Source organism: Delphinus delphis, chromosome 12 (assembly GCF_949987515.2).
Source record: "Delphinus delphis chromosome 12, mDelDel1.2, whole genome shotgun sequence".
Taxonomy (NCBI): domain Eukaryota; kingdom Metazoa; phylum Chordata; class Mammalia; order Artiodactyla; family Delphinidae; genus Delphinus; species Delphinus delphis.
The window spans coordinates 27150620-27284024 of NC_082694.2; the positions used below are offsets into that span (position 1 = coordinate 27150620).

At 47.0% G+C, this 133405-nt stretch overlaps 1 protein-coding gene across 2 annotated transcripts; it reads right to left on the reverse strand.

Moving 5' to 3' along the window:
- Positions 1–2386: 2386 nt before the first annotated feature.
- Positions 2387–110939, reverse strand: TET3 (tet methylcytosine dioxygenase 3). Of its 2 annotated transcripts, XM_060027501.2 has the most exons (12): positions 109843–110939; positions 108299–109024; positions 93933–93989; positions 54595–56716; positions 28458–28548; positions 21143–21236; positions 13638–13846; positions 12091–12241; positions 9411–9500; positions 8759–8896; positions 4835–5171; positions 2387–4206 (listed from the first exon to the last, which is right to left on the reverse strand). In XM_060027501.2, the coding sequence occupies exons 2-12, from the start codon at positions 108599–108601 to the stop codon at positions 2402–2404; spliced, it is 5397 nt and encodes a 1798-aa protein (XP_059883484.1). In that variant the 5' UTR covers positions 108602–109024; positions 109843–110939; the 3' UTR covers positions 2387–2401. The 2 variants fall into 2 exon arrangements, with proteins under 2 accessions (XP_059883484.1, XP_059883485.1); XM_060027502.2 differs by lacking the exons at positions 108299–109024; positions 109843–110939 and adding an exon at positions 94303–94364.
- Between the last annotated feature and the right edge of the window lie 22466 nt (positions 110940–133405).

The following is a 133405-nucleotide window of genomic DNA, read 5'->3' on the forward strand; positions in this document are numbered from 1 at the left end:
GGTCACATTCTCCAAATGTTTTGTAAAATATTGTATTTCTTGCTTAAGATAATTTAAAATGAAGTTTTCAAGGCACCCCCGCATCTACCTAAGCACGGAGTCAAATGAGACCTGCATAAAAGTACTGATGCGATAAGCAAAATAGCATTTAAAGGACCCAACTTTTCCTCAAAACTAGAAAATCAGCATGCTCATTAAAGACTCTGCTTCCTTTAGCTTGTCAAACTGAAGGTCAGAGGTTTTCCTATAAATCTGAGTTCTGAATAATTCGAAATCCTGATAAGCTCTTGGGTATTTATTTCAAAAGCAATAATATTTCATTTTTGTCCTGTAAAATAAATGCAACTTTACAGAATATGGTAAAAGTGAAGGATAGACAAAGCACGTTAAATATTCAGCTACTATTTACAATTTCTCCCACAATTACATGTTAAAACATACTTTTTTTCAAGTTGCTGTTTAAATCTAGGCAAAAGTGCTTAAAAAAATTTTTTTTTTCACTATTTACAGTTAAAACCAGACCACATAAATGCTCAGGACATCTCACAGCGACTCTCCGCCAGTGCTTCTGGAACAGTTACAGTAAACACCCAGCGGGTCAATTCTCAGCTCTTACACAAGGCACCTGGAAGCTCAGGAACTTGCCTTTAGCATCATCATCTGATTGTTAAACTCATTTTATGAAGACCCACATCTGAATAAAACTGCTCAATAAATATCTGATGTTTATCTCAGGGCTTGGCTGTCATTCACTGTGGGGCCACATTCCCCTCTGTGTCCTTACGAAGCCTCCCACTCACCACACACATCCACATGGGTAGCTGGATATAATTTCTGCTAATACCACAGGAAAAACAGACACTCCAAGAAGTCTGACTTGCTGTCAACGCATGTTGCTTCCACCGGTCAGGCCCAACCTCTCTCAACGATGTTGAAAAAATTAAGCACCACATTCTCATTTCAAAGAACTGAATGAATGCACCAGAATTTTAGAACGGGCATGTTCGAGTGGGTGGAGAGGGGAGGAAGGAAAGGAGAAAATGACCAAATAGAGAAATGGCACCAATTAGGGAGGACAATCATAGCGACCTGCTGAAAACGTTTGACTCTTGCATTTTAAAATCATTAAGTGTAGGCCCCACTCCCCAGATGATAGCATGGAGGGGGTGGGCTCAGGTATGAGGCATGCACCATTGTCCGATGTGAAATCCAGGGATAAGGAGATGCGTTACTGCTGTCACACTGCTGTGCGGAGCTCCTGCAGACACAGCCTGCCCGAGTCAAGGAAGTCCCAGCACAACACTACAGCACCGCTGGCTTTTCACAGCTTGGGTTCAACTTCCTGTTTTTAAAGATACAGTAGCCCTTTTCGGTATCAGCACAGACTTTGGGGCATTTTTTAAAACAAAAATCTGCCACTAAGACGAATTCCTTCGGCCAGTATTCGTTGGCTAGTCAGCTCGGCGGAAGAGGCTCCTGAGAGCCTCTGGATTCCAGCGCCATCCCGAGGTGCTGCCGAGGGGACCACGGTATCACGTGACTTGATAGCTAAGGGACAGAGAGGATTCAGTGTGGAGACTAGCAAGCTTGAAGCTGTCTACTTCCAACCTGGTTTCTGGGAAAATCTATGCCAGCATCTCAGGTGCCTGGCCTGGGGTGCACCTGCCCCCATCCCCGACTCCAAGCCGGGGACTGGAAAAGGGACCCCAGCTGTTTTCCTACAGATTCTCCCATCCTACCGGAGAGGACAGAAGCTGTCCTGAGGGCTCCCTCCCCTGAAGGGAAGGCATGTCTGTCAGGAGGGATGCAGTGGGTGGCTACAACCTGCACTTGGCTCATGAGGGGCCGATGGCTGAGAGAACCTTGTCAGCTCCCAAGAGGGCCAGGCTCACCAGGCCCAGCACAACTGGGCAGGAATGAGTGCTTCTGGCCTTTCCTGCCGATCCTTTACCATTACAATTGTCACTTTTAAAAAAATCCAATAAATACACATTTTAAATGGAATTTAAAACTACTCCTTTGTGAAAGGACACTATAAACTTTCTTTCCATTATTGTGATATACAAGGATAGAGTTTTAAAAACAAGAGAAAATAAAAGGTCCCCCCAAACAAGGGAGGAAAAAAACCAACGTGGAGATATAAATATTAAGATCACGAAAAAATCACCCGACAGCCGTAGTTTCTTCTTCAAAGTGCTGGGGAATTGGGGGGAAGGGAGGGGCGGGTCAGTTCTGAGGTTTGGACCATAAATACATATATATGCGTATCTATATATGTATATATAGATAAAAAGACTTCTGCACCCCCAACCCGCCCCCAGGTGTGAGGGCGAAAGCACCACAGAGGCAGCTCGGGCCTGGCCCGACGCTGAGGTACGCTGGCTCCCTGGCACCCTGGCGCCTAGATCCAGCGGCTGTAGGGGCCCGTGACCTTCGTGTAGGCGTACGAGGACACGGTGACTGCTGAGTCCGTGGGCACGGCCAGCGCCTGCCGGGTGGGGACAAGCCCCTTCTTTTCCTTATGTTGGGGCTCGGGGACCATGGCACCCCCCCACTTGCGCTTCTTCCCATACAGCTTGGCCTCCTGCTGGCCCAGGCCCAGCCGGGCGGCCTCCTCCTGTCTCGCCCGCGCCCTCTCGGCCAGCTGCTTCATCTTGGCCTCCCAGAGGGCCAGCCCGTGATTGGGCTGGTTGAGGTTCTTGTGCTGGTAGAAGACCAGCGAAATGCGGGTGGGGTGGCAGCGGTTGGGTTTCTTGAGGGGTGTGGTGGCGTGCAGCTCCCGCCGGGCACACTCGATGAGGATGGAGCCGTGAGCGGGGGCCACGGCCACGCCGCCGATATTCTCGTCCAGGAAGTTGTGTTCACTGTCGGACCACAGCTCCTCCTCTGCCTCCTCTGCCCCAGCAGCGCCGCCGCCTCCGCCGCCCTTCTCCTCCTTGACTGTGCCCTTGCTGGGGGGCTCCTCCGCCGTCCCCTCCTCCAGGCCGAAGGGATCCCACAGCTTCTCCTCGGTCTTCAGGGCCCCAAATAGCTTCTCAGTGGGGCCCAGGGGCATGCCAAAGGACTGCCAGGCTTTGTCCAGCTGGCTCACCCCCGGGGTTGGAATCCTTCCCTCCTCCCCTTTCAGGGGGCTCCACAGCTTGTCTTGGAATCTGGGACCACCTTTCAGGGCAGAGTTGAAATCCCCGGCTCCTACCGCCCATGGCTTCTCAGTTAGGCTGGGCCCAGCCAAGGCCGAGGCGCTGTTCGCAAACTTGCAGTGGCTCCACGGCTTGCCCCGCAGCCGTCCTCCGGGCTGCGGGGCTGGCTGCTGTCCCTCGCCAGGGAATAACCCCCACTGATGCTGTCCATCTGGGAAGTGGGAAGGGGCCAGGCAGCCAGCCCCCAAAGAACCAAGCTTATCGGGGACAACAGCAGGGCTCTCTGCAGGAGGGAACACACCCCAGCTGCCACCCACACTGTGAGTCCTCTTGGGGGACACGCTCGGGCCTCCTGAGTACTGTCCCCATAGGTGATTGGGTCCCCCATTCTGAGACGCCTCAGGCAAAGGCATTTTGCCCATCTTGCCGGGCTCTCTGGGTACAGACTCGGTGTGGACCAGTGGATCTACTGGCTCTTGCTTGATGGATCTGTTGTAGCAACTGGAGCTCTGTACAAAGGGAGAGGGGTCCCTGGACACTGGGTGGAGCTGGGGGGCCTTTGGAAGCAGGTACTCCTTGGGGCCTGGGTAAGCAGGCTGCTGGTGGTGTGGAGCAGGGTGGTGGGTGTCTGTGGGAACAGCCTGGCCAGGCAGCTCGGCAAACTCAGCACCACCGTAGGCTGGGCTCAGGCTGTTGTGCAGAGCGTGGAGGTCTGGCTTCTTCTCAAAACTGCTGTTGCTGCCACTGTGCCCCCAGGTGCTAGGACCCAGGAACTGAGAGGGGAAGACGGGGTTACTGGATGGAAAGCCATAGTAGCCAAATGATGGAAGCGCGTACTTGGAGTGGAAGCCGTTGACGGAGGCCAGGCCGGGCTGTGCATAGTAGGAGTGGTAGGAGTACACGCTGTTCACGCTGTACGGGTCGGAGGGCCGGCAACTGCCCAGCACCGAGTAGCTCTCCACCACTGCGTTGCCGCTGTACTTGAAGGAGCTGAAGTGGTTCTGTGGCTCCACCTTGAGGGAGGGCTTCAGGCTTTGCCGGGACAATCCACCCTTCAGAGACAGGCCTGAGGAAGACAGGAGGCAAGACAGAGAAGAAGCACAGAGAAGCACAGAGACGGACGCTCCCTCTTGCCAAGAGGTTTCCTCTGCTGGGCGGGCGAGACGAGTGAGGCTGGACTTGCTCCCAGTGCAGCGCAGCGTGGCCCGGCCCCACGGAAGCCCCAGAAGAGCAGCCGGCAGCGCCCAGGGCTCCGGTGTTGTCATTCTTCCCGACTCTAGCGAACTCAACCCGGCCTCACTGAAGCCCCCTCGTGCCAGCCACTGCAGGGACGAGGGCCGCCCCACACCCGAAAACCCTGCTGCAGACCACACGCCTGCCGCCTCGGTACTTTCCGCAGCGAGGAGAGCCGGTGAGCCGGGGCGACGCCCAGCTGCCCTCTGGGAAGACAGGGAGACGGCCTTCATTTGGCTCCCAGGTGCCTCCCATCTGGCCTGGTTTCCCGGGGCTGCTGCAGCTATGGCGCTGACTGACAAAATTAAGACAATTGATGGTCCAGGTGGCTGAGAGACCCCAGTACTTTTCTGTATGGAATTCTACCTCAAGGCAGGAAGAGTGGTGGTAAGGGAGCCGTCCAGGGCCCCCCACCCAACAGTGCCCGTGCCACCCCCGCCGGGCACCCTCTCCCCACACACCTGGGTCAGTGGGGATGCCAGCCAGCTCCAGGGCCTCCTGCTTGATCTTCTCAGGAGTGCTCAGCTTCTCCTTCTGAACCTTCTTCTTCTCGGCTGCCGCCTTCCTGGCTTCCAGCTGCCGCTGGCGGCAGGACTTGGCGGGCTCCGGCAGGCGCCGGACCTCGCGGGGGAAGGCGGTGAGCACCTGGATGGCCCCGCTGCCCACCTTGGCGTTCTGGTTCTCCTCACTGCCAAACTCATCCGTGTTGGCCATCTTGTACAAGGGGAGTACGTGCAGCTGCTCATCCTCGGGAATCTTGCCCACGCAGCGATTGTCTTCCTTGGTCAGGGTGCAGACCTGCCCCAAACATAGAGACGGGGAGGGTGCTTGGGCTTGGGGTAGCCAGACACTGCGCGGGAGGGGCTGAGCGTCCCGCACACAAGGCCGCCCCTTCCCCACGCCGTCCCAGCCCCAGCTATCCACTATTACTTTCCGGAGCATCTAAAAAGCGCATTTGTCTAGCTTTACAGAGTAACGGTATCACCAGCGTTTAGAGTCTGCTCGACAGTTTTCAAAGCACATCCGTTCACTTTGTCTAACAAGGCTCTGGGGGGATAAGATGACCGGCTCAGGGTCACAAGGCCAGAAAGGGGCCAGGTCACGACTGGGAGATGTGCTCTGCCCTCCACTGCCATCATTGCCATTACATGTCAGCACACAGATCTCGGACCTTCCACCATTACCCTCCTTGCCTTCAACACTCAGCCTCCTTTTGCCCTTAAAATTGAAAATTATATATGCTGGTTGTAGAAAATTTAGGCCAGCACAAAGGACATAAAAATTATCTCCATAATCCCACCAACTAGAAACAACCCTTGCATATACTTGGTCATATACACACTCACTTTTTTTTTTTTAGACTTTAATGTTATTTATATAATGTTATTAAGAACACACTCACTTTTTAATAATTAAATAGGATCATTTATATTATGCATACAGTTTTAGAATAACTTTTTTTTCTTAACACAGTATATTTTCTTACATGTTAAGTATGCTTCCCCAATATGATTTAAGAGCCACACAATATTATTCCACTGTATCAATGTGTTAATTTAACTAATCCCTCATGACCACTTAAACCTGTTTCCCTATCATAAATAATACTTTCATCCTTTTCACTGGATTTTCTAAGATACTTAATTCCTTAGAATAAAAGCCGTAAGGGAGAACTGCCACATATTGCCAAACTGCGCTCCAAAATGATGATCGTCAGTGTTTCACTTACCCTGGCAGAATGAGTTTCAATTTTCCTATACTTTTGCTGATACTTTCGCTATTAATTTCTTTAAAACTTTCGCCTGTTATCAAAATGTACCTCGTCGTTGGTATGTGTTTCTCTGATTATTAATAAGATTTGATTGATTTTTTTTCTCATTTACGTTTTACTCTTATATTGACTATATTTTATTCTCTGTATTCCTGATGTTCTGGCATTTGGGGCCTTGATCCTGGAGGGACCGTCCCTCCCCTAAGACTAGCTAATTCCTATAGATAGCAAATGATCCCCTGCCAGTGCAACTCTGATACACAAACCAACCAACCCAGAGTTCCCACCCCCAACCATCTCCTTTATAAAACTCTCACACACCAGGCAAATATTCTCTCTGCCTTAAATCACCCCAGGGCTAGGTATTGACAACTAGGGACCACCTCTATAGCCCAGAGCCCACAGAAATTATTCAAACTCTCCACCCTCAACTTATTCAGCTTACTTATCCTACCTTGCCCATTCCTTTCCACGAAATCCCCAGGAAAGCTCTGGGCTATTCTCTCCCCTCTCTGCCTCCTGACAAACCCTGCTGCTGCCCAGTGAGCTGCCAAATGAGGACTCCAGGGCTGTAAGTGTCCTCATCCTGGGGCCACTGCACAAAGCTGTGCTGAGGACGCCCTCCCTGTGGTCTCTAGAGGAGTCCAAAAGCACTGACTGCCATCCACAGGAGACTGGTCGATAAGTGGCGGCACAGCCACACACACAGCCTTAGAACGTGCTGCCTATATCCACTGACCAGCAAGCTGTCCACCACATATTCTTGGGTTCAGAAAAGCAAGATCATGGAACAGCACATACACATAGTGTGTAAGATGTATACAACTGTGCACACACACACATTCAGGTGTCTGAATGGACGGCCATCACGATGCTAACACAGGTTACCTATGAGATAACAGGCGTTTTTGCTTTATACTTGCTCGTAGTATTAAAATTATTTTTTACAATAAATAATTGTTTAATTAGAACAAAAAATATTATTCATTTTTGGAAAAAACTTATTTTTCACTCCAAACTCCGGAAGCTCTGGGATCCAAATAACCTCACTGTGCTCCTACCTCTTGGTGCCCCACCCTCCTTCCTTGCCCCCTCTCCTAATCCTGGAGGGCCCCTCCTTCTTTCTCTGTATTTTAGCTAGAAACCCTCACAATACAGTGTAGACAGAAGCCTGCCCCATCTTGCTTCTCAGTCTTGGACATGGAAAAGGAGGACAAGGTGGAGAAATGAAATCCTAGGGTTGGGCCATTCATCCCCTTGGGGATACAAGCTATACCGACTCTGGGAGCCCCCTTTCAGTTGAATATGCCCGTGCCCTTGCCTCTTCCACAGCCCCCCTGGGAGCCCTGTCTCCTAGGACCTAGTTAAAAAGCAGAGAAGACAGCCACATTACCCCTTCCAGGGTGCCCCCACCCAAGCCCAAACCTCCTCTCTTTTCCATCTGCACTCACTCTTCTGGGGCCAGCATCCAGGCTCATGGCCCTAACTATAAACTCAGTGCTCTCCACTGGCTATGAACTCAGTGCTCCCCAGTCTCAAATTCATTTCTCCAGACCCTCCCTCTCCCCTGCCTACTCTACATCTCCACCTGGACATCCAGCAGGCATCTCAAAATAGAATTATTGTTTTTCACCCCAAAACTGGTCTCTCCTGGTATTCTACATCTCAGTAAACACCAACACTTGCCTAGTTGCTCAAGCAACTCACACATCCTAGGCCCACCCCAACAGCAATTACTCTCAGCTACGCCTTCAAAATCAACCCACAACCTGTCCAAGTACTCCCCACACCCCACCCTCACTCCTGCCCAAGCCCTGTCACCTCTGGCCTGGACAAGTGTCCCAGCCTCCTACCTGGCCTGCTTGCTCTGATTCTCCCCCACCCACCCCTACCCCAACATATTTTATTCTCCATCTGCAGGAGCAAGAGAGTGCTTCTGACTTTATAAATGAGATCTCAGGGCTTCCCATCACACTTAGAGCACAACCCACAGCCCTCCCAGCCTCCCATGCTCCCTGTGACCTCACCCCTGCCTGCCCCTCTAATCTCACTCCTCCGAGCCTTTGCCTGTGCTGGTCCTTCTGCCTGGAGCACCCCACCCTCACGCATTCAGTCCCTTACTTCCGCATCTCTGCTCAGGTGCCCCTCCTCATACAGGCCTCTCTCTCTCCATGTCATCTAAAATAGCATGTGCTGTCATTTCATCCCTTACCCTACTTCATCTTCTCCTCACAGCCTTCCTTGCTACTGGACATTATATCACATTTTTAGGCAGCACTCTGTCCGGTTTATTCCCCGGCATCTAGAGCAGTACCTGAGGCACAATAAACATTTGCTCAATGCATGAATCAAAAGGTTGTTTGGACTTAAATCCTAGTGCTCAGAGAGACCTGGAGCACACTTTAGAGAACTGGGAGACACTGGGTGCCCAAGAGGCTGCATTCTGCAGCACCCAAGCCAGCCTTGCCCCTGCATTTCCCAGAGAAGTGGGCAGGAGCAGGTAGTCTGGCAGGGACCCTCCCTGCCTTGAGCCCACCTATCTGCAGAGAACAGGTGTGCGCCCTCCCAGGATCGTCTCTCAGGTGGGGCTGTGACAGGTCACAGGCTTCCTTACCACCGTGCACCCGTTGTAGAGGTTATGCTGGTCCTTGTGGGCGTGGGCACAGAAGTCCATGCAGGCCGTGACCCCTGAGAAGGGCCGCCCTTCCTTCAGCCCCAGGCGGCAGTCAATCGCTATTTCCTCATTGGTCACCTGTGTGGATGGCCAAGGACAGCTGCTCGAGTGACCTGAGGTGAGTGGCCCTGATTCGGCATGGGGGAGGCCAGGTCTTAGAGGGAAGGAGGGAGGAAGGAGGTTAAGGACCACAGCCATCTTGTACTTGGGCTGTAGGAGGGAGGTTTTCTGGCTGACGTCCCTATAAGGGGTTACTTTCTTCTGGGTTATCTCAAGTCCCTCTCACCTCGTCTATGGGGTGCAGCAGTGACAGGTGAGAGAAACTCAAGCCTCCCCAGTAGAAACCAGAGCAGAGGAGGTGGAGGATTATTAAGGGGAGAGAGACAAAGACCAAGGATACAGGAGAGACAGCCTGGGATGTGGTCGGCTTGGTGTAAACAAGGGATCTTAACAAAGACCTTAACAAAGATCACTGCTCTAGCTCTGGCTGGGCTTTTCCCGTAAGGAACCCACTCCGCTGTTCCCCCACTTCAGGGAGCCTGGGCAGAGATGTGGGTGACATGTGGGCACAGAACAGCCCAAGACTCAGTACCTGGTTCTGATAGGCCTGGGGGGCCAGCCGCTTATACAGGGGAGCAACTTCGGTGGCCAGGTCCTGGAAACTCTTCCGGAGCACTTCTTCCTGTGGACAGAAGAACAGTCACACACCTCCAGGGCAGCCCTGCCTGGCAAACTCTGCACATGGGAAATTGACCTCCATTCTAGAACCACTGCCGGGGTGCCACTGGGAAGGCAGGAAGTAAGGTGCTATCAGGTATCTTTATGGTGTTCCCTCTGGGAGGGGTGCCAGGTCTGTTTTAATGCTGGAGACGCTGAAGCTCACCAGGAAAGACACTGCCTGAGGGTCTGGTCACCCTGACTACTAAGCACCTGTTCTGCCAGGCTCCAGCCCAGTGCTGCTCAGAACACCTAGAACAGGTTCCTGCTCTTGCTAAGCACTTGCTCAACACCCTTGGTCAGAGGTGCGGGATGGCAGGCATGTACAAGCAAGAGCGGCAGGCGTGGGTCCTTCTTGCAGTGGTCCAGACAGGTAAATAAAGGCAGGGAGAGGTGGGTGAGGCCCGTGCTAGAAATCCCACAGCCAGCTAGGCCCAGCGCCCATCACCAGCCAGGTACACGGCCAGACCACAATGTTCTGTCCTTTAGACCCGCATCATCTCATGTGTTTAGCCACAAGCCATGTGTGGCTGTTGAAATATAAATTCATTTTAATTAAAATTAAATAAATTTTTTTTTAAAATTAAGAAGTTTCAATTAATTTTTTTAAATTTAAAAATTAAAAAAAATTCAGCCCCTCCACTGCACTGGCCACGTTTCAAATGCTCAGTGGCTACATGTGGCTCCCGTGGCTGTGTTTTCTACAGAGAACATTTCCATCATCACAGAACGTTCTACTGGATAGCGCTGCCCTCGACAGAGCAGCAGCCCTCAGACTGGCAGAGAGTTTAAGGTATCTGCAGCCTCTCTCTGGCTCTCTGAGGGTAACAAGTTGGGCTATGGGGGCTCCTAGCCAGCCTTGAGCACAGGCATGGAGAGTTTACGGAGAAGAAAGAAGAGGAAGAGGGAAGAAAAAAGGTACCAAACTCACAGAATTAGAAATGGAAGGGTGAGACCAATGGCTCAGCTGTCTGTCCAGCAGGGCGGCCAGAGTTGCCAGCCAGCCTCACTGCACCTCCCTGGCTGCCTTCCAGACGCTGCCACCAGCATAGTGGGCCGGAAGCCAGCACAACACGGGGGTGAGGCTTGTGAGCTCTGGGGAAACACAGGCCAGGGTTTAAATGCTGACTTCATCATCACTGTCACATGGCCCTGGGCAAACCATTTGCCTTACGTGTAAAGGGAGCAGTAACAGGGCCTAGATCCTCAGGCTGTCATGAGATTAACTGAGACACCTGTGAGGTGCTGGGCAGAGTACCCAGCACTTAGTGCACAGGAAATGGTAGCTGATGGAACAGGGAAAGTATTTGTGAGAAATTAAAGCCATTATTTTCATTCATGGTAATTCCTAGTTCCTGGTGGCACTGGGACTCCTCCATTCATTGAAGCACCTGCATTTGCTGCTTCTGGGGGAGGCCAGGCACTGCCATAAGTAAAAGTCTAGTGTCAAATCAGACTCTTAGACTAGGTCGTGTAATAGTCAGAAAGCTGGGCTTTGAGGGGAAAAAAGGGGTTCTAAATTTGGACGTGCTTCCTTTTATTTCTGAAAAGCAAAGCTTGGAAGTCTGAGCATAGAAATTTACATGTGGTGTAAAAAAAATGTGCCCCAGGAGAGTCCCTGTCTCCTGGAAAATGGGGAAGCCCTTCTGGTAAAAGGAGCTTGGAGAGGTTTGGAAGGTAGAGGCTGGGATCAAGGTATTGCCTGGATCCAGTACCCCTCTCACAGTAGCAGAGGCAGAAGGCAGGGAGGCTGGAGGAGACATGACAGAGAGACCACTCAGGCCTATGCCTGCTTTGCATCTGGACTCCAAGTGGAGACCCCCTTGGGATGGCCCTCATAACCAGGGCAACAGAGAAGTGGCAGAGTGGGAGGTGACCTGACCTGACGCTTCTGGTTCCCAGCCTAAGCTCGGCCTGCAGAGGAGACCCTGAGGCCCCTTGTGCTGCTGTCACTGGGTTGGGGAGGAGCTCTGGTGGGCGGGAGGAGGCCTCAGGCCTAGTGGCCATACCATGTGGATGCCAGACCAGTGCCCGAGGACCGTGCCAGGCCCCCAGCAAGGAGACACCAAGAACCTAGACAACTGGACAAGTGCACAGAGATGTGGGCCCAGCAGCCAGGCAGGATGAGGGACACCTCGGGACATCCAGCATCGGCCAGAAGGTGGCCTGAGGGCCAGTGGCCCCTCTTTGTGCCACACGTCACACCCAGAAAGATGTCTTGAGAAGAATGGAGGGGAGAAATAACCCTTTAAGCGGGTCAAGTTCTAATAAGGAATCTGAACATTTACCTTAAAGAGACTTTTCTAAACTGCAAGAGTCTGAGGTACCTGTAATTGGTAAGTCTAATTTTTCACTCATCGTATTCCTCCACACTACACCCCACATACCTTATTTCACTGCAAGATAAGGTCAGTTCAAAAAAAAGAAAGGAAGTTCCATTTTCTACACATCTGAGTCACAGTGTGCTAATCCTACATCCCACCGGGACTATTAAAAGCAGTAGGTGGAACAGGGTGAGTGGGAGGGTCTCATGCTCCCTGTGGGGCTGTGCTCACCTCTTTGGGGTTGTCCCCCGCGAGGCGGAACTTGCGAGGAGTCTTGCTCCGAGCATATTTGCAGCCATTGAAGTACATGCTCCAGGAACAACCGAAGGAGAACGAGGCACCACAGGTATTTGGGTCTTTGCCTTGGCAAGCGCAGGTACGGCTGCAACATATATCACATGTTAGGCATACGAGGCACATTTTTAGTTCTGGAATTTTCCCCCTTCCTCGGGGGGAGGCCCTGTTGAGGCCTGGCATCCACTGGCCTCCCAGTGACGGCCATGACATCCTTCCCTGACCTCAGCTCCTTTCCCAAATCTCTACCCTTGTGGGCAGGGAATCAGCTCCGAGCAGCCTGTTTGGCTCCCACCCGAGCCTGAAGTCTGAGAGTGTGCTGCGGGGAGAAGCACACGGGCTGTTTGAGATGGCTGGGGAGGATCTAATCAAAAACCCAATAACGTTTCCACTTTGCCTTAACTTTAATATCCTGACCAGCTCCAACACAGACCACACAAACGGGAAGAATGTGAACCACAGAGTTTGAACATGCCTGCTTCTTGCAGGCCCACGTGCTGACAGGCCTTTAAACCAATGAACACTGACTTTACCATCCAACACTTAATAAAATCCAGAAACAACCCAAATGCCCTCCAACTGGGGAATGAATAAACAAATCGTGACACACCCACACAGTGGAATACTGCTCAGTGGTGAAAAGGAACGAGCTACTGATACACACATCCATAGATGAAACTCAGAACACTGTGCTCAGGGCAAGAAGCGAGACTCAGGAGGCTACATGATGTATGGTTCCATTCATATGACATTCTCGTAAAGGCAACCCTACAGGGACAGGAAATAAGATTTTTTTTTTTCCCCCTTCGGTACGCGGGCCTCTCACTGTTGTGGCCTCTCCCGTTGTGGAGCACAGGGTCTGGATGCACAGGCCCAGGGGCCATGGCTCATGGGCCCAGCCGCTCCGCGGCATGTGGGATCCTCCCGGACCGGGGCACGAACCCGTGTCCCCTGCATCGGCAGGCGGACTCCCAACCACTGCACCACCAGGGAAGCCCCAGGAAATAAGATTTGTGTTTGCCAGGGGTGGGGAGAAGCGCCTGGCTATAAAAGGGCACGGTGGAGTCTGGGGGGTGATGCAACTCTTCTATATCTTCATTGTGGCAGTGGCTACATGACCGTAAACATCTGTCAAATTCTTCAAACTGTACACCTCAAAGGATGAATTTTACTGTAAGTAAAAATATCTTAATTTAAAAAATGGGGGAGGGGACCCTATAAGGGTAGGTCTTGTGAGTACCACTGATGCCTTATATTAGCGGGGCACTCACACTTTTCCACACTTGTTACCACTATTAGAGCCTCAGAGTCAACCTGGGGCGGAAAGCAAAGCTAAGCTGAGTCAAGAGAGCCTCCCCAGCCAGGGCCAGACCCCAGGCCAGATCCGTAGGTAAGCATTCTTTCCACCACAGTCCTAACTTGGCAGGACACACAGGGCCCTGACCCCACTGCCCCACCCCTGCCCACTGGGACCGTCCACATACTCATCGTTGAGGCCACATCTCCGGCTGGTGGGGTTCCCGTACTTCCGGAGGGTATCGGTGAGCTCCTGGTAGAGGGTGTCTCCGAGGCTTCGGGGGATGCCCTCCCAGGCCAGGATGAGGATGACGATCACGGCATTCTGGCAGTGGTGGCCTGCCCGGTGCCGCACCAGGCAGAGCAGCTTCTCTTCCAGCGTGTGCCTGCGGATCACCTGCAGGGAGGTGGGGCAGGGGTGCTGTGAATCACAGGAGCTGGGCACCCATGATCCTCTGCATGGATGCCACACCCCCTCACCTCTGCCCAACAGACCTGCGGGCGCAGATCTTTAGGGCAGTGTACCAGGGGCGTCACGCCTCGGTGACAGCAACCACACAGGCTAAAGGACCATTATAATTAGGGAAAGAAAAACATTAAATAGCAAAATAAAAAAACAATTACTACAAAACCTGAGTCATTGGTGATGTATATAGACTTAGGGATAAGAATATCGAGTTGGCCAAAAAGTTCCTTCGGGTTTTAAGTAAAAATAAAAGACATTTTTTATTTTCACCAAGAACTTTATTGAACCATATATTCACCCTTTTGTTCCACTACCTTCTGCCATTTTTCAGGCAACTTCATAATTCCATCTTCCTGAAACTTTTTCTTTTTGAGCAAAGAACTGTTCCAGGTGCCTTTTACAGTCTTCCAGGGAACTGAAATTGTTTCCATTAAGAGAATTTTGTAAAGACCTAAATAAATGGAAATCCGAAGGTGCCATGTCTGGTGAATATGGCAGATGAACCAGAACTTCACAGCCAAGCTGTAACAGGTTTTGCCTGGTCATCAAAGAAACACACGGTCTTTCATTACCTGGATGGAAGATTATGCGTTTTCTGTTAACTAATTCTGGTCGCTTTTCATCAAGCGCTGCTTTCAGTCGGTCTAATTGGGAGCAGTACTTGGAATTAATCGTTTGGTTTTCAAGAAGGAGCTCATAAGAGAGGACTCCCTTCCAATCCCACCACATACACAACATCACCTTCCTTGGATGAAGACTGGCCTTTGGTGTGGTTGGTGGTGATTCACTTCGCTTGCCCCACGATCTCTTCCATTCCACATTATTGTACAGTATCCACTTTTCATCGCCCGTCACAATTTGTTTTGAAAACAGAATGTTTTCATTAAGTTTGAGTAGAGAATCGCACGTGGAAATACGGTCAGGAAGGTTTTTTTCGCTTAACTTACGTGGGATCCAAACATCAAAGCGATTCACGTAACCAAGCTGGTGCAGATGATTTTCAGCGCTTGATTTGGACATTCTGAGTATGTCGGCTATCTCCCGCGTGGTATAACGTTGATTGTTCTCAATTAATATCTCGATTTGATTCGCTATCAACTTCCACAGGTCCACCCGACTGTGGAGCACTGTCTAGCAAGAAATCTGCACGGAACTTCACAAGCCACTTTTGACACATGTGATCAGTCACACCACCTTCTCCATACACCACACAAATCATTTTCTGTGTTTTTACCTTTCTTGAAATAATAAACCATAATATGCCAAAAATGTTGTTTTTCCTTCCATCTTCAATATTAAAATGTCTACACAAAAATTCACCAATTTTGATGTTTTTTTTTTAATGCACTCTGATATGACAGCTGTCACAATCCAATCCAATTGTTTCGAATGAAGTTAAAGACAACTAAACGCTACTAGAGCCAACTGACGGAAAAAGCTGAACGAACCTTCTGGCCAACCCAAAACATAGATAAAATTATAAGCCAAAACATATTCAGAGATTTTTTATGTTGTCCTAAAACATCTGCAGAGAAAACGGTGCATATCTGTATGTTTTTAGTTAAAAAGCAAGGGTCTTGATGCTGTGGAAACCAGTTTTTGGTAGTTCCTCAAAAATTTAAACAAATATAACCAGGCACAACTAAGAATACACCCAAGGGAATTGAGAGTAGGGATTTGGACAGGTACTTGTACCCCCATGGCCAGAGCAGCATTACCTAGCAATAGCCAAAAGGCAGAAACAGCCCAAATGTCCGTCAACTGACGAATGGATGAACAAAATGTGGCACGTCCATTCAATGGAATATTACTCAACCTTAAACAGGAACGAAGGTCTGACTCATGCTACAACATGAGTGAACCCTGAGAACACTATGCTAAGTGAAGCAAGCCAGACACAAAAGGACAAATACTGTATGATTCCACTTACGTGAGGTACCTGTACGTGTTAAATTCATAGAGACAGAAAGTAGAATGGTGGTTACCAGGGGCTGGGATGGTGGAGAGAGAGGGTTTGGGGAGTTATTGTTTAATGGGTATAGAGTTTCAGTATGGGACGATGAAAAAGTTTTGGAAATAGACTGTGGTGATGGTTGCATAACAATGTGAATGTAATTGATGCCACTGAATTGTACACTTAAAAATGGTTAAAATGCCAAATTTTATGTTATGTATATTTTAACACAATTTAAAAAAATTAATAATACCAAAACCCATTGAACTATATACTTTAAATGAGTGAATTGTATGGTGTGTGAATTATATCTCAATAAGGCTGTTTAAAAACAAAAAAGCGGGCTTCCCTGGTGGCGCAGTGGTTGGGAGTCCGCCTGCCGATGCAGGGGACATGGGTTCATGCCCCGGTCTGGAAGGATCACACATGCTGCGGAGCGGCTGGGCCCGTGAGCCATGGCCACTAAGCCTGTGCGTCCGGAGCCTGTGTTCCGCAACGGGAGAGGCCACAACAGTGAGAGGCCCGCGTACCGCAAAAAAAAAATTAAAATAAAAACAAAACAAAACAAAAAAGCACAGGCCTTGGGCATTGCTCTCCTCTTCACTCATTCCCTAAACACCGTCCTGGCTCACACAAAGATGTGTCAAGGCAAAGGGTCCAGGAGTGGGGGATGAGGTGGCTGAATCTCCCCCCAAAATCCCAGGGAATTCTGTGACTCGATAAGATGTGGGGACCTGTGAAGAGGGGAGACTGGGAAGGGCTCTGAGTAGCAGGAGGAGGGACAACGACTCGAGGTGGGGCTTCTACAAAGGACTATAAGCAGGGGGCTCACTTATATACATAACTACATGCTTTAGCAAGGGGCGCAGATAGTCGGGAGAGGGGTGAAATGGGGAGACCACTGACGTAACACAAGCAAAACAGATGAAGTCGGAACTAGAACAATGGGGGGAATGAAACAGGAAAAGGAATGGATTCTAGAGACCTTTAGAAGAAAGGGAACTTTGGGACCACCTGACTATAGGAGCTGAGGGACAGGGAAAAGTCTTAAATCACTTCCACGTTTCGTGGCGCAGAAAAGTGGGTGAGTGTGGGCCGTGTTTCCTGGCAGGTTAGCAGGGAGCATGCTGAGGCCAGAGGCACTCTGGAACACTGGAGTGGCTATTCTAAGCAGCCCCAACAGAATGGGTGTGGAGCTCAGGAGATGTCTGGGCTGGAGACAGACTTGGTCATGAGTACGTCAGTGCAGGGAGATGCTGAGAGCCACCGGGCAGGAAATACCAATAAGGAAAGCAGGCCAGATGTACAACTGAAGAGTTGGGGGTGGGGGTGGGGGTGGGAAGCCAGACCTCTTTCCATCAACCATTGCCTGGTGGGAACTCCAGCCGAGTGTACCTACCTCTTCCAGTTTTGCAAGAAGAAAACAGAAATCCAGATTTTCACATGAAATCTCTCCTTTTAAACACAGGAACACCAAATTCAATTTTTAAAATTGTAGTAAAATATATGTAACTTAGAATTTAGCATTTTAAGTGTACAGCTCAGTAGCATTAAGTATATTCACGCTGTTGTGCAAAGTATCACCAGAACTTTTTCCATCTCCAGAACTTTTTATTTTCCCAAACAGAAACTCTACACCCATTTAACCCTAACTCTCCATTCTCCCCTGCCCACAGCCCATGGTAACAACCATCCTGCTTTCTGACTCTATTAACCTGACTACTCTGGGTACCTCACAGAAGTGGAATCATACAGCATTTGTCCTTTAATAACTGGCTTTATTTCACTTAGCATAATGTCCTTAAGTTTCATCCATGATGCAGCACGTATCAGAATTTGCTTCAAAAATTTAAAGGACACCTTGTATGCTACACAAAACATATAACTGGGCCAAGAGTTCCTGTTTTGAGCCACAGCAATAATGGTGTCCCCCACCCTCACCCTTTGTGGAAGCATTGATTACATCATTATTTATAAAATTGTTTTTGTGGCTCAGTAAATATATGAACATGCCATTAATCATATCCCTGTGTGACTGGCCTACTGCAGACTGAGCCGGGCATTTCATGGGCATCTGCACACATCGTAGGTACTAGGGTTTCTGAGACACTACTGTCCACCTCTGCTCACTGCCTGGGCAGTGCATCGACTAATTGCACTCATGTGCAACACACGTTCAGAGCACACAGAGACACCCGACCTGTCAAAGTCGAGATTGAGGTCACGCCCTTTGGGTTTCCCAAGTGACAAACACATAAAGGTGCCTAGGCATGAGCAGACAGCCCTGTGGCACCCTCACAGGTCTCTGGGTACACTCAAAAAAGCTATAACAAAGCGGAGCTCCCTATCCACACTCTAGGAAGGAACCCAGCAGGGTGAAATACACAAAGTGCGAAAGTCAAAGGCCAACGTAAGGTGTGAACAAACCAACACTCGAGCACGGCAACGCAGACTGTTCACACGCCATCACAGGACTGTAAACAGATCACCTAGACTCTGGGCAGGAATTCCCTGAGCGCTGAACCTAGAACAGCACCAGGCAGAAACTCAAGTCTATTCCCCCATAACTCTCACCCTCGGTACTTAGTTCCAACTACTGGGGTTCCCCAGCAAGTCTATTCTACCATGCCCCTGAAGGGTCTTCAAATATCCGCCTTCTGACCTGTTACCTTTACAGGCTGGCGAAGCAGTATGTCTATGATTCTTCTACCGAAAGCCCATTTTTCCCATGTGCAGTGTTTGCTTCTGGCTGCCTCTGTTTATTCTGAGCCTTTGGAATGCTCCGTGGGTCACCCCCTTACTCCCATGCTTGGTGACTTCCATACTTTGTACAGGCCACCTTAAAATCAGAGACTACCAGCAGGCTCTCTGGGTAGTCCCCATTGCCTTCTTAGATCATTCTCTCAACACACATTTGCTGGACATCCATGAGGCACCTCAGCTTTGTCCCCCAAGATCCTAGCCGGTTAAGTCTAGAGCTTGTCGGGTACACTGCTTGTAATGAAGGTATTGGTTGGGGGTTCAGGCTGCAAACACAGACATGAACCCCAGTTGGAAAGAAGACCCAGGCTCTAGACATGGGACAGGGGAAGTGGGGAGAGCCACAGAAGGCACTGTCCACCACAGGCAGCTGGATGCTCCCAGTCCCCCGTGGCCAGGGACCACTTCCTGCGCTCTTGATGCCATGCCGCCACCAAGGATAATCTGTCCTTCTTAGCATTTGTGGGTCACTTCCCCAGGGGTGGGGGGCAGGGAAAGGGAACACCTGCCTCTCCTCTAACTTCCAAGGAGGTGGAACTCTAGATGAGCTCTACAACCAAAATACATAGGGTATTTGGTGGCTGTGTAGGCAAAAAATAAGAGAAGTCCACCACACTATGAGAGATGGTTATAAAAGAGGAAAAAAAAAACCCCACAACTCAGCACGGCCTTTTTCTTGCCACTGTAACAGTTCTATGATCTACCACTCTTCTCATAAAAAAATTTTCTTTCCTCTCTCCTTTTATCTTCACTCATCAGATACAGAATTTCCTCACCTCTCTGTCACTATGTATTCCCTTCTATCTAAGCTTTTCTTTCAAAGCTGGCATCCCCCACCAGACTTGGTGATACCCACAAGTTATTCCAACCTTTGGACAAAGCACTGTGCTACATGTGTCCCGCTCTGGGCATTTGTCCACAGACTCTGGAGGACCAAAGTTCTGAGGACCAAGTTCCTCCCCCATCATTCTGCTTTCCTCTCACAGCCCCAGAAACTGATCTCACGCTTTACCTGGGCAACTTCCTCCTCAGCCCTCAGCAGAGACATACAAGTGCTGGTCAAGAGCTAAAGCTTGACCATGGGTGTCCGGGGACTGGAAATGCATGTTCTCATCCTCAACACCATCCACATAGCCAGGTGTTTTCTTTCTTTAAGGTGCTGTTTCTGAAGCCGAGAAGTCCCTCTCTCTACCTGCGCCCCAAGGGTCTTCAGTTTCTTGCCCAAGACTTTGGAATTCCTCAACAACTGCCTGAATTAGCAGGAGAGAGGGACAATGCCATTTCTCTGACAGGTTCTCGGGGGGGTAACACCCCACCCTGCTCAGCCGCAGACATAGTCAACCTCCCACTGTAATGACCGTCTTTCACAAGGGTGGGGACAACATGCTTCTACATACCTGTGAATACTCTTAAGTATTCCAAATTTTTCCAGATAATTCTTCACTGTCTGAAAACGGCTACAAACGGATATGTGGTAGTTCAGGTTCAGACACCTTTTATTTTCGTTAAACATAAAGGTGCAAAGGCATGTGGTACAGACCAGATAAAAACAGGCATGTGTGCAGACAGACAGAGGATGACAAAGGTCATCTTACCACCATCCCTCACCCAAAGTGAGCCGTGTGTATGTTCACCCAGCCTTTTTGCCTTTGTCAACATGATTCTCCTCACCAGGAATGCTGCTACCTTCTCCTGGCCCATTTAGTATGGCCCCACGCATATCCACCTTCTCTGGGAAACTGCCTGAACACTCCTCCTGCCAGTCATGTCCCTTTTGCCCCTGAACTCTACAGCACCAAGTCTGCCTCTCAGTGTTAAAGCTCGATTATTCAAGTCTCCATGATCTTACTTCCTGTGTCTCTACATCATAAGCAGCTTGAACACAGGGATGGAGCCTTCTATGTTCCATGCGTATTCTCCCTACCAAGCACTGAGCAAACAGCTACCTGATAACCTTGCTGCTGCTCTGGGCACTGGTTCCACAGGGCTCTATGAGGACTGGAAGGGCAAGGTCAGAAAACTTTGGGTGAAACTGGGGTCTGAGTCATTGACCTCCCCTCTGCCAAGACACACAGGCTGCCTTATAGCAAACAGTGGCTCAGAAGTAAAACAGAAGCAATGCTGTCCCTGCCCCTGCCCAGAGGCTTAGTTCTTGTGGACAGGAGACAGGAACACCTGCAGCTCCAGGGCACACAAAGCGGGCAGAGGAGTCACAGGGACCGTGGTGGGGCTCAGCCTTGAGCAAGATGACATCTCCAGCTTCCGCTTCTCCTCCCTCCCTCTGCAGCCCTGAACCACAGGGGCAGTACGAGCTGAGCTTAATGACCAGAGCAGTTCCAAGGCCAGCCTTGGACATCAGAGGCTGGCATTTAAACAAAGTGAGGACTAACAGCTGAGGCTGGGGGAAGATGACCCTAACCAGCACCAGATGCTGGCTCACAGCTCCCTGGACAGTGCACACGCCTGCCCTCCACTCCCCGGCCCAGCTTGGGCTGTGGAGCTTTGATACGTACCCACTTTGCGATGGGACAGCCACGTGAGCTCTTCCCTTCCTTCCCCGTGTAGATGACCTTCTCGATACGGATGGCTTTCCCCTTCTCTCCGTACCTGGAGAGGGAGACAGAAGGCACCATTAGCACAGCTGAAGCCCAAAGGAGAGCAAGTCTTGGTAAGAAGGCAAGCCTCAGTGTGTTTCAGCTAGGGTTTCTAGTTACTGTGGGGCAATAGAGAAGGAAGAGAAAGATTTAAATGTTTATTCCGTGTGAAAGCCTCTGCGGACACAGCTCCACTTACAGACTCCCAGGGCCTCTGGTCCACCCGGCTCCGCTCTGTCCCAGGGCAGAAGGTCTCTGATTATTACCTCTGAGCACTCAAACCCAAGGCTCATTTGTATCCAGCCCTGTTAGCAGAGTTAGTTATTTATAAATTCAGTAAAATGCAACAGACAAAACAAATGGGGAAACCCTTATTATTCTCTTTCAACAATCCCCAACTGACATTTGAACAGATGAGGACAAGATAGCTGAGGCCAGGGGGAAGTGACCCTACCCAGTACAAACTGGCTCTGAGATTCCCTTGGACAGTAAACACGTCTGGTTCCTGCATACACCCCTGCCCTGGCCCATACATGTGTGCACACACTCAGGGATTCACCACATTCAGAGGTGATGAAACTGTGGCCCCCAGAGCTGAACTGACCTGCCCAAGACCACACAGCTACCTGGGGGCAGTGGTGGTTAAAGTGCAGCCTTGGAGGTCAGAGAGCTGGGGCTTGAGTGCCAGCGCAGCACTTCCTTGTTACAGGACCATGGCCAAATGACTGAACTTCTCTAAGCCTCAGTTTCCTCATCTGTAAAATGGATATAAAAATGGTTCCTGTCTCCTAGGCTTGGGAAAAGATCAAATGAGATAATCCACAGGGAGTGCCTTAAAGTACTCTGAAGTTCCTGGCATGAGGGAAGAGCCCAGTAAATATTAATTATTCTTAATACTGTAAACATCCATCTTGCTGAATTGTCTTATTTTTAATAGCTTTTTAGTTTCAAGTACAATAATATTATCGTCTACAAGTACTGGTTATTTGCCACCTCCTCCTTTCCACTTTCCATGCCTCTATTTCCATCTCTTTTGTGTCTGTACTGGCCAGCCCCTTCCAAAGCACTAGCAGGCATCTTTGCTTATTTCTTGACTTTACTGGAAATGTTTCTAACTACTCATCCCTGGGCATGAAGCTCGCTGACTTTGGGACAGAGATAGAGACTCCCTTACTTTGAAGGGCTCTACTAAGGGTTTCCTGTTCTAAGGATTTTTTTCTTTTCTTTTCGTTTTTTTTTGCTGCATTGGGTCTTCGTTGCTGCGCGCGGGCTTTGTCTAGTTGCGGTGAGCGGGGGCTACTCTTTGTTGCGGTGTGCCGGCTTCTCGTTGCGGTGGCTTCTCCTCTTGCAGAGCACGGGCTCTAGGCACGCGGGCTTCAGTAGTTGTGGCACGTGGCTCAGTAGTTGTGCACGGGCTTAGTTACTCCGCGGCATGTGGGATCTTCCCGGACCAGGGCTAGAACCCATGTCCCCTGCAATGGCAGGCGGATTCTTAACCACTGCACCACCAGGGAAGTCCTTGTTCTAAGGATTTTTAATCAAGAATCGATCAATTTTATCAAATACATTTTTAGCAACTAAGGACACAGATGATTGAATGGTTTTTCTCCTTTGGTCAATTAACAAGGTATGCTATTTTAACAGACTGTCTAAAGCAAACAATCCTTATATTTCTGTAATAAATCCAATTTGGTCACAGCATATTTTAATATACTATTTAATAGAGGATAATGTTATCATAGCTACTACATATTCTGTTTTACATATTCTTTATATAAATACATATATAGTTACACATAATTCTTTATCTCATCCACTCTACTTCTAGGAATCTCTACCTCAGACATAACTGTACAAATACACCAAGATTTAGGAACAAGATATTCATTGTTGCATCTACAAGAGAAAATTTAGAAAGAACTTAAATATCCAGTATAGGACTGGCTAAATAAAACATAATAAAACAAATGTCCATGCAATGGAAAACCATGTAGTTGTCAAAAAGGATTCTACAGAACTGTATGTACTGACACGAAAGAAATTAAGTGGGGTGGGGGGTAATAGCTACAAACATGGGGATAGTATGCTTGACCCCATTTTGTTCAAAATTTCTCTATATACATATGTGTCTCTTCACAAATGCTTAGAAAAAATAGTAACGTATGCGTCAAACTTTAAAAAAATTTTTTTTCTTCTAAGAAGGATAATTATTAGAGAGCTTTATTCACTCTAGACTTTTAAAAAACAGACTTTTATAGACATGTTTTATTTTTGTAATTGGAAAAGAAAACAAATATTTAAAAAAATGCTTCTGGGCTTCCCTGGTGGCACAGTGGTTGAGAGTCCGCCTGCCGATGCAGGGGACACGGGTTCGTGCCCCGGTCCGGGAGGATCCCACATGCTGCGGAGTGGCTGGGCCCGTGAGCCATGGCCGCTGAGCCCGCGCGTCCGGAGCCTGTGCTCTGCAACGGGAGAGGCCACAACAGTGAGAGGCCCTTGTACCGCCAAAAAAAAAAAAAAAAAAGTGCTGATCTAAGGTTTCTCTGAGTTCAATGTTCTCTATTTCACTCAAGACCTCAGGAATGAGGTGAAAAGCTGATAACTGCCACATTAAAATTCTAAGGCTACGTTAGTCCCTTATAGAATGTGTTTGGAGACAGGACTCTGGGGAGTTTATATAGCGTGGTCTGGCTCAAGAGGAAAAGACCAGATAGTGCTGCTTTTGTTTGGTTCCTGGAAAACTTTCAGCTCCACAAGCATCTATCAGGAGCGCAGAGCCTGGACACTCAGTGTGTCCTGGGGTCGCTGTGGGAAGAACAACCTGAGGTGACCATACTGTTCGCACTGGAACGGACAGGATATCGTGTTCCCCACAGGAGGGTGAGCTGAGGACACAGACCAGGGCTTTCTGACCAAGACCTTTCCCACCGTCTCATCCTTGTGAGAAATGCTTCCTGTAGTGAACTTCATATTTGAGAGCAAATAAAAGGGCCAAGCACTGTCTGATCAGTTAGAATTTTTTTTTTTTTTTTTTTTTAACCAGAACCATCTCTGTGTTTAAAGACAACCAACCAACTCTGGATTTAGTTCTTTTTTCTTAAATGTCTTACTTTCCGGCCTATCATTAAGAGGCTAGGATACAGGTGAACTCCTAGACCCTACACTAAGTCTGGAAGGGTAGGCTGAAACCTTATTCTAAAGGGTAACTTCATCGTCTTAGCCAGTGATTCTCAAAGGTGGTGCTGGGACCAGCATCCCCTGGGAACTTGGGAGGAATGCAGACTCTCGGGTCCCATCCCAGACCTGCTGGGTCAGAAGCCCTGGGGTGGGGCCCAGCGATCTGCGCTTTCACAAGTCCTCCAGAGACCTGAAGCACGCTCAAGCTTGATAACCGCTGATCTAAAGTTGTGATTCTTCAGGGTTACCTTTATCACACATTAATAAGACCAGTTCCCCCCACACTCAGAGGATTTGCTGGCACGGTGTTGGTGCTTTCATTCCTAGCATGAACATTTAATGAACTCCTAGGCTGCAGAGAATCCCCTTTCCAGTTAGAGGACACGTGGCCCTGTGCAGCAGGCCATTCTCAGATATGGGTTTGAACACCTGACTCCAATTATCTATGACAACAAGGACCTGGGTACCCAGGAGGTATGGAACCCATTAACAAATCTGATAATATTTTAGGACTTGCTTTCAACCTCCTCCTTTCACAGTCTTTCCCAGATAAACTAAAAGCACCAACATCCCCTGGATTTCAGTTTTCTTCCCTCTTTGCCTTGGCCAACTCCTGGCAGTGGAGTGGTCCTGCAGAGTAAGGGTTGGGCGGGAAGTCTAGAGAAAGAGACAGCCTGGATCATTCACAAACTAGACCCCCCTCCAGGTGATTTTCAGCAATCATTCATTCCCCTCCTGTTCCAGAAGGAGCTTAAAAAGATGTCTATGTGATAAAAATAACAGGTGATGAAATCAGAGTAAAGGGGGAAACAGATAGACATGATGTTGTTATGCAAAATGCAGATGGTGGGATCTTGTGCATATTTTTAAGAGATGAGCCTAGAACATTTCATCACATGAGAAATCAAGGAAGCTAATGAAGACTCAGGGTCATGTCAAAAGGACTCAGGAGTGAACCTGAATAGGCTCCCACGGGCCAAAGATGAGAAATTACGTTCCTCCTAATGAGGATACACAAATCTGGCTCTAAGCTTACAAGCAGCCAACATAAAGATGGAAACACAATCTGTTCCATGATTTACAAGGCCCTTAAGATAAAAATAAACCAGTTGCTGAGGAAAAACACAAGTATTCCTGGTCTTGAGAGGAATTCCTCCCTTGGATCAGTTTCTGGAGAATCTACACTTGGCTGTTATTTTTAAAGCAATGACAAAAAAAAAAAAAAAGGACAAATCTCAACTTTATCATTATCTCTTAATCCTTATTTCAAAACATACTCTTCTATAACTAAAAGTTATTGAGAGAGCTGTCTAGAAATCTTGCAAAATTGCTACCAAAAAACAAACACACATAAAAACTATCCCAGATCAAACCTGTACATTTGACTCCCCTGCAGCCCTCAACCTGTAAACAATAGTGTCAAGATTCCTCACAAAAATCGCTGGCCAAAAAGAATGCTCAACATCATTAATCATTAGAGAAGTGCAAACCAAAACTACAATGAGGTATCATCTCACACTAGTCAGAATGGCCATCATCAAAAAACCTAGAAACAATAAATGCTGGAGAGGCTGTGGAGAAAAGGGAACCCTCTTGCACTGCTGGTGGGAACGTAAATTGATACAGCCACTATGGAGAACAGTACGGAGGTTCCTTAAAAAACTACAAATAGAATGACCATACGACCCAGCAATCCCACTACTGGGCATACACCCTGAGAAACCCATAATTCAAAGAGTCATGTACCACAATGTTCACTGCAGCTCTATTTACAATAGCCAGGACATGGAAGCAACCTAAGTGTCCATCCACAGATGAATGGATAGAGAAGATGTGGTACATATATACAATGGAATATTACTCAGCCATAAAAAGAAACAAAATTGAGTCACTTGTAGTGAGATGGATGGACCTAGAGTCTGTCATACAGAGTGAAGTAAGTCAGAAAGAGAAAAACAAATACCGTATGCTAACACATATATGGAATCTAAAAAAAAAAAAAAAAAGGTAATGAAGAACCTAGGGGCAAGACGGGAATAAAGACACAGACCTACTAGAGAATGGACTTGAGGACACAGGGAGGGGGAAGGGTAAGCTGTGACAAAGTGAGAGAGTGGCATGGACATATATACACTACCAAACGTAAAATAGATAGCTAGTGGGAAGTAGCCGCATAGCACAGGGAGATCAGCTCGGTGCTTTGTGACCACCTAGAGGGGTGGGAGAGGGAGAGGGAGAGGGAGGGAGACGCAAGAGGGAAGAGACATGGGGATATATGTATATGTATAGCTGATTCACTTTGTTATAAAGCAGAAAGTAACACACCACTGTAAAGCAATTATACTCCAATAAAGATGTTAAAAAAAAACAAAACTCGCTGGCCAAAATAATGCCCGCTCCAACCTCGAAGCTGTAACACATACACATGTGGGCACATGCAGGCGTGCATGAATAACCCACACACTGTTGTAAATGTTTCATTCTCACCAACAATGTACTAGGGTTCCCTTTTCTCTACATCCTTGCCAACATTTGTTATTTGTAGACTTTTTGATGATTCTTATGGACTCAGAGGTGCTCTTTCAATCAGTCTTGAATTTACAGATTGGGTCCTGGATCAAATGCTTTTCTGATGGGCTTCTATGAACATAAATGTTTCCAGATGGTACACGATAAGTGTTTACAGCAGATCACTGTGCTCCATCCATCTTCCCTTTTATTCATTCAGGGATATCACTACAGTTATTTAGTTCAAAATCATGTTCCCTGCTATATTAATGACAGTATTAGTTACCCTGGTCAGACAAAATCTGGTCCCCAAATTTGTAGAAATTCTAAGCTATAATTCTCAGCCCCCAGCCTTCCACACATCTGTATGTCTACGTATATGTATGAGCAAACATGTTTATGTCTTACATAATTTACGCCTTTGCTATTAAAATACTAATGTTTGTTATAAAAATGCAGTCAGTAAATGCAGATATGATGTAGACACCCTGTATGTAATATTTACTAGTAAGCACTATGTGCTTTCCAGACATCAGTTCAGTTTATCCTCATAACTCTCCTCCAGTGTATGTACTTTTATTTTCTCCATTTTGCAGATAAGAAAACCGAGTCACAGAGAAGAAAAGCAACTTACCAAAGAACTCATCAGTAAGTGGAAGGGCCAGGACTGGACCTTAGTCTAGCTCCAGTGTCCATGTGCTCTCAATCACCAAGCTATTTTTACCTCTCTACACACTGGAACTCACAGTATTTAATAGCTACTGTGGACACGTACATAGATTTTAAAGTTTCTATCGGTACAAAACTGCTTAAAAAAGCAAAACAGAGCTGTCAAGTAAAAGCCCTATAGTCTTGAGTTCGAATTGGAAGTGTATATAAACTCAGTAAACAGTAGCAAAACTAAAAAACCTACACATACCTCTTGGCTCTTTCTACTGAAATGGCCTAGAAAAATGAGCACCCCCAGCACCCAGAGAATGTTTTCTAAATATTTCTTCCCCCAATAAAAATACGAGAAATCAAGAACTAGGATCATGTCAAAAGGACTCAGGAGACAATGTGAATAGGTGCCCACTGGCCAAAGACGAGGCATACATTTCTCCTCTTGGTGGTACAAAACACCACCTAGGAAGTAATTTTGAAAGAAAGAAACAATCTGATTCTGATCAAGCCTTTAGATCTAACCAATTTACACGACACAGGGCAGAAGAACCTGTTAAACAATACCACAAGAAAGGTAGCAGCAAACTTCAGACCATGAGAAACTCTACAGGACATACAACCATTTAACCCCATTTCTTTAATAAAAACTGTTTCAAGAAAGAGTGAGATAAAAGGGGGTTATGGGGATCTGTAAAGGGCAGACCTATAGAAAAAAGAAACCCTGGGCCCTGGGGGTGAAAATCCCACATTCAACTTTTCAGTCTGTGTATCAGGGATTCCTTTCTGTAGGCTGTCTAGTATAAGGCAATGAAAACGAGAGGTGCTTAAAAGCCATATTCTGTTAACAACTTGTCCACTTCTCCTTGGACATCTGTGCATCACTCACCGCTCCTCCATGAGTTCCCGGATGGAGGCTACCGTGGGGCCAGATCCCAGATGAGTGTAATACGGACCTTCATCTTTCTCCACTATTTGTTCTGCAGAAATACAAAGTAAACATTATTTGGAGACATCAATTCATTAATATTAATTTAGGAAGGCAAACCATCAATAGGAAAATTAATGGTATAGTACAAAACAGGAAATTCAATGGCTTATACACATGTGGAAATATGTTCACCCCCATTAGAAATCAGGAAATACAAATTAAAATCACAATGAAACACCATTACACACAGACCAAATTGGCAAAAATTTAGAAATCTGATAAAACTATGCATTATCAAGACTGAGGCTTAACCACTCTGGAATTTAGTTTATCATTATACATAATCTAGACCAGAGGTCAGCAAACCACTCCACTCCTAGATACAGACCCAAACCAGCTGAAAACAAGGACTCAAACAACACCTGTATGCAGTGTTCATTGCAGCATTATTACAAGAGCCAAAAGGTGAAAACAACACAAGTGTCCATCAACAGATGAACAAAATGTGGTATATCCATACAGCAGAATATTATTCGACCATAAGAAGGATTTATTCTGATACGTGCTATAACACGGATGAACCTGGAAAATGTTAGGCTAAGTGAAATAAGCCAGACACAAGAGGACAAATATTGTATGATTCCACTTACAGGATGTATCTAGAATAGGTAAATTCATAGAGGTAAAAATTAGATTAGAGGTTACCAACCGCTGGGAGGAGTGGGGAATGGGGACTTATTACTTAATAGGTAGAGTTTCTGTTTAGTGTTGAAACAGTTTTAGAAATAGTGGTGATGGTTGCACAATATTGTGAATGTAATTAATGCCACTAAACTATACACTAAATAATGGTTAAAATGGCAAATTTTATATTATGTATGTTTTACCACAATTCAAAAAAGAGAAAGGAATAAGTACTGATACATGCTACAATGTGGGCGAACCTTCAAAAACATTACAATAAGTGAAAAAGTCAGACACAAAATATCACATATATCGCGTGATTCCATTCATATGAAGTAATCCAGGATAGGTAAAGCCATAGAAGCAGAAAGCAGAATGATGGTTGCCAGAGGCTGGGAGGAGGGAGGAATGGAGAGTTACTACTTAATGGGTATAGGATTTTATTTTAGAATGATGGAAGTGTTTTGGAACTAGATAGAGGTGATTATTTCACAATATTGTGAATGTACTAAATGTCAGTGAATTGTACACTTTAAAATGATTAATTTGGGGGGGGGAACCTTCAAGATGGCAGATGAGTAAGACATGGAGATCACTTTCCTCCCAACAAATACATCAGAAATACATCTACACGTGGAACAACTCCTACAGAACACCTACTGAACACTGGCAGAAGACCTCAGACCCCCCAAAAGGCAGGAAACTCCCCACATACCTGGGTAGGGCAAAAAGAAAAAACGAAGACAAAAGAATAGGGACAAAAGAACGTGCACCTCTGGGAGGGAGCTGGGAAGGAGGAAAAGTTTCCACACACTAGGAAGCCCCTTCACTGGAGGAGACGGGGGTAGGTGGAGGGAAGCTTTGGAGCCACGGAGGAAAGCGCAGTCACCGGGGTGCGGAGGGCAAAGCGGAGAGATTCCCGCACAGAGGATCGGTGCCGACCAGCACTCACCAGCCTGAGAGGCTTGTCTGCTCACCCGCAGGGGCGGGCGGGGGCTGGGAGCTGAGGCTCGGGGCTTCGGAGGTCAGACCCCAGGGAGAGGACTTGGTTGGGTTGGCTGCGTGAACACAGCCTGAAGAAGAAGGGGGCTAGTGCGCCGCAGCTAGCCGGGAGGGAGTTTGGGAAAAAGTCTGGACCTGCTGAAGAGGCAAGAGACCATCCTTTCAGCGTGCACGAGGAGAGAGCATTCCTCCCCAGTGTGCCCACAGAAAGGCAGAGCACCGCCTAAGCAAGCTCCAGAGACGGGCATGAGCCGCGGCTATCAGTTCAGACCCCACAGACAGGCATGAAACACTAAGGCTGCTGTTGCAGCCACCAAGAATCCCGTGTGCGAGCACAGGTCACTATCCACACACCCCCAGGAGCCTGTGCAGCCCGCCACTGCCAGGGTCCCGAGATACAGGGACAACTTCCCTGGGAGAACAGACGGCGCACCTCAGGCTGTTGCAATGTCACGCCGGTCTCTGCCGCTGGAGGCTCACCCTGCATTCCAGTTATGACTACTGTACCCCTCCCTCCCCCCCGACCTGAGTGAGCAAGAGTGCCCTAATCAGCTGCTACTTTAACCCCCTCCTGTCTGGCCGGGAACAGATGCCTGAGGGTGACACAGAGAGGTGGGCCAAAACCAAAGCTGAACCCCAGCAGCTGTGTGAACAAAGAAGAGAAAGGGAAATCTCTCTATGCAGCCCAAGGAGCAGCATATTAAATCCCCACAATCAACTTGATGAACCATGCCTCTGTGGAATACCTGACTAGACAACGAATGTTCCCAAAATCGAGGGAGCGGACTTTGGGAGCAACAGTAGACTTGGGGATTGCTGTTTGCAACTGATTTGTTTCTGATTTTTTTTTTTTGCGGTGCACGGGCCTCTCACTGTTGTGGCCTCTCCCGCTGCGGAGCACAGGCTCCGGGTGCGCAGGCTCAGCGGCCATGGCTCACGGGCCCAGCCGCTCCATGGCATGTGGGATCTTCCCGGACCGGGGCACGAACCCGTGTCCCCTGCATCGGCGGGCGGACTCTTAACCACTGCGCCACCAGGGAAGCCCTGTTTCTGATTTTTATATTTATTTTAGTTTTTAGTGCTTGTTATCATTGGTGGATTTATTAGTTTGGTTGCTCTCTTCTTTTATTTTTATTAATTATTTTTTCATTTTATTATTGTATTAATTTATTTTTTTTTCTTCCTTTTTTCTTCTTCCTTTTCTTCTGAGCCGTGTGGCTGACAGGGTCTTGGTGCTCCAGCCGGGTGCCAAGCCTGAGCCACCGAGGTGGGAGAGCTAAGTCCAGGACATTGGACCACCAGAGACCTCCCGGCCCCATGTAATATCAATTGGTGAGAGCTCTCGCAGAGATCTCCAGCTCAACACTAAGACCCAGCTCCACCCAACGGTCAGCAAGCTCCAGTGCTGGACGCCCCATACCAAACAACTAGCAAGAGAGGAACACAACCCCACCCATTAGCAGAGAGGCTGCCTAAAATCATACTAGGGTCACAGACACCCCAAAACGTACCACCAGACACAGCCCTGCCCACCAGAAAGACAAGATCCAGCCCCACCCACCAGAACACAGGCACCAGTCCCCTTCACCAGGAAGCCTACCAGAACACAGGCACCAGTCCCCACTACCCACCAGAACACAGGCACCAGTCCCCACTACCAGGAAGCCTACACAAGCCACTGACCAAACCTCACTCACTGGGGGCAGACACCAAAAACAACGGGAACTACAAACTTGCAGCCTGCGAAAAGGAGACCCCAAACACAGTAAGTTTAAAAAAATGAGAAGACAGAGAAATATGCAGATCAAGGAGCAAGGTAAAAACCCACCAGACCAAACAAATGAAGAGGAAATAGGCAGTCTACCTGAAAAAGAATTCAGAGTAATGATAGTAAAGATGATCCAAAATCTTGGAAATAGAATGGAGAAAATACAAGAAAAGTTTAACAAGGACCTAGAAGAACTAAAAAGCAAACAAACAATGATGACCAACACAATAAATGCAATTTAAAATTCTCCAGAAGGCATCAATAGCAGAATAACTGAGGCAGAAAAACAGGTAAGTGACCTGGAAGATAAAACAGTGGAAATAACTACCACAGAGCAGAATAAAGAAAAAAGAATTGAGGACCGTCTCTGAGACCTCTGGGACATTAAATGTACCAACATTTGAATTACAGGGGTCCCAGAAGAAGAAGGAAAAAGAAAGGGACTGAGAAACTATTTGAAGAGATTATAGTTGAAAACTTCCCTAATAGGGGAAAGGAAATAGTCAATCAAGTCCAAGAAGCACAGACAGTCCCATATGGGATAAATCCAAGGAGAAACATGCCAAGACACATATTAATCAAAAACTAAAAACAAAGTTATTTAATTTAACAAAAATTAAATACAAAGAAAAATATTAAAACCAGCAAAAATATTAAAAGCAACAAATAACATACAAAGGAATCCCCATAAGGTTAACAGCTGATCTTTCAGCAGAAACTCTGCAAGCCAGAAGGGAGTGGCAGGACATATTTAAAGTGATGAAAGGGATAAACCTACAACCAAGATTACTCTAGCCAGTAAGGATCTCATTCAGATTTGACAGAGAAATTAAAACCCTTACAGACAAGCAAAAGTTAAGAGAATTCAACACCACCAAACCAGCTTTACAACAAATGCTAAAGGAACTTCTCTAGGCAGGAAACACAAGAGAAGGAAAAGACCTACAAAAACAAACCAAACCAATTAAGAAAATGGTAATAGGAACATATATATCAATAATTACCTTAAATGTAAATGGATTAAATGCTCCAACAAAAGACACAAACTGGCTGAATGGATACAAAAACAAGACCCATATATATGCTGTCTACAAGAAACCCACGTCAGACCTAGGGACACATACAGACTGAAAGTGAGGGGATGGAAAAAGATACTCCATGCAAATGAAAAACAAAAGAAAGTTGGAGCAGCAATTCTTATATCAGACAAAATAGACTTTAAAATAAAGATTATCACAAGAGACAAAGAAGGACACTACATAATGATCAAGGGACCAATCCAAGAAGAAGATATAACAATTTTAAGTATTTATGCACCCAGCATAGGAGCACCTCAATACATAAGGCAAATGCTAACAGACATAAAAGGGGAAATCGACAGTAACACAATAATAGTATGGGACTTTAACACCCCACTTTCACCAAAAGACAGATCATCCAAAATGAAAATGAATAAGGAAACACAAGCTTTAAATGACACATTAGACGAGATGGATTTATCTGATATTTATAGGACATTCCATCCAAAAACAACAGAATACACTTTCTTCTCAAGTGCTCATGGAACATTTGCCAGGATAGATCATATCGTGCGTCACAATCAAGCCTCAGTAAATTTAAGAAAATTGAAATTGTATCAAGTATCTTTTCCGATCACAACACTATGACATTAGATATCAATTACAGGAAAAAACTGTAAAAAATAAAAACACATGGAGGCTAAACAATACATTACTAAATAACCAAGAGATCACTGAAGAAATCAAAGAGGAAATCAAAAAATACCTAAAAAAAATGATAATAAAAACACGACGACTCAGAAAGAGAAAAACAAGTACCATATGCTAACACATATATATGGAATCTAAAAAAAAAAAAGGTTCTGAAGAACCTAGGGGCAGGACAGGAATAAAGATGCAGACCTACTAGAGAATGGACTTGAGGACACAGGGAGGGGGAAGGGTAAGCTGGGACGAAGTGAGAGAATGGCATGAACATATATACACTACCAAATGTAAAATAGCTAGCTAGTGGGAAGCAGCTGCATAGCACAGGGAGATCAGCTCGGTGCTTTGTGACCACCTAGAGGGGAGGGATAGGGAGGGTGGGAGGGAGACGTAGAGGGAGGAGATATGGGGATATATGTATATGTATAGTTGATTCACTTTGTTATAGGGCAGAAACTAACACACCACTGTAAAGCAATTATACTCCAATAAAGGTGTTAAAAAAAAAAGCACAAAACACGATGACCCAAAACGTATAGGATGCAGCCAAAGCAGTTCTAAGAGGAACTTTACAGCAATACAATCATATCTCAAGAAACAAGAAAAATCTCAAATAAACAACCTAACCTTACCCCTAAAGCAATCAGAGAAAGAAGAACAAAAATACCCCCAAGTTAGCAGAAGGAAAGAAATCATAAAGATCAGATCAAAAATAAATGAAAAAGAAATGAAGGAAACAATAGCAAAGATCAATAAAACTAAAAGCTGGTTCTTGGAGAAGATAAAATTGATAAACCATTAGCCAGACTCATCAAGAAAAAATGGGAGAAGACTCAAATCAATAGAATTAGAGGGGCTTCCATGGTGGCACAGTGGTTGAGAGTCTGCCTGCCGACGCAGGGGACACAGGTTTGTGCCCCGGTCCAGGAAAATCCCACATGCCACGGAGTGGCTGGGCCCGTGAGCCATGGTCGCTGAGGCTGTGTGTCCGGAGCCTGTGCTCCGCAGCAGGAGAGGCCACAACAGTGAGAGGCCGGCGTACAGCAAAAAAAAAAAAAAAGAATTAGAAAGCAAAAAGGAGAAGTAACAACTAACACTGCAGAAATACAAAGGATCATGAGCGATTATTACAAGCAACTATATATGCCAATAAAATGGACAACCTGGATGAAATGCACAAATTCTTAGAAAAGAACAACCTTCTGAGACTGAACCAGGAAGAAATAGAAAATATAAACAGACCAATCACAAGCACTGAAATTGAGACTGTGATTAAAAATCTGCCAAAAAACAAAAGCCCAGGACCAGATGGCTTCACAGGCGAATTCTATCAAACATTTAGAGAAGAGCTAACACCTATCTTTCTCAAACTCTTCCAAAACATAGCAGAGGAACACTCCCAAACTCATTCTATGAGGCCACCATCACCCTGATACCAAAACCAGACAAAGATGTCACAAAGAAAGAAAACTAGAGGCCAGTATCACTGATGAACGTAAGATGAAAAAATCCTCAACAGATTATAGCAAACAGAATCCAAGAGCACATTAAAAATATCATACACCATGATGAAGTGGAGTTTAGCCCAGGAATGCAAGGATTCTTCAATATACACAAATGAATGTGATACACCATATTAACAAACTGAAGGATAAAAACCATATGATCATCTTAATAGATGCAGAGAAAGCTTTCGACAAAGTTCAACACTGATTTATGATATAAACCCTGCAGAAAGTAGGCATGGAGGGAACTTACCTCAACATAATAAAGGCCATATATGACAAACCCACAGCCAACATCATTCTCAATAGTGAAAAACTGAAACCATTTCCTCTAAGATCAGGAACAAGACAAGGTTGTCCACTCTCACCACTATTATTCAACATACTTTTGGAAGTTTTAGCCACAGCAATCAGAGAAGAAAAAGAAATAAAAGGAATCCAAATCGGAAAAGAAGTAAAGCTGTCACTGTTTGCAGATGACATGACACTGTACATAGAGAATCCTAAAGATGCTACCAGAAAACTACTAGAGCTAATCAATGAATTTGGTAAAGTAGCAGGATAGAAAATTAATGCACAGAAATCTCTGGCATTCCTATACACTAATGATGAAAAATCTGAAAGAGAAATTAAGAAAACATTCCCATTTACCACTGTAACAAAAAGAATAAAATACCTAGGAATAAACCTACCTAAGGAGACAAAAGACCTGTATACAGACAACTATAAGACACTGATGAAAGAAATTAAAGATGAAACAAACAGATGGAGAGATATACCATGTTCTTGGATTGGAAGAATCAACATTGTGTAAATGACTATACTACACAAAGCAATCTATAGGTTCAATGCAATCCCTACCAAACTACCAATGGCATTTTTCACAGAACTAGAACAAAATGTTTCACAATTTGTATGGAAACACAAAAGACCCTGAATAGCAAAGCAATCTTGAGAAAGAAAAACGGAGCTGGGGGAATCAGGCTCCCAGACTTCAGACTATACTACAAAGCTACAGTAATCAAGACAGTGTGGTACTGGCACAAAAACAGAAATATAGATCAAGGGAACAGGATAGAAAGCCCAGACATAAACCCACATACATATGGTCATCTTATCTTTGATAACAGAGGCAAGAATATACAATGGAGAAAAGACAGTGTCTTCAATAAGTGGTGCTGGGAAAACTGGACAGCTACATGTAAAAGAATGAAATTAGAACACTCCCTAACACCATACACAAAAATAAACTCAAAATGGATTAAAGACCTAAATATAAGGTCAGACACTATCAAACTCTTAGAGGAAAACATAGGCAGGACACTCCTTGACATAAATCATAGCTAGGTCCCTTTTGATCCACCTCCTAGAGAAATGGAAATAAAAACAAACAAATGGGACCTAATGAAACGTAAAAGCTTTTGCACAGCAAAGGAAACCATAAATAAGACAAAAAGACAACCCTCAGAATGGGAGAAAATATTTGCAAACGAAGTGACTGACAAAGGATTAATCTCCAAAATATACAAGCAGCTCATGCAGCTCAATATCGAAAAAACAAACAACTCAATCCAAAACTGGTCAGAAGACCTAAATAGACATTTCTCCAAAGAAGATATACAGATTGCCAACAAACACATGAAAGGATGCTCAATATCACTAATCACTAGAGAAATGCAAATCAAAACCACAATGAGGGGCCTGACTTCACTGGTGGCACAGTGGTTAAGAATCCACCTGCCAGTGCAGGGGACATGGGTTCAAACCCTGGTCCGGGAAGATCTCCCATGTCGTGGAGAGGCTATGCCCATGTGCTGCAACTACTGAAGCCGTGTGCCCTAGAGCCCGCAAGCCACAACTACTGAGCCCATGCACCGCAACTACTGAAGCCCGCACAACTAGAGCCTGTGCTCCACAAACAGAAGCCACCGCAATGAGAAGCCTGTGCGCCGCAACGAGTAGCCCCCACTCAATGCAACTAGAGAAAGCCTGTACGCAGCAATGAAGACCCAATGCAGCCAAAAATAAATAAATACATTTATAAAAACAAACACACAAACCACCATGAGGTATCACCTCACACCAGTCAGAATGGCCATCATCAAAAAATCTACAAACAATAATTGCTGGAGAGGGTGTGGAGAAAAGGGAACCCTCTTGCACTGTTGGTGGGAATGTAAATTGATACAGCCACTATGGAGAACAGTATGGAGGTTCCTTAAAGAAACTACAAATAGAACTACCACATGACCCAGCAATCCCACTACTGGGAACATACCCTGAGAAAACCATAATTCAAAACGAGTCATGTAACACAATTTTGACTGCAGCACTATTTACAATAGCCAGGACATGGAAGCAACTTAAGTGTCCATCCACAGATGAATGGATAAAGAAGATGTGGCACATATATACAATGGAATATTACTCAGCCATAAAAAGAAACAAAATTGAGTTATTTGTAGTGAGGTAGATGGACCTAGAGTCTGTCATACAGAGTGAAGTAAGTCAGAATGAGAAAAACAAATACCGTATGCTAACACATATATATGGAATCTAAGAAAAAAATCGTTCTGATGAACCTAGGGGCAGGACAGGAATAAAGACGCAGACGTAGAGAATGGACTTGAAGACACGGGGAGGGGGAAGGGTAAGCTGGGACAAAGTGAGAGAGTGGCATGGACATATATACACTACCAAATGTAAAATAGATAGCTAGTGGGAAGCAGCCGCATAGCAGAGGGAGATCAGTTCGGTGCTTTGTGACCACCTAGAGGGGAGGAATAGGGAGGGTGGGAGGGAGACGCAAGAGGGAGGGGATATGGGGATATATGTATACATATAGCTGATTCACTTTGTTACAGAGCAGAAACTAAGACAACATTGTAAAGCAATTATACTCCAATAAAGATGTTAAAAATAAATAAATTTTATGTTATGTGAAGTTCTCCACAATTAAAAGAAACTATTGACTCACACAACAACATGGATGATTTTTAAATGAGTTTTTCTAAGTGAAAGAAATGAGACTCAAAAGACGATGTAATAGTAACTCTGGAAAATACTACATTGACTGGATACTATAAGGCTACAAACAAAAAGAACTTTACACAAATACTGTACTACAGTGCGTAAATTTGTTTCATGTCTAGGGAGACATACAACTAAACGCGATGTGTTATCCTGCAATGGGTCCTATAACAGAAAAAGGACTTTAGTGGAAAAACTGACGAAATCCAAAGTCTATAGTTAATAGTATTGTGCCAACATTAACGTCTGTTTTAAATGCACCATAAATATGTAAGATGTTTATATTATGGGATGCTGGATAAAGGGCATACAGGGACTCTCTGTGCCAACTCTGCAAATCCTCTATAAATGTAAAATTATTTCATAGTAAAAAGTTAATAAAACGAACAAGCAAAAACAAGAAACTATGCAGGGGACCCTAATTTGCTGATCCTGTCCTAGAGGAAATCTTGGCCACATGCATCAAAAAATGTACAAGGATTTTCACAGCAACATATTTGCAGTAGTCAAAATGGGAAACAACCCATAATCCAGCAACAGTGGAATGGATAAATAAAACACAGTAGAATCATATAATGGCATATATCCAGCAATGAGAATTGACAAACTGCAACAAAATGGTTGAATACCATACCACCATAGTTAGTGAAAGAAGCACAGCACAGAATACAGTAAGATTATATCTAAATGATATTCAAAACCAGGTTCAACCAAACTATACTGTTTAGAGATCCATACATAGGTGGTAAAATTATTAAATTGAAATATAAAATATAAAAAAATGATTTTTGCCTACAGAAATGGCAATTTCATACAGCTCAATCTTAAAGAAATACAAGGAAATCATTGTCACAAGTCAAGAGAGTGGTCGCCTCTGGGGGACAGGAGAGGAATGTGATTGGGAAAGGTATACAGGGGACTTCTGGGGAACTGGAAAGGGCCTACTTTTTGATTTAGGTGATGGTTACACAGGTGTTCATTTTATAAATTTTCATTAAACTGTACATGAATGCTTTGTGTACTTGCCTATATACGGAGTTCACAATTTTTAAAAGGTAAAAAATTAATGTCATACCTGTTCTATGCAGAACATCATGCTCAGTTTTATGGGGAAAGCGAGAAGGACAAAACTAATTGGGGCTTTAAAAAGTGTATGGTCTAGTTGGGTAGATAAGACCCATATATAAGAAGATACCTTATAGCATTTCCAGTCAATGGGGAAAGATTAATTTTTCAATGCATGGTGTTGGAACAACTGAGGAAAAAATTTTGCTCCACACTTAATAACTTACCCCAAAATACATTCCAAGTGGTTGAAAGATTTAAATACAAAAAATTAAACTATACAAGTTCTAGAAGAAAAACAATGGATGAGTTTTTAAAAATAATCATAGAAGTGGGAAGGTCTTCTCTAAGTATAACATGAAATTCTGAAGCCAACACACACACACCAAAAACTCTGATAAATATAACTAGAGAAAAATTTATAGTAATAACTACCAAAAGTCAAGCCAAAAGACAAATACTGGGGAGAAATATCTGGAACTCACACCAGACAAACATTGCTTTCTTTAACAGATCAAGAACTCCTACAGCTAAATAAGGTCAATAATACAAGAGATAAATGAAAAAAAGATAAAACTGGTTCTTTGAAAGGGAATGAAAATGGGTCAAACATATGTAAAGGTACAATAAAGTACCAGTTTTACCCTTCAGATGAGTCACCATCAAAGTCTGATAACTCCTCCTGTTGGTGAGGGTACAGGAAAACAGGCAGTATGGAAAGTAATTTAGCAATATACTAAAATTACAAATGCCCAATCTGTTTGACTCAGTAATTTCAAAGAATGTCAAATTCTTCTAAGAATTTATTTTTAGGAATTTGGATATACTTGCATATGTACAAAGTGATATTGTATATACAAGAATACTCACTGCATCTTTTTTAAAATAAATTTATTTATTTAGTTTTGGCTGTGTTGGGTCTTCATTGCAGTGCACGGGCTTTCTCTAGTTGCGTCGAGCAGGGGCTACTCTTTGTTACGGTGCGCAGGCTTCTCATTGCGGTGGCTTCTCTTTGTTGCGGAGCACGGGCACTAGGCGCGCGGGCTTCAGTAGTTGTAGCACGCGGGCTCAGTAGCTGTGGCTCGCGGGCTTAGTTGCTCCTCGGCACGTGGGATCTTCCTGGACCAGGGCTCAAACCCGTGTCCCCTGCATTGGCAGGCGGATTCTTAACCACTGCGCCACCAGGGAAGTCCCTCACTGCATCATTTTTAATGGCAAAATATCAGAAACTTAAATGTCCATAATACATTATGTATTATAAATACATTATAGCACAACCATATAATGGAATACTAAGCAGCTATCAAAAGGAGTTAGGCAGCTTCAGATATACTGACCAAAAAATAACCTCCGAGATATTTTAAGTGAGGAAACAAGCAAATTTCAGTATAGCATGTGTAATATGCTATAGTTAGTATACACACACAATCACATATACATTAGTATATACACACACATATGCAAGCCTAAAGGTGTATATGTCATTACTCACACTAAGAATAAGGGTAAGAGTAAGACTCATGTTGTGAAAATGAGTTCAGCTGTATTCCTAGTTTAAAACAAGCAAACAAAAGGTTGGCAATGGTATGTGCATCCCAGTAGATGAACTGATGCAAGTTGTCTATCACTTATGGTTTCTGCTCATGGAGACTCTTCATCCCCCCTTGTATTATTGTCATGGTCTCCTAACTGGTCTCAGCCCTCTGAGGTCATCCTACCTAATACCACCAGTTATACTTCCAAAACAGAAATCTGATCAGACCAGTTCCCACTGATGACTCCATGCTAGACAGAAGACAGAACCCAAATTCCAGAACACAGTCCACAAGGCCCCCGAGGAGCCATCTCTGCACACTGCCCAGCCTTGCATCCTGCGACAGCTACCACAGCTTCTTTTACACAGCCATGCAATACTCCTGTGTCTTGAAACACGTTTTCTCATTGACCACAGTGCTTTCATTTCTTTCCTTCTTTGGAAAAACTCATGTCATAAGGCCTAGTTTAAATGCCACCTTTTCTGTGAAACCCCACTGGACTTCTCCTTTTCCCTCTGGACTCCCAGAGCACCTTTCATACAACAAAAATAGCACATCTTTATTGTTACCATGTATCACATTTTTATTGTTACCATGTCACAGCAGAATGAACACAGATTTTACAGAGACCTGGGCAACTGTGATGAGTTATCTTCCCAGCCTCTCTAATCCTCACACCTTCTTGTGTAAAATACATAAAGGGCCAAGTGCAGTATTTGGTGTATAATATGAACTCAGTATGTAGCTGCTGTCTAGGCTCTGCCAAACAAATTGTATGATTGTGACCAAGTTACACAGCCCTTATGAGCTTTAGAGCAGTGAAAGTAATGTTTCTATATTTTAGATTTGTTGAGGATTAGATGATATGTAAGGTACCTAGCACAGTCCTCAACCTATCCATGCTTAAATGTTTTCATCCTTTTCAACTAAATGATTAAAAATTACTTGCTCCAAATATGCACTGTTTTGAACCATAAGACAGAGAGGATTATAGAAGGATGTATGTGAAGTGGGGGAGGGAAAGAGACCAAGGTTTGGGTAGGGAGAGAGAACGTAAGAATATGGGTGTTGGAAGTAGTGGTCTGAAATCTCTTTACAGGTGCTAGAATACTACAGCCTATATGGAAAATAGAACACAGGAATATGCCAGAGCTTCTGGGCTCTTTTCTAGTTTCTACTGTCTGGAGAAAAGTCAAAGTAATGGATTGACTGTAGGGTGTCACACTGGAACTAGAATATAATGTAGTTTTTGGTGATTACCTTCTGTCCCAAATCAGAAAAACTCAAAATTACAGTTAAAGGCAGAGAAAGGAGATTTTCAGAAGAAAATCTTGGCAACTCTATCCTAGCAGCTAGGGGAAAAGATATGAAGCTCCAAAACCAAGCTAACCTGAAAATTATAATAGATGGTCAAGCTCCTCTGGGAAGGCCACTAACACACAAAGGGCAGACACAGCTCCAAGTGTCAAGCAATACCAAAGTCATTCTCTCCCTTTTGCTGTTTACAAGGCATCCCAAGTAGTTGTTTAGAAGTCTTGTTTTTCTTAATTACATCCCTTTCCCTGATTATACATATATATATATATACACATATACACGCATTTCCCTTTCCTTGATTAGATGTCTGTACGGGGGAGAAGATATTCTATGGGAAGAAACTGGACTTATAGCCTAATATGCTTAGTTATAAAACTAGTAGACATTCCCAAATTTAATTCTCCTAATTTGTATATATATTTACATATATATGAGGATATATATCATTATATATATATCCTCATTTTATATATATATCTTTAGCGTGGCAATGGGCTTGTAGTTAGTTACAGTGCCAGACAGGTGACAATACTCTGCAAGGTTGGGGTAAGGTTCTATAGAATATAGTATATGCTCTGAATCAGTGACAAATATATGCTTCTGTTTTCCCATAGTAAAATGAGGTTTATTAACATTCTTAGTGCTGTCTAGTGCTATTAATCAAATCCAGTAGATGAGTTTACCCTATTTATACTTATTACTGTAACATGTACATGGTCTTCTGTCATTTTATATTTTCCATGTTTATGTTTCCTTGTTTTCTTTCCTTTTTTTTTTTTTTTTTTTGCAGTATGCGGGCCTCTCACTGTTGCGGCCTCTCCCGTTGCGGAGCACAGGCTCCGGATGCGCAGGCTCAGCGGCCATGGCTCACGGGCCCAGCCGCTCCGCGGCATGTGGGATCTTCCCAGACCGGGGCACAAACCCGTGTCCCCTGCATCGGCAGGCGGACTCTCAACCACTGCGCCACCAGGGAAAGCCCTCTTTCCTATCTTTTTAAATAGATTTTGTATTTTCTTTTACTTCCCCCTGCCCCACCAATCTATAGTATGCTTTTAGTAATGCTAATGGTACTGTGGGAAAGAAAGAAAGTCAGCACCCTTATACAATTTCTCACACTTCTTCCCTCACTTTACCTCCTGCTTTTTGTTGGTATCCTTGTGAACATATTTCACCCCCCCCATTATAAAAGAGATATTTAATATAAAACAAAGTTCTAGTATAAATAAATACATTACCTTTTGTTTCAGAAAAATAATACATTTAGCGTTCACTGCCAGCCCCTTCAACAGTACAGCTTCCCCGATCTGTTACTTATTTGATTCACCTCCAGAAAATTTAAGTTCTAATATATTTGGAAATGTTTTTATGAGGTCTTTACACATGAATGGGCATAGAATTCTTAAGCCAAACATTTTATCTCAATATCCCGAGAACTGCAATTCATATATCCAACAAAGAACTCACATTGCTGATCAATAAGAAAAAGACAGAAACACAACAGAGAAATGGGAAAATGGCTTGAACTCTACCAAAGAGGACATATATTAGTGATCAGGGAAAGGTAAATTAAAGCCACAATGAGGTGTGATGATATACCTACCACAATGGCAGAAAGTCTTTTGATACCATTTGCTGGTTTAGATGTGGAGTACTGCTGGTGGGAGTTTAAACGGCTACAACCACTTTGGAAAACGGGCAGTACCTACTAAAAGCTGAACACATACAATTTCAGTCCTAGGTATACACCCAATAGAAGTATATAAGTGTGTACATACATGTACCAAGGGATGTATATAAGAACGTCTTATAGCAGCATGCTTCATAATAACCCCAAATTGGAAACGATCCAAAAGACCATCAACAATCTAATGGATAAATGGTGGTATATTCATATTATGAAATGGAATACTATATAGCAATGAGAATGCATGAACTACAAATATTGCTACACAACACAGATGAACCTCACAAATACAACACTGAACAAAAGAAGCCAGAATATAAAATACATACATGTGAAGTTCAAGAACAGCCCAAACTGATCAACGTGGTTAGAAATTAGAATAGTACTTACCTTAGGACAGGAGTCAGTAGACTTTTTATGTTAAGGGCCAGATGACAAACGTTTAAGGCTTTGCAGGGAATGCAGTGTCTATGGCAACTGTTCCTCTTTGCTAATGTAGAGCAAAAGCAGCCACAGACAGTACGTAAACAAATGAGGGTGATTGTGTTTCACTGAAACTTCGACATTGAAATCTGAACATCATATAATTTTCATGAGTCATGAAATACTATTCTTCTTTTGATTTTTAAAAACAATTTAAAAACCTAACAAACTTGTTTTTAGCTCACAGATGTTAACCAGACTTGGTCTGCAGGCCATACTTGGCTTTAGGGAGTCAGGTGTAAGTGACTGGGTGGGGGCATATGGAGGTTTCTGATGTGATGGTAAAGTTCTGTTTCTTGATCTAGATGTGGTTACACAAGTACCTGCTTTTTGTAAAACTGTACAGGCATACGTCATTTTATTGTGTTTTGCAGATACTATGTTTTTTACAAACTGAAGGTTTCTGACAAACCTGCGATAAGCAAGTCTATCAGTGCAATTTTTCCAATAGCATTTGCTTCTCTTCGTGTCCCTGTGTCACGTTTTGGTAATTCTCACAATATTTCAAACTTTTTCATTATTATTGTATTTGTTATGGTACTCTGCGATCTTTGATGTTACTATTGCAAAAAAAACTACAACTCGCTGAAGTCTCAGATGATAGTTAGCATTTTTTAGCAATAAAGTATTTAAATTAAGGTACTTTTTTATTTTTTTTAAGATATAGTGCTATTATACCCCTAACAGACTACAGTATAGTGCAAACATAACTTTTACAAGCACTGGGAAACCAAAAATTCCATGGGACTCGCTTTAATGTGATATTCACTTTATTGCAGTGGTCTGGAACCAAACCCACAATATCTCCGAGGTATGCTTACAATTTATATACCTTCCAATATGTGTTTCAATTAAGAGAATGCTTTTAAAAAATTAAACATTAAAAATGTTTTTTTTTAATTTATTTATTTATTTAGGCTGCGCCAGGTCTTAGCTGCAGCAGCATGTGGGATCTTCGTTGCGGCATGCATGCGGGATCCAGCTTCCCAACCAGGGATTGAACCCAGGCCCCTGCAGTGGGAGCTTGGAGTCTTACCCACTGGACCATGAGGGAAGTCCCTAAGAGAATGTTTTTGAAAAGTATATCTTAAATGGTAAAAAAAAAATAAAAATAAAAAAAAATTTAAAAATCCAAGTATGTATGACCAACTTAATTTTTGGTTAATTTATTTGTAGGGAATTCTTCATCCTTGGAATTCATCTTGAAGTTCATCCAGATTATTTGTCAATTTTTATTCATTTTCTTTCATTTAAAAAACATTTTCTATTTTATCTTTGACTCTTGCCTGTGTTCAATTTGTTTCATGATCTTTGCTGGAAACACCAGCAAATGTTCCCAATATTCCCGACAGAATGAATCTGTGGAGGATTCCTCCTGCCTCTCTTCTGTATCCCTTATCTCCACTCTGATTATGTTCATTTCTATTTTCTTCTTCTACTTTGGAGCAGTCTTTCAAGCCTGTCCTTCTTCCTCACTGATTGGCTTTTTCTGTAACTCTGATTCTGCTTTTTGCAGCTTCTAGTGCACTGTAAGTGCTTTGTGAAGTGGCACATTTCTGCAGTTTAATCCATACCTCTTGTGACTTGTCACTTTAATCTAGGACCTCATCTTTCATTTCTGGTTTCACAATGAACATTTTAGTCAACTTTCTTGAAGGTATAAATTAGTTGTTCAAACTCTTCTTGTATTTCCTAATGTAAGTCTTCACTTGAATATCCTATTTAATCCCTCTACTTTTCCCCACAGAATCTGAATGGGTTGCACGTTGAATTTTTTGTTTGTTTGCTTGTTAATTGATCTTTCAATGGAGTTTAGCTCCCGGCTTTCTCCCCCTTGGCACTATTGACACTTTGGACTAGATAATTCTTTATTGGGGTGGTGTGGGGGGGGGCCCGGGGGGGCGTCCTGTGCATTGTAGAATGTTTAACAGCATCCCTGGCCTCTGTCCACTAGATGCCAGTAGAACCACACTGGTGTGATAACCAAAAATGTCCTCAGACATTGCCAAATGTCTCCTGGGGTGAAGAGGGGTAAAAGAGCACTCAGTTGAAAGCCACGGGTCTAGACTCATTTGCCCAAAAGCAGAATGCGTAGAATCTCCCTATTCTTCTGTATTTACCTGGATACTACTCAAATTCTTCCCTTAGAAATTAAGCTTAGAGAATTAGATGTTGTGGAGGTTTCAATTATTAGTTCAAAAGTTCAGTGGCCTATGAGGATCTGGGGCTGGCTGTGGACAGCTGCAGCTGGGAAATGTCATCTCTACATGCCCTCTGTTTCTTGGAGCCAATGCCTCTCAATGTGTATGTACGTTCGTGTGTGGAGGCTTGGGCTGTGCTCTGTCCTGATGCTAAGATTTTGGTTTATTTCCTCATATGGGAGTGGGCTGGTCACTCTGACAAGACATCAAGTTGAAATAAAGCCCCATGGTTTGCAGAATTTTTGTTTGGTGGTTCAGCAAATATTTTCCTCTACACAATGGCCTTTGTTTGGTGCTGTTGGCCCTTGGCTGCAAAGCTGGCTCCTAAGATGGCTTCTCATATTCTCCAGCCAACCATCCTCACCCCAGACCTTAACCCCATCAGAAACTGGAGAAGAGCAGGAAAAGGAGACTTTCCAAAGTGCATGCTTGCTAGATGTGTGGTCTCCAGCCCACCTCTCCAAGTTGGGGAGTCCTTTTGAGCCTCCACTGTTGTTTTTCCTAACCCTGGGAGTTGTATATACCTCATGTCATCACTGTTTTCAATTCAAATTCATCTTTAGTTGGCAGACAGCACTTGGAATTCATAGTTTAAGATTGGGGCCATTTTCAAATTTCAGTTGATGAAATTTCCTCTTACATTTTTGTTTGTCTTGGTCCCTTTCACCAGGTTTCAGAAAAGGAGTATTTTGCTATCTTACTGTTAAGTCATCATTTTTCCTTTTAGTCCCCAGTGTACTATTTCTTCCTTTTCCATAGAGGTTAAGTGACAGGGCAAGGAAATGGCTTAACTCTTCCTAAAGTAAAATCTCTTTTACGTCTCTCTTTGAGCAGTGAGGGAAGTGACGTTTTTTTCTTAAAATACATAGTAGAAAGCTCTGGGGTAGAGCTCAGGAGAACAAGATCCAATTTTTGAGGAAATGCTGGTTATGTGGCTCTAGGTGCTTTTTTTTCCCCTGTGCACTTAATTTTATACTCAAAATAGAAAAATATGATCTGTTCCACTTTCGCACTAGGCTGAGGAGAGAATGAAATGTATCCTTTGTGCTATCAGCAAGAGATATTAAACACAAGAAACTACTCATTACTACCTAGCAGAAAGAGGGGTCCTTAATTTCTAAATGAACCTTCCACCTTCTCTACCACCTCTCTACACAGAGACTAGGGTACCCACACTTTCCCAGTGGGGAACCTCACAGCCAGGTATAGGTATAGGCTGAGGCATTTCTTTTCTTTATGACATTGATAAAAAGAGACGGTTGATAACTGGTGTACAGTTAATGCATAGGTGTCAAAATCACACAAAAGGTTTTACTGTATCCATCTTCTTTTTCCTATATAATGCTCCAGTTTCCTGATGTAATTTTAGTGGATGTAAAGCCAAACACCTTAAGTTTATATAACTAATTCCACTTGCATGAAAGTCAATAACTGACGGCTAGAACTTTGCCTCCTGGCAATCACAAATCCACACCGTGGGCAGGCAGATGGTTGGGCCCCACCCTGGATCAGGTGTGCCAGGTGAACTTTTTTAAAACTAAAATCTCAGGTCATCTGCCTGTGAGTTCATGGGCAGCATGCTGGGTCTGCTGGTAGCAGAAAGACTTTCATAACAATGGGCACACTCGGGCTTCCCTGGTGGCACAGTGGTGAAGAATCCGCCTGCCAATGCAGGGGACACAGGTTCGAGCCCTGGTCCAGGAAGATCCCACATGCCGCTGAGCACCTAAGCCCGTGCGCCACAACTACTGAGCCTGTGCTCTAGAGCCCGTGAGCCACAAGTACTGAGCCCGTGCACCACAACTACTGAGCCCACGCACAATTACTGAAGCCCGCATGCCTAGAGCCTGTGCTCTGCAACAAGAGAAACCACCACAATGAGAAGCCTGCCCACCGCAATGAAGAGTGGCCCCCACTCGCCGCAACTAGAGAAAGCCCGCAAGCAGCAACGAAGTCCCAACGCAGCCAAAAATAAATAAATAAATAAGTTAATTAAAATAATAAAAAAAAAACAATGGGCACACTCACTGATGACAAAGATTAAAGGTAAGGAGATCATGCCCAAACCTATCTGACGTCTTTGTAGAATTTAATATGGAGGTAGAATAAGGCTGACCAGTTGACCAAAAAATATGTAGAGCACCACCATATGATCGGCACCAGTTTAGATGTTTTAGAAATACAACACTGAGTCCCTGTTCTTAAGGAACCTGGGATTTAACTGAAAAGACTAGTATGCATATAATAACAAATCACATGAGACCTTAAATATTGACCCTTCTTCAGTAGTGATGTTGTTGGCTCTCCCAAACTATCTCTTTGTTCTAACCTATCCTCTCCTCAGTTTCTTCCCACATCTCTTCCATACTTCCCTCATAGCCTCCTGTTTGAGATTCTCTACCCTAAAAGACAGTATCCTCCATTCTTTTTTTTTTTTAATATTTATTTATTTGGTGGCACCGGGTCTTAGTTGCTGCAGGCAGGCTCCTTAGTTGCGGCATGCGAACTCCTAGTTGCAGCATGGGTGTGGGATCTAGTTCCCTGACCAGGGATCGAACCTGGGCCCCTTGCATTGGAGTACCATCCACTGCGCCACCAGGGAAGTCCCAGTATCCTCCATTCTTGATCTACATAGTCAGCCTGGTGAACTGTCTATAACTGAGACTTCAATTACCATCAGTTTGCTGAAGAACCTCCGATTCGCAGATCCAACTGGATGCACACCTGCTGGTCCCCCAGACATGTCAAAGTCATACACCCAAACCTGCTTCCCCGCCAGTATTTCAAATCTTGGTGAATGGCGCCACCATCTACCCAGTCATCCAACCTGGAACCTCAGGAGTCATCTGTGACTGCTTCTCCTTTACTCCTCCATTCAACAGGTCACTGAACCAGTTAGTTCTTTCTCTCATTCTTTCTTTTATCCACTCCTCCTCTCCTTCCTCCTACTCAATGTCATTCTTACTTCAGGCACACATAATTTCTTGCCTGTGCTTGCAAACTCTCTGCCTTTGGTATCATCCTCTCATGCCCTGAAACTCTCCTCTCCAGCCACTCCCAATCTTTCATCTAACACACCAGTCATACCAGAACTACTTGTATTTCTCCATGTTTTCTCGCCTACACGTCTTCATGTGGTTTTTCGTGTGTTTTTCATCTCTATAATCTTCATGTCCCTTTGCCTAGAACACTCTACTTTCTCCCTATTAATCTATTAAACTTCTGCTTATCCTTTAAAACTCACATAAGACATCGCTTCATCCAGGAAGTTCTTTCTGATACCCTCCTACCCAGAGTCTTATTCCCCACTTTATACTGGTATACAAATACTCTATTGCCAAAACAATATTTTAAAGACACAAAGTTCCTATTCATCTCAAACTGCATACAAAGGAGGAAAATACATTCTCATAAAAACTACAGGAAACAGACTTTACTGTAAACAGAGGTCAGTCTCTGTGTCCCCCTGTTCAGAACTGTGGCTCATACTGAAGTCACCCAGTGCGTGCTGCTATCAGCCACGTCTTCTGGGCAACATCCCTCCCTCACCCAAACTTTTACCATGCTTCAGGCAGGCAAAGGAGATGTTTTTCTTGTATTCACCTTTGGCTACTTCTTTAGGGCAGGATGAGCAACTGGATAAAAATACAGCATTCCTATGAAAACAACCTCTAAGATCTATGTCTCAGTTTATTGCTTTTGCTATGGTTAAATGTCTCCAGCTACCTGTGGACTGCTCCTCAGAGACATCAGGACAAGACTTGAAAGTTAACACAGACCTGTTTCCTTATCTATAAAATGATGAGCAGATGATCTCAAAGGATGCTCTTCCCACTAAAACATCATCTGGACTCATTCCCTGTCCTAAGCTGGCTCTCCCTGTGAATGTCCCCATTTCTGAGAATAGATAAAGTACATAAAGGGCGTAGCCAACAGGCATTGCAGTTCATCATCCTGCCTCTGACAGAAGTGTTACAGTAAGGCTAAGTGGTGGTTAGGGGAATCTCCAATGTGTGCCCCTACATATTAGGAATGCGCCAATACTCTCTTCTCCCAATAATTCAATGCAGAACTTCAACTTGTGCTGTTTTCTCAAGCCTGTACCTATCATACTACCTTTTGGAGTACAGCATTTCCTTTCATGTCTTTTAAATTTATTTCTTTGAAGCCTCAAGGGGTACCTTTAATTCTAGTATTTCAAGATTCAGAGAACAAGTAGATATGGATCCCATCCATACCTTCAGAACACCTGTAATCTTCATACAAGTGTAAGACAATGCTCTTGGTGTTTGGCAGTTTTTGGTTACCTGGTGATGCCCACATTGGCCAAAATTGCTTATTTGTCAAAAATCACCATGGAGCTTGAATATTAGGTTTCTTTTGCTATAAGACCTTTCCATGTTTTTATAAAGTTGTTTCCATACTTAAATTGCCTGTTATGAGCGCTTAATGGCATCTCCAAATTTCACTGTCGCTTCTACGGAAAATTCTTCATTATAGTGACCTACAATCTGCACCTTTCTATCTACCACTGTTGAGGGGCTGAGTTTCTGGAATATGAGATGGTTCCTAGCTAACATTAATCCCAGAGTGAACAAGCTTCGTTCCTAACCCTTGTCCCGCCCGAGCCTGAGTTCGCAAAGACAAGTTCATCAAACCAGTTGATGAAAGCACCTGTCCAGACGTGGAGGCTTTCCCTAACACAACCTCAACACCTCCAGAAACTGTTTCCAAGTGAATGCTTTCTTCTTTGGCCCTCTTCATGCCTAATACCACTGTTTTAGAAGGACTCATTTCTCAGCTAAACAACTTTAATCACAGTATGACATGGTGGTCCAGCTGCCTAGGTTCAAATCTCACTTCTACCATCCGCTAGCTCTATGACTTGGGTAAATCACTGAATCTAATTTTGCTTTCTTCATCACTCAAATGGAACTACTGACAGTACCCGCCTCATATAGATGTTATAGAGGATTAAATGAGGTAGTGACTACAAAGCACTTGGTACAGTGCCTGGAATAGGGCAAGTGTTTCATATTCTATTACTATTGTTGTGGTGGTTATTGCTATTCTCAGTAGCTTCCTAAGTGGTCTGCCACAAGATTATCACTCTTCACTCTTCTGTGCTACTTCTAGGAGGAGGTACTTTCAAAAATATTTCTTGATTATAAAATACATATGTCATTAGAGAAAATTCAGAAAACGTAATGAGGGAAAAGTCACCCACAGTCTGAACAGTGATACAACCACTGGTGGTATATTTCCTTCTAGTCTTTTCTCTATTTTTTTTAACCTAGGTGAGCTGATCATTTAACTACTCTTTGTGTCTGCTGTTTTCACTTCAGTGTTTTCCCATAATTTAACATTTAACAACACAAGGGGGGTTTGCTTCTAATTCTTTGTTTACATTAGATAGCATACAAATATTTTATCTGTATTACATATAAATAAAATACAAATGGGAGCAACAGATGATTGGTGGTGGTGGCTCACCTTACCTCTTGCCCACTGTTCCCGCCATCCACCTGCCTGCCAAGGCAACAGGTTGCCAGCATGGCCACACTGGGTTTCTCTGATGCTGACAGTCTACTGCCTGTGCTTTTTGCTCACTAGCTGAGACTTGTCCCCTCTGCTAGGGGGCTCCTCTGGCCTAAGGAATTCAGGAGAACACTGAGGGTTTGGGTCCACTGTGTGCTAGTGGCCTTACCTCATGCGAGCTTGCTCATGTCTGCTCCTAGACGGTGCTCATAAATTCCTCAGTCTGGAGTGGCTACCTACTCACCTCTCCCCATCTGTGTTCATTACAGTTTTCAAAACCCAGCTCTGAATAGTTTCCTAAGTAAAGCATTACCCTCCATGATGACAGCCAAGCCTGGTATTTCAGAGCACTCTGACAGTTCAACCACTTCCGTATGACAGCACAGACACCTGGCAGATACCCGCTGATTGGGCGACTGGATATTTCATTGTTTGTGTTGTCTCTTCAAGCAAACCACAAAGTCCTTCAAAGATGAACCGTTTCTCTTAATTTTTATCTTATTGGTCACTAGGACTGGGCTAAGTAAACAATAAATGACTGATGAATAAAGTAACAGCCAACACTTTTCTCCCTTCATAATACATATGTTTTTACACCTTTCTCTTGCTTTTTTGCACTTGATAGGCTTCGTAACAGCTAAGCACACTTACAGTTCTTCCTACATGCCAGTCACAGTCCTAAGGGCTGTATACATATTAACTAATTTAATCCTCAGATGAACCCTGGTGAAAGGGTACTATTAGCACTTTCATTTTAGGCATGAGGAAGTGATGGGATTAAAATTCAAATTAAATAAAAAAACTAGCTTAACCAAACATAATATCTATATAATTGAATTCCACAATTAAAATATTTATTATGCATCAACTATGTCCTCAGCCCTATAAAAGAATATTTCCTACCCCGGAGGGGGAGAAAGAGCAAATGAGGCCCTAAACACAGGAAGATAGGCCAGACACATAAAAACACAAAGAGAGAAAGTGGGGCCCCAATTCCTATGATCAGAACAAGTCTCTCCCAAATGGTGGGAAATTAGGGGCATTCAAAGTCACATCATTATTAAACCCGGTAACGAAGAGGGTCAGCCCTCGGTGGAAACCACAATCTCAGAGCACGTCTGTGAGCCTTTGGCAGGATGCTGCACATCTGTTCCCCCCAGAGAGAAGCACTGGGGCCAACTTTTCCTTGTTCCCCAAGTGATTCTTTGTCACTGGCCCCACTGTCTTGTACCCCAGGATTCTGGGGTAGCTGGAGCGGACAAGACAGCCTAGCTTCTCCTTACTGACTGGGGTACAACATCCCAACAAATCACACAATTGACCGGATATTAGTGTATTTAAACAAGCAGAGAAGACAGGCTTTTCATAAGACCTATTTGTGTGTCATAAAATCTCAAGAATTCAACATGCTCAGCATCAGCATCGTGTGTTTTGCCAACATCTGCAACACACACATCTTTTATGGAATGCTTGGTAAGTAGCAGAGGACCACAGCTTAGAGTGGACCTGGAGTTTCCTGAGGCATCCACAACCTCCCTGGAGAGAGCTGACATCCCCAGGAACAGTCCTCAGAGGCCCGGGGCCCTACTTCTATTCCAGAAGACAAGGCTCAGAAACAGACCCAATTCCTCAGTGCTCTTACCCACACCATGGCTTCAACCATCACCTGAATGCTAACTACATCCAAACCCGTTAACTCAGAGCCCGACCTCCAATCTCTCAGCCCCTTCAAACTCAGTCGGTCCGAACAGAACTCGCCACTTCTCCACACGCGTGTTCTCAGTGCCCCCCACCACCAAGGCGGAGACCTGAGCGGTCTGCATCCCCATAGCCCCCCTCCTCAGAGGCCACTCACTCTGCAGCCTCTGCCCACCTACTCTTTCAGTACAGGCCCTTGTTATTTCTTGCCTGGCTCACAACAATACCTTTCTTACAGGCTCCCCCGCCAACCTTTCCTCCCCACCACAAGCCGGAATAGTCTTTCAGAAGCACAAGGTGATGACTGGTCATCACTTGCTTTAAAACCCTCAGGAGCTCACGATGTACTACCAGAGATCAAGTCAAACTCCCGACTGTGGCTCGCTGGGCCCCGCAAGATCTGGCCCCTGCCTGCCGCTCTAGCCACCTTTTGCTCATCTCCACACAGACGCCTCCCCTTTCGCTCCCCCAGAGCATAAGCCCTCTAAATTAGCACGACCCTGTCACAGCCACCGAGCCGTTGCCCAAGCTATTCCCTCTTCTCAGTATGTCTTCTTTCTACCCGACAGCCCCACCGGTCTCAGCACAAGCACCACCTCCCACGGGAAGGCTTCCACGATGCCTTCACCTCAATCTGTACGACAAAGCACCTCCACCGACACACAATACACCACACGGCATCACCATCAGTTTCCTTCAATGTCTTCTCCACTAGCCTGGAGCTCAATTCTGTGCCCATAGGCCCCGGTGCGGTGTCTGGCCCACAGTGAATGTTTTCCAGATAAAAAACAGTGCCTAGAAATCCAAGCCTGCCAGGTCACATCCCCTTGCCCTTCCCTGACACCCAGGAGGACTTACCTACGCAATCACAGGTGGGGAACTCGGCCTGGGCTCTCTTGGCAGGTGTGTCCAGCAGACTCTTGGTGGGTGTGTCCAGGTACTTAAGAGGTGACTCCAGGAAGCCACTGAGGGTGGGTGTGAGTGGGTTCTCGGCCTTGGTGGGTGTGGCCTCCTGGCCTCCCTCCTCTGAATGGAAGCAGGTGGTTGAGAGCACAGTCACAGCCCCTGAAGATTCGATCTTGATTTGCTTGGGAGAGCGGGTAGCAAAAGGGCTCTCAGGGGCTGGGAGACAGGTTGGCTGGTTCTCGGGGTCCTGAATGGGCACAGACTGGGGGCCAGGAAGCCCAAAGTTATCCCCAAATTCAGCCTCAAACTGCCGGATGAGCTCTTCCAGCTTGTCATCGGCAGGGGGAAGAGGGCCAGCGGAGCCTGGCTGCAGGGTTGCCATGGGGCTGGGAGACCTCATTTCCTGAGTAGGGGCCAGCAGGCTGTCCCCGGAGGGACTAGGTGCAAATAGCGCAAGAGAAGGTTCTGGGGGCAGGGGGACAGCAGAGCCCTGTGAGGCAGGAACGGGGGCAGGTGGATGTGCCTGCACGTCCTCAGAGGCTGGGGACCTCAGCCCTTCCAGGATGATTTGCCGCAGAGGTGGGAAGAGGGGCTGTGCTTCCCGTGGCCTGGACTTCTTGATGTGAATGGACTTCCGGACACTGGGCTTGATCCCAGGGCCAGCTTTGTCTGTTCCCACGAGACCTCCAGCTGGTGCCAGGGGCTTCCTTTTCTTCTCCTTGGGTGGTCTGTCGGATGGCTGTGAGGCAGGTGAGCTGGGTGGTGCCCACCAGCCGGGAGGAGGCTCTGAGGGAGGGGGGAGGGAGGCATCGTGGGCCTGTTCCAGGAAGAGACTGCGCTTATGGTGGAGGTGCTGCTGCAGGGCCGTCTGGGCCTTCTGGTGGGAATCGGGCTCTGAGGACGGTGTGGGGGCCTCCCTTTGGAGAATGGGGGATGGGGAGGAAGAGGGGACCTCGACCTTGACCTTGGGCTTGCTGGGCAGGGCCTCGGGCCGCTTGAATACTGACTGGATGTAATCACTGGCGCTGCCCAACAACTGCTCCAGTTCAGCCATGGGATCAGGGCTTGGGCGGGGCATGGGCCAAGAGCTCCGGGGAGTTGCTGGTGGGGTGTCAGTGCCCCAGGCTTCAGGAAACTCTGTTCTAGGAGTTGCTGTAGGGAAGGCAGGGCTATCAGGAGCAAAGGATGGGTGCTCTTCAGGAGGGACCACAGGCCATGACGGAGCCCGGAGGTAGGACTGGGGAGATCTGAAAGGGGCAGGAGGGGACAAGGCCTCAGGAAGCGGGCAAGAAGCCTGGGAGGTGGCATGAGAAGGTTGGGGGAGGGCAGAGGAGAGTTGTGTGAGGGCCTCAATGGCAATGGCGGTCTGCAGGCTGATGTTTTTTTCCTTGGCGATACTCAGGGCACTCTGGGACAGGGGCAGGCCCTCCGGAGGAGGAGGTATATGAGGGACCTCAGAGCTGAGGAGTGGCCTGGTGATTGGCACCAGAAGACCAGCCTCACCAGAAGGCAGAGTCCCTGGGAGCCTGGGCCGTTCCTCCCCTCCCTCCACAACCACAGACTTGATCTTCCCCTCCAGCCACTCGAGGTAGTCAGGGCATTCTGGGCCATCGCAGTTGCAGTTGGGTGGTTTCATGCCATGCCGAGCGAGGGCCAGGGCCGTCTGCAGCGTGTCAAGGTCTTCGCTGCCAGCAGAGCAGCTCTCGGGCCCTGACCGGGGTCCCCTGCTGTTGTTCCCAGCTTCGCGACTCATCTCACGGTTGAAGGTTTCATAGAGCCGGGTGCTAAGGGCTCCATAAGAGGACACAGCTTCGGCCACAGCCGAAAAGGCCACCAGATCGTGGGCATCTTCCAGGCGAGCAGTATGAGCTGGTCCTGGGGTCACGTCCCAGTCGGGCTTCTGCTCTGCTCGCCAAGGACCCCCAGTGCCCAGCAAACTGGGTCCAGCAGGTTCTCTAGCACCATTGACTGGCGCCCCTGAGGCGCTTAGCTGCCGTGAGTCCCCATCGTACACTGGCCCTGAGTCCATCTGACCTGGAACAGGTCCATCAACTGGGCTGAGCTCTGAGCCTGTCTGAAGAGAGAGAGAGGAGGAGGAACAAAAGGGGAAAAGATGAGCCACAGTATTTGAAAAGCACTGTCCTGCACCACACCACTCAGAGGCACAACTAACCCTGCTTTCCTTGCAAACCCTCCCTGTCTCTGATAGAGCTTGAACCTCAGCTCATCTTCTCGCACCTCATGGCTCAGTTGGCTGCACTGCAGAAACAGAGAGCAGGTCTTTAAGAGCTCCTAACGCAGAATTCTGAATGTTGCTCAGACCCTTTTTGAGCCACACCGATGAAACTCCCCTGAAACCAGGCATTTGTTGAGGACACACAAAGAGGGCTTTAACTCACAATGACCAAAGTGACACCAGAACCTTTGTTTTTTGTCAGGAGGAAAAGAAAGCTAACTAAGCATCCGTGTAACAATGCACCAGAAGTGCGAAGGCTGTGTGTGAACGGGCAGGGAAGGAGCAGCTTGGACTAACGAATTCAGCCTGGACAAGGAATCAGTCATGGCTTCTCAGGGGAAGGAACCCACAGTTCTTTTCTCTGCCCATTACTGTCCTCCCTTAAGCTCAGAGAGCTGACAAGACAACATTCCCACCCAGCCCTAGGCCTGAGGAAACTCTGATCATCCAATACAGTGTGTGTTTAGCCCCACGCCAAGCCAGTCACGCCAATGACAAGTGAGGTGCTGCTTGGAAGAAGAGCCAAGCTTCCCAGGAACCACCATTATTCATCTAATGTCCACCCAAAGCACACTGAAGGGGGAGAGCACAAGAGGAAGTGGGCCCAGAGTCCAGTCCAGCAAGTTAAAAGGTAATACGAGGCAGATCTGAGTTTGCAAGAATTCATCCCACCGGAAAGGAAAGACCTTCCTTACAGTAGAATGCCAATGAAAAATACAGGACATAGAAGGATTTAGAAACTCATCATGGATGCTACGAATAGCAGGTGAAAGCTTGATGAAGCACAGGATATATACATGGCCTCAAAACATCTCTTCAGGGCTTCCCTGGTGGCGCAGTGGTTGAGAGTCCGCCTGCTGATGCAGGGGACACGGGTTCGTGCCCTGGTCCGGGAAGATCCCACATGCCGCGGAGCAGCTGGGCCCGTGAGCCATGGCCGCTGGGCCTGCGCATCTGGAGCCTGTGCTTCGCAACGGGAGAGGCCACAACAGTGAGAGGCCCGCGTACCGCAAAAAAAAACCCAAAAAAACAACACGAAAGACATCTCTTCAAAAATAACTTAAATACAACAGCAACTTTATAGTGGAGAAATAAATCTGGCTGACACCACCTTTACCAAATGATCAAAGTTATCATCATCACCAATATTGGGAAAAAACCAACATCATGTGTCTCTTGATATGATAACATTGAGAAGAAGAATATAACATCACTCACACAGACGTGCAGCCAGAACATATAACCTTAAATCTAATCATAGGAAACGTCAGATAAACTGAAACTAAAGGGTATGCTAGAAAACACCTGGATTGTTCTCTCCAAAAATTTCAAAGACAAGAAAAACAAACATCTCTCCCAGCTGACACGAGACTAAAGAGACAGCAAAATGCATGCTCATGGGTTAGATCTTGGAGTGGGGGGAAAGAGCTATAAAGTACATCATTGGGACAACGGATGAAATTTGAATATGGATGTGGATAAGATCATATCACATCAATCTCTGTGTTCTGGACATGGATGACTATACTATGGTTATGTAAAAGAATGTCCTTGTCCTTAGAACACATACACTGAAGCATTTAAGGATAAAGGGTATCTCCAACTTAATCTCAAATGGTTCAGGAAAAAAGTATATGCATATATAAAAATATATTCACATAGAGAAAATGATAAAGCAAATACGGCAAAATGTAAACAATTTTGGGTATACAGGAGTCCCAGGTACTCTTCTTTAACCTTTTCTATAAGTTTTTAAATTCTATCAAAATAAAAAGTTAAAAGAGAAATTAGGGGACTTCCCTGGTGGCGCAGTGGTTAAGAATACGCCTGCCAATGCAGCAGACGTGGGTTCGATCCCTGGTCCGGAAAGATCCCACATGCAGCGGAGCAACTAAGCCCATGCGCCACAACTACTGAGCCTGCGCTCTAGAGCCTGCGAGCCACAACTACTGAAGCCCGCGCACCTAGAGCCCATGCTCCGCAACAAGAGAAGCCACTGCGATGAGAAGCCCGTGCACCGCAACTAAGAGTAGCCCCCGCTGGCCACAACTAGAGAAAGCCCGCGTGCAGCAACAAAGACCCAATGCAGCCAAAAATAAATAAACAAAACAAATAAATTTTTTAAAAAGACCTGGAAAAAAGAAATTAGTCCCTCAGGTAGAACATACAGTATATTAAACAGATGGTTAAATGATACTAGTCCCCAGATTGTCAAACGTGGCCATCATGGGCTCCAAAGCGGTAGCGGGGAGCTGGGATTTGGGACAGGCCTCTGGGAGATGAGCAGAGGCCCCAGCCTGTGGTTCCCATCTCATTCTCATCACTGCAATTCTGGCCACTAAGGACCCTCATGCTTTTCCAACATGCTTTTCTGAGCTTTGCACACGCAGTTCTCATTGCCTGGAATGCCCTTCCCAGCTTCTGTGAGGTCTCTTTGGCTTATCCCCTCAAGCATCAGCTCAATGTCACCTCCTCTCTGACCTGGTTCGCAGATTGACCGATGCTCCTTCCCCTAGGCTCCCACAGCACCTTAAACGTGCCTCTATTAGCACTTATCACCTGCCAAGCAGCTGCCTCCCCCCACCAGATGGTAGTTCCTTCAGCACAAGAGCCCAATCGTAATGACTTCTGTGCCTCCCGCCCAGTCCACCGTCCGTCTGCCCCACAGGCCATGGAATACGCCAGCCTCTCCCTGACGCTGGTGGAAGACTACTATCTTTCAGAACTAGAAACTAGGAACAAACACCTTTCCTCCAGGAATGTGGCTGATCACCCAGTTCTCCCTTCCTTCCTTCTTCGAAACCTAAACTAATGTGGCTGCAAAGGCTACAAAATCTGAAGTGATCAAATTTTACATGTTTACATGTTTATGTATAAAAGACAAAAGAAGCAGGCACAAACAAGAAGAAACATGAGAGAGTAGCATGGATTTACAAAGACAGTGTCAGGAAGACTAATGCTGCATGAGCTGAGGCTTCCCCAAATGGTCAAGACAACTAAAAGGATTTTTTTTTTTTTCCTGCGGTACGCGGGCCTCTCACTGTTGCGGCCTCTCCCGTTACGGAGCACAGGCTCTGGACGCGCAGGCTCAGCGGCCATGGCTCACGGGCCCAGCCGCTCCGCGGCACATGGGATCTTCCCGGACCGGGGCACGAACCTGTGTCCCCTGAATCGGCAGGCGGACTCTCAACCACTGCACCACCAGGGAAGCCCTAAAAGGATTTTTAAAAGTTATTTTTGGTGTGTGAGTAAGAAGAACAAGGAAGGGCTAGGCCCGCTCTTGTGCCTGTGAATCCCCTGGGAAGGAAAATGCTCTTCAGACCAAAGAGAAAAGAAAAGGAAGAGTAGATACAGGTAAGAGGAAAGTGAAACCAAGCTGGGTGGGAGACTTTAAGAAACTCTAAATTCCAGTTTTCCCAGCCAAGGGATCCCACTGACACATTCCTCACACCTGCCAGTGATCCTGGAAGAAACTTGCCGTCAGGAGAAGGTGCTAACAACAGGTGAGAAAAGAGCAAGTATCACCCCCAACTTTCGGAACACTGGGTGAGTTCAGTCCGTGTGAGAGCCCTGAGTGGGTAACCAAAGGGACCTCAAGGAGTCAGGTTCAATGAAGGCCATCAACCCATCAACACGCAACTAATCTTAGTGCTTTGTGTTGTGTGGTCACGGGACCAGGAGGTAAGGATGTCACAAACTCAAGGGCTGCAGGTCAAATCTGCCACAAAACAAATCTGTTTTGTTTGGCTTTTATGTTTGTTTTGCCAATGTTAAAAAAAAAATCAAATTTCACATGAAACCCAGATTTTCTTGAAGGTCCACACTCCTGCCCGGCAACCTCGTCTACAACTGAGCACTGACTACTGCTCCAGCTCACCCCCCTCCACATCATTTGCACTGCCTTCTTGAAATCCAGGCCAGGAGTCAGGGATTATTTATTAATTGCCTGAATTAATTATCACTTCATTCATTTGTATTCCTTGCCAAGGCCCTGGGTTTGCGAATCAGGTTGCAGACACTGAAGTTCCACAAGGCTGGCTGTGACCCCTTTGAGGGACAGCTATGGAAAATGACAGGCTGAATGGGCTGGCTCACCAATGGCTGAATGGCCATGCCCCGCTCAGAGTAAGAGTGGTGTATCGACTGCGGGGCGGGGGGGGGGTCTGTAGTGGCCTGCCACAGGGCTCTGTCCTCAGAACTGTCCTGTTCAACAGATTTATTAATAATGATAGTGAAGGCACACTTATTAAATAGAGAGATGTTGAAAACAGGAGGGATAAAACTACGTTAAGTGAAAGGACCAGGTGCCAAAAGGTCAAGAGGCAGGAGAGAAAAAGATCTAACAGGGTAAATAGGGTCCTAAGCCACATCTGTGCAAATTAAAGATGGAAGAAGCACATAACAATGGCAGCAGTGCACATGAAAATGTCTTAGAAATCAGGAGGGATAAAAGACTTACTGATGGGGGACTTCCCTGGTGGCACGGTGGTTAAGAATCTGCCTGCCAAGGCAGGGGACACGGGTTCGAGCCCTGGTCCGGGAAGATCCCACATGCTGCAGAGCAACTAAGCCCCGTGCACCACAACTGCTGAGCCTGTGCTCTGGAGTCCGCGTGCCACAGCTACTGAAGCCTGCGTGCCTAGAGCCCATGCTCCGCAACGAGAAGCCACCACAATGAGAAGTCTGCGCGCAGCAACAAAGAGTAGCCCCTGCTCACCGCAACTAGAAAAAGCCCACGTGTAGCAACAAAGACCCAACACAGCCAGAAATTTAAAAAAAAAAAAACGACTTATTGATGGTATACGCAATATGATGTGATCTGACAGCTTCAAAAGGTCTTATTACTCAAGGTTTCTTCAAACTTTTTTTACTACAAACCACAGTAAGAAATACATTTTACACTGTGATCCATTATATCCTTATATATATGACAAGTTTGTAAAATAGTATTTCCCCTTACTAGATACACAAACCCCTCCCTCCCTCTTTCTTGCAGGTTGCAACAATTTAAGTTGATTTCACAGTCTACTAACAGGTCCCAACCCATTTGCAGTTGGACACACACAGATAGGAACTGACCGGAACAGGACAGGCAGCACAGGCAGCAACAGCCCTGCTCTGCCTGGCCAGTCCCTACCTGAACACAGGCTTCCCTCTGGCGAAAAAGAAAGCAGGACAGTTCAAAACCATAAGAGGAACAGGTCTCTTTTGGTTCTGAAGAAGACAAAACTCAAGAAGACCTTTAAACATCTGAGGGCCTATCATTTGGGGAAAAAATTAAACTTGTTTCAGGTGGCCCCAAAAAGTGGAAGAAGAGAAGACTTAGGCTCAATTTAGGAAAAGTTTTAATACTGAGAGATACTAAAAAATACACTGAAATCCTGTCCCCCTACCAAGCAGGGGGTACTGAAAAGGAAACCGAGCAGTTATTTGATGATTACTGGCAAGGCGCAGGACGATGCTGGCGGAGGATGGAGGCTAGTCTAGGTGCTTGCAAAGTCCCAGCTAGACATGCCCCAACCCTAAAGCCCTCCACACTTTATATCCCTTACTTCTCACTCCCCTCTGGGCTGCAGCAAGCACCGCTCTGAGGGTGCTCCTTGAAGTTTGGTCTCCAGCTGCCTCTAGCCCCTGGAACACGCTACAGGCCCACTGAGAGCAGCCTGGATAAAACAGACCAAACTCCCCATCCCACCTCCAACAGCTCCGTCCCCGACTCCTATTCCCACGAGTGTCCCCAACCCCGACATCCTCCACGTCCTTCTAATGTGACCAGTCACCAGGTCCAAACAATTCTAAACGTGAGTGCCTCTCTGTTCTATCTCCTCCCTTTCCCTTCCTGCCCTCCTAATTGGGACCTTGGTGTGCGTACACACTTTTTAATTGTCCAACTTGACAGGAGCTCCCCAGCCCCCCCCCAGTCTTTTCTCCACCCCTACGATCTGCCTGTGGATCACATCCCTCCCTCGAGACTCCCAGCGCCAACTTCACAACACTTCCTCATATGCCACCCTTGCTCAGCCTTCAGAATTTAATAAAGTGCCCTCTGCACGCCCCCACTACTTGGCAGGTGTGGCAGAGTTTACTTTCCAAAGATGGATACCACAACCCCTCCACCCACATGCACTTCTCCCATGGAGAGGTGGGGTCTACGTTCCCTCCCTTTAAATCAAGGTGAGCTCGTCACAACGGTCAAAGTGCCATTGTCATGATTTTCAAAGCTAGATCATAAAAGATAATACAGCTTCTGCCTGATTCTTGGGGACACCCACTCTTGGTGTCCAGCTACCACACTGTGAGGAAACACAGGCCATGTGGAAAGGCCACGTGAAGGTGTCCGTGGACCTTTTCAGCTGAGGTGCCAGGCAACAGTGGGCATCAACCTGCCACACGAGTGAAGGAGCTCTGCAAGGATTCCAGCCCAGCTGTCCAGTTACCTCTAGCTTTTGAGACTTCCCAGCTGAGGCCCTACACATCAAGGAGCTGACACCAGCTACCCACACTATTTCCTTCCTGACTTCCAGGGCCAAAGACTCAATGAACATAATAAAATGATAGCTGTTTCATGCCACTAAATTTTGTGGTGGTTTCTTACCCTACAACAGACCAGACTGTATATTTCAGGAGCATCAAGAAGTTTATAAAGCAAAAGGCAAGAGACAGACCCATAAACAAACAAATGCCCTGGAGCATACTGGCACCATGAGAGCAGTCTACCCAGGGCCTGGGGCACAGGGGCCGCTTCTCTCTGGGAAGGTGGACATGTCTGTCAAGAAAGGTTTCACCTTGAAGAAACCTTCAGGACGAGCCTTGGAAGATGGGTAGGTATTTTGGAGGAGGGGAAGGAGGAGGAATTCTAGATGGAGGGACTCACATAGGCAAAGGCACAGAATCATGAGAAGGCCCGGTAGGCCGGGGGAAGGGTGAGCTGCTGGGCACATCCTGAGCGTGAAGCGTGGGGAGGGCAGATGTGTGGCTCAGAGCATGAACACACAGGAGCAAATTTACGTTTCAGGAGGGGCGCTCAAATGACTTCACAGAGCACTGACTGCAGACTTCAAGGCTGGTGGCGTGAAGACCAGTTAGGAGACTAATGCCACTGTCCAGATCAGTGATAATAAGGGCCTGAACTAAAACAACATCAGAGAGATGGAAATGAAGTGTGATTATGGAAGCAAATGATTAGATGTAGGGGGTGAGACAAGGAACAAAATAACCGCCTCCTGATAAAGTCCTCCTGGACCAGTCCTGCTCACCACAGGTCTGAACCAGATCCTACACGGTCACCACATACAGCCACCTTCAGCTGGGGAAACTTTTCTAAGAGAGGATGACCAGTTACACTATAAAAACTCCTAAGGGACAAGGCTTCCATCACATCTTCAGAATCTGACAGAGTGCTCAGTATGTGCTCAAAATGGTCTGCTGCTTCTTCCTCTGGGGACCTACTGGTACAAGCCTCTTCACCCCTGGACTGTGCGAGGCTGCCAGCTGAAGCTCTGGGCAGAGTTTGCAGTCCTCCTCTCTAAGGCGCCTGTCACGGTGCACACACGTAGAGGTCTGCAAAGCTGCCAATGCCATCAGCAACTGATCTTGAACGACCTGCACCCCCATCTGCCTCCACAGAGAGGCCCACCAAAGGTGTCGGTGCCGCCCCTTCTCAGAGCCCCCTTCCAGGCACAGAACCCCACCCTGCCCTCACTGGGACCTGCACACTCAGTCTTGCCAGGTCTCTTCTCTGCTTTCACTAGGAAAGCTCCAGCCCATCCCAGGCTTGGTGTGGACAGGTTGGGGGTATGCTCCCCTCACCAAGCGGTGGGCAGCAGGGGTTTGTCACTGGAAGACAGGCAGAGTAGATGCCCTTCTACAGCCAAGAGACCTAACCCCTCACCTACTTCATGAAGGGTTGGCATGTATGTACAGCATCGCCACCTGCAGAAGACTCCAGGTCTTCCTCCAGGGGCCCAGGAACCCTTCTGGAATTCGTCCCTGTACCCTGCTTGGTCAGGACTCCCAAGGTCCCACATCCCTCCTCCTCTACAGGCTGCTCCTTTCTAAGCTCCCCATCCCCACAGCTGGTCCCTCAGACAATCTGCAGGTACCCAACAACAGCAACAGCCTGCCTCCCCACCCCAGGGGCTCCAGAGCCCCCTGGATGTCAGGCAAGGCTGAAGAAGTGTGGAACTCCACCCCCAAACACCTCATTTTATCCACAACACAATGAGAGGCGTGGAACTAACACCAGGTTTTCCGAGTCTTTCCTGACTCTCAGAATGCCAACACATGAAACCAGATCAGCAATCCTCTATGAAAGGGAAATGGAAGGAAGGCCGGAAGATAAAGGCTACTACTGTGAGAGATCAAAGTCCTCATTCACCATCCTTCTTAGGGCCTCTGGGAAAGGGGATATTAGAAGAGGCAGAGTCCCAGGGTCTGTCCTGCTGTTCAGCAGTTATACACCGTGTTGGAAGAAACATGTCCAAGAAGGTGTTTTTAGCCAGGATGAATAAGCCTGCAGGCAGGCTCCACAAAGGCCAGTGGCCAGGAGGCAGGGCCAATCTGCGGCACATCCTCTACAGAGGCATCTCCAAGAATGAATTCTCATGGGACTCCAGGATAAGAGTGGCTGCTCCCCAGCCGGCTGGCCAGCAAATCCCAACCCCGCACTTTCCCAGCTGCCCGCACCACCACCTCAGCTCCTCTGCTCCTCCAGCAGCTGTTCAACGGCTGCTTTCCAGCTCCATCCTTTTCCCCAGCCCTAGAGTTCAGCAGCCACCTCCGCATAAAACCAATTCCTTCCTTCCCTCCCCGAAATGGATGGCCCCACTCCGCCCCCCAGTAGCACAGGGGTTGTATTTATGGCATTTTCTGTCTAGAGTTGATCAATTATTCATCTCTTCAGAGAATTCTCCCCTCCTGGGATTTATTGATGATACAAATCTATTAAGTAGGGAAAGAGACCTTTTTAGGGGAACCCTTTCAGAGGATGCACACATCTGCTTGTTTTTGCAGGAGTGAATGTGAGAGAGAGTGTGAGTGAGTGTGAGTGTGTATGTGTGTGTGTGTGAGTACACACGTTGGCTAACCCAGTCCCTTGTCTACACTCTCCACATCTGAGCTCTCTCTGTAGACGGCAAATCTCAGAAAGTTATACCTAACTTCTAGAGACTGTCATGTGTAGCAGTGGGTGTCCTTGTGTGAGTGGCAGGAGGTAATGTTTCATGTGGTTACTACGTACATACCAATAACATATTTTAAAATCTAACTTTTTTCCTACTACAGAATGAACAGATACAGCAAAGCTCAATGGTTGGGGTGATGCTCAGGAAGAAGCTGAAGCAAGGCCTAATTCCCTGAGGTCATCGTATCTGGCGGAAGCACAGGACTGTGACTGTTCATGCCCCCGATCTAAGAGTAATTAAGGAAATTAAGGAAGAAAGGAAAAGAAGAGAAGCGACTCGGAAAAGTCTCTACGTAACTATGATGCAGTATTCTTATGATAGGCCGAGTATCATGCTAATCACGGTACACTCATTAACCTTCTCCGGTCTCATAAACTCCCAGAAGGCAGAGGCTCACCTCCACAGATGAGGACACAGTATCAGATAGCAATCCAAAAGAGCAGACATTTTTAACCGCTCTCAATCTCACTTACGGAAACGCAAACAAAATAAATAAGACAACCGAAGAAATATTAAAATTATATGTGCCAAGGATTCTCCCCGAAGCATTCATGGTAAAGAATTACAAATAACCTAAGTGCCCCAACAATAGGTGAATGGTTTTAAAATGTTTCTTTTCATGAAAAGAGAATGCGGAATAAACGTAAGTAAAAAAATACTCAACTTCATTAGTAAACAGAAATATAAAATAAGACAGCTGTGAGAGTCCATTTTATATCCATTACAGAGAATTTAAGAGCAAGTATGTTTAGTGGAAATCTTGCCGCCACCACTTACTAGCTGTGTGACCTTGAACAAGTTAATTAACCTCTCTGTTCTTCATTTTTTAATCTGTATATCTGGGGTTAAAAGTTGACCTCTCTATGCCTCTGTTTCCTCATCTGTAAATCGAGGATTAATAACAGTACCTAACTTCACAGATGGTCATGAGGATTAAACAAATTAACATATAAAGAACACTTACAGGTACAAGCACCAAGAAAGGGTATTTTAGTTTGATACCAAGTGCTAGTGGGATTTAGCAGGAACTTTTTCTTATGAACCACTGGCAGAGGGCAAAACAACCATTTTGGAAAGGTCTGTGGTGCTATCTTTTAATGGTAAACATGCACATACCCTATGATTCTAGTCCTAGAGACACGCTGCATATGTGCATCAGGAAATGTGTACACAAATGTTCATAGCAGCATTACTCATAAAAACCAAATTGTGGAAATATTCTAAGTGCTTACCAACCACAGAATGGACAATGGAATATTATACAGCAGTGCAAATGAATGAACCATAGGAACATGAATGAATCTCAGAAACTACACTGAGTAAAAAAAAAAAGCAAGCCTCAAAAGACTGTATATAGTTGACCAATTCTAAAAAGCTCAAAAAAAAAGCATATATAAAAGTATTGTGTAAGAATACAAACACATGTAATTAAAACTTTTTTAAAAAGGAAGGGAATGATAAACACAAAAGTCAAGGTAGTGGTTGCCTCTGGAGGTGAAGAAGGGGGATAGGGTTGGGGAAACATCCAGGGAGTTTCAGTGATGTTAGCAACATCCTAGCTGTTAATGCAGGTAGGGAGTTTACATGTGTTTATTATTATGCTTTATATTGCAGTATGTTTAACATATATGAAACACTACGTCAAGTATATGTTTCAAATAATACATAAGAAAAATTATAATATTCCATCAGTAGATATATGACTACTTAAAATGATAAAGAATGAAAACACAGGGAAATGTCTTCAATAAAAAAAGAAACTCAAGAATGTACTTACACTCATAAATAGATGCTTTCTGAGGGTTTTTATGACAGGGGAAGTGTTTACACTACTTGAAGTGGAAAAAAACAGGATCTGAATTATTGCCCAATTTAAGAATCCAATTCTGTTAACAATGCATGTCTGTGCACACAAACAAAACAACAGGAGGAATTATGCAGAAATGTTAACAGTGCTCATCTCTGGGTAGCAGAGAATGGGTATATTCTCGTGTTCACAGTCTCCAGAATTTATTGTAGGTATTACATTTTTATTTAGGGGGGAAAGCTTAAGAATAGAGTACCTACAACACACCTGAAAACCCTGCACAAACTATACGGGCCTCTGAAGAAAAACTGGAGCCTCACGGAGAGGAATTCGTGGGTGCATTTTCTTCTTGCTATTTCTGTTGCGAGAGAGAGAGAGAGAGAGAGAGAGAGAGAGAGAGAGAGAGAGAGAGAGAGCGAGCGAGCGAGAGCGCGAGAGACAGAGCGAGAGAGCGAGAGAGCGAGAGAGCGAGAGAGCGAGAGAGCGAGAGAGAGCGAGAGCGAGAGGGAGAGAGAGAGAGCGCCCGAGCTGAGCAGCCCTCTGGGAGGGAGACTGGGTCTGGCTGAGGCGGGGTGCCAAGCCTGAGATGCCCCACCCATGAGAAGTCCTCTGTAAGTCACCGTGCCCAGCACAGCCCTACCAGGCCGACCCCTGCAGCAACCCCTCGCCCCCCAAGCAGCTTGCTCCTCCCCACAGCGACCCCGGCGGGGGCGGGGTGAAGCCGAGCCCAGCCGGCTCTCCAGACGGAAGCCCCTGCCTCAAGCAGCAGCCCAGCACGAGGCCAGCGGGAGGAAATGGAGCCGACCACATCTGAGGCCTGGCGAAAGGAGCGTCAGCTGCCTCGGAGGCCGCCAGCGCACGAGAACCAGAGAACCAGGTCAGGATGCAGAGGCGGCCCTTCAGCCAGACAGCGAGACAGCCCGTCTTCCCCAGCGCGCGCGCGCGCGCACACACACACACACACACACACACACACACACACACACACACACACACACACACACACACACACACACACACACACACACACACACACACACACACACACACACACACCCTGCACACACCCCACACACACAGCGCCACAGCCACCGAGACCATCGCCCAAGCCACGCAGCGCGTGTCCCACAGCCAGAAAAGCCCCCATCAGTCCCCACCCCGGCCGCGCAAGCCCCCGGCTCCACCCACCCAGCTGCTCGTACTCAGTTCTTACCACCCACCTCCTACCCCCAAAGTCTGAAAAGCTAAGGAAGTGAGAAACTTTGCCAACATCACAGTCCACTGACAGAGAGCCAATCCTTGACTAATAGCTCCATGCACTCTCCCTAAAGGTGCCCCAAACCCCATAAAACCTACGGGCAGTTCCGGTGTGTCAAAAGGACCAGCGCTAGAGGACGATGATGAGAGCACAGCTAACAGTTCTGAGTGCTGGGTACTGTCCTCTGCATTAAGAAAGCACTTTCATGTTTAAACAGAACCTTTTCAAGTCTTCCAACAACCCAACCCCCATTTTAGTGGATGAGCAACTGAGGCATGGAGAGGTTAACTAACTTACTCCAAAGGCTGGAAATGGGTGAGTGGCAAAGGCTAAATCTAACATGGGGCCGACAGTGGATGCCCATGGCCTCCTAGCTACCAGGGTTCTAGTCTTTCAGAGAATGAGTTCCCACATTTGCAGGAGAGTCTCAATAACTATGGATTTCAGCCTCCTACTTGAACCCCTGTTGAGTGAGTTTGCCCTCATCCATTCCTTTCTCAAAGACTCGAGAGGACTTAAGTTTTTCTCATTCAAAGAAATGAATCTTTAAGCCAACACCCAAAAATCTGTAGGAAAAGTAACTTTTGACAGAGGAGGCTGGTGGAGGCCAGTCGTAAGACAGTCTTCACATAGTGGGCTAGGAAATGGAAAAAGGGGGAAGCTGACATTTAGGGAAGCCAGAAGGCAGGAAATTGGGGAGTGCAAACAAGTTCTATTTATCCTAAACCCCTGGAAAAAAATCACACAATACATCTCAATGTAAAGTCTTGTTATCTGCAGTCACTGCAGGTCTGTTAGCCCAGATAACTGAAAGATGCCAGTAACCTGGGTTCTTGTACATGTTCATCTGAAAGTCCTGTCTTCAATGTTGGGAAAAAAGGGAAACAGGAACCTCAGCCTTTCCTCGTCCATTTTCTCCTTCCTGAGGTCAGGGGTGATGAGGAAGTCGGTAGGAATCCCCCTCCCTCTCTGTGGCAGACCCCCATTCTCCCACCCACCCCCACACCTCCTTCCCTAGGTTTTTGTGACGCTGCTGGATCCTGGTCCTCCTTTGTCCCCTCCACAGAGCTGCTCTCCACCCTTCCGCACTCACCCTCTCAGCCCTCCTGGAAACCTCACCTACACCCAAGGTTCCACTGCTCAGCCTGCACCAATAACCCAAAAGCTTCCTTTCTCCTGGACTGTTCCGCAAGCTCCTGCCCTGCTCTCCAAGCAGCACATGTTTCCACTTGGGTGCAACTTAAGTCCAACACACTTAAAACCTAATCCAGCACCTGTCCCCCTTTTCCAGCAACTCTTCCTCTGGACTTTCCTTTCTTAAAACTCATGTAAAGAGTCATTCTCTTGGGTATCCTGGCTCAAACCTTCGGTCACCTTTGAAGTCCTCCTCTTTGTTTCCCTATGCAAGCAGACCCTAGTCCTGTCAACTGCTCCTCTGGACAGTACTGCAGATCTGCCTTCTTTCAGTTCTCTCCTTACTTATCTCTCACAGGGACAATCAATCGTAGGAGGCTCCTTGACTGGCCAACCCACCTCTGCTTTTGCCCCAGCACATCACCCTCAGAATCAGATTCAATCCACTAAACCTTGAGCCCACATCCCCCAACTCCCAGGCCAGGGTGCCCACTAATTCACTACTTCAATCTTCTCTTTTGATACGACAGAAATAAATGAGTACATAAGCAAATAAATAGACAGATAAATGTATCAAGGGCAATAAAGACCTTTGCATCTCATAGTGCTGCTCCTGGGAACTTAAGTTTATAAATTTGCACTTCAAAAAATATTTTCTACACTTTAGTGAAAACTGAAAACTCAGGATGAGGGGAACAGTTTAGTAAATTATGATACAACTCAGTGGAATATCATACACCCATGAAAACCCAAAAATTATGAACACCAGGGAAAATATTGGGTGAAGTGGCAAGTAAACACCATACTGTATGGACTATGTAAAACCATGCATGCAAATGATAAAAGAGGGAAAGCAGGGTTTTTAAAGTGAAAATAGCTATAGTAGCCCCGAAGAATTATGAAATTTCACCTGCAGATGCTATCAGCACATTTTAACAATCATACATTTCATATATGAATATATAAAATTATGCATTCATTTATTTATCCCTCCAACAAATATGTACTGAGCACTTACTATCTGAGTGTCAGTTTTAGGCACTGCGGATACAGCAGTGACCGAGCAGTCCCTGCCTCATGGACAGACTTTTTTAGATGTTTGGATTTGTCTTGGGTTCCATTCAAAGGTAAGTTCCTTCAGGGCAGAACACGTACCACTATCTCTAAAATGTGTGTAGCAGTATAAATCTGTCACGTACTCTGTGACTTTGAGTATGTGATGAAAGCAATGAAAACTGATATTAACTGTAAGTTTATCTCTAAGTGAAGCTGCCCTTGGTGTAATTACTGATAGAATATCAAAGGCATACTAAAACTCATTATAGAGCCAGGGAAAACCCTGGTAGATGACCCAAGAGAATACAGAAAGATCATAATAGAACGACAAGGACAGTAAAGAACAGTTGTAGAAGATACTGAGAGAGATGGAAGAAAAGAAACTTCTGTCATTGCAAAGTGAAAAATGAAGAGGTAGGGACCTCCAGGGTGGCGCAGTGGTTAAGAATCCGCCTGCCAATGCAGGGGACACGGGTTCGATCCCTGGTCCGGGAATATCCCACATGCTGTGGAGCAACTAAGCCCATGCACCACAACTATTGAGCCTGTGCTCTAGAGCCCGTGAGCCACAACTACTGAGCCCGCAAGCCACAACTACGGGGCCCGTGTGCCACAACTGCTGAAGCCCGCACGCCTAGAGCCCATGCTCCGCAACGAGAAGCCACCACAATGAGAAGCCTGCACAGCACAATGAAGAGTAGCCCCCACTCACCACAACTAGAGAAAGCCCGCGCACAGCAACGAAGACCCAACGCAGCCAAAAATAAATAAGTAAATTAATTTTTTTTTTAAAAATGAAAAGGTAAAAACAAGAAATTCAAAACAAAACAAGAAACTCCCACTTCCCAGAGATGACCATAGTTTACATCTGGCACCTTTTTTCTCCTATGCAATGTACACAAAGTTGGGGTCACTGAGTATATCTGGGTTTTTTAAAATGATAACTTCTTCCCTACTGTATCATAAGTATTTTCCCATAGCGTTAACTCTTCTTCAAGAATTTCATTTCTAATAATCTTACTGCTTTCCCTGGCACATATACAGCACATGTACAGCCCCTGATGTTGAATATCTAGTTCTCTCACATTTTGCTACATTCCCATGACACATACTAACTGTCAGAGTAGTTTCTTTCCTCCTTCTCCCACCTCTATTTGGGCCTGTGATTCCTCTGAGGACAGGGATGGAATACTGGGCACTAAGTCAGGGCTCTGGTCCGCTAAATGGATGGATTCTAACAACCTTGATAAGAACGGTAGGATTTCACTCACATTAGCACAAGGGTTTCATCTCATTTGGGTGACAACTTAGAAGGTACCTCTAGTCTGCCTTTGGGGAGGAATATTATGCAGCGATGAAATGGAATGAAGTACTGATACATGCTACAACATGGATGAACCCTGAAAACATTATGTTAAAGGAAAGAAGCCAGACACAAAAGGCCACATGTTATATGATTCCACTTACATGAAATGTCTAGGGACTTCCCTGGTGGTCCAGTGGTTAATAATCCGCCTTCCAATGCAGGGGACACAGGTTCAATCCCTGGTCGGGGAACTAAGATCGCACATGCCACGGGGCAACTAAACCCGTGTGCCACAACTAGAAAGAAGCCCGCACACCACAACTGCTGAGCCCACGTGCTCTAGAGCCTGTGCGCCACAACTGGAGAAGCCTGCATGCCACAACTAGAGAGTAGCCCTCAATGAAGAGCCTGCACACTGCAACGAAGACCCAGCATAGCCAAAATTTAAAAAAAACAACAACAATGTCCAAATTAGTCAAATTCATAGAGACAAAAACATTAGTGGTCGCCTAAGACTGAGGGGATTGGGGGAAACAAAAAGGGCGTGAATGCTAGTGGGTAAAGTTTCTTTTGGGGATGACAGAAATGTTCTTAAATAGGTAGTGCTGACAGTTGACCAACTCTGTGAATATACTAAAACCACTGAATTGTACACTTTAAATGGAGAAATTGTATGTTATGTGAATTAAATCTCAATAAAACTGAAATTTAAAAAAAAACCTTTAGAGAAAACCTTCATTTCTATCTCTGTAAGAAGCTTCAAGACAAAAGCAGAAAATGAATACTTGCTCCAGGAGGGGAGAGCTGAGCTGGTGAGCCCACCCCAAAGGTGGAGGGAAAAGGATGGAGGAATGACAGGAATATCGTAAAAAAACTCTTCTTAGTAACTCCCTCACATAAGTGTTTATCACTCCTCTTATTTCCTCATTGGGTTACAAATGAAAGTGAAAACAAGAGGCCTTATCTCAGGGAAAATAGTGGTAGTCAAGATGGGGAGACCACCTCCCACTCCACTGCCAAGTTTTGAAGGGAAAGACCCCTTAGGACAGCAGGGTTATAACTTCTGAGAGGAATGGCAATCAAGCTGGTGTGGCCATGAGCTCTGGGTTGAGGAAGAAAGAAATGAGCTCTGAAAATGCATATGCCAAGGTCCCCCAAACCAAGAACCATTGACATAAAACCTGCTGAGCAGCTGAACAGAGTCACAGATGAGTCAGACAAGAAATGTAGGATGGTTCAAAAGGTCCTTATTATTCTAAAAAAGGGCGGGGGAGAAGTTTGCAAGAGATTCAGTAAAATAACAAATAAGATAGAGAATATGTATTAAGCAATTAGTATGCCCTTAAAAAGCTAAGTTTTTTAGTTGTTTTTGTTTGTTTGTTTTTGCGGTATGCGGGCCTCTCACTGTTGTGGCCTCTCCCGTTGCAGAGCACAGGCTCCGGACGCGCAGGCTCAGCGGCCATGGCTCACGGGCCCAGCCACTCCGCGGCATGTGGGATCTTCCCGGACTGGGGCACGAACCCATGTCCCCTGCATTGGCAGGCGAACTCTCAACCACTGCGCCACCAGGAAGCCCAAAAGCTAAGTTTTGTTGAAAAAAATGAATCATGTTTTTAATACCCACAATACAAGAGGGTGCTGCCACTGGCAAGATAACTATCTGTTCCATGTCCCCCTTGTGATGCAAATGACCACTCCAGAACCTCCACAGAAGGACCTGGGGCCTGGTGACCTGCTAGCTCTGGCCAAGCCGTGGGACATATCCAAGGCTCCCACTTTTGGCTGTCTGGCCACTAACCCAAAAATTGCCAAAGGGGTTAATCCCACACCTCCAGCACAGGTGTCACTCCTCAGAAAGCAGCCATGCCCCACCCAAGGCAGGGAGATCCTTGCTCTTCAGCCCTTTTCGCAAAAGGGAGTGGCAGTGGCAGTGGCTGCACCAGTTTTTCTGTTTGTAGAAAATGAGAAGCATATTTTTATTTGGCTTCAGTTATCAGAGCATTTTAGTGTGAATTATTTAGATATTTGGGGATTTTTTTCTACTTGACTCAGAGGCTGGACAAATGCTAACGTATATATAACACTTTCTACTTTCCAAGCATGTTCTAAGAGCTTTACATTTTTCATCCTCATAACTCCTTATTTTACACAAGAGAAAACTGACGCATAGGAGGTGAAGCAACTTGTCCTGAGGTAATGCTGGCTGGACCAGTTTTAAAGTCCCTCTCTCTCACCACCTCTGGCCATGATCCCTGGCCAACACCAAACCAGCTGGCGAAGGGGTGGAGAGGGGCGCTGTGGTCTGGCATTGCAGATAGAGGGGCAAAGGGAAGTGCAGAAGGCAGTTCCCTGGAGAACTGGGCCCCGTGCCACCTCTCTGCCTGGGGAGCTGGCAAATGAGAAAGTCCTAGGAGTTAAGTGATCACCTGAGCTGGAGGGGCATGTGACCAGGAGCACTTGAGCAGAGAGACCAGATTCCTAGCCCCAGCTCTTCTAAGACTGCCTGACAGTGAGTCCTGGACAAGTCATTTTATCTATCTGGGCCACTTGCTTTAAAAAAAAAAAAAAAAAAAAAGTCAGGGAAAACTGAGATTCTGCTACAGACAAAAGGAGACTAAAAAAACCTGACCAATGAATATGTGTGATCTGGGGTGTTTCCCCCTACAAAAGAGGTAGTGACAACTGGCAAAATTTGAATAAGGTCTGCAGGTTAGTGTTATTAGTGTTCACAAGATTAAGTCTACATTGGTGTTGCATCTATGTTAATTTCCTGATTTTGATCATTGCACTTTGGTTATTTATGTGATTGTAGAAATTCCACACTCAGGTATTTAGAAGTAAAGCGTGTCGCATTTGCTACTTACTTTCAAATGGTTCAAATAAAAATTATAGAGAAAGAGATAGAAAAGAATACGGCAAATGTAGCAAAATGTTAACATTTGGGAATCTGAGTGAAGAGAATTCTTTGTACTATTCTTGCAACTTTTCTAAAACTCTGAAATTGTGCCAAAATCGAATTTTTTTTTTAAACTTATTTTTGGCTGCATTGGATCTTCACTGCTGAGTGCGGGCTTTCTCTAGTTGCGGTGAGAGAGGGTTACTCTTTGTTGCGGTGTGCGGGTTTCTCATTGTGGCGGCTTCTCTTGTTGTGGAGCACGGGCTCTAGGTGCACGGGCTTCATCAGTTGTGGCACGTGGGCTCAGTAGTTGTGGCACACAGGCTTAGTTGCTCCGGGGCATGTGGGATCTTCCTGGACCAGGGCTCAAACCCATGTCCCTTGCATTGGCAGGCGGATTCTTAACCACTGCGCCACCAGGGAAGCCCCAAAATATTTTTTAGAAGAGTTATGTTACTAGATGATCTCTAAGACTCTTCCAGTTTCTGTGAAAAGGTAACATTATCCGCATCTTACAGACGAGGAAGAGGAAACAGGGTGAGCACAGCTCCTCGGCAGCAGGAGGAAGGCTCTAGAACTCAGGGTCTCTGATCAAGTCCTGCCCCGCCACCAGACCCCAAGTTCTCCCCACCGCTGAAGGACAGTGAGCCCCACACGCTACCCCAGGCACTGGATGAGAACTGCAGAGCAGAAGGCAAGTAAGAAATAGGACACCTGGGCAGTGTCAGGCTGGCTGTCGGGAGAATTGGAGAGCCTCAGGATGTGGGCTATTCCACTCCCCACCTAGACCCCTTCCCCCTACATGTACAGAGCACACCCCAGAGGGCTAACCTGAAGCTTTAGCAACACACACAAGCTCCAACAGAACACACAGGCTCATGTGGAGCACAGAATCACAGCCTGAGCTGACAAGCAGTACAGCCCTGGGAGGGCGGCCTTTGGCCCTCTCTGACCAAAAAGAACACAGCATCTGGAAATCTTAAGTCTCCTAAATAACTCTAGGGTCAAGAGGAAAAAAAAAATCAAAATCACAGTTACATTTATTTCCAATCTGTTTATGCTAGTTGTACTTGTTATGGTAAGTATGTACTTTAAACATCATTAATATATAATCTGATATGAATATAAAAATAGAGTTGTTTCTGTGGGAAAAAGGTCACAATTACAGATTTGAAGATTAATTAATACCAATGAAAACATCAGTTATTAACAGAGAAAAAGTCATGCTTCTATAATACTTTTGTTAAGTAAGAAGGTAAACAGAGGTTTCAATCCAAGAAGCTAGAAAATAAGAACTAAATAAAAGGCAGGAAAGAGAAATCAGTAAAGACAGAAACAGCTGATTAGAAAACAAAATGTAGTGGTATTTATAAATGACTCTAATAGATGGTTCACCAAAAGGCCAATAAAATAAGCAAACTTCTGTTGATGATTTTTAAAAGAAAACATAATAATTTACATTAGAAATGTAAAAAGAATATAACCATCATCAGTGATTAAGACATGAAGTACTTTACTAAAAAGTTTGAAAACATGGATGAAAGAATGATTTTCTAGGAAAGAGGTGGGAATATTAAAAATATTAATCAGGAAACAAGTAGAAATCTGTCAGAGAGCTACCCTCGAAAAAAGGCACCAGGCCCGGTACTTGTTTATTACATTATTTTTCTAGCTCATAAAAAATGCTGATCTTTCTTATTCTTTTTTCTTTTTTTAACATCTTTATTGGAGTATAATTGCTTTACAATGGTGTGTTAGTTTCTGCTTTATAACAAAGTGAATCAGCTATACATATACATATACCCCATATCTCCTCCTTCTTTGATCTTTCTTATTCTTTAATTATCCCACATCCCTGTGAGGTAAGCGCTATCTCTCTGTTTTATAGACAAGAACTCCAAGGGCTCAGAAGGGTCAAGGCACTGTCTCTCAATCACCCAGCCAGATGTGGCCACAGCCTGACATCTCCAGGAGAAGGCCCAGAAAACTCAGTGTTTTAAAATGCTCCTTAAGAACCTCTGTGATCAGCCAGGTTTGGAAACTTCTGGCCCTTACTACTTAAAGTGTGGTCCAGGGAATTCCCTGGCGGTCCAGTGGTTAGGACTCTGCGCTTTCACTGCCGAGGCCTGGGTTCAGTCCCTGGTCGGGGAACTAAGATCCTGCAAACCTCGCAGCAGGGCCAAATAAATAAATAATAAAGTGTGGTTAAATGAACGTCAGCAGTAACATCACTAGAGAGCTTGTTAGAAATGCAGAATCTCAGGCCCCACTCCAGACCTGCTGAATTAGAAAATGTATTGTACAGAAATTTCCAGGTGATTTGGATGAACATTAAAATGTGAGATGCATAGGTCGGGCCTATATCTGTCTGACCTTGTCCAATTCCTTTTAAAATATGCAAAAGCAGTGATTGTTCTTCTTGGAAAAACCAAAAACCAAAAAAACTGATAAACTACTAGAACTAGATTTAATCATACAAACATGTAAAAAAAAAAAGTTTGGCAAAGTAAAACAAAAACATTAAAAAAGTAACACACACACACACAAAAAAAGTAACAGACATTTGTAATATTTGCCAAGGTACAACAAAGCATTAATACCACTAACACAAATATAAAACTCTCTTATGAATTCATAAGAAAAATCACACAAAAGAAAAACAGGCAAAGCAAAACAATATATTCACAAAGAAGTGCAGATCACAACTAAATATAGCAATAAAAATTTTGCAAATCAAAACATTTTACACCAATTTTTATACCAATTAAAAATAGCTTAGGGCTTCCCTGGTGGTGCAGTGGTTAAGAATCTGCCTGCCAAGGCAGGGGACCCGAGTTTGACCTCTGGTCCAGGAAGATACCACATGCCGAGGAGCAACTAAGCCCGTGCGCCACAACTACTGAGCCTGCACTCTAGAGCCCATGAGCCACAACTACTGAGCCCACATGCCACAACTACTGAAGCCTGCGCGCCTAGAGCCCCTGCTCCGCAACAAGAGAAGCCACCGCAATGAGAAGCCCACGCACTGCAACGAAGAGTAGCCCCCGCTCGACGCAACTAGAGAAAGCCCGTGCGCAGCAACAAAGACCCAACGCAGCCAAAAATAAATAAATTTATTTTAAAAAATAGCTTATAATAAACATGCATTATTTTTATAATCGGGGGTAAAAATCAATAAAGACTTTTAAATTTTAAAAAAATATGACTGCTATAAGAAGATTATAAAATTTTAAAAGCTATAAAAATATTAACAGGAGTTCTGAGTGGTAAAATCACAGATGTTTTATTTTCTCTATTTGCATACCTGAACTTCCTGATTTTTCTACAATGAACTTGCATTCTTCGTAATAAACAACAAAAAAGTTAACAATTTCCTAGAGTTTGATATTATCTGAAATTTAATAGCTTTTACACTTAGTCTCTCTTGGTTTTTCACAAGCGTTTGCATAATGCCTTTCCACAAACCATCAGAGCACTTAAAGGCATGTCTTTTCTGTCCTCATCAAGCACTGGGAGCCCCAAATAAACAGAGCCCCTTTTACATTACTCCATAGACTGGCAGGTTTTCAAACTCCTGTGGACAGAGGAATTACCTGTAGGAAGCTGGCTGCAGATGCAGATTCCCAGGTCCCACCCCCAGATAGCAACCCTGTGTGTCTATGGAGGGGATTCAGACACAGTGGTCCTCAAACTACCCTTTGAGAATCCCCCTCCAATAACCCTATGGGAGTGAGGGTGAGTGCAGAAAAGCAGGAAGTCCCAGCTAGTTCAGAAACTGGGTGAACTGAGTGTCTTCCTGGTTGGCAGGGAACATCAGTCTCTTTCCACCCACCATGTGCACACGCAGGCTCCACCTGTCAGGGGTCAGTGCCCCTACTCCTGGAAGAGGGCGACAAGCAGGTATGGGTCGGGCCTAGGAAAAGGCTTTCTCCAACAGGTGAGCCAAAGCCCTGAGCAGCCCCACGTTGCAGCGTAACTGCCAGAATGCACTCTGCTCTGGGAGAAGCACTTGGACCAACTCCATGGGTTCACGGAGGCCCATCTGTCAAGAGTTTCTGCTCAGCACCCTGAGAAGGCAGCTCCTCCAGAGCTGGCAGAGATGCAGCTGGGGCTGCCACAAGGAGCTGGAGGACTCGTCATGGCCCCAGCAGGGCCCATGGCGACCTCCTCCACCCCAGCTGGGCACTGGAAGAAGGAGTAAGACTCGGATGGGGCAGGGGTCCAGAGCAGTGCTCCCGCCTCCTCCTTGGCCTCATGGGGGTACCCTGGGTTCCACCGTTTCCAGGGGTTTAAATGAACTAGCAGAAGAGCCAGAGAAAGAATTTCTATCTCTCCTCTGCCGCCCTGAGCATTGAAGGAGAGGGCGAGCACAGACCACAGGCTAAATGAGAACCATTCACTGCTGCAGTAAAACGCAACGCGGTGACACACTGAACCAGATGCACAAGGGTTGGGAAGTGGCTCACAGCCCACCTGTAATTGCTATTTCTTTCACATGCACGAGCCAAGCTGGTTCCCTCCCCCACACCTTTTTTTTTTTTTTTTTTTTTGCTGGCTGCTTGGAGTTTATTTTCTACTTGGTGCAAGGCACAGGTTAGAGGGTGGTGCCGGGAAGGCTCTCCTGTGGCTTGGTCCCACCTTCTTTTTACACAGACCAAGAGGCAGAAATCCCAACCTCTGCTTAACGGCAGCGGGGATTCTCGTGTCTCCGGGTCTGTAGACCCCATGCCCCAGGGATGAGGAGTCCCTCATTCATGGGTCCTGGTGGGTCCAGCCTTCCTAGGCAGCAGCAATCAGGGACCTGTGGTTATGGTAAGACCGGCAGGGCAGCAAGGCAGAGTGGCTTGCACTGGACAGTTCCACCAAGAAAATGTGCCTTCCATTCCCCAGTTACAAGTAAAAACTTAAAATGAAAACACAATGAGAAGGATTAGCACATTGACAGGAATAAACTTCACCTAGAAATCCTGGCCGGGGGGCTGGGGGGGGGGCGGGGGGTGGTCATAGACTCTGGAAGAGAACAGTAGAGAGAAGACACTACATTTGAGAAAGGAGACCAGCCACACAGACGCGGAGCCAATTTCACCAGTGGTCTTACAAGCTCTGCTTCCAGCCTTGATGAATCCTCATCCCCAAAGAGCAGTTGCAGATAAGTTTGTTTTATGCCGTCCTCAGGTATCTGGAAACCACGAGGGCAGCTCTCCCTATTACTTAGTGCTAATGAGGGTTAATGACCAGTGGGCATCAGCCCCAGGGTAATTATGAGGTATGGGTTCAGAGGGCTCCTCCCTGATATCGGCCTGTGGGAAAATGGCCCAGGACCTTCTTTTTACTGTGGGGACAGGGCAGGTGCCCCGTCTCTGTTACCCGCCTCACAGCTCCCAGGCTTGGCTGCCAGGGCTGCTTTAGATTCTGCTCCTCACGTTGGCCTAGGCTGTCACACTTTGAGGAGGTGAAGCTCATTGTCTCTGTCATCAATTTGATTCCACAGCATTTATTAAAAGGATTTACTGCATGCCAGGCTTTGTGCCAGGTACTAGGGAACGAAATTGAGCAAGATGAGCACCTCACCAGGAGGAATTCATACCAGGCACTAAAGTATCACTGCATTGGTACAGACAGTGCATACAGGGAGTGAGGGAACAAGGGGCTGCTTGGCCATCACAGAGGAGCCGACAAAAACCAGAGCATTTCTAATATACCTGCAATAGCCGGCTAGAAAGTATAAAGGCAAAAACAACAACAGAATCTACAGTATCCAAGGAATAAGCTTAATGAGAAATGTATAAGACCATATGAAGAAAACTTTAAAAAACTTTGATGCACACAAAAAGACTAGAATAAACAGATACACTTCCTATTCCCTGGATAGGAAGACTCATTATAAAGCTGTCCATTCTCCCCCAAGTAATCTATAAATTCCATGTAATCCCAATTGAAAAATCCCAACATTTTTCACAGAACTTGACAAATTGTTTGTAAGCATATTTGGAAAAGGAAATCATTTGGCAAAAGAAAAGCCAAAGAAATGTTGTGGAAAAAAATGAGTTTGTTTTTGTTTAAACCAAATTGTTACATAAAAACTGCAGTAATTAAAACAATGAAATACTGACACAGAATCAGACAAATAATTCAATGGAACTGAAGAGAGGCCCTAAAACATTTGCTCATGAATATATGGGTATTTATAAAATGCTTAAGGTAGAATTATAAACCATTTGGGAAACTATAAATATTTAATAAACAGACTGGAGATAACAGTCTTTCTATTTGGGAAAAATCAATCCTTATCTTATTCCATATACAAAAATAAATCTCAGCTTAAAGAGATCTAAATATGTAAAATAAGACTATACTATAAAGTAAAAACTTGGGACTTCCCTGGTGGCACAGTGGTTAAGAATCCACCTGCCAATGCAGGGACACGGGTCCCATCCCTGGTCCAGGAAGATCCCACATGCCTCGGAGGAACTAAGCCTGTGCACCACAGCTACTGAGCCTGCGCTCTAGAGCCCGTGCGCCACAACTGCTGAGCCCATGCACCACAACTACTTAAGCCCGCTCGCCTAAAGCCCGTGCTCCACAACAAGAGAAGCCCCCGCAATGAGAAGCCCGCACACCGCAACGAAGAGTAGCCCCTGCTCGCCAGCAACTAGAAAAAGCCCACGGACAGCAATGAAGACCCACCGCAGACAAAAATTAATTAATTAACTTAAAAAACAAAGAGTTGCATGGTTCTCTTCTAAAAAAAAGTAAAAACTTGGATGTCAAAATACTGATGAATTCCAATTGTACAAAAATCAAATTCCATTTGACAGACACAGTGAAAGACAAATGAGAAGCCAAATTTTTTTTCAAAATATAATAGAGGTTAATGCTGATAATATATTAAGAACTTTAATGGATCAATAAAAAGACAATCTAATTTAAAGTAGGTAATGGACATAACAGGTAATACACAGAATAAGTGCAAAATGGTTAACATTTAAAACACTCTCAGGAATTCCCTGGTGGTCCAGTGGTTAAGACTCAGCACTTTCACTGTGGTGGCCTGGGTTCAATCCCTGGTCAGGGAACTAAGATCCCGCAAGCCGCACAGTGCAGCCAAAATAAATAAATACATAAAACATTCTCAAGTTCACTAATTAAATACACTAATATGATATATCTTTTTTCACCTACCAAATTGGCAAAAATTAAAAACTGGTAATTCCTCATTCAGTGTTAGTAGGAGAGCAAATTTGATAGATATTATCAAATTACCTTTTGGAGGGTAATTTGGTGGTGTCAATTAAAACTCCATTCATATGATTTTGCCCTATACAAACACCTGAACAAAGAACCCCCAAATATATGTACAAATATGTAAACTACTGCATCATTTATAATTGCAAGAAATTGTAACTATAAGTGTCCATCAATAAGGAAACAATTACAATTAACCCATAAAATGAAAGACTCCACAGCCATTTAGAAGGCTAAGATAAGTGTACCAACACTGAAAGATAGCCTCAACATATTACGAGCAAATAAAAGATTGCCCGATATGTATATGTATAACTGATTCACTTTGCTGTACAGCAGAAACTAACATTTTAAATCAACTATCCTCCAATAAACATTTTAAAAACAAATAAAACATACTGTATTTTAAAAAAAAAAAAAAAGATTACCCCAAAAAAGGTATGGTATGAACACATTACTGCAGGAAAGGCATTACGTTCATGTGCTCATTTTGGGGTCATGTACTCATTTTGGATTGTTAATAGAGATTATACTGGGATGGAGAAGATAAACGGATTTTCAGTTTTCAGTTTACATACTTTGATATTATTTTATTTCTTTAAATGGGCTTGTACTACTTTTATTTAAAGTCCCAAAATTTCTTTTCCACTTTGGAGAAAAATAGAAAATGAAAGAATAAAAATAATTTTGTCATCGGTCTCTAGGTTGAACTCGAAGTTCATCCCTTCTCTGTCCCCTGCCCATACCCTCCCCCTGGCCTTTAGTGTCCTCTAGGGAGTCAAGATAAAGGGTGAGAAACTCTACCCAGCAAGGTGCTGCACTGTCTTCCCTTAGTGTGACCCCTGGGCCAAGTCCTTCTCTGCTGGCTTGAACAAGTTCAGGCTGGCTACAGAGGCCTCCCCACACCACACCAGGCCCTGCTGCACCCAGAGAGGGGAGACTCTGCCTTCCTAATTGGAACCATTGTTGCCAGCACTCCGAGTTCTAGGAGGGAACACAGAAACGGATTTTCAGCGGAGCACAGGAGGAGATCAATGCCCACCCTGTTTCTTCTAGCACTATGGATCCCTCACTTGTCTTCTACTGTCCTCTCCATCTTAGGACATTATTCACAGCCTCAAGGACACCAACTGGGCCATAGCTTCTAGAGGTGCATGAAAGAACAGGGAGCAAGACTTGAACCTGCAGCCTAGGCCAGCTCAGCTGGGCCATGAGCTCTAGGTCAAATGTTTCTTTCTCTCTATCCTTAGCTTCTAGCTTCATTTTCTCCGGTGCTAATGTGTGAGGCTTTTCTAAATACTACTAAAACTTCAATTTGGGCTTAGGATATGCTCTGGTCCTAGTAATTCAAATTGATTTTGCTTGTTGGGTTTAAAAAAAAAGTTTTCCACAGGTCCTGTCTGCTAAGCTGGTAAGCTATTACTAGGTCCCTTCCTAGGGGTTTGGAGACAAAGCCCCCAAAAGTAAGCAGGCACTGCATTGTCTGGCCTTGACATTTTTCCACATACAGGGATTCTCTACTAGGCCTGTGTTAGGAGGAAGGGAGTCAGGCTACATCAGGACGTGGTATTTTCAGGTTGGGTAAGCCATCGGCATCTCCCCAAGAACTCCAACAGACATAAAATATCAAAACCTGGAGAAGGAGGCCACAGTATAACTTAGAGAAAAAGTCATATTTTTAAATGTGTTTGTGATCAAAGAAGAAAAAAGCAGACAAAGATAGAAAAAATAGAGTGTCCTGAGGATCCAACTGAGAATCTAGAAAAAGCACATACTGGGGACTTCCCTGGTGGCACAGTGGATAAGACTCTCTGCTCCCAATGCAGGGGGCCTGGGCTTGATCCCTTGTCGGGGAACTAGATACCACATGCATGCTGAAACTAAGAGTTAGCATGCCACAACTAAGGAGCCCAAATGCCGCAACTAAGGAGCTGGTGAGCCGCAACTAAGACCCAGTGCAACCAAATAAATAAATAAATAAATATTTTAAAGAAAGAAAAAGTACGCACCAAATAAACCTAAGAAAAAGACAATTAATAAAGGTGAAAGCAGAAATTAATGCTTTAGAAAACAGAAAGCACAACTGACAAATCTGCTTTTATATCACATAAAACTGGCAAAGCTAAGGAAGGAAAAGAGACAAAATTAATATACAACATTAGAAATTAAGAAAGTGAAAAAATCAGATACTGAGGAAACTGAAAACCAATAACCATATATGCATTATGCTATCAATAATAAGTCTGAAAACAGATCTCATGGAAAAGGCAAAGTAAGTGTTTTGTACCAACAGTCACAGGGGGAAAAACATCTGAAAGCTGCAAAGACCCATCCATCAAAAAAGGTACCAGGCTCAGACAGTTTCACCAGCAGATTTTTTTTTTCCCCAAATCCTTAAGGAATAAAATGACTATTTAAACCGTTCCAGAGCACAAAGAAAGAATAAAAGTTTCACAACGCATTATATGGAGTTACCATTACTCTAATACCAACATCTGACAATAAAAACACAAAATGAAAATTATAGATCAATCTCACTCACAAATATAGATGCTAAACTCCCACATTAATAAATCAAATCAAAACAGCATGTTTAAAAAAATTCCCCATTACCGGGCTTCCCTGGTGGCACAGTGGTTGAGAGTCCGCCTGCCGATGCAGGGGACACGGGTTCGTGCCCCGGTCCGGGAAGATCCCACATGCCGCGGAGCAGCTGGGCCCGTGAGCCATGGCCACTGAGCCTGCGCGTCCGGAGCCTGTGCTCCGCAACGGGAGAGGCCACAACAGTGAGAGGCCCTTGTACCGCAAAAAAAAAAAAAAAAAAAAAAAAATTCCCATTACCAACCATGGTATATTCCAGGAATGCAAAGATAGTTCAGTATTAAGAGTTGTATTAACACAGTTCACCTTATCAGTAGGTGAAGGAGAAATATCTTTTATCTTCAAACCATGTTAAAAAGACATCCCTGGCCTCGATTCCAGCTCCACCCCCTTATGAAACATGGGCCCTTGGTCATACTACTGTCCTGAATCTCAGTTTTCTTATCTGAAAGGTGGGGCTACCACCATCTGACTTGGAGCTGTCATGAGAACTATGAGAGAGAGAACTATGAAAACTTTGCCCCATGAGACACACACATGGTAAGTGCTCAACAGATAGCACTGCAGTGAGTTATTATGTAGGGAAAAGTGGGCTATAATGCAGCATGACTCCAATTTTATAAAGAACACGGAACAAGCATCCAGTGTGCATAGAATCGAGTGCAGAGGGATATTCCAGTTAAAAATGGTTAAACAGGTTGTGAGTTATGGACAAATTTCTTCCCTTCTATTTATTTCTATTTTCTAATTTTTCCAAGGAACATGTAGTATCTATACAATCAAAAAAGAGATTAAAAAGCCAAAAGATGTTACAGACTTTTGGATTTAGCCAAGATTGAGGACTGGCAAGCCTAAAGGCCAAGGTGGAAAAGGAAGTAAAGGGTAGACAGAATAGAGGGTAACACCAGGGAGGGGCTTGCAGGACTCCTCTGCCTTGCGCCCTATCACCTCGAAATCCACTCAGTTTCAGGAACACCCACACAGGCATGTAAAGGTGTTCCTGAGAGAGGACCAGCTGAAGTCCTCCAGGCCCAAAGCAAGCAAACACTGCTATACTAAGCATAGCTTCACCTACTTTGCCCAAATGCCTCAGAAATTCTGAACAATGGCAATGGGGTGAGGGTACTCATTTCTTGATCCAGGTGCTGGTTACACAGGTGTACTTACTTTGTGAAAACTCACCAAGCTGTACACAGTATGTGCTTTTATGGTGTGGATGCTATCCTTCAATAAAAGTTTTTTAAAATTAAAAGCTGAGAGGAGAACACTGAGTTTCTGTCATCAGCTACAGAATTTCCCTCTTAAATTCTGGTTTTAATATGAACTTATGGATCAGAACACTCAATCCAGTATTTTGCCTGACATGTCTCATTGTCTTAATAAATACAGCATCTGGAAAGATTTTCACTGTAATTATCAATAGATGAGAAAAAAAATTCCAGGGCAAGCCAGGGATATAGGAGACACAGGGAAAGCCAAAATGAATGAGGGCAGTGGCTCTCAACCCTGAGTGTACATTTAAGTCACCTAGGGAGCTGTGAAAAATGCTGGGGCCTGGGCTCCACCCCAGACCAGTTACATCAGATTCTCTGGGTCTGAGGCCTAGACATTGATATTTTCTTTTTCAAAAGCTCCACAGACGATTCTAAGATGCACTAAACTAGTTGAACCAGAGGGCCCGGCCGCTGGCAACTCTGGAGGCAAGCTGAAGCGTGGCCCCTGCGCATCCTGGTGGAGGCTGTGGAGGGGAGCAAGTATTTAGGGCTGAAGCGCCCTGCCACCCGCCCAGGTCTCCCTCCACATGCCGCTTCCCCAGACCTCAGCAGAGACCCCCACATGGAGGAGGCAGCCTCTGGAAAGTAAGGGGGAGGGGCTTCCCAGGGGCTGGACACCGAACCCTGGGCTCTGGCTCCCAGCTGGGTGTTCAGACTGCTCCAGATCACTTGTCAATACAGCCCCAAGGCATATACCACTCCAACCACATAACCCCAGAACTAAGCCCTAACTACTACCCAGGGTCCAAATGACACCACTGGGAACCCACAGCTGGAAAACAGGAACCAAGGGGAAGTAACAGTGGAAAAAAGGGCCACAGGGCAGAGGTCAGTGTATAGCTCAATCATCAGGTAGGACCTGACTCAGGGACAAGCGGTAGGGGCAGTGAAAAGGGGATGCCACGCAACCCACCTGCTGAGAGGTTCCAACACTCACCTCTGGGGCTCCCACACCCAGTCATCCTGCATCCATTCTACCTAGTTATGTGACTGGAACCCACAGGAGTGACCCCAACAGATGGCTCTCTCGGCCTGGCAGCCCTGCAGCGTTTTTACAAGCTCCTAGATAACTCTGACACAAGGAGTCCTTTGCCCATGCCCTGCAAAGCAGTGCTCTTGGAGGCCCTCTCTCTGCTCAGTCTACTTAGGGCTGAGCTCAAAGCACGAGGGGTGAGAATGGGGATGGGCTGAGGCTGTGAGAAGAGCATGTTAGGATGGAGAGCACAGGTGGAGAAGAGAAAGGAATCTGCAGTGCCAGGGAAAACAGGGTAGGCATCTCTTGAGCACAGCCTCCAGCACTCCACTGGAAATCCATTTCTGTATTCCCCCACTAGAGTTCTGGTACAGGGCAACAATGATCCCAACTGGGAAGGCACGGTCTCCTGGCTCTGGCTCCAGCACAGCCTGGTACAGTCAGGCAGCACCCTCTTCACACAGCCTGAACTTGTTCAAGCCACCAAATGGAGAAAGCTCAGAAGTCAAGGTACCCTGCCCAAGGCAATGGAACTTTAGTGTCTGGCAGGGCCCAAGTTCACTCTGGCAGCTACAGGAGCCTGGCCTCTGCCTTAACTGTTCTCTTCCTCTAAGTCATGCAGCACACAAACACACACACACACACACACACACACACAGTCCTGCCCCACAGGTTCTGACGATCCACCATGAGAACCTGAGACTTGCAGATATAAAAGGACAGACAGGAGGCATCCTTATCTACAGAGGCTGAGATGCAAGTAAAATCTTTTGAGGTATTCCAAGAGAATTCGGGGGCAGCAAGGTCTCTACTCTTCCAAGTGGTGGCTCTGTCCCCAATATTGAGACTACGGAAGACAGGGGTCAAAACAGAGACCCTCTGCTCTCCCAGAAGCAAAGTTCTAAAGTAATGCTGTTCAGGGAATGGCCCATAAACTGTTTATCACCAGTTCACCACAACATAAACACAGGAACCAAGAATAAGCCTTTAGAAACCAGCACTGCAAGTTGAACCTGCTGCTCCGTCCAAGTATACATTCGCTGGACCATCTCATCCAATGGCTAACAGATTGGTCTAGATGGTGCTGAACTCCTGAGGGGAGCCACACGTGGCTAGAGCTGCCAACTAGTTGTACAAAGTAGGACCTGTTTTGGTCTGCAATATTTTGGGAATTAGGAAAAAGGTCCTTCCCCCCTTTTAGTTTGAGAAAAACTAACTCTGGAGGCAACCCCTTCATTTTACAGAGGAGACTAAAGTCCAGGGACTGCCGCATGGCTAATGAAAGAACCCAAGAGTAGGAGAGTTGGGATTAGACAGGAAAAGAAACTGGACAACTGCACTTCTCATCCTCCTCTTCCCAGCCAGTGGCCTCATGGGCGCTCCTTAAAGCAGTAAGGGCTCCAGGACCCACACACTTCAAATGAGTAGAAGACAATTTCAGGTTCAAGGTAAACTGCCCAGGTACAGTATTTTCTTCCAGCTTTTCCTGAATCTCAAACCCAACACATCTAAAGCCAACACCTTCCTTTCAAAATTAAGCTATCAGGACTTCCCTGGTGGCGCAGTGGTTAAGAATCCGCCTGCCAATGCAGGGGACACGGGTTCGATCCCTGGTCCTGGAGGATCCCACATGCCGCGGAGCAACTAAGCCCGTGCGCCACAACCACTGAGCCTGCGCTCTGGAGCCCACGAGCCACAACTACTGAAGCCCGTGCGCCTAGAGCCTGTGCTCCGCAACAAAGAGAAGCCCCCACAATGAGAAGCCCACGCACCGCGACCAAGAGTAGCCCCCGCTCGCCTCAACTAGAGAAAGCCCGCGCGGAGCCACGAAGATCCAGTGCAACCAAAAAAATTAAAATAAAATTTAAAAATTAAAACAAAACAAAGTTAAGCTATCGTCTCAGCAGGTCCATTTCTGACCCCCACTACACTAATCTGTACTCGCCAGATCCTGGAAACACTAACTTATTGAACATATGGTTGGCATGTTGATGCTTCCTTCAAAGTCCTAGGAGGTCCACTAAGTCGACGATGAAAGCAGATGTAAAGAGCAGGGCTGGCTGGGGGTGAGAGGCTTGGTCTGCCCCGTGCCAGTTCACAACCACAGCACAAAGATCAAAAGCATTTACTGTATTTAAAAACAACAACGACAACACCTGCCAGTGATGGTTTTCGCGCTCAGTGTTACAGTTTTAGGCAACTTGGTCGATGTCTCTTACTTCTAGTGATATTGTGAACATCAAATCATAATTTCTCTTATTTTTCAGGACCTAGTACTATACCTGGAACGTGGTAAACACTCAGTAAATGCAGAAAGACAAAGGGAGGAAGAAAGGGAGATAAAGTGAATGGGAAGAGGATCACAGTTCTGGATAGCGTGATAATCTGTGGATTTTAACTGTCTCAGCCACCCCATCTCTATTTGCCCAAAGGCTTCCTAAACTAATCCATAAGGAAGCTATCTCCTCCTCAGAAGCTCCAGACAGGCTGGTAATGAGGGGGAGTCCTCAGATGACTGCCAGATGCCAGAGTAGGAGAGAAAATGAGGCCAAAAGCCCAGGAGGTCAGGGTGGGAAAGACAAGATACCCAAAAGCTGAGCCAAACCAAGGCCTCCCAATACTCCCTGCCCCCATCCCCAGCCAGCCAAACTATCTGCTACAGCCTCGGGGGCATGGGAGGGGACTTGGCAAGACCACAATGATGGTTTCTAGCAGAAATGTCCATCTACAGCTGGAGGGAGCCCAGCACCTAGGTCCCTCCTCAGCCAGCCCAGCAAGGGGGCTAAGGAGCCATCACAGTGACCCCTGCAGGTAGCTCCAGGGCCTGCACCGTGGTGGGCAGGAAGGCTCTCCCTTCGGCTCACTCACCTACCTGTACTACAAAGTCTTCCCGCTCTCCCACAACATTAAAAAATGGCTGGGGTCACCAAGGAGGTGGAGCTGAGCTCTGGGACTCTAACTCTACCACTTATTGTGCATGGTGAAGCCCTCTCTTTCCACTCTCAAACTCAACTCTGAAATCCTCTTGGTTGGTTCCTTTCCTACCATCGTCTGATATGCTCACCTGCTTCCATATCTCCCCAAGTTCACTACTGCTTGTAAACATACCTCAGAGAGAAAAGACTTCCTGCTGGACCCACACAGAGGGCTGGAGAGTGGGAAGAGCAGGCGAGAAAGAACTAGTAGGAGTGACCCACGGTGTGTGGCAAGTTGAGGATCACAGATCCTTGACAAAAGGAGCAGTGGCCCAAAGGAGAGACAGAAGGCAGAGATCCCGGGCACAGTTCCAAAACAGTTTCCACACATCCTCAGCCAGTGGAGGGTTCCCATGGGGCAGAGTATGGGAGCAGTGTGGGAGCCCGAGAGCAGGGCAGCCTGGTGCTCTCGGCACTGGGCACTCACTCCTGTCCAGGCTGCGAAGAGGGAGGCAGTGGCAACAGCGTATGCTATGGCATGTTCCTCGGGGTATCGTGAGTAGACATGTAACACGCTAGACAGTAAATGACCACGTGCGTTCATCAAGCTCAACTCTATGCCTGTGACAGGCATAACGCACACCCTACATCATGAATATTCTTGAAACCCTGGCAGGACTCAGCACACAGTAGATGAGCACATTCCCGTTGGTTGCTGGATACCCTTCACCCAGGGGGCTTACCCATCCTGTGCCCATCCTGTGGGAACACAGACTGGGAGACCCCTTTGTCCTGTGTCCCAGAGTCTTTGCCTGATCTGAATGAGCTCACACGCCACACACATCTTCCTACACCACCACCTCCTGACGGAAGAGGATCTAGCAAAATTGCTCCACCAGAGTATGTGGGACACCACACTCAACTGGCCACCTAAGAAAACTATCTGGGGGGAAGGTGGCACCAGGAACAGGGGCTCAGATCCAAGTGCTTGCTGGCAGTGGCAACCTGGACCAAGAGGAGGCTAGGCTTTTCCAACAGACAACGATGAAAACAAGCACAAACACCTCAGAGCTTTAAAAACGCTGCCCGGGACTTCCCTGGTGGTCCAGTGGTTAGCAATCCACCTTCCAATGCAGGGGACGCAGGAACTGTGATCCCACATGCTGCGGGGCAACTAAGCCCGCGCTCTAGGGCCCGTGAGCTCTAGGGCCTACGCGTCACAACTAGAGAGCCCGTGCACTGCAACAAAAGATCCCACGTGCCACAATGAAGATCCCGCGTGCCACAACTAAGACCTGACGCAGCCAAAATAAATACATTTTATAAAATAAATAAATAATAAAAATGCCACCAGCTCAGGCCCCACTCTGAGAAGGGGGAAGGAGGAAGACATGTTTGAAGGGCATCCTCTGTTTTTCCAGGCAGCCCTGCTCCATGCCCACAACACTAAGGGTGGTGGTATTAAGCTGGGAGCTTCCATCAGGACGGCAGGGACAGCAGAATGCAGGCAGGGAGGAAAGGAGAACACACTTGGAAAGACCTGAAGAGAAGCCATCATTAGGCAGGAGGGGGTGCTTTCCGGAGTAAACAAACCTGCCAGCAGTCCTTCCTCCCAGCAGAGAGAGAAGCTCTGGCTGACAAGGCCAAAGACACAGAGGAGGGAGGGAGCTGCCCCTTCCCTGAGCCTACCTGTCCTCATCCCCTTGTCCTGCTTTCCCCAGGGTGGGGAGCAGAACAGGTGTACTCCATGATCTCCGTGTCCACAGCCCTCAACAGCACACAGGTGATTACAGCAGTGGGCGGCCAGAGGCGGAAGTGGAGGTGACACCTGGGGGTTTCACCGGAGAAGGGGTGTGGAGTGAGCTCACAGCTCTCTCCTCCCCACGCACAGCATCGCCAGTATCAACCACCTCTGCTTGCCTCAGGGGCCTACCACGGTCTTGTCCCAGGTGGTCACCCACTACTAGCGTCCTCATCAAGGCTTGCCCAGCTCCCCAGGAGAGCCAATGCCACCTGGCCCTTCTCCTTCTCCCAGAAGCAAATTTCTTGCCCTCCCCCAAGTACTTTCTTGATGTAAGTTCCTTTGGGAGGAAGCCAGGGAACCACCCCAGCTCCTGATCCACCCCGCAGCCTCACCCAGTAGCCCCCATCCCCTCTGGGAAGGCAGAGCCCCTCCCTGACAGCGTCCCCACCCAGGCAGTGAGGGTGGTACTTCCAGCGCCTCCAGGGAGCTTCCCGCAGTTTTCCCAGGAAGCCAGAGGAGGATTTCCAGGGAGAAAAATCTCAGAGCATCTGGGGACATGAGCAGCTCACCCACCTGCTACCCAAGCAACCAGATTCCCCCAGCTCCTCACAGGCTCCAGGGGCTGAAGGAGAAGACAGAGCTGAGGCAGGGGCAGGAATGGGCTCCCTCCTCCTAGAAGTCCCATCCAGTCCTGCCTTGCCTACCTGTCCCTACACTCCTTCCCCAGCCTCTCTTCTCTTGACTTGAGAGGCAGCCACACTGAGCTGCCTCTTGCTCTGTTTTCTCCACCCTGGGCCAGCAGAGGATACTGCTGAGTAATCCCAAACTCACGGCGGATCCCCAGCCCTGAAAACAGGGCAAAGCCCAAGGAAACCTACTGATCCTGGTCCTTGCCAACCAGGGAGGAACATCTGTGTTTCCTCGTAATGGCTTATATTCCACAGACTCTGCCCTGCCCCAAATACCCCAGCCCTGGCCCCGAGACAACCACACGGAGAAGCTCAGTGCCCCCTTCTCCACTTCCCACGCACCTGGTAACATTCCCTTCCAGTCCCCCAGACACCAAGCTGCACAGAGTAACAGCAGTCGACCGCCTGCAGGATTCCCAGTCATGATGTTGCATCAGCCCCCACCCTACCCAAAATATCCTCACCCCCACCACCTCCTCTCCTCCAGCCATCTCCATGGTGACAGCAGCATGACTAATGACACCCTATCAGCTTCAGACTCAGGAGCACAATTCCCCCTCCCCCTTAACCTCTCCCCCACCCCCCCCCACCCCCCGCCCCGGGATTTCTGCAGATTGGATGCAAACCAACAGTGGCAGGGACATTCTCGAGAGATTTCCAGAGGCAAGGATGGGAGTGGGTTGCATGTCTTAAAAAAAAAAAAAAAACAGTTCAACAAACCCAATCCCAACTGCACCCAAACCATCCAGCTGAGAAAGCAAAAAGAATCCAAACAAAACCCACACAGGCCTGAGAATTCATTGGCCGCCCACACCCCCGCCGCCCCTCCCCCTCAGCTGCTGCTACACACACAGTGGGAGATTAAGGGATCACCAGAGGAGACCCTTTATTTTTATCCAATCCCATCAAACACTTCACCTCTACCACACACACACACACACACACACACACACACACACACACACACAAGGTACCTTGACAGCAGCCCCTTGCCCCCACGGCCCGGCTCCTTCACCAGCCTTTATTTCCACCTGCAAAAGAAGCCGGAGAGACTGATGAGCCAGGCTGACACCAGGAAAGCAGCAAAGTCCTTCTGCTGCACCCCCAGCACCGCTGCAGGGAAAGGGGGAGAAGGGGAGGCACGGGGCCTCGGAAAGAAAGGATAGCAGGGACCATCTTCCTGCCTCCAGCTGCCACCCAGACGCGCGGTGGAAGGGCTCATTCGCCTTCCAGAGTGTTTTTGTTTTCATTTCTCCTTTTTCCACCCTCCCAAGATCCAGGAGGGCTCTGCCCCTCCTCCTGCGTCCGGTCTAGCCTCGTCCCTCCCCGCCCTGCCCGCTCTACCTCGGCCGGCCTCCTCTGGTGCATCGGCCGGCGGGCCTCCCATTATCCCCGCCGGAGCGCACGGAGGGAGGCACTGCAGAGGCGGCGGCGGCCAGCTGCCGGCTTGGCTCCCCTCCCCGCCGCCGGCGAGGCTGGTGTGGAGGGGGCGGCGCGCTCGCCAGCCAATCCCCGCCGCCGGCCGAGCGGGGGCAGGGCCGCCGGGGGTTGGACCTGCCCAGCCGGGAGGCGGGGGCACAGCCAAGGGTGCCGGAGCCTAGCTGGCTGTGGCCCAGGCCCGCCGCCGCTCCCCGACAGGCGGGGAATCCCGGGACACCCTCAACAACTCCCGAGTCGGGGACCAGAAGGTAATACCCAGAGGCATCCTCTGCATCTACAGGGTCAAAGGCAGACTGCGTCGGGGTCGAGCAGATGCTGGCAGGCTTCCCCCTCAGGCCACTCTCTAGCCCTAGGACACCAGCAAACTGCCTCATCCTAGCAGCAGCTAGGACAGTGCTAGGCGCTATAAAAGCAATAGCCCCTGCAATCTTAGAAGAAAAAAATAAAGCCTTGGCAGTATGAACCTTTACCCCATTTTGCAGATGAGGAAACAAGGCAAGACAAGTGAAGTAACTTACCCAAGGTGACACAGCTAGAAAACAGCAGCACTGGGACTCCAAGGCAGGTCTATCCGGCTCTACAGACCAGACTCTCAACCATTATGCAGTCCTACTCCTCCCTCCCTCCAGCAGATTTCCTCTTGAAGCCAACATTGCCTGTGGCTCAAAGCCTCACCAAGTCAGACTTGCCCTCCCTTGCACACGAACACCACCTCACCCTAGGAATACTCATCCCTAGTGCCTGAACATAGGCCACCCCCTCCAGACAGCCTCACCACCACCACCACCCTCAATGTTTCCTCCTCTTTTAGAAAGGCCACAGGAGGAGGCGCCTCCAGACTTCAGGGCTTCCCATCCCCTGGAAAGGCTGAGGAGGGGAGGCAGCCCAGACTCTGAGCCTCTGAAGGCTGCAGCACCCAGGAGACTGAAGGAGAAAGAACAGAATGGGGAGAGGAAAGCCCTGCAGTTCCTAGGCAACCCAGGAGACATCGTGCTTCACCCCATCCCCTCCCTGTAGCTGAACACCCCAGAGCTTCTGTCTTCTAGGAGGGGGACCCTTATATGGTCTCTGGTACTCATGTATCTGGTTCAGTTTCCTGGCTCCACTATCTAGCTGCAGGACCTTGGTGGTGGTACCTTACCTCCCTTAGCCTACTTTGCAGTTCTATTTTACAGAAGCAGCTACCTCATACAAAGGTGTGAGGATTCTGTGAAAAAAATGCAACACAGTGCCTGCCACACTGCAGGTGCTGCTAGCTACCACTCAATTTCTGAGAGAGTTCATTGTGTGCTACTTTTCAACTCACAGATGTGACTTGTAGGACTAGTTAGGATGTGGGAGAGCTCATTTCAGTGATGTGCTCTGCTACCAACTCCACCACACCTGCCCAATTACTGCCCCCTCCCTGAAGCTCCAAGGGGGTACTCAGAATGGGACGAGCTGCCTCATGAGAGACAGCAAAGCTGGGCTCTGGTGAGGAGACTCCAGAAGGCACCAGGACCCACACCTGCCTCACCTCTGGGGGCAAAGAGCAGCCCTACTGGGCTCCTCCCCAGGGCAGGGAGGAAGGCAGGTGACAAGGCAGGGCAAGGAGCACTGTCCTGAGCCATGGGCTTCTGCACCCCTTGGCTCTTACCTTGGCCAGGCCAAGTGAAGTCCCTCCTTTATCCTAGTCCCCAAAACCCCTGCCCCACCCACCCTCATACAGTCTGCTGCTGGATAAGAGCAACTAACACTGCTTGGACAGTAACAATCAATACCGTTGCTGCTGTGGCTGCCACAGTTTATCAAGCCCCTGCTAGGTACCAGGCCCTCTGCCAACCATGCTGTGGGAGCATCTCATTTGACTTGTCCACACACAACCTTATGGGAAAATGGGCTTAGAGATGTTGTTACTTGACCATCAACACACAGCTGGTGAGTGGTGAGCTAGAATTCCAACCCAGGTGTTTCTCATTCCAGTTCTTTAAGCCCTCTCTCCCAGCCAACCTCAGGGAAACTTAAAGAGGGATAGGGTCTCTTGAACCAGACCACTTCCCTTTAAGCTATGGGTCTAAGAACAGTAATATTTTCATGCCTCAGAGACTTGGCGATGCTGCTCCTTGCCTAGGTTCCCTTCCCTCTCCCCCACCTGGCAAGCTAATATGGTACAAGGCTTAATCCAAATGTCACCTGCCACTGCTACCTTCCCAGCTCATCTAGCCCTCAGGAGCTTCACCCACTCCTCCTGGGGCCTCCTCTAGAGCCGTCACTACCAAGTGCAGTTATTTATTTACACGGCCGTCTTCCCCACGTGGGCAGGGGCCCCGTCTTCCCTACTCACTAGGCTCTGCACAGAGCTGGAATGTGCTGAGCTGAGTTTCTACACAAGGAGGGTGGGGAGGCAGGGGGTTGGGCACTGAGACGTAGAGGACACTCTCCTGGTCGACCTGTTCTCTGAGGTCCCCAGGGATCAGAGGAATACTTGCTCTCCTGGGAGGGCACGACCTGCCATCTGAACTATAGCCGAGGCCGAGCCTTGTTCAGCCAACACACGTCTTCCTCACAAGGCTGCAAGAGCCACCCTGACTCTCTGCTTGAACCACAGGTCCCGCCTCACCCCCCGCAGACTGCAGACACCCTAGCAGAGCCCGTGGTCCCCAAGGCAGGGCACCTGCAACCATCTCTATCCCACCCTGGCCTCCTGCCCTTTTCTGAAGCACCTGGAACGCTACAGCTCCAAGGAGACACAGAGGCGCATGCTGGGGCCACTCTGCCTCCAGCGGGGACATTCTCCACACCTCACACCTGACCCCCTCCCCTATCTGCCCCTCTTTCTACACTTGGGGCTTCACAGTGACCAACCCAGAGGTGCCTGGGACCCCTCTGCATAGGAGCTGGAGGTCCCTCCCCACCTTCCATCATGACCCCTAGACACCACTGCACTCCCAGCAGGAGGAATGGGGCCACAGCCCTCCCCACTAGGGAGAGGTGAATGGATTAACTCACTCTCAGAACCCACAAAATACCCCAACACAGAGAACCTCAGAAACACAGTTACCTACAGGCCAGAACCTACACAGATATATAAAGACTAGGAAATGGGGATGCATCCAGAGACAGATTTGGGGGGGTTTATAGGAGGATCAACCAAGCAGCAACGCCACGCCAAGCCCCATAACTGGACCATGATGTACTGTATCTTATTTAACCCTCAAAACAAACCAATGAGACAGGAATTATTAATGCCCATTCTACAGATTGAAAAATTGGGAGACTGAGCAGGGCTCTCGCCTCCCCCCCTCCCCCGCCACTCGTAGCAATACAGCTGGTGCTGCTCTGTGTAGCTCTATGATTTTCTTATCAACCTACCTTTTCTAGAGTTGGCAGGGGGTAGATGACAACTTCTCCTCTCTTGCCATGCCTGTGTCCTAAAGGAGGTCACTCCCCACAGGGCTTTACTTCAAAGCTCAGTTCAAGCCCCACTTCCTCCAGGAAGCCTTCTCAGGTTACCCTAGACCTCTGCCAGCTGACAGCACTTCCAATGTTTCTCATTTGACACTTGGTACTGCTATCTGTCTCTGTGTGTCCTGCCTCTCCAACCAGAATGGCTAGAGTCGTGCCTCTTCAAAGCCCCGGGGTTTTTTTTGTTTTGTTTTGTTTTCCCAGCATTCCACACACTGAAGGCACTTGGAATCGACTGTGGGGGAAATCTGTGACCTTCCCTTCCCTCTCCATCACACAAAGGATCTGCCAAAGAAACCCAACATCCTCTCCACCTTCAGAACCTATGTTTGAAGTCACCGGTGTCCACACATCAATTTCCACCCAAGTAATTGCAGCCCATCACACACACATCATCCCCTATATTTCAAACTCTTTGCAGTTGTCATGGGAACTGCCTTTGCCTTCATTCACAGATCAGGCCTCACAATTAGCTTTGGCAGCGGAAGTCTGTATCAACGGCAATCTCGGGGAGGAGAAAGACAAGGAGGTGAAAGAACAGCAGCAAAGGAAGAAAAGGTGCTCCTCCTTGGAGATGCAATAGAACCAGACTGAACTCAGGCACCCAGTGATGTCAGAGGGAAAGCAGAGCCAGCCAGCAACTCCACCTGCATATTTCCATACCAACAAACAGAATGCACCCAGACCCCCCCAGGCTGACAAGCAGCAGCTGTGGCTCTGCCCACACCCCACAAGCCATCCTAAATGCTTGTAAGAAGGTCTTATATTCTATGAACCTCATCACGGTCTCCCCACCCCAAATTCAATAGCCTTGGACCACCAAATGTTCCAGGATCCAAGCAAATAACACAGAACCTTCATTGAGAAGCTGAGACAGGAATACTGAGTGGTTTAGAAACCTGGGGGCAGCCCCAGGGGAAGACTACCAAGAATAATTAACACAAAGCATCTTACCTTCCACCTTGAGGACCCATGAACACCCTCAGCTGGTGCCCTGTGGTCTGTCCGCGTCCTTCCACACCACTGCCACCAGCCGTGAGCATTCGAGTAGCATCTCTGCACAGCTCAGTTTCAGGGGAGATGCCTCCCTCCTCCTAGAAGTACCCCCCCTCATCTTTCACATATCCCTACGCTGAAACTCTCAAAACAGGTCCCTTCCCTTCCACGATGGTCTCTCTTCACCTAACAGTGACTAAGGCTGGTCTCTGCCCTCAAGGCATCCCTCCCTTGTAGCCCTACCAGACTAATAGTCTGTTGCCACGCTTGCCTCCCTCCCCAGACTGTGAGCTCATTAAGGACAGAGTAAATGCTGCTTCCCCTTTACCGATGGCTCAGGCTCAGCGCAGCGCCTCGCACACAGCCAGTCCCAGGCGAGATGTGCTGAAGGAGGCTGGGAAGGCAACTTGCAGGTTTACCAGTCAAAGCAGATGACGTCCTGTCTCTGGAAACTTAAGCGACGCCAGAGAGAGAAGCTGCCCTCCCCCGGCACAGGGGACACTGGAGGTCCTGGGACTGAGGAAGCATTCCAGGAAGGTGCCTCTCCTCCGTATCCTCCTAGCACCAGCTCTTCTCCTCTCACTGGCTCCCAACACCCCCACCGCATCCTGCAGCGTCAACCATCCAGACAGGACCCAGGCTCATGGTGAGAGGATGCCATTCCCTCTCTCTTCTGGGGCTCCAGGATCATTCCCAGCATCAACCAGGGAACTGGGGTACCCAGAGCTTACTCTTAAAGGGCAGAGAAATCAAGAAAAAGACAGAACAAAATGAGACCAGAGAGAGCCACCCAGTGTCCTTCCCACAAGAAAGGCTCAGAAGGGAACAGACTCTATGGTCCGGTACCTTGCTACTTGTTTTTGACCCAGCATCTCCACACCCCTTCCTGAGGCTTCCTCTGGCAGTAATTAAATGGGGTGGAGGACTATGGGACACGTGCATTCTGGCAAACGCTCCCAAATGACTCTACCTAATGCAACTCCCTTTCCATTTGGAGCATTTAGAGTTGCTGCTCTACTAGTAGTGGGAGGTGCATTATTCTGTCCACGAATTCCCTGGCTGGGTGTGGGGAGACAGGGCACAAGGGAGTTAGAACATGTACAGGTCAGAGCCAGCAGCGCAGGAACAGAGCTTGTGCGACCTGAAGCAAGCAAGCAACCCCCCGTGGTCACCGGAAGGCTGGCCAGTTACCCCACACTGGGGCGCCGGCTTTTTTTTTTCCCCTCCCTCAGTGACTAATAAAAACTTAGGTTATCAGATTTCTTAAGCAAATGACAGGAGACAAGGCCACAGAGGGGTGTGTCCACTCCAGGTGTGCCAGCAGCCTGGGCCCTGCACAGACACACTCAGGCAGAGGCCCAAAGCAACCCTAAAGGACTCTCCCAGCCAAAGTGCAGCAGGGCTCAAGGTAGATAAAGGGGTCGTATTCCTCTCCAACACCTTCTCTCTTCCTGAGCATCCTGCCCTCAGTCCACAAGGGAACGATAAAGAAGTGATGGGAAGGGGAGGAGGAATCAGTGACAACTCCCGAGACCCCTGATGTGGTCTTTCAACTCACCCAGCCACCACACTCCCTTCTCCAGGATGAGAGGCCCAAGGCAGAGAGGTGACTGCTGACTTGGGGTGGGGCATGTGCCCGAGTAAGAGCCCTCAGGCAAGGTTCACTGGGGCTGCTGGGTACCAGTGAGGGTGGGAGAAGCCACTTTCCCCCAGGCAGCTTCAGAGAGCACCTTCAGATGGGGAGCCACACCGCATTCCTATTGTTTTTCCCCACAGCAGATAATTAAAACATGGCCCATGCCTTCAAGGGAAGCAATAAATAAAGAGAGCATGCTCAGTTAAAAAAAAAAAAAAAAATGCAATAAGCTTTGCCGTGGGTTGTTTAGAACCCAGGAAAGCATTGCCCCCTCCATACCCCTCACCACTTACCTTGGGGTGGGAACAGGAACCCTATCCCAGAATATCCTTCCAGGAATAACCAACTGGGACAGCTATGTCCCCAACCCAGAAACAGTCTTCAGTGAGGGTTCAGAGACCCCGCAGGGAAACTCCATGTCCAGTAGAACTACTCATATTGATAAAAAATCGAACACACAAACCACTTGAAAGGCAGCTAGTGTGCCTGAGTTTCTGAATTTAATTTTCATTAATTTTAATTTTTGTAGCCACACATGGCTAATGGCTATCATATTGGACAGCTCAGGTAGAGCATGCTTCTTAAATTTGGGAGGTCATGAATACTCTTGAGAATTTGCTGAAAACCACAGCCCCTCTCCCCTGAGAAAATATACCCCTGCACATTCACACACTTGGCTGAAATTTTCAGAGAGTTTACAGACCATATTCCAACCCAGGTCTGAGATCAATCAGGTCTAGAAATTGACCAAAAACGTTATGGCCTAAGAGCGATGTTTCTTCTGCAATGTAGTTGTCTAAGGAATATGTTATACTTTACACAGTTTGAGCAAGAGACCACCACGTGTGGAAGACCCCGCCTGACAGAGGACGTCCTTGTAACATCCCAGCCAGAACATCCAGCCTCTACGCAGACCCACGCAGGCACAGGGCTGGTTCTTCAGTCTTGGAACAGCTATAAATGTTAGAAAATTCTTGTTTTCAAACATGGATTCAGGGAGATCAGCTCAGTGCTTTCTGATGACCTAGAGGGATGGGATAGGGAGGGTGGAAGGGAGATGCAACAGGGAGGGGATATGGGGATATATGTATACATATAGCTGATTCACTTTGTTGTACAGCAGAAGCTAACACACCATTGTAAAGCAATTATACTCCAATAAAGATGTTAAACAAACAAACAAACAAACATGGATTCAGTCTACCTGCTAACTTCTACCCTCGAATAAAAGTTCCACACATTCCCCTACACAAAGGAACTGACTCCCTCTTCCACACAGGACTCGTCTTAGCCTGCGTTCCTCCACTCATGTCCGAGCTGAACAACTCATCTTCTTCAGTTGTCCTGCATGTGACTACTCTGACAGAGCTCCTAGAGACAGGCTGTCAACACACCTTTCAGAGTTTCAGCTATTCCTACCTGCTATTTCTTTCTTTGTTTAAAAACAAGTGCAGAGCTTTGGATTTACCCTGATTAAATTCCATTGAGTTTGGCTGAAGCCCATTGTTCCAGACTGCCCCCAATCTTCTTAACCCCTTGTTCTATCATTCAACTTAAATATCTGCATCACCACTACTACCGCTGCCACCACCCACCTACCCACTGATCACACCTGCTCCTACCTATATCTTAGGAAGAGGGGGCACACATCCCTTCAGCTCCTAAGCCTCCAGACCCTTCCATGAGACCCCGGGTTCTATGGGTGTGCTCCTCCTGTTCACAACTACCACCAGCTAATACTCTCTCGTGGGGCTCCCATGTTCCAAGTCAGACTGCTGAGCAGCAGACGTCTTCTGAGAACCCTTTCCCAACTGTTCTCAGAATACACACACAAGTTCTTAAAGGGCTTATTTTATTGATAACTCACTAGACTAGAAAGAAATGGACTCCAGAAAAACAAGAATAAACATGAAGTAAATCTCAAGATGTTCTTGTCTCCCTGGCATACAGGGTAAATGGGTTGGATCACCCTCCTTACCCTTGTTGACAACTGGAGTTCTTTTTTTTTAAGTGTAATATATCAAATTTTTATTCCCATTACGTCTTTTTTCTTTAAAGATTTTTTTGATATGGACCATTTTTAAAGTCTTTATTGAATTTGTTACAATATTGCTTCTGTTTGATTTTTTGGTCACGAGGCATGTGGGATCTTAGCTCCCCGACCAGGGATCGAACCCACACCCCCTGCACCGGAAGGCTAAGTCTTAACCACTGGACCACCAGGGAAGTCCCTGCAATTGGAGTTCTTTACCTCTGTTCATCAAGACTTACTTCTGTCCCCTTCTCCACTCACAGAAATGCCATAGACCAGCTCCGCAAACTCTCATGGACATACAAATCACCTGAATGTGGTTAAAGTGCAGATTCTCATTCAGTCATTCTGATGTAAAGCCTGAGATTCTGCATTTCTAACAACCTCCCAGATGATGCGATGCTGCTGGGCCACTGATTAGCAAGGAGGAAGTATGGCTGTAAACCATTCGGGTGCCCTAAGACTCAGGTGAGCAATTTGCAGTAAAGAGTCCAGGTGGGTGCCCATCATTCAGCTCTCACCTGTGTCAGAGGAGTTCCACTGTAACTACACATTAGATACACCTGGGGAGCCCCAGCCCAGTAGAGATCCACCCAAGACCAATCAAACTAGAATCCCTGGGGGTGGGATCCAGGTGATCCCAACATGGAATCCCTGATCCACACTGGTTGATTAAAAGTTTGAACAAGGTAGTTATACCTGTGCCCTCTTCAGGATGACTTTAAATAAAAACTGGTTCTCTGATCTGTCCACGAAGCTGGCAGGAAATAACATTTATCTGCAGAAATCCAGGCCCATTGGTTTGACTGAGTTTGTTTGTAAAGAACCACAGGGACCCTCAAAGCTCACCACTGTCTTTCTAAATCTCACGAACCACCTTTTAAAAAATCTGCTCTAGAACTGTCAAAAACTGACATTGGTTTACAATTTCCAAAATCTCTTTGAAAAATGGAACTTTCTGCCTGTCTCTGGTCTTTTGGCCCTCTTCCAACCATCAGAATTCCATAACGATATCATTCCATGAGTATATCTGAAGGTGTGCAGTAGGGAGTGAATGACTCAGATTCAGGTAGGGTAGCTGGCTCTCCTTTCCTAACCACACATGCTGTGGTCTCTCCCCAGTTTATACTCCCTGGCATGACAGGGATCTAGTGGCTTCTCTCTCTCTGTCACTAGTTCTGCTCCAAAGCTGTAAGACTGTCTCTTCCTTCTATGCTCTTGCTGGGAATATATAAAAGCCTTTTATTGTCTTGAGCATTTTCCACCACCTCAGCACATTCTGGCCACTGGACTCTCTTATGTCCCTCTTAAAGCGTCAGACTACACTTGAAGCACACCCCTTTCCATGTAAAAAGCACGGTCTTTTACTATCTGCACTCATAGACAGCAGCCCAAGCAGCCACATGGACGGTTCAGATCTTCCCCAGTCCCACCACCTTCCTCCTTAGGGCACCATTTAGGACAGTTAAGTCAGCATTTCCTTTTTCAAAAGCAATCTTACCCCTCCAGCTAACTTCCCTTTTAGAGTCTGTAGCCATGGGGTTAAAACTGTTTACAACCGAAAAACAATTTTCTAAAGTCTATGGTAAACACCTCTCCTTGCCCAAGCTTCTCACTGGATTCAGAAATGCTGAGATGGGGTCCCTTTCTCTAAAGAGTCTCATCACTTCTACTTTACCAATCAATTCTTCCTTTGCTGGTGGGAACTGGTGCCGCCTGACAGCATCCCTCCTCATAGCCTCCATCTTCAGGAAGCCAGAGCTACTAGCAGGTGAGGCAAGAAGTGGTCAGGTTCTGATATTGTTGAGAGATCCCCGATTCCAAGGTATCCTGTCTCAAAACTGGCATAGAGCTTTGTTTCAGCCACTAAATTCAACTGGCTGAGGGCTAGACACACCATATATATTTCTATTTCCCTTCATTTCTCACCCATTCTCGGTCATGCTTCCAGCCTTATGTATACATACTTCTAGGGAAGTTTTTCTCACAAAGGGGTTTTCTCCTACCCTTTTTATCAGACATTTACGTCCCTCACCATGAGCAACTCTTCAGTCAGGCCCTGGGCCACAGCGGCTCCTTGCTCCTGGGTGTCCAGCCTCCTCCCCCAGCAAAGAGGCCGGCAAATGTCTCCCTCCCTTTGCCTGGCCCCACAGTTCTATGAGCAAGCAGGGATGTCTTGAAACAAACATTTAATAAACAATTAAAGCTCAGAGACTAACAGACACAATTTTTATGCATAAAGATTAATTCTTTTCTAGATGTTCTAGGAATGTGTTGTCACCGTGCACTGATTACCTACCATGTGCTAGACGTTCTGCATATTTTATCTCAATTAATCCTCACAAAGAAGGGTTATCCCATCTGACATATGAAAAAACCAATGCTCAAGAGAGTCAGCGGCACAGCCCTTACTTTGGGTTCTGTATCTTCACACTCACCAAATCCTACTTTTCTAATCAGCCGTCTTCACTGTGCTACAAGCCACCACTCAGGTAAAAAGAATGTGGAAGTCAAATAGCCTCCGACATCAGCCTAGGATCTCAATCCTCCCTGGAACTAGGAAGGAAGACCTCAGTTACAGGAATGAACACCTTCAGGTGTGTTACCTCTCTTTAGGGCCCAGAGAAGTAAGTAGTCACCTACATCTGTGGTGGACAGGACCAGCCCTGGGAGCTGCCTCTACTACTAAAATGCTGAACTTTTCTGAGTAGATGGGCTCTGCTGCACCACCTACCCGCACTGGGTAAAAAATTGAGGAGCAGGGAAGGAAGACAAGATAGTCAAGGTAATGTTCCCCCCTCACAGGATGACACAAAGCAGCTGTCAGCAGATAGCTCAGAAGAAGCCCCAAAGGAAGCTGGAGGACGTAGAGACAGGATGGAAGTAAAGAAAGGTGCCCAGAAGAGGAGACGCTGAGAAGCACAGGTGCAAAGAGAGGGTCTGATTCCCAAGAGGCTCCTGGGATGCTGTGTCTTGTCCCACCTGAAGAGCAGGGGCCAAGTTCTAAAGTTCTATGGGTCTCACAGATGTAGAGAACAAACGTACGGACACATGGACACCAAGGAGGGAAAGTGGCTGGGACGGGGGTGGGTGGTGGTGGGGGGATGAATTGGGAGATTGGGATTGACATGTATACACTAACATGTATAAAATGGATAACTAATAAGAACCTGCTGTATAAAAAAATAAATAAAATTTAAAAAAGTAAAATAATAAACAGCATGTACAGCTTGAAAAACAATAAAGTTCTACGGGTCTCCTCCTTTGCTGACCTCCCAAATCCTGGGACAGGTCCCCTCTGCTACATGGCTGCTCAGACCTAGTGAAGGTCTCAGCAGTCCCCTGGGGGCTGTAAACGCTGGGCTGGTTCCCTGGGCTCCCTCACTCAGGCACAGCCTCTCGGGCCTGTCAACTCTGCCAGAGATACATTCGTCAAATGCAGTGTAGCCTGGACAGTGGTTCCCACAGTTTCAGCCTTCAAGGACCAATTTAAAAAAATTGTGGAGACAGACACTAGTTACCATTTTGTATTTTGCCAAGTAAAGACTTTAAAAAAAATAGATCTAATTTTTATCAACACCTCCATTTCATTAAAAAAAAGCACACTTTTAAACATCAAGAAATAGAAAGTATCTATCCTTAAAACAAAGTACTGCTCTTTAAGTCAAAGAAAGTTAACTTTAAGACAAAGCTCACTCCATTGTCCCCTTTCCATTGTTTCTCCAGAAACTGGGAGAACTCTGTCATGGGACAGCACAGGTGCACAGATCAGCACGTGGACCCTCTGTCCAGGGGGGATCACAGGACACCAGCCACATTTTCCTGACCCTGGGGGCCTAGAGGGGCAGCCGGCCACGGCAAGGTCCACAGGGATGCAGACATCTCTCCGCCGGGTTGTCTCTAAGCCTGAGCCAAGCCAGATCCCCGGTCTCTTAACCACGACCACCGGAAGCCCAGGCCAGCAGCTTACACGCAAGGATGACAGGCCCCTGGCTTCACTCCCAGCCCCTTTCACTCAGGTATGCCTCATTTTTGCCGAAAGAAGAGCTTAAACACAGTTCACAAGAGCCACGTGTTCCAGCCCAGAAAGCTGAGCCCGCTTCATCCCCCAGGGTTTGAGAGGAACGGAGTGAGAGAAAGGTGGAAGAGAAGGAGGTAAATCCTACCAGGAAGCAAGCAAAGGAATCAAGCTTCACAAGGTAGCCGAGGCAGGTCCTACTTATACCAAAACACGAGATCTCATGCCCAGGAGTGAAGCCTACCCCTGATCCCACCTCCCTTTCAGAAATGACTCACAGAGCACTGGGCCAGCAGGATGCCAACTCCCCCAAACACCAGCAACATAAAGGAGCTGGACACGGTCTCCCAGGCTGGGCTGGGGAGCTGCAGATGTGATCCAGATGTCTGCTTTAACCTGAGACCGGGGAAATACAGCATCAGTCCGCCGTCCCTGGACCGTGATATGCAGCTTCCACAGGGAGTGGGCGAGACAAGGTGAGAAGGGGCAGAAACATCCCAGCAACACCCACTTTCCTGACCAAAACACTTGGATCTTTCTTCCCAGCCACGGGACCACAGCCCCACCAAGCTGGCGGCACAGCTCTGAACTCAGCAGTCAGGGAAATCCCGAGTGCAAGCCGCCAGCCCATGGAAGCCACAGGTACCCCGGCTCTCAGAAGTACAGCGGTTTCCAGCCCAGCTAGAGAGGGCTTCAAAGGCCATCAAGCACAACCCCTGCATCTCCCCAGGCAGAAGACAGACCCAGAGAGGGGACCTGAGTTGTCCGAGCCCTCGGACAAATCAGTGGCAGAGCGGGGGAGTCCCACAGACTGTGCAGGCCTCCGTCTCTGTCCAGCGCCAGTTCCGCTGCCTGGAGCAACCTCGGCCGCTACACTGCTCCTCCCAAGCTGCTCAACTTCACTCGTCCCTACCTCTGCCAACTCTCCGCTGTTACAGCTGCTACCAACCTCATGCTGGCAGCCCACCACCAGAATGGAAAGGAAAGATGGCCAGTGCAGGGTCACTGCCTCTCCACTTCCTCCTCTGCTCTCATTCCAACTCCTTCCCTCTCTCTGCCTCCCTGCTCATAATTAAGGAAGTACTCCTTCCTGGGGTTGACAGTGTCTCAAAAACAATCATTCATTCATTCAATTAGTATCTGAGTGCTTACTACACACCAAGGAACTGAGCCAGGCCCTGAGAACACAGAGATAAATGGTCCTTGACCTCAAGAAGTACTGTTTAGTAGGGGAACCCAAATCATGGGTTTCTCATTAAGTTCCCAAACACTTTTAGGTATCATCCCAAAAATGATGGTACCCAAAAAGATTTAGGGAAAGAAACATCCCACTCCATCAGGGAAGCATAAAAAACACCGTGTCACTCCAAATTTTCATTTCCAAACCCATCAGCCTCCAACCCTTACCTGACACCATCACTCCCCACATCACCCAAGCATTGGTGTGACCTTGAAACACATCTAAGGCTTCAAGCAGGACAAGAAACTTCTAGAGATAAAGCTGGATATCATTGTCCTGCATCAAATGCAAACATCAGAGATGAGACTGCTAGCTCAGAGCCCTCTACAACCCGGTTCCTCTCCCATCAACTGTCGGCCCGGCAAAGGAGCCTAAAGCAGCTTCCAAAGACAGCAACACTCCTATTTATGGCCCCACTCAAAGCTGGACCAGGAGGATCAAAGCGGGAGAACGGGCTTAACTGGCTTTAGCAAGACCCCTGTGAACACAGCACCCTCAAGAAGGGTCAGGGCAGCCACGCAAGATCCATCTTACCTCCTTGAGAAGCCCCACTTTTTTCTTCAGCACCTCACACTTGCGCAGTTTGCAGATCTGATGTGTGCGGCGGTTGGTACAGCTGGTGCAAGCCCCACAGTTTTCTAGCCGCCGGCAGGGCTCGCAAGTACCACACCGTTTCCTTTTCTTCCGCCCATCTCCACTCCCTCGGAGTTGCGGTTCACTCCCAGCCATTGGGAGCCCAGGCCCCTGGAAGCCCCCTACCATCACCTGGCCCTGAGGGAAGTCATAAAGGCCTGGCAGGTCTGGCTGGACTGCCAGGGGCACCTGAAACTGACTCATGACGCTGCCAGAGGTGGGGGCATAGGTGCTAGGACAGAGCCACAGTCCAGCTTCCTGCCTCCAAAGGCCACCAACAGGTCCTTCTCTCCTAAAGCAGTCAAAATCTACAGGGTGAAGGCAAGTAGCTCCAGGCTCCGGGATGGGTGCCTCTTCTCAACCCCTCTTCACCTCCTCTGCAGCAGTCTGATAGGACTCAGTTGGGGGCCACTCTCCCACCTGATGGGGCCCGGGATCTGGGGGAGGACACCAGCGGCAGTCCCCAGAGACGGGATCATCTTGGATGGGTGGGTTCTTCACCCTCACCCACTCTGGACCCAGGCATGAGGTGTGCCAGTAGGTGTGTGATGGGGGCAGGGCAGGGTGAGGAGTTTCTCCTCCTGTATTTCTTCTCCCGGGTCAGGATGATGGAGAAGGCAGCGCTGCCTGCAAAAGAGACAGAAAGGGGAAGCGCATCACTCGGGGCTCGGGGACAACTTTCACATGTTACCTCTTCCTGCTTCTGGGAAAAGGGAAGATGGGGGAAGAGAATGGGCTTGCTCTCATGAAGTTCTGCCCAGAACCTCTGGCAGGGCACACTAGCACCCGCTCCCTGAGGGAGAAGGCCTAGGGCCTGACGAGGTGGTAAGGAAACCTGGACGGCGAATTTAATGGGGTGGTCAAGGTGAGATTTCTAAGAAAGTTGTCCTCCGCCCCACCCCCATGGGCTTGGGAGAGTTTTGCCAAAATTCCCACACACCCCTCACTGGAGGTCGCTAGGCCCTCCCCAAGGGAGCACAGCTTTCAAAATAAAGTTTGCAGAGAGCTTCACTCGGCGGGGCTGCCCGGGCGCCCCCTGCACGGAAGCGGCCTGGAGAGGGGCGCGCCCGGGGTAGCCCGCGCCGGCCGCCCAGCCGCGCTCCCCGCCCGACGGCCGGACCCGTGAGGGCGGCCCGCTCCGACGAGGGGGCGCTAGGAGGGGGGCGCGCTCCGGCTCAGGCCCGGCGCGCGCGCGCAGCCTCTCGGGCTCCTTTGTTCTGGGGCCTCGGCCGCTCGGCTCCGGCGGCTCCGCAGCCCCCGCCCCGCCCCGCCGCCCCCGCCCGGCTCCGCTACACTGTGATCCACAGCACCCCCGCCTAGTCTCCCGCAACAAAGTAGCGGCCCCCCGGCCGGCCCCCGGGCCGTCCCCTCCCCCGCGGGCCGGGCCCCCCCCCCACGCCTCCCCTCCCCCACCCCGGAGCCGGAAAGGCACCGACTGCACCGACCTGCCCGCCGCCTCCGGGGCGGAGCGCACAAAGGGGCAAAGTTTCCCGGCCCGCGCCGCCGCCACCACCGTCGCGGCCGCCGCCGCCGCCTGGGGCGCCCGCCTCCTGGAGCGCCTGGCCCGGCCGAGCTCGGCGCACGGAGCCCCCCGCCCGGGCCGAGGAGGGGACGGCGCAGGAGGAAGGAAGAGGCAGCGGCGGCCGCGGCGGCAGCAGCAGCAGCAGCAATGAAGGCGTCCGCGGGACTCCCCGCCCCCCGCGCGCCGCGGCACGTGCTCGCCCGGGGACTCCCCCGCCCGGGAGGGCGCGCACGTGCGGCCCCGCCGAGCCCCGCCGGCCCCGCCGCCGCCCTCTCCGCCGGGCTCGGGGCTACGCGAGGGGGAGTTCCGCGGAGGGGGAGGGGACGGCGCGGGCAGTCCTCGAGCGGGTGGGGGCAGGGCCCGGCCCGGACGCCGCGCCTTTGCACCTGCAGTACTTCCCCTCCCCAGCGGTCGGTCCTCCCGGGACCCGGCCGCCCTCCTCCGGTTGGCCGCCACCGCCCTCCGGCGCTTCTGCAGCCCGGGCGGGCGCGGCGGGCGGCGCGGGGTGGGGCACGCGGACCTCCCAGTCTAGGCCCTCGGCGGAGCTGGCCTCGGTGTCCCCACTTCCTGCCACTCCCTGCGGGCCGAGCGGCCTGGGACGGCCCCGGCGCCCCCGGGAGTCCTGAGCTCCGGGCCCGACTGACCCCCCTCTCCTGGCAGCCGCTCGCTCGCTCATTCCGAGGCAGGACAATGGGGTACATCGCGCGTTTGCGTACCGAGTCAGCCTGGCCGGCTAGGAGGGGATACCCGCGAGAAGAGGCCGAGGGCCAGCCGGGAGGCACCCTCGCGGGGGTGACGACCGAGCGCCCTACCCAGGCGGACCCCGGGCCCCTACCATCGCGAGCCTCCCCCGCGCCGCTCTCGGCTCTTTCGCTTCGAAAACAAAGACTAATCCGATACCCCCGCCCTGCCTCCCAGAGGAGGGGAAACGGGCGCGTCGCGGAGGGTAACCGAGGAGGACAGCGTTCAGGAGGGGCTCGGACAGCCACCGAGGGGGCCGTGGCGCAACCGAGCCCTATAACCCAGCGCAGACACTTTGAAAAGTCACCCCGGGCTATTTTCCAGCCAAGGGGCAAGGCGTAAGAATATTTTCCAGTTGCCAAACTGCCGGTTCTCTCTGCTGCTTTTTTTCCCCTCACCTGTTGTTCAGGCCAAGTTGAAATTCCAGGTTAGATTAATTCAGCTCCACCCATCGGGCCTGACTGCCAGGCTGGTCCCCGAAGCTTCCTTCCACCTGCCTGGGTTGCTGGGGAGAAGGGTGGGTCTCTAACACACACACACACACACACACACACACACACACACACACACACACCCACACACACACACACACACACACACCCCACACACCCAAACACGGGCAAGTCCTGGCAGAAACAACCACGGGCGGACTGGCCTGACCAGTTTGGGCGGTGTTCAAGGAACCAGGTATCTGGCAGGCGTCGCCACCGGGATGAAGCTAACAACTCAGCCAAAACTGGAAAAAGAGCATTCGGCCGGTTATTTAAAAGAAGAAGAAAAAAAAGTAATTGATCTCAAGTAGCGCTGTCCAGAAAGCCCTAGGCAGTAGGAGAAGCCCGGGTTCCGTCTGGAACTTCCCTCCCCACAGGCCTGATTTTGACAGCCTGCTCCAGTGGCCAGGTTGTCAGCTGTGGGAGGGCGGTGAACATGGCTGCAATACCTACTTCCTACTCTGGCCTTTGAGAGTAGGAAAGAATTTCTGTTCAGGGAAGTAAGACTAGAACTGAGAAGAGATACCAATAGAGTGCAATTTTCAGTCAAACATGAGAACAGTTTGTGGACTTTGTTTTTTATGTAATGAATGTTTAACGTTTTAAGTATTTTATTTTTAGCAAAAATTATATTAAAGAAAACAGGCAATAGAAAATTAGAAGACAAAAATAACCCCAATACAACATTTAACCTTTTGCTATATTTCCTTCTAGCCTTTTCTATTGTAGATTATTTCCTTTTTTAAAATAATAACATGGCTGTACTCACACTGGTTATGCAGCTTGCTGTCCACTTTTTACTTAACATTATATTGCAAGTATTTCCCTATTTGATAGACAATCTCCAGATAGTGTGACAATGAAGAGGGTGGCTTAGGAGTCAGGGAACTGTGGGTTCCAGGCCTGGCTCTGCCACTTGGTAGCAGAGTGACCTTGGACAAGGTACTCATCATCTCCAAAGGAATCCAAGTAAAGTACTTAACATAGTGCTTAGTAAGTAACAATTATTGTTTAATCCACATAAAAACCCTGTGAGGTACATACTACCTTTAAACCCACTTTACAGATAAGGAAATAGATTAAGTAATTTGCCCAAGGTTACTCAGCTAGTGAACTGTAGACTCAGAATTTGAGCCCGGCATCTTTCCTCCTGTTTTCTGTCTTGGTGAATGGCACCAGCAATTTGCTGTGCCAGTTTACTCTTCACCAGCTATCTATGAAAGGGTCATTTTACTAAATCCTCTGGCTTAGGTAACAAGATGGATGCTGGTGCCATTCACCAAGGCAGAGTACAGGAGGAAAGATGCCTGGGGACATCTGCGTGGAGCTGAGTGTGGAGCTGAGGAGGTGAGGCTGGGGCTGTGGGCCCCAACAGGGAGCAGCTCGTGAGGCCTCAGGTGTGGAGGACCTCACTAGGAGTGGACATGGAGAGTGAGAAGAAAAGGCAGCCAGGCCAGAGCCCTGGCGAACACCAGCTCATGAGGAACAGCAGCTGACAAGGGGCCAGCAAAGGAGACAGAAGGAGCGGCCAGAGAGGTAGGAGGGAAAACCAGTCCCAGGTCTGAGATGTGCTGTCAGTCTCTCTCTGGAGCCTTGTATTTCAGCAGTCTTGTCATTCATTCCTTCTACCCAAGGAAACCCCTTCCCACTTCAACCCCTTCCCAGTTACTCCTTCTACCCGCCAAGTTCCCATTCATCCTGCAGGTCTCGGCTTAAATGCCATGAAACCTCTTCCAGCTCTTCAGACAGATTCCAGAGTCCCACACACTCTCCCTCCCCAGAAGTTTGACGCTGCCTCCCTAGGAAAATCTTATCAGTATCGTAATCATTTGCACATTTCCCTCCCAGTTACTATGAGCCCTTGGAGGGCTGGGACCCTGTCTTTTCACCTTTGTAACTCTAAAGCTAAGCACCCAATCAATACGTGTTCAATGCAGACACGAGGTCAGTAGAGCCTGATAAATGAAATATCCCAGTAACGCCAAGCACCCACAGGCTTCCAAGGTTTATTCCTGCTTGCTTTCCTACCTGCACAAACCCTTCAGGGGCCCTCAAAATGCACTCCAAACTCCTCAGGCCCTGCCTTCCTAGGTCTGCAGCCTCCTGTGCCGCCGGGTTATCCCTACTGGAGGAGCGCTCAGGGCAGGAGAACAGCTGGGACCGGCGTGGAGGTGGCGAGCGAGCCTCTCTATCTGAAAGCAGCCTGAAACCAGAGGCAGTGAGTGGTTCACTAAGTGTGGTCCCAGGTCCGCAGCGTCACCAACACCTGGGGAACTTGTTAGAAATGCAAGCTCTCGGACCCCACCCTAAACCTACTCAAGCAGAAACTCTGGGGGTGGGGCCCAGCGTTCTGTTTTAACAAGCCCTTCAGGCGTTGCACCCTCAAGTTTGAGAAGCCGGCGAGAAGCAAGTTCAGCACCTAGGCGCCGGCCAAGATCACGCCGGAGGCGCTTAGAGGAGGCAGACCCCGGGAGGCTCCTTTTATAAATCGGCTTGGCGGGCCCCACCCCCAGTGGCCGAGGGCAGAGCCTTTTAGGCAATTGCTCCGGTGAGGTTAGGACCTGGCTGCGCTGCTGCCTCAGGGACTAGAAAGGGAAATCCCGTCTCGAGAAGGAAGAGCCCGAGGGACTGCAGGCGCTACAGAATTGGCAGGGGGCGTTTCGCTGGATGGGGACGGAGGTGGGGCTGGGGAATAAGTAGGGCTTCCATTGATGAACTGAAGTTAATTCCGCACTGGGCAAAGGACACAAGAAGTGTAATTGGATGTGCGCGCGTGTGGTTCTTCAGGAAGCCACCGCGTGGAGCCGCCACTGCTGGGTGTTTGCCCAACCTGCAAATGATTGAACGTGACTGACCTCCTCTGAGGCACTTGGCTTCACTCCTTCCCTTTAGCTAATAAGCAATTTGTCCTATTTGAAGAATGAGCTTTGTATTACGGGACCTTTTGCAGAAACGTAAATATACTCCAATGTCCACACTTGAGCTTCGTGTTAAAGACTGAAGGCATTGGGACGTTCATTTGATTTTTGTTGTGTTCTTCTTTGGTCATGTGTTGGTTAAAAATATTATCACCTTACATCTGCATAGAGCTTTCCCTTTGCAAAGCACTTCCACACCCTTTCCAGTTCTGTCTGCAGAGTGGCTTGTACACCAAATGTGCAAATGTTACTTTCCTTTTCTTTCTATGACATAATTATTATTGTTATTATAACCGTTTTGCAGATAGGGGAACTGGGACTCAGAGGGGTAATTTTTCCAAGGTCATTCACTACTAAGTGTCAGAATCAGGCCTTCAATCCAGGACCTCTGAAATTAGCCTACCAGTGCCAGGGCTGTTCTGGGGGAAGAAACTGGCATTTTGCTTTTGGTGAAAGGGAGATTCGTTAGTGCATTGCTTTTGGACATGCCCTGGTTAGTGCGACACATGTAGGGTATCTAGATTATGCTTTTGGATAACTCAGCAAATGCTTTCATGTCTTATAGCTATTTCTGTGACTTCAGTTTGAATTTAGGTTCAATAAAATAGGTACATAACTTACAAGGAGCATGCAAGTGTCCCCTTCATAATGGGAAAGAGATTGAATAACCTGGAAATCTTCCAGCCTAAGGGGGCCGGGCAGGAGGATGGGAGCTTCAATTGACTCGGAGACTCAAGATGCTGAATACCCAACAGGAATAAAGGCCTTGGTGCCCCCCAAACCTTGATTTGACTGGGTGTATCAGTCAGGATCAGTTAAGTTGTGCTAGAGTAAGAAGCAATCCCCAGGTCTCAGTGGTTTGACAAAACTTTATTTCTCCATCATGAAATATGTCTACTGGGGACCAACAGGAGCTCTGTTTTCCATAGCCACTTAAGGACTCAGGCTGCTGCAACTAGCATGTTGCCTCCTCAACCCTGAAGGCAGGAAATGAGGGTGGGGCCAATAGAGCACTAACTCTTAAAGCATTTACCTGGAAGTAACACACATCACTTTTGTTCTGACTTCATTGGCCAAAGCAAGTCATAAGGGAGCAGGGGAATGCCATGGGTGCAATGCTCCCATGTGCCTGGAAGGAGAAGCAAAAATATTTGGTTAACAGCACTAATAATTAATACACAGGGAATAGTATGTGTGCATATGTGTGCGGTGGATGTGTGTGTGTGTGTGTATTTGAGGCATGTGTTAATGCAATCAATTCTGCCCATTTCAAGAGCATTTCTCCCTCCTGGGGACATATATTTGAGATTTCCACTCTAATGGGTGTCATTCCTCCCACTATGCCTGTTCAGAGATTTAGATTAGTAGAAAGAAACCTGAGTTGAGGGAAGCATGGTGGGAGAGGAGAGTGACAGTGGAGCAAACTCAGTAGAAATTAATGTGTAAACTAAAAAAGAATCCAGAAAAGGAAGGGACTCGGTATATATGTCACTAGGGGCCTGCCTAGTAAAGAAACTACTAAAACAGCATAGCTGTGGCAGAAGCATTTCCTGCCTTCTTGCCATTCACTCCCACTCATCCTTCCTGGCTAAACCCAGGTGACACCCTGGGAAGCCTTTGATGATCTCTCGAGACTGGGCCCACCAATCATATCATAAGAATGAGTCAGTCTGTCCCATCCACTGTGTAGTGGATGGGGACCATATCTTGTCCAGTGCCAGCTTCAGTCTGGGGTCTTGGAACAGAGGCAGAGAAACCAGTTGGAAGGCTGTTGCAGGAACCCAGGTGGGAAAAAAATGATGGCCTCCTTTAGGGCAGTGGTGGTGGGGATAAAGAAAAGTACGTATTGGAGAGATTTAGGGAATCAAATAACAGGAAGGGGCTGACTGGATGAGGGGTGGGGAGGAGATTTCTGGAAGAGCAGCAGGGCGGATGGTAGCACCAAGGGGCCTAGAGGAGGAGCAGTTTGCTAAACGAGGTCAGCAAGGACATGTTCCATTTGAGGCGCCTGTGGGACCGGCCCACAGAGAGACCCAGGAAGCAGCGCATAGAAGGGCCTGGGGTTCAGGAGGGGAAAGTGGCTGCACTCAGATCCTAGATCTACCTCTTGGTTAAATTTCAACATCAAATCCTCAAACGAGGTCATCATTTTTAAAAGGAACTTTAAAAAAAGAAAAAAAGTGGGGAGTTAGGGGGAGGAAGCCACAGAAAATACGTGAAAATAAAAATTGTGAAATTCCTGAACTACAAATCCTGAGAATCCAGTTAGAGGAGTGCAAAGGCTTCATGGAAAGAGCTGAGCCTCCCTAAAAGATTGGTTCAACTTCAACCAGTTTGTCTCAATAACCTATTTCCGTATGTTGTTTCCATCCCATCTCCTGCTGAGCAGGGGACTACTTGTCCCACCTGAGACCTGAACTTGATATCAACCCCTATCATCCTTGAGGCTCCCCTTCCCCATACCCTTTTATGGGTGAGGGTCAAGTCCCATTTGCAGGAACAGTGCAGTGCAGGGGGACAAATCTTCAGAACCCCTACCAGAGACCCCTTTCTTCCCACTCAGCCATTGTGATACATAGGTGCCCTAAAGATTGAGAAGCTCTGCTTTAGGAGTCTACAGGGGCTAGGGATAAGAAGGCTAGAGATAAAAAGGACACCGGTGTCCCCCATGGACCTGGGAGAGAGGTTCTTGGAAATACCTGCACTAATGGATCCAGTCATTCAAGGTCGCTCTAGCCTCGTTCCTGGAGAGGTATTCTGTGTTCCCAACATTGTACTATTTATCTGCTAAACCAGGGAGGGGATTATCAGGTTATGTCTCAGTCTACTCGCCAATTTCTAGGATGGTCCTAATGGTGGCATGACTAGGCCATTACCCACATCCACCTGATATTCAGCCATCTCAAACCACAGTAAAACTTGAATTTGAACATTGAGCCTTTGGGAAACAATCTAATTATTTATAGTGAATCAAAAGCCTGTAAGACAGAAAATGGGTGTTCAGGCAGAAAGAGGCCACAGTGAACAAAAAGATTGGCCGTTCAAACAGGGATATAGGGATTTCCCTGGTGGCACAGTGGTTAAGAATCTGCCTGCCAATGCAGGGGACACAGGTTCAAGCCCTGGTCCAGGAAGATCCCACATGCCGCGGAGCAACTAATCCTGTGTGCCACAACTACTGAGCCTGCGCTCTAGGGCCTGTGAACCACAGCTACTGAAGCCCACGCACCTAGAGCCCATGCTCTGCAACAAAAGAAGCCACTGCAATGAGAAACCCACGCACCGCAATGAAGAGTAACCCCCGCTCGCCGCAACTAGAGAAAGCCTGCGCACAGCAACGAAGACCCAACGCAGCCAAAAATAAATAAATAAATTTATAAAAAAACAAAACAAAACAAAAAACAGGGATGTGTGTGGGCTAAGGGCACCTGAGTGAAGCAGTGGTGAGCACTCGACAGGGCCTGCCCAGGTCCACAGGCTCAAGAGGAGCCTCACAGCTGCTGGAAAAAGAAGGAAGAAGAACAATGAAGTACAGGAAGTCTAGAAGCACCCCACACACACACGCTGAGAGCCCTGGAGAAGAGCTCAGGTTTACAAGCACATGCTGATCTCTGTAGAAGTCAGTGAGTAGGGTTTTTTTGAAAATATCTCTGGGGCCTCTTGGCTGCGAGAGCCCTCTTTGGAGGAAGGCAGGTAAATTCCTTCATGTGGTATGCCAGAGGTGCCAGGTCTATCTACTGTTGTCTGTGGGCACTCCTGGGATGTGGCCTCCAACATCAACACTGAAAGAAAACCTCAGGATTAAGGTTGCCAGATTTAGCAAATAAAAATACAGAGCATCCAGTTAAATTCAAAAGTCAGAGAAACAACAAATAATATTTTAGTGTCCATATGTCCCATATATTACATGCCAGAGCAACCCTACTCAGGATTAGAGTTTGTACCCAAGGCATGGGGCCAGGGCGGTGGGCGGAGGGGGTGCAGGGGTTGACCTGAGAGGAAGTTTCTACCTGAGGCCCAGTAGTACCATCCTAAGACCCACCCTGTTTTTGAATACAGAGTGGAAATGTGCTTTTGTTAGTTTGAGGGTGGGCAGTCTTTTGTGAGAGACTATGTCATCTAGTTTGCTTTTTAAACGTTTTTCCCTACAAAGGTGGGAACTACCAACATGTTTTTTTACATGTATCGAGTGGGGTAGTTCAAGGAACGTATACAATAAAAGTATCGTCGTTTTGATAATTCCAAGTCTGGTTCTTATAGGAGATGGACTGTTTCTTAGTTCAGACCATTAAAATCCTGCTTAACCAGAAAAAGTTTTCTTACTTAAGCAGGCATTTATTCATTGAGACCTGTAGAAGAAAAATGGTAACTATTTACCTAATCAAGCAATGGAAAAGTATTTCTAAGCATAAAATCACTAAATCCTTCTGCATGTCAACAACCCAACTTAAATCATAAATTCAGGGGAAATATTTACAAAACAAATGAAAAGGAAAAGTGTTATGTAAGAAAAAAGTCACCCACAAGGGGACAAAAAGGCAAAGAATGTGAACACTCACAAATACAAATGACCAAAAAAGATATAAAAAGTCCAACCTCATTCATAATCATAGCAAGCTGACAGATCACAAAATGAAAATACAGTTGACTCTTGAATAATACAGGTCTGAACTGCGTGGGTCCACTGAACCTGGATTTTTTTCAATAGTAAATACTACAGTATTACACCACCTGCAGTTGGTCGAATCTGAGGATGCAGAACTAGGGATACAGAGCAACCAAGGCTACACAGGGCTGACTACATTATACCGGGATTTTGGACTTCCCAGAGTGTCAGTGCCCTAACCCCCGTGTTGTTCAAAGATCAAATGTACTCAGTTTTGCAAATACTATTAACGGTTTTCTTTGCCAAGATATGCCGCTGATGAGACCATAAACTCACATACCCTTTTGGCAAGCAATTTCACATGCTTGTCAATACCTTCAAAATGTTTATACCCTCTCAATAATCTCACTGCTAGGAGAGCGGTGCACAAAAATCAAGGTACAAGGGTCTTCATGGAAGGCTTATTTATAACAACAAAATTGGAAACAACCTAAATGTCCAACATTAAAGAATGATTAATTCATAAGATGTAAGCACAGCAGAACATGATGCAGCCATTATAATAATTTCATTAATTTAAAAAGTAAACAAACACAAGTTAATTATAAAAAAATGAGTACACAAATGAGCAAAAAGAAAAATCTGAAAAGAATCTGCAGTCCAGTGTTAATCACTATTAATGTTGTGGACCATATCTTTAAAAATCTTTTATGTCTTAATATTAAAATAGTGCTTTTGAGGGTTTCCCTGGTGGCGCAGTGGTTGGGAGTCCGCCTGCCGATGCATGGGATACGGGTTCGTGCCCTGGTCCGGGAGGATCCCGCATGCCACGGAGCGGCTGGGCCCGTGAGCCATGGCTGCTGAGCCTACGTGTCCAGAGCCTGTGCTCTGCAACGGGAGAGGCCGCAACAGTGAGAGGCCCGCGTACCGCAAAAAAAAAAAAAATGTTTCTGTTCTTAAAATAGTGCTTTTGAAAAATATTTGGTAATATTGGAAAATATTTACCATATGAATTCAAAAGAAAATAATCAGTATATATTGTATTATCAAGAATTTGTAAGTCAATATGCACAAAGATTGGAAGGGAATACATAAAAATACTAATAATGGGTCTGTGGATGATTTTTGTTCTTTATACCTTTCTTCTAAAATTTCTACAATAAATCGATATAATTCTTATAATTGAGAAATAGAAACTTATTTTTGAAAACAGGCAAGTGGAACATTTATGCCTTAAAGCAGGTCCTCGAGAGAGCAGGAACCAAGTAATAATGATTAACAGAATGGTTTTGACTTTGCACACTGTAGCCACCCTAAAGGACTTAAAGAAGCCATTACCTGGGCCCTACCCTTGGAGATTCGTGCTGAGCAGGGGCCAGGGCATTATGCCCTTGGCAATATCTAGGCACTCTTGGGTGGGGGTATAATGTGCAGCTAGGCTGGGATGTGTCTGCACGAGCCATCACACGTTTCCCCAGGAGTCTAGGCCATGTGGCCTGGCAGAGGAGGAACTGCAGGACCTGATTTCAAGCGCCAAGGGGCCTCTCTAGCTGTGTGCTTCAGGTGAGTCATTTAACTGCACGTCAGTCTATCTGTAAAATGGTAATATGTAATGCAAGATTTGGGGTGTGGCTTCAAGGAGAGGATGAATGAGAAAGCGCTGTGTGAAATAGAAAGCATACAGAATGCGCTGCGGTTTTTTGCGGTACACGGGCCTCTCACTGTTGTGGCCTCTCCGGTTGTGGAGCACAGGCTCCAGACGCACAGGCTCAGCGGCCATGGCTCACGGGCCCAGCCGCTCCGCGGCAGGTGGGATCTTCCCGGACCGGGGCACGAAGCCGTGTCCCCTGCATCAGCAGGCGGACTCTCAACCACTGCGCCACCAGGGAAGCCTTGAATGTGCTGTTTTTGAGAACCTGGAAACTTAGATGATAGCAATTGTCTTTGATCAATGAAATATCCTTGGCAACTTGGGAACCCATGCAAATAAACAGGTTTGTTTCTAAGCTGTGTCAGTCTTGTAATTTGATTTGATTCGGAGATACTGTAGGCAGGTGCTGTCAAATGTAGATGCCTGGGGCAGTCCTAGCCTGAGGGCTCATGGGCAGTGGACAGCAGCCGATAGATCTGAGTTGGTTCAGACCACTAGGTCATCCTGCTTTGAAAGGTGTCTGGCCTCTGGAAGCCAAAACTTTGTTCTCATGAAAATGTGCCTTTGCATGCTACACAAACACCCCAGAATGTCTACTTCTTCTTTTTTTAAAAAAAAACAAAAACAACAACAAAAATATTTATTTATTTGGCTGCGCTGGGTATTAGTTGTGGCACGCGGGATCTAGTTCCCTGACCAGGGATCGAACTCAGGCCCCCTGCATTGAGAGTGTGGAGTCTTAACCACTGGACCACCAGGGAAGTCCCCAGAGTGTCTACTTCTAAATAAATGTTCTTATGTAAATCATCTCCTTGGGAGATTATGTGGCCATTGCTTAAAATGTCTTAGTAATTGTTCTTTTGAGATTGCCTTTGTCTAAGCTACATTATTTTCTGAGTATTTTCGATCGGTGAATTCATTCTCCATCCTTTGAAGAGAAGCTTAATTTTAGAAAGCAGCCAGAAATATCTTTCAGAAACAAACCTGACAAGTTAGATGGTATTCAAGCCTAGGTTAGACGTTTTATTTTGTAAGCGAAGAGGTCCTTTGTAAGGTACACATGTGTGTCTGTCTTGCTACCCAGTGTATTCCCAGCACCCTGCACAGCACCTGGGGCCTTGAGTGGTGAACAGAACCTGGTTCTCTACTGGGACCCAGATACTGGCTCAAAAGGTAAGTGTGGAAGAGTCTTTGAACAAAGCAGCCTGTTTGGGAGTAATAATTTCTAGCTTGTATGTTGACCAGAAATCTGTCTCTTTCTTTTGATAAGTATGCTGTGGGTACACCTTGTGCATTTGACTACGGAGAAAATGATGCAGTTCCTTCCCCTTATTGGGGCTAATACTGGATTTAGTCTCCTAAGACAACACTAATCAGCAACACTGGACAAATCCAGGCATTTCTGGAATTATTTTTCATGCCAACCCAATCCACAAAACATGCAAACATGGTATTGTCAACAAGGACAATACCCAAAACATAATTCACTTTTTCACACAAGAATTTCAAGACACTGACATTAATCCAAGTTAAGACTTGCAAATGAGCCAAGGTCCACAGCTCTGGGCACTGATGAATTTGAGGGTACACAGTTAAGCAGCTCCTAGCCAGGACTGAGAGCATCGACATGCGAGTCAGACTCCTGGGTTGATTCTGCTCAGCTGTTAACTAGCTGTGTGTCTGAGGCGCGGGGCCGGGGGTGGGGGGGCGGGATTTCACACCTCTCCCCTTGTTCTTTATCCATACAGTGATCTCACACTCTTAAAGCCATCAGTCTTAAGAACAATGAAGGTGGACAGGAAGCAAGGAGAGCAGGTTGTTAACAGAAGGCATCCCGCTGGCGACCGTGGAGGGAAAGCAAGGTGCTGCTGAAGGAGCGGAGACTCGGGGGGCAGCAGGAACCAGTCTCAGCTGAGACGAGATCCCTGCTCTGAAGGAAAAAAAAAGCCAAAGACAGAGCTCAACTGCTCCTGGCAATGGAACCGTTTCCAAGAAGGGAACACAGAGGTCATCTGAGGTCAAGTTCAGGGCACGCAGCCAGCAGCCAGGCGGGAAGGAAGTTGCAGCGAATGCCCGCCTGCTCTCCCAGCACTTCGCCTTCTGAGCACAAGTCCCGCGCCAGCCCCTTTGCCAGGGCGCCCCGGGGAATTCAGAGGCTCCTTCCAGACCCCGGCCTTCTGGCTCTGGCCTCGCGGACGCAACCCGCGTGGAGGCGCCGCGGAGAAGCAGGTAGAGTCAGCGAGTCGTTGTGAGCGCTGGGTCGGCGCCGGCCCGGCGTGTCTCGGCCGCTCCGAGCGCTCAACTGCAAACCTTCGAGCCTTCTTCGTCCACTGCCGCCCTCCTCTAACGTCACGGCCTCCCCTGCCTTAGGCACACAGGACTTTTTCTTAGCTCCCTGCCTTTGCTCTTGGTGTTTACCCCAAAGCTCTGGAAATCCTGCTATCATTTAATGCCCAGCTCGAATGCCATGTGACCCATGAAGCTCCTGTAGGCGGAAGTAGCACCTGTTACCATGTGTCCTGCGTCACACTTAGGGTCATTTTGTCTCTCTCCATTTGGGACCACATTGTATCCATTCGTAACCATCGCATCATGTCTCTTCCTTCCTTGGCCCGTGCTGCCCAACTGCCTGCGCGTCCTTGCCGTTCTGCCGCCATCACACCCCTCACCTCGTCCTTCAAGGCTCAGCTCAGAGACAGACTGTGAAGGACTTTCCCACTCTTACCACCGCTCCACCCACACAGACATGCTGGCTCCAGTTTCTGATCAGCTACTTCTGTGCCCAGAAGTTTCTCTCCAGTATTTCTAATCCTTGGAACACCCTTGCAAAGTAGGTGCAGAGTTTATTTCACTTTCAGAGGTAAGAGTAGAAGCTCAGAGAGGTTAAGAGTGCCCGGGTTGCACCGCTGGCTAGTGTGGCGCAGCCAGGATTGGAACCTAGGCTTGTCTTACACCAAACCCAAGCCTTCCATCCCTTCCATGTGACTTCTTCATTCATAGGGCAAATATTTTGAACATAAGACTGTAAGGACCTTGAAGATTATCTTTGTTGTCAATGCAAGAAACCGAAGGTATCAAGACTTGCCCAAGGTGACACAGTTTCTCCCTACATGCTTTTATCATTCCTCATCTGTCAACTTCAGGTGGTCCCTAGTACCAGGTAACATTCCCTGGGGTCCCCATTTGCAAGCCATCTGACACAACTGCCCTGTAGCAGGGCCCCAAACTGGCAAGAGAGAATGTTGCAATACCCTCAGAGCCACAGCTGTACGTAATGATAAAATCCCCAACGACAGTCACTTTGAGTTTCTTTCTTGCGTAAGAGAAGTCTGAGGAGGGCAATCCACAGCTGCTAATGCAGTTTTACCAAGTCAAGCCCCGGGCTGCTGCTTTCTTCTGCAATTCCCTCCTCCAGGGGCACTCATGGTCCCCAGTGGCTCCAGGTTCACCCGGGGCAGGGGCGCTGCCAGCAGAATCCAAGGGCTCACTGCCCATCTTCTATTTCTGCCATTTACTCTACGGGTCACACAATCACATAATCTAGTCCAGAGGTAGATAAGCTGCTCAGAGCCTAGCTGGGAGCTGGCCTGGGACTTGGCAAGTACGTAGCATGTAGCTGCGAGCATAAGGGGTAAGGGTGTAGGGGACGTTTCATTGCTTAGTCCAAGGGGCCCTTCTTTTTCTTTTTTAAAAAAATTTATTTATTTATATTTATTTTTGGCTGCGTTGGGTCTTCGTTTCTGTATGAGGGCTTTCTCTAGTTGTGGCAAGCAGGGGCCACTCTTCATCGCGGTGCGTGGGCCTCTCACTATCGTGGCCTCTCTTGTTGCAGAGCACAGGCTCCAGACGCGCAGGCTCAGTAGTTGTGGCTCACAGGCCTAGTTGTTCCGCGGCATGTGGGATCTTCCCAGACCAGGGCTCGAACGCCTGTCCTCTGCATTGGCAGGCAGATTCTCAACCACTGTGCCACCAGGGAAGCCCCAAGGGGCCCTTCTTAAGCTCAGCCTACTTCTTTCCATTTGTTTAGTATTTATCGAGCTCCTCACTCGTATGTGCCAGACACTGGAGAGACAAAGAGGAATAAGACTCATTCTGAGTCTAATAAAGAGACAAAGAAATAGATCGTTTTCATGCTATGTGGCAAGTGCAACAATAAGATATATGCCAAAGGCACTCAACAGGAACACAATGACGGGCACCTGACCCAGCTGTGGGGGCGAGGCAGTCAGCAAAGGCTTCTTGAATAGGGTGCTTGCTGATGAAACAGATATGAGACATATTAGGAGGGCTGTTACTAGCCTCAGATGATTGCCTGGATATTGGGGATGAGTGAGAGGAGGAATCAGACGCTCCCGGTGGCTGCAGGAATGATAGGAGAACATTGAACGCTGGATCTTCTCGCAGATGCCCAGTGCTTTCTTGCCTCAGAGCAGGTGGTCACTTCCCCAGTGTTGCCTTTTCCATCGCTGCTCACAAAGATGTGAATTTGGGCCCTTCTCACTTTCAGGGTTTTAACCCAGGTACTCTCAGGAGGTGAAGTCCCCCTGACTCTGACCTAGTGAATCAAATACAGGAGCACGGTCTGCACCATGCAACCTCCAGGCCAGACCCAGCTGGAGTTTCCCAAGTGTCACCTGAGCCCGATGGTGACTCGTGGAAACTTTGGCTCTAGAAAATCCATCTGTAGTGAACATCTCCCACTGTGTGAAGGACCACTGTGTTGGCAGTAGAGCCCACCTCCCACAGTGAAGATGAACTCAGATACTGTTTTTCCCAGACTCCCTTGCAGCTACTTGGCATGTCAAGGGCACATGGCCTAGATTCTAGGAGTCAGCTATCCCTACCAGAGTCAGGTCCCTGAGAACTTTCTGTGACAGCAACAGTTGCAGGGGGGTCACATTCTCACCACAACTGTGGTGGACCCTTTTGGGCCTTGCAGATGACGGACCCTGGGGCTTCATCACGTTCACAGGAACTTGCTTCTCATTGCAGTTTCGGACCATGATGGAGTCTTTGGCTGTCATCAGTCCAGCAAGGGGTGAGGCTAGGGTAAATGTGGGGACCAGGAGAGCACTGCTTGGTTCAGAAGACAGCGAGTTCAGAGGACTGTTGAGCTGGAACAGAGGGTTCTTTCACAGGGGCAGGGGAAGATGAGGCTGGAGGACCCCAAAAGCCCAGTTAAGGAACCTAGTCATCATCTTGCAAGAGGCACTGACATTTTTGAAAAATGAACTTTTATTTGGGAATAATTTTGGATTTACAGAAAAGTTTCAAAAATGGCACAGAGAGTTTCCATATATCCCTCACCCAGTTTTCCCTAGTGCTAACATCTTAACATTATATGGTACATTTGTTAAAACTAAGAAGCTGACATTGGTACATTACTGTTACCCAAACTCCAGACTTGAGTTGGATTTCACTAGTTTTTCCACTAATATCTTTTTTCTATTCCAGGATCCAATCCAGGATACCACTCTGCATGTAGACAGCAACCTTTTTAAAGGAGAATATTAACATTATTAAAGGTGTTTTAGGAGAACCACCTGACCCCAATGGACAGGTTGGTCCAGGAACTGGGATAGGAAGGCACTTGTAAAGGCATTCCAGAACCTTCGAACTTCCAAATACACCCCACTGCCCAGCATCTGAAGGGGCTCACCACGTTGAAGATGCAGGGCCTGCTCAGGGCCCCAGGGGGCCAAAGGTATATTTAGGATACACCTGGGAGCCAAAAAAAAGAAAAACTCCTTCCTCTGGAATTCTCTGGGGGTCCAGTGGTTAGGACTCTGCACTTTCACTGCCAAGGGCCCAGTTTCAATCCCTGGTTGGGGAACTAAGATCCTGCAAGCTGCGTGGTGTGGCAAAAAAAAAAAAAAAAAAAAAGATATACCTGAGAGCCTCCACCCAGCAGTGCTGGTAAGCTAGAAGGTCTTCCTACCCAGGCAACAAAAGCAGGCTGGTAAACCCAGACAGGCAGCCAAAGAAGTACGTGCTTGCCCTCTTTTCTGAAAGTCTAGACTCGTCTCCCTTACAAGTCAGTTTGATGTGGAAAGAGAACAGGCTCTACAGGGGGTCAGGATGGACCAGGGTTTAAGTCCTGGCTCCGTCGCTTACTGATAGACCATGTGTGAGTTACTGAACTTCTCTGAGCTGCAGTTTCCTCACTGATAAAAACTGGAATATTACACTTCCTTCATAAGATTATTGAGAGGATTGATTAACATTTATACAGTGTTCGGGAGGGGCTGGCACACACACAGTAGACAGTCAATAATCAGCTCCCTTTGATGACACGCGGAGGAGGGGGGGGTCTGGACCTATAATTTTCTTGCATATCCTCAAAGTGCTTAACATTTGGAAAGTAATTCATACATTGATGATTGTGATATGGAGCTCTCACACCCAGTGACCTGAGAAAGGGCAGATCATGACTCCGGTTACAACATTCATTTATTTAGCAAGTCTCTGTTAGTCACTCACTAAATATCAATAAATAGATACATGTCAGGCACTGTGCTAAGTGACTAAGATGGTCTGCGTTGAGGATGGCAAAGCCCAGGAGGGAGAGGTACCTCCAGACAACTTTATTCAGGCCTGATGCATAGTTTAATAAGCAGAGGGTCCAAGGCACAAAGCCTGGATGCTTGTGTGAGGGGAGAGGGAAGAGCCTCACACAGAGAGGAGGAGCACTCTTGGGACTGGCAGAATAAGTAGGTCTTCCAGTTAAAAAAGAGTGGGGAAAAGGTGAGAGGGAGGGAGAGAAAAGCATCGCGTTATGCGGGAAACACAGGTTGTATTCTGGAACCTAGGTTAGTCTTGTGGGTTTATGGAATGAGTGGTGGGAGGTGAGGTTATAAAAACATGGCAGCTGGGATACTTCCACACGGGAAGGGCTGAGGGGCAGCTATCTGGTGGCAGGGGTGGGTCTTGAGACCCGACCTGAAGCTGTTCTTTTGCAAAGCAACCACAGGTCTTTAATTCATGGTTTATTTGAGGCATCTCAGGAAAGAGACGATTAGTGGTAATAGTGATGGGCGGGCTTTGGCCGGGGCTTGGCCGGTGAGTGGGCGTTCCAGCCACTCCTGGCTTTGGCCGCCCATACCGGGAAGGGAGCCCTGTGAGCGCCCTGACACAGCAGGTAGAGTGAATGAATGCTGGCGAGTCAACCACAATATCCACTACACCTGCAACTAGAGAAACAAAGTGAGGTGCAGAGAAGATTTGAGAGATTTCAGAGATGAAAAGGTAGACTTTGGTGAAAAAGGAGGGGACAATGAGAGCTGGAGGGGCAAAGATGACTCCAAAGCTTCTAGTGAGTCAACTGGGTAAATGGAGAAGCAGGAGAAACGGATTTTGCTGGCTGAGGTGGGGGTGGGGTTGAGAACTCTGTCTTGTACACACTGAGCATAAGGGATGCCCAGGTAATGACATCCAGAGGTCAATATAGCTGTAGCTTTAAAAGTCATCTTCCTGTCTGTGATTTGCTTCAAAATCATCTGAGAATGGTGGGTAGGCTATAGATGAAACAAAATTGGCTATGAGTAGATAACTGAAGTGGGTGAAAAAGTAAAAATTAGCTCATGTTCAGGGGAAGAAAAAGCTGCCCTGCCATTCGTCAGGCTGGGAGGACAGACATAGGTTAGGCTAGCTACAAAGTTACTATGAAACAATATTCCTCCTAAGGGCACACTGCAGCTAAAGTATCATAACCACCCCCTTTTTTGTGTGACTACTGCTTTCCGACTCACTGGGAGACCTTGTTCTCTAAAATTATAGACCATCAGAAACTTTGCTGTTTGAAATTTTATCAGTAAAAATGAATCACCCTTCTGTTGCCAGGAGGATCTAAGTCACCTTGACACAGGGAAGCAGTCGTTTTTTTTTTTTTTTTTTCTTTTCTTTTTTGGCCTTACCACATGGCTTGCGGGATTTTAGTTCCCCAAACAGGAATCGTACCCATGCCCCCAGCAGTGAAAGCGCGGAGTCCTAACCACTGGACTGCCAGGGAATTCCCAGGGAAGCAGTCTTGATTTGCAAACCAGGTTCAGAGTTTCAGATAAGGGGCTTCTGAGCACAACATTCCATGTTTATCTTAACTTTGCACTTCCTAAGGAAATGAACCTTTCCTTAGTGCAGTTCAGACCAGATGTTGACTCCTGCTTTGCGTTGAGCCTATCAAAACATTGCTTCATTTAAATTTTACCAAAATTCTATCCTTACCCTAAGTCCTATAACTCTCTCTTTGCCTGTTTGGTGAGACACCCATAGCTTCTCTGGTATGTGGTCTCCTTCATTTCAATGAGTTAATAAATCTGATTTTTGTCAAAATACAGGTCTGTTCCCAGTGATCTTAGGCTGATTGATTATGACATGAGCAATAGGGATATGGAAGTTCTCTGTACTGTTCTCTACGCTATTGCAAATGATCCACATTTTCCATAACATCTCCAAGTTTTTAAAAGTCCTCACCCCATGTTAATAGTGCACACCTTGACAGTGTTTGAGATTTGTGCAAGGCAAAATGCTTGCCCCACGCCAGAAAAAGTCCACAACCTAATCCCTGGCACCTGTGAATGTTACTTTACTAGCAAAAGGGACTTTGCAGATGTAGTTAAGGCTAAAGACCTTGAAATGGGAGAGTATTCTGGATTCTCCAGATGAGCCCAATGTAATCAAGTGGGCCCTTAAAAGCAAAGAACCTTTCCTGGCTGTGGTCAGAGAGAGAGGTGATGATGAAAGAGTCAGAGATGCAACATTGAAGAGGAAGGGACCACAAGCCAAGGAATGTGGGCAGCATCTAGAAGACAAAAAAGGTAAGGGAACAAATTTTCCTCTAGAACCCCCAGAAAGGAACACAGCCATGTTGATAATTTGATTTTAACCCAGTGAGACCCATGGTAGAGTTCTGACTTACAAAACTGTGAGATAATAAGTCTGTACTGCTTTAAGTCACCTTTATGGTAATTTGATACGGCAACAATAGAAAACAAATACAAGACCACAAACAAGAGGAGTGAGTAAAGACAGAAGTGAGCCAAGGGTGCCTGGGGCAACACCAACACTTTAGAGGAGAGGAAACAAAGGTGAGTCAGCCAAGGAGACAGAAAGGGAGACACCAAGTAGTGGAAAAGCCAGAAGAGACCAACACAGGAAAGAGTTCCAAGAAGGAGAAAGTAGGGACTTCCCTGGTGGTCCAGTGGCTAAGACTCCATGCTCCCAATGCAGGGGGCCGGGTACAATCCCTGGTCTGGGAACTAGATCTCACATGCTGCAACTAAGAGTTCGCATTCCGCAACTAAAGATCCCGCATGCCACAACGAAGATCCCGTGTGCCGCAACTAATGCCCAGCACAGCTAAATAAATAAACACTAAAATAAAAAAATTTATAAGAAAAAAAGGAGAAAGTGGTCCGGAGATTTAAACTGCCTACTCTTTAAAGTGAGGGCTGAAGAAGCTTAGTCTTTCAATTTTAAAATACATGTTATTTTATTGCTTCATTTTCCCAGTGATTCTCGCATTTGTATATAAAACAGCCTCTTTCACCTGAAACTTCACCTTCTCCTTTCATGTTAAAAGCCTGAGAGTTTGAGAACTTTCACAGCCTCAATCCACGTTATAAACCCATTAAGGTAATTATTCTGGTTCTAGAACAGCAGGTTTTACCACATCGTAAGCCGGAAAGAAATGTAGCTGTTTTAATGTGTTAATCCCAGTTATTTGACTCTGGGGGACCGTCTAATCCAAGAGTGAGAACAGCCCACCCAGACTGGCCTGCCAGTGCAGACCTAATCTCCATATTTAAACACTTCACCCAGACCTACCTCCACCCCCATCCTTAAAGCCCCAAACTACGTCTCATTAAATATGTACTCTCTCTCGCCAGACCAGCTCAGCTACCAATTTGGAAAATGGCAAATTATTTCACCCAGGTGAGACTGTTGATGGCTTTGACTATCTTAGAGAACAGTTACATTCTAAAGGCAATGTTTACAAATGGAAAGAAACGCTGAATTTGTAGATTTTCAGACTTTAGAAGACTAAGTGAAGAATGTGGAGAGGAGGATATTCTTAAATGATAAGCTCATTAACCTCATCAAGTTTTGACAGTCTGGGCCTAATGCCTCATTCTCACATGAAGGCCTTGGCACACAACATTTTTCTCTGCCTAAATACCCCACTCATTCTTCAGAATTCAGAATAGATGTCACTTTTGCAAGGGGACTATCCCAGATTATGTTGGCTCTTCCTGTTATAGGCCCCCACGGTACACCTGTACATCTTTTGAAACAGTCACTACACCTGCAATACTTGTTCAGTGTCTATCACCCTCTCCATTAGATGACAAGTTCTGTGAGGTGAGGACAAGGTCTGCCTTCTGTTGTGTTCACTGTTATCTCCTTGGTCCCTAGCATATGGCAGAGAGTCAAATATTTGTTGATGATTGAATACATGAATGAAGGGTGGGGGCCTAGTGCTCTTACTCTGGGTTTACAGGTGATTTCTACATTAGTGGTTCCTGGAAACTTAAATGGGAATGAAACATTCAGGCCCCTCAAAGCTAAAGGACCAAAACCATTGAGTTTCCAAAACACACCGAATACCCTGTGTTCATCCCTGGTCTTGTCCAAAGCCTGAAGCAGCAAATAAACACAAGAACAAGTGGGACAGATTTTCAACATGTCTTTTCTACAAATGGTGTTGGAATAACTGGATATACACATGCAAAAGAATGACGTTGAATCCCTTCCTTACACTCTACACAAAAATTAACTCAAAATGGATCACATAGAGCTTCCCTGGTGGCGCAGCGGTTGAGAGTCCACCTGCCGATGCAGGGGACACGGGTTCGTGCCCCGGTCCGGGAAGATCCCACATGCCGTGGAGCGGCTGGGCCTGTGAGCCATGGCCGCTGAGCCTGCGCGTCTGGAACCTGTGCTCCGCAACGGGAGAGCCCACAACAGTGAGAGGCCCGCGTACCGCAAAAAAAAAGACAAAAAAAGTATCACAGACCTAATGTAAGAGGTAAAACTATACAAATCTCAGAAGAAAACACAGGAGATGTTTGTGACCCTGGGTTATTCAAAACTTTCTTAGACATGGTGCCAAGATAAGTGACAAGAATAAATTTGATGTCATCAAGATAAAAAACTCTTGTGCTTCAAAGGACACTATCAAAATGAAAATACAACCCACAGAATGGGAGAAAACATGTGTATATCATATACATAATAAGGACTTGTATCCAGAATATATACCCTTACAACTCAACAATAAAAAGCCAAATAACAGAATTGGAAAAAATGGACAAAGGATTTGAGTAGACATTTTTTTCCAAAGAAGATATACAAATGACCAATAAGCACATGAAAAGTTTTGCTCAACATAGTTAGCCATTAAGGGAATGTAAATCAAAGCCTCAATGAGATACGCCTTCACTCCTCCTATTAGGATGGTTATAATCAAAATGATAGGTGGCAAGGATGTGGAGAAAGTGGAACACTCATACATTGCTGGAGGGAATGTAACATGGAATTCTGGAAGTTTAGCAGTTCCTCAAACAGTTAACATGGAGTTATCATTTGACCCAATAATTCCGTTCCTCGGTATATACCCAAGAGCAATGAAAACATACGTCCACACAAAAACCTGTATATGAATTTTCATAGCAGTGTTATTCTTAATAGTCAAAAAATGGAATCTACATGTGCCTCAATGGATGAATAGATAAACAAAATGTGGTATAGTCACAAAACGAAATATTTAGTCATAAAAAGGAATGAAGTACTGATACGTGTTACAACTTGGATGAAGCCTGAAAACCTTAAAATGAAAGAAGCCAGTCACAAAAGGCCACATAGTATGTGATTCCATTTATATGAAATGTCCAGAATAGGCCAATCAGTAGAGATAGAAAGTAGACTGGTGATTGCCCAGGGCGGGGCGCATGTGGGTGGGGATTGTGGGGGAGTGACAGCAGCTGGTGTGGCATTTCTTCTGAGGGTGATGAAAACATTCTAGAACTGATTGTGGCGATGGTTGCACGACCCTATGACTATACTAAAAACTACTGAATTGTACACTTTAAATGGGTGAATTGTATGGTATGTGAATTACATCTCAGTAAAGCTGTTAACATTTTCTTAAGCAGGATAGGGGCTTCCCTGGTGGTGCAGTGGCTAAGAATCCACCTGCCAATGCAGGGGACACGGGTTCGAGCCCTGGTCCGGGAAGATCCCACATGCTGCGGAGCAACTAAGCCCGTGCGCCACAACTACTTAGCCTGCTCTCTAGAGCCCGTGCGCCGTAACTACTGAGTCCATGCTCTAGAGAGCCCGCGAGCCACAACTACTGAAGCCCGCGCACCTACAGCCTGTGCTCCGCAACAAGAGAAGCCACCACAAGGAGAAGTCCGCGCACCACAACAAAGAGTAGCCCCCGCGCACAGCAATGAAGACCCAAGGCAGCCAAAATTAAATTAAAAAAAAAATTTTTTTTAAAGTAGGATAAAGAAATGCCGTGCGATTTCAAAACATCCCACAGTTGTTAGAAACCAGTCTCACACTCGTTTTCCCAAGCATGAAGGGAAACCCAGGTTTCTGTCTCCTGGGACACTCTGGGTCCCAAGCTCATTCATTTTCCTGCGGGCCTGTGCAACTGTCAAGGGCTCAGAGCAGGAATTCCGATCCCGGTGAATCGTGGATCTGCAGTCTTCTTTCAATGAAGCACTTCCATTCTCTAGAGCCATGTATTTTTCTCTCTTAACAATAAACTGTCCTTGAAGCTTGAAGTGCAGCACAAAAAATTATTTTCTTTCTTTCCAGCATAGACAGATTCACTCCATTAAGGTCAACTGAAACTCACTGGGTCAGGTGTTTGGAGCAGGCCAGAGTGCCAGGATGACCGAACCCTAAATATCAGATGCTGAACTTTTAGGCTCATGATTTGTTCTCTCCCTCCTTCCCTCCCTTTCTTTCATCCAGGTTCTTCAGCTCTAAGACAAAGGTCTAAATCCCCACCCCATCCCCCAAACCAAGAGTGCTGGATGGGAAGAGACAGAGGAGCTTCCTGGAGTTTGGGC

Bases quoted from the DNA above. Each gene is read 5' to 3' on its own strand.
- TET3 (XM_060027501.2), bottom strand. From the start codon at position 108,601: ATGAGTCAGTTTCAGGTGCCCCTGGCAGTCCAGCCAGACCTGCCAGGC. The intron at 93,990-108,298 runs GTAAGATGGATC...CTTCTTTTGCAG, and splicing joins AAGTGGGGCTTCTCAAGGAG to GTGGAAATAAAGGCTGGTGA. The intron at 5,172-8,758 runs GTAAGGAAGCCT...TGTTTGGGGCAG, and splicing joins TCTACAACGGGTGCACGGTG to GTCTGCACCCTGACCAAGGA.